This window comes from Corythoichthys intestinalis, chromosome 18 (assembly GCF_030265065.1).
Source record: "Corythoichthys intestinalis isolate RoL2023-P3 chromosome 18, ASM3026506v1, whole genome shotgun sequence".
Lineage (NCBI taxonomy): Eukaryota > Metazoa > Chordata > Actinopteri > Syngnathiformes > Syngnathidae > Corythoichthys > Corythoichthys intestinalis.
The window spans coordinates 35163346-35307524 of NC_080412.1; the positions used below are offsets into that span (position 1 = coordinate 35163346).

A 144179-nucleotide genomic window follows, 5' to 3' on the forward strand; every position below is an offset into this window, starting at 1 on the left:
CAGCGCAGTATTTTTGGGAGTTTTGTCGCCCTCTGCTGGCGCTTGGGTGCAACTGATTTTATGGGCTTCAGCACCCATGAGCATTGTGTAATTATTGACATCAACAATGGTGGGCTACTAGTTTATTTTTTGATTGAAAATTTTACAAATTTTATTAAAACGAAAACATTAAGAGGGGTTTTCAACATGAAATTTCTATAACTTGTGCTAACATTTATCTTTTAAGAACTACAAGTATTTCTATCCATGGATCGCTTTAACAGAATGTTAATGTTAATGACATCTTGTTGAATTTATTGTTATAATAAACAAATACAGTACCTTATGTACCGTATGTTGAATGTATACATCCATCTTCTGTCTTATCTTTCCATTCCAACAATAATTTACAGAAAAATTAGGCATATTTTATAGATGGTTTGAATTGCGATTAATTACGATTAATTCATTTTAAAGCTGTAATTAACTTGATCAAAAATTTTAATCGTTTGACAGCCCTAATATATATATACTGTTATACTAACTTATCTATATGAACTGAAATTTATGCTGAGAAAAAAAATGGCTTTGTTTAAAAAAAAAAAAAAAAAACTAACATCTTAAGGAGTTACTTGCAATGTTACTCATTACATGAGTATTTTTTCAGCAAATACTTTTTTGGATGACACTGTGGGTCTATGGGAAGAAGGCAGCGCTCGGCTGGCCCGAACGCTCTCTTCTCTGCATGATGATCTGTCTCACGCTGAATCCTTTTTTGATTGACAGTGAATTAGTGATCTTGTTGTACTAACATCCACAGAAAGCATTTTTCCATTTTCATTTTTGTTATAAGTTGAACCATAGACTCTGATAATCATCCAAGCAACATTTGATTTGTTAAAAATGACTCGCGTATATAACGTATATAGCTTCCATTATTTTTTTTATCTTTTGCTGATAGGCAAAACACTACCACTTTTTTCCACTGGCGTCGCCAAAAGCCTCTAAAACAGCACCATCGATCCGCCCGATGACAGCAGCTCGGCAGCTGCTAGCTCGTGACTGCCTCGGAGGCAATGCAATGACCATTGCAGTAAACTTGACATGACAAAAGATGCGTGACACACGAAAAAAAAAATTGAGGGGGGAAATCGAATTAACAGACTGAGCAAAAAAGAGCAACCAAATCCTAGCAAACTAACATCTTGAGCTTCTATTTCTGGTTTGTGTGTGTTTTTTGGAAGCTGCTAGTGTTTGGAGACTTGACTTCTGGCAGTCTAGTTTCTTTCTCTACCGAGCATCGGGTGCCGATGAGCCACTAAACCGTCACAAAGCACTTAGAGACGGACACACTTTGAGCTTCCCCTAATTAAAAGGCCAGCATCCGCCACTGGCACTATTAAGAGCCAGTGAGGTAACGTTTCCAAAATGGCCTATTAATTTCACTTCTATAGTCATTTATTGAGTTCAACCTGAAGGATTGATTTAGCAAAGAATTCAGTCAATGCTGCCATCTGCTGGTTGTATTCTGTACTGTGGCGCTCTGTCCTCGTTCGAGGTCATCTCAATGGCGGAAGTGCTATGTAAAAAATAAACATTTGAGTTCATCTACTGAACATACTTTTAAGTTGTCACGGTGCCCAAAATCAATTAAAGAAGACAGAAGATGGAAAATGCTCTTATCGCTCACTATCCTCCATTCAAGACAATATAAACTTTAGCTTAAATCATGTTGTTAAAACTGAGGTGCAAAAGAATTCAGTTTGGATGTTAGACGTTTAAAGACTATTGACCTGTGTATAGACAAAGGCGACCCATGCCTGCTGCTGCAATAAATGGAGATAAATTACTTTTACAAATACTGGCTGAACTGCAAGTGACATTGCGGGGCACATATTTCACCCAGCCTGTTTCAATCATATTTAAACACAAGAGTTTTTTTTTTTTGGGGTGCTGTTGTCCTTTTGGGAAAGATGATAAAGGAATACCAGACGCATAATTATGATTCTTATCGGTGTGTGAAAAAAGTATGTTGTTGAACAACTTTCAAATCTGTCACTTGTCATCTATACTAGAACAGTTGTTTTTAATGAATAAAAACATGGATTCATGGGTGTGAGTGAGAATTTTGCTCAACTGTATCAAAAATGATGCATAATTTTCAGAGGTCTGAGAAGGATTTCTAAAGACTTCAATGTTATTTAAGTTAGAGATGTCCCGATCGATCGGGTCCGATCACGTCATTTTCAAAGTATCGGAATCGGCAAAAAAATATCGGCCATGCCTTTTTTTAATATATATATAGTATATTTTTTAATTAAATCATTTTCTAATTGTATTTACGTTACAGACATAATATGTTACACTCATCCAGTCTTTAGTTTAGGCTTAAGGTAGGGTTATCAGATTTATCCCAATAACGATGGTAATGAATTTTTTCGAAAATGTATCACGTTAAAATATTTAACGCAATTAATGCATGCGCTGCACGACCCACTCACGCATTGTCGCGCTCAATCTGTATTGGCGCTATTTTACCTATATAGAGCGATAAAAGGCAGCGTAAAATGAGTAGAGGGAATTTTGGCAGCCTCAGGAGTTTTTTTTCAATTGGCGAGAGCCTTACAATCCCTCTCCCTACGATTAGAAATATCATGGGAAGCAATGTGGGGAGGCAAGATAGCAATTGATCTATTTCTTTACACCTTATGTTATTTCCCAATGCAGAGAAGATATATAAATTGGTAGCACTACGCACAGTCATGGTTCCACTTCCCATCATGCATTTGGGCATGGCCACAGTATCATTTACTGCAAGCTCAACAAATACACTAGATGGCAATATTTAGTCACAATATACAAAGTCACAAGTCTTTCTATCCGTGGATCCCTCTCACAGAAAGAATGTTAATAATGTAAATGGCATCTTGAGGATTTATTGTCATAATAAACAAATACAGTACTTATGTACTGTATGTTGAATGTATATATTCGTCGGAGTTTTATTCATTTTTTTCTTAATGCATTGCCAAGATAAATGATCAGGAAAAATTTTCGGGAATGATTGGAATTGAATCGGGAGCTAAAAAAAGCACTCAGCATCGTAGTGCATCGTATCGGGAAATATTGGGATCGGCAGATACTCAAACTAAAACGATCGGGATCGGATCGGGAGCAAAAAAACATGATCGGAACAACCCTAATTTAAGTAGACAATCAGAGCAAAACATTTAATCATTACACGGCAAAAATGCACATTATTGATACTCCTATATAGAATTAAAGTCATCTTAATGTCATCAATAATTCTAACATGCATGTTTTTTGAATGTGGGTGACTAATGAATAGGTCCTGAAAACTGCTGAATAAGTATGAATATTTTAAAGATGGAATGATTTCAATTAAAGATGGAGTTGTCCGATAATTATTTTTTAACCGATATTGTCCAACTCCCAAAATCCGATACGATATCAAACCAATACTGATATATGCAGTCATGGCCAATGTATTGTCAGTAGCCCCTTTCAGACTTATATCCCTGTAAATTTCCGTGTAAGGTAACGCAGGATTTACGCATGTCATGGCTTTCAGACATGGGGAGATGTCTCGGGAATAACCTGGGTTGTGTGTCTGAATTGGGCAAGAGATTTATCCCTTCTCTGCGCGGGGAGGACGGCTGGAGTGATTTTATAACCTGGACATTGTCATTTTTTATCGGCATCGGCAACAAAACGGCACATTTCCAAAGATGGACGATGTCTCTTCCTCAGCTCTGATCCAGCAGCGCTCGTTATGTTTCCAGTTTAATTTAGCTATTTCCAGTTTGCCATGTTGATAAATGTGATGTTTGTTTACCACTATTCGTATTAATTAGAAGAAAGAGGAAATGACGACCGGCCCGCCATGATATTTACGTCATCAGCCTACACACTGTGACCCGGGAAGTCAACGGCTGCTTTCACACATGCCGCATCCTGGGTAAATCCCGGAAATTATATTTGGACGCGACCCGGTTAATGTCCGCGTTGTCTCTGTGTCTGTCGACCAAAGAAATTTTTTTCACACATAAGCGTGACCTGTTTAATTCCTGGGAAATGACCGGAGTTCAGGTACGCGTGAAAGGGGCTAATGAGCTGAAATGCGTTTTGCTAGGTTTTGGCAAAGATTTTTGTATTTCATTACTTTTCTTATTGACTATTTCTTTCTGGTAATGCAGTAGTTATATGCAGTAAGTTTATATTTCATTATTTTTCAATCATTTATTGTGTATTTAATTTTTGCACCATAAATCCAAACGGGCTGCTCACATAACAAATCCCGAGCATCTTAGGCTCGGTTAATATCGCAAGTCTCAATGCACAATTCTGATTTTTTTGCCATACCTTTTTTTTTTGACGTATCCTTTCAGACTGCCTTAGTCAATTGAGCCCGTTCAAGTATCACGCATGCAGACTAAATCGCAGTCTGAGATGCGTTGAGCAAACTGACCCGCATGTGTGGGAGCATCAAAACAAACGACTACACATGCTGGATCAACGTTATTTTAGGGTGATTTATATTTTGATTTCCAAAAAGTGGACACAAATACATAACAGACATAAATAATCCCCGTTTGGCCTTATATTCAAAGTTTATATGGATTGATAGAACGCAAATGAGCTGTCCCGACCCGATCGCGTAGTCTCACTCTTGCTCCCTCCCTCTCCTTGCTCTAATTTTGTCAGGCAGGCAGCTAGTGCACTGGAGTTACATATTAAAGTTAACGATGATTGACAGATGAATGTGTTTGATCTAGCCAGAGTCTCAAGCTTCAAAAGCGCATGAGTAAATCATCGTTTAACTTGTTAAACAGTTACTGTGGCAACTCATTGTGTGTAATTGAGCAACTCCGAGCAGATTTCAGTAGACTCACTCAATGAAGCATTTAATGAAGCTAAGCATTTTTCTACAAAAGAATTGTTGTTTAAAAATAATTTGGTGGGACAGTAACATGTTTAAAACGTATCATATTTATTATATTTGAAGTGCTTAAAAAAACATTTGTTAAAATATGTATATGTACTTTTTTTTTTAAATTATACTTTGGGGGGAAAAAAATTGAAAGTTGTCTTACATGAATGTCTTTTCAATGCAAAATCTGAAAAAATACATTGAGCACACATATTTTTTAAAATTTCTTTATTTTTTGTGGGGGGGGGGGGCGCTACTTTGTGGTTTTTCACTTATCACGGCAGGTTCTGGTCCCCGTTACCATGAAAAATGGATCACTGTATTGCTTATTTGGAGCACAGAAAGAAAACCAAGCATTCTCATCCTTTTTCACTCCCATTTTATTTTTTTTAATGACTGTTGTTCCCAAAAAGCCACGTTTAAGCTAGGTGCTACTTTAAAGCTCCAACGTTGCTGTTCCCCGTGCCTCTCGCTCTTTGCTGACGTAATTGCTGCATGAATTCTGATTTGGGAGACTTGAAAGTTCAGACCACAGCCACATTCTGGAAAAATGTAGCCCAGATCGGATTTTAACCACATACGAAAGTGACCTACATCGGATTTGAAATGCTCCACTTTTTTGACTTCTTCCATTCAAACAGTCAAGTTAATGCCTCACTCGAGTCGGAAAACATGAAAAAATCGGATTTGTACATTAAGACCTGCGGTATGAACTTAGCCTTAGCTTGGAGACATCTAATGGTCAATAACTATAACTGCTGTGCTTAGCTGTGACCAGCCCTTGTACAAAGGCAGAAGGCTTCTAAATTCACTTTGAAGGCAACATGCATATTGGCCCCAAAACCGATCATGAAAAAACGATGTCGATATTATCCGATACTAACCCTAACCACTTTAAGTAAATATTACAATTTGTTCGTATTGAGCCCATACAGCTATCTAGAAGTTGGTCAATTTTCACCTAAATCAAGCATAAATTCGTTCAACTAATGTTTTGAACCATGTTCTTGAATTAAAAAAAACATTCTGACAAACAAGTTTTTCTTTCAAGATTAAATATTAGGGGTGTCAAACGATTAAATTTTTTAATCAAGTTAATTACAGCTTAAAAATTGATTAATCGTAATTAATCACAATTAATCGCAATTCAAACCATCTATAAAATATGCCATATTTTCCTGTAAATTATTGTTGGAATGGAAAGATAAGACACAAGATGGATATATACATTCAACATACGGTACATAAGTACTGTATTTCTTTATTATAACAATAAATAAACAAGATGGCATTACCATAATTAACATTCTTTTAAAGCGATCCATGGATAGAAAGACTTGTAGTTCTTAAAAGATAAATGTTAGTACAAGTTATAGAATATTTACTTGTACTAGAATATTATAGAATAGAATAGAAAGAATATTATATTAAAACCCCTCTTCATGTTTTCGTTTTAATAAAATTTGTAAAATTTTCAATAAAAAAATAAACTAGTAGCCCGCCATTGTTGATGTCAATAATTACTTACACAATGCTCATGGGTGCTGAAGCCTACAAAATCAGTCGCACCCAAGCGCCAGCAGAGGGCGGCAAAACTCAGAAAAACACAACAAGCACGCCTTTCACTTTGCAGTCATTTTAATCTGTTTGAGTGGGGCATTTGTGCATTAATTGTGTCAAATATTTTAACGGGATTAATTCAAAAAATTAATTACCGCTCGTTAACGCGATAATTTTGACAGCCCTATTATACAAACTTTTTGCTTAAAATAAGTCTGTTAAGCTTATTTTCAGCTAGCTGTTTTTCTTATTTCAAGAAATCTCAGTGAGTAAAATCGACTTGAAGCGCTGTAGCAGTAGCAAAATTAGTGGAGTGTTCCCCACCTCCACGACATTGATGTCTTTTTACAGTGGCTGCTGACGGGAAAAATTTCTAATATCCCTCGTCTTTGAAGGGGGGGGGGGAGGCGGCATGTTGTATTTCTGTCGGGCTGTGAATGTGTGTGTGTGTGTGTCTGTGTGTGTGTGTGTGGGTGTGTGTGTGTTGGGGGGGTCAATTCATCAGCCAATCAAACGTGCGTTTTAGGGGGAAAAATGGACTGGCACATTCAGTGAGTTAAAAGGGGTCAGTGTAAGTCTGAACATAATAAAAGTACTGTAATTCACTAAAAATGGTAGGATCAATTCTATCCTTACAACACATAGGAAGATAGGAAGGATAGAAAGGAAGAAATGACCTATATAACTGAAGTCATTATATAATGCAAATAAGGTTGCTTAAAAGTTGGTGGTGATAATATGAGCATCCTGAAAAGTTGGTAGTGTTACGTCTCTACCGTCCCTATGCAAACCTACGCCCTTGATTTTAAAATGCTTTTATCAGCTGATATTAACGGCTACCCGATAATATCGGACAACTCTAGGTACAACATGTAAAGGTAGGAGATAAATGTTTTAAATATCGCATATATGAATCATCTTTTTCTTATGAGCTTGAATTGCATTTTTCTCAGCTCAGTCCTGATCCGTGAGATTTATATTTAATTTTGCGGCTTCTCCTTGAGCCGGTCCATTCATCTCCTGCACAGATTGGTCGTATTTCTCTTGGCTGTCTTGGAACATTCTTCTTCACTTGCCTCTCTTTCCTTCACGGTGGAAGATTATCTAAAATACTTTTTCCCCCCGTCTGAAAGAGTCAAAGAGCTTCTTGTGCTCCTTCCTGACTTAAATCCAGACAACAGAGTGCTTGCCAGTTTGTCTCTTCTACTACACTTCACCTACTGTGAGCACTGAACGCTTGTTAGTCCTGGTAATTGTCAGACTTTTAAACACGACTAACCTTTGACCTCTTTCTAGGTGGTTCAAAACAAAACCGTCTCTATATAAAAGTCGGTTCTACACAGAGTGCCGATAGTTTACGAGTGCAATACAAATCAAACACAACAGGTTTTGGCTTGTTTCTCTGACGAGGAGCTCTGACGTGTTCAGTTTCAGTCTCCTCTTTACTCCTCTTTCTTCTTGGTGGCCTTTGCATGAATGATCCTGCTTCAGGAAGCTGCTGGTCAGACCAGTTTTCAACTCGCGGCCCAATTACGCCAGTCACTTGGAGTAGTTTGTAAACCTCCCAATCTGTATTTCAGCCCGTCCCCCTGTCATGTTTTATGGAAAGAGACTTTGTAACACAAACGTAGGATGCGTTGTCACTCCTTAAGGGGATTTGGAGTTTGACTGGTCTCGGTTGAGCAAGGTAAGTGTTACCTTTGACTAACTGAAATCCATAATACTATGACCTAGTGGAAAAGTACACAAACAGGTCACTTTATTAGGACTACCTGCATGCTCTTGTGACTAAGCATGTGTTTGATCTAAAAATAGGATTGTATAGGACAAAAATAGTATGTGCGATAGTTGTTTTCAACCTCTGATTTGCTTCCTTTTGAGAGAAAACTTAAGTTTAATATAGTTATTATTAAGACGTAAAACGGAAAATATTTGTGTTAACGCTGCTGATACATTTATGTTGGTTGATTAATAGTACTGTTGACATGAAAACCTTAGGCCACTAGTAAAACTTTCATGATTTTAACCAGTGTTACAAATTTGGGAAAAAAAAAAGATTCAATTGAAGCAACACTAGGTAACTTTTCAACCTTTATATAATATTTTCTTAGCATTTGTGATGTCGACTGAAAACTAGTTGAATGACACCTCTTTAACACCTTGAGGGAGTCTGGATCTCTTTCACAGGCACTAATTAACTTTGAGGAGGATGGCAGGAACCGTGCCACACACAAAAATACTACAAATGTGCTGATTGCTTTACGGCTTACGTCACTTCCAGTGCTTAATTTGTAAATCATAAGGTGTCAGAACGCAAAGTACATATGACACCGCAGGGATGATGAGACAGGCACAGGTACTGGGAACATACGCAGAAAATGGTGCTGAAAACAACACCCAAATGCCCACTTGCCATGCTGTGGCACTTATAAGCTTCAATTTCAGATAATAGCCATGGTATATACTAGGCCTGAACGATGTTGGAAAAAACTATTGTGGCGATTTTTGGGGGGTTTGCGATATATTGTGATATCATATTGCGATATTAAAAAAAAATATAGATTTTTTTTTTTTTTTTTTAAAGAAATTTTCACTAGATGACTTGAATAGCTGTTTGGAAATACTTTGGATGACTCACCATCACCACAGTGTACAGTGATCCCTCGTTTTTCGTGGTTAATGGGGACCAGAACCCGCCGCGATAAGTGAAAAACCGCGAAGTAGCGCGCCCCCTCCCCCATTTTTTTTTTTTTTTTTGTGTGTGTGTGTGTTTTTTGTGCTCAATGTATTTATTCAGATTTAGCATAGGAAAGAGATACATATAAGACATGTTTTTTCTCACTTTTTCCCCCAAAGTGATTTTCGAAATGAATATAAATAAATGGTTTTTAAGCACTTCAAATATCATAATTATGATCAGTTTTAAACATAACTGTCCAACCAAATCATTTTTGAGCAAGAATAAAGTACTGTAGTAGAAAAATGCTTGGCTTTATTAAATGCTTCTGTTTATCTACCTTAGCTGTGACTCTTGGAGTGACATGTAGAAATTTCAAACTCCTCATGATCACTTCTGGCATTTATTTTATGTCTCCGACGTCTCCACACACACGCACATTCATTCCAGCGCGGCTTCCTTGCAGAAACTGTTTAACAAGTTAAACGATGATTGACACATTACTACGCTTTGAAGTCCGCTTCTTGGCAAGATCAAAGACAACGAGCATCGTTAACTTTAATAAGCAAGTGCTGCAGTGACTGTGAGGATGAAAGGGCTGGGAGAGGGAAGGTGTGAGGCCGTGCGCAGAGCAGAAAGCAAGGCGTATGTGAATTAAAAAAAAAAAAAACTGAACCTGACCAACTGCTACCATAGTAGCAGCCTGCTGCCCCGGCTTGGCTGGCTGTCCGTGAATCTGGCTAGCTGCTGACAGTGCTAGCCTCCAGCTGCACCTCTCCCGTTAGCATGATCACTGCAGCTGCCCTCATCGCCGGTTGTTGCTTTTAAGACTCGTTTTGAACCATCTTCCTTGTTTTTGAAAAAAGACAGTAAATGCAACTGTATTTTTGGCATGCTGAAATATCGTTTGATCCTGGCTTATTGCTCCCTTGATTCCGCATTTATTTTTTTTAATTTGAGGGGCGTGATTTGTTGGTACAGCTTTTCAGCGCATCAACAAATCTGCGATTCTTTTAAATGACTTTTTTTTTTTTTATAAATAACATGCAATTCGTGGGATTTGTTCTGTAAATGAATTTATGCATAATTATTATTTGATTTGATACATTTTTAAAAAACGTTTCTATATTACTATTATTTTCTATACACGAGAGGTGCCGGATCTGCCCAAATAAGTCCCGGAACACAGGGAGGCCAAAATAAAGAAGTGCCGGATCTTGTTCCGGCAGGATCCGGCACAAATTAACCCCTGGTCACTTCCCCTTTCCTCCATTCAGTATACTAGTAAAGACGGAAGTCGATGCTAACGCTTCGTGCAAATTCTGCAAAAATGGCAGAGTAACAGAGACAAAACGTTTTGTCTGAGGAGGAAAAAGAAAGGGAGTCTACCAGGATATACAGAATACCCGGGTTTCACTCGCTGGCGTGATGCCCCCCCTGCACCTTCACCAACTGTACTCTTCAGCGCTGACAAGTTTTTAGTCACACAAGTCACATGATTGCTAACCATCCCTATTTTATTGTTTAGCCAAAACTGGATTCATTACCTTGTTACTTTTCATCCTTCACACAGCCGCCGGAAACAGAAATGTTGTTTAATCCATCTGTAGGCGACCATAATGATTTTACGACACTATGTGGTAGAGTTGTTCCGATCATGTTTTTTTGCTCCCGATCCGATCCCGATCGTTTTAGTTTGAGTATCTGCCGATCCCGATATTTCTCGATCCGATTGCTCTTTTCTGCTCCCGATTCAATTCCAATCGTTCCCGATAATTTTTCCCGATCATATACATTTTGGCAAGCCATTAAGAAAAAAATGAATACAACTCGGACGAATATATACATTCAACATACAGTACATAAGTACTGTATTTGTTTATTATGACAATAAATCCTCAAGATGGCATTTACATTATCAACATTCTTTCTGCGAGAGGGATCCATGGATAGAAAGACTTGTGACTTTGTATATTGTGACTAAATATTGCCATCTAGTGTATTTGTTGAGCTTTGAGTAAATGATACTGTAGCCATGCCCAAAGGCATGATGGGAAGTGGAACCATGACTGTGCGTAGTGCTACCAATTGATATATCTTCTCTGCATTGGGAAATAACATAAGGTGTTAAGAAAAAGATCAATTGCTACCTTGCTTCCCCACATTACTTCCCATGATATTTCTAATCGTAGGGAGAGGGATTGTAAGGCTTGAGCCAATTAAAAAAAGGCTCCAAAGGCTGCCAAAGTTCACTCTACTCATTTTACGCTGCCTTAAAGCTGTCTATATTGGCAAAAGGGCGCCATTACGGATAGAGCGCGACAATGCGTGAGTGGGTCGTGCAGCGCATGCATTAATTGCGTTAAATATTGTAATGTGATACATTTTTTTAAAAATTAATTACCACCGTTGTCGGGATAAATTTGATAACCCTACCTTAAGCCTAAACTAAAGACTCTGGATGAGTGTAACATATTATGTCTGTAAGGTTAAATACAATTAGAAAACGATTTAATTAAAAAAAATATATATATATTAAAAAAAGGCATGGCCGATATTTTTTTGCCAATTCCGATACTTTGAAAATGATGTGATCGGACCCGATCGATCGGCATCCCTACTATGTGGGTGTGTGCTGGTCTTCATGGGGAACGCAGTCTTCCTTAAGGCAAATCACTACCGCTTTTGTCCACCGGCGTCGCTAAAATCGACCAAACTGAACAGTTACCAAGTGTTGCTTTAACACTTTATTTTTCAAATTTTGGGATTTTCTGACAATTGCTTCATGTTAAATGCCATTAAGGGTTAAGCCGCCCAAGTATAAACAGCTTTCAGTATGATGGAATACAGCTCTACAAACTGATAATAAATTGTTACAGTATATGAATGCATTTATGTGACTGACAGAAGTGGACAAATTGTGTATTTTTTGAAAATACAGCTCTTGTATTGGCCTGGTTTGCTCAAACCTACTGAAAGGAATGTGTTTAACCTTTATATATGAAACATTGAGAACTGAAACGCAATTTTACAACATACACAAACTATCATAAAAATTGTCCTCTATAAACACCTGACAAAAATACACTGCATGATCACATTAGCCTGGAACTCTAAAGTAGATAACACACACGCACTCACTGCATACAGTTGTTTGTTCCCCTGAACGTCTCCTCAAACAACCTTAATTTCTCATTTCCCGCATATTGAATAGAGAATATAATATCAGGGGACATTTACTTATAAAAGGAGAGCGGTAGAAAGCAGGCAGGGCGTGGCTCCAACAATGCACCGATGGCGTGTGGGAGGGAAAAGGCAGGCAGGTAAAAACACTCAGGAGCTTCCTCATTGTAGAGCAGGAAGGTTCTTCGTCACTTTTTGAGAGGTATGTTGAATCTATTCGCGTCTGCTCTTTGCAATTGTTTATATAAAGCTGCTAAACTATTCATCATGATCAAGTATGAACATTAGGTTGTTGGATTTTATGTATTTATGTACAATTTTTCCAAGTATAGTGACTATCTAGAAAAAGGTAAGACAGCCGTGTGTGTTGGAATGTCATTTATTCAACAAACATCAAATGAATACCTTGAAAACAGCATTGATTGGCTTAAAAGACATGTTAATTCAGTATATGTTTCTTCATTGGTACTTACCTTCATATTTAAAAGGTAAAATTTGGCTGTGAATGGTGCTATGCATTCATTTTAGGTATGGTTTCAGTTCTCAGTTGTCCGATATTATCGGCTACCTGATAATATCGATTGTTAAAAGCATTTTAAAATTATATCGGATATCATCGACATGTTTCATTATCGGTTATGGGCCAATATGAATGTTGCTGTCAATGTGAATGTAGAAGTCTTCTGCCTTAGACCTGCCTTTGTACAAGAGTTGGTCACAGCTTAGCACAGCAGTTATGCTTATTGACCTTTAGATGTCTCCAAACTAAGATACCATAATTTTCGGACTATAAGCCGCTACTTTTGCCCCTCATTTTAAAACCTGCAGCTTAAAGTCCAGTACGGCCTATTTGTTGATTTATTGGGTTAATAGGTAACACTTCATTTGACAGCCGTGTCATAAGACGGTCATAATTATGAAATGACACTATCATGGGCATTAATTAATGCATATGACAAATGTCATTTAGTGTCATCTGGCAAATCATGTCACTAACTCCCATTTACGTCCAGCTCAGATCTTTTACATCCATTCAAAAGTGGGATTATTTGCCGGATAACACATAAAGACTAGCTATTAATGAAATAACTGGAACAGTAACTGAAGAAATAATTAGCACGGAACATGAATTTTGATTGTTATTTACATATGCATTCCTTAATGCTTATGACAGTGTCATGTCATAATTATGATTGTCTAATGACAGTCTTATGGCGCCACTGTCAAATAAAGTGTTACCAAAAACCATAACTAGCAATTAATGAAACAACTAGAACAGTAACTGAAGACATAATGAGCACAGAACATGAATTTTAATTGTTAGTTACATCTGTAGTGCTGCAATGCATGCTAGGAAGCATGTTGGACGACAACAGTGTTGACAGTAGGTGGCAGCAGAGGTTGACTTTCTCCCCCAAGGGAGCAATGTTGGCGAATTGAAGCTTCCTGAAGCAATGAAGCTTCGCAACCAATTGGTTCAAAGCTTCATGGCTGTTCATTTGGTCTTATGACAGTCTTATGATGCCGGTGTAAATATACCACCATACAGTGAGGACAGCTGCGGCTTACAGTCCAGTGCGGCTTATCTATGAACAAATGCCATTTTTGTGTCAAATTAGGTGGGTGGCGGCTTATAGTCTGGTGCGCCTTATAGTCAAAAAATTACGGTACTTGGGATTTGTCATATGAGCATTATCATCATTAAAGCATCCGGTAGGGAAGTGTTGTTTTTGGCAGCCCTTTAATTTTCGTCTTAGTCTTTTGGACGATAATACTTATTAGTCTTAGTCATATTTAAGTCATTTCAAAATGTGTTTTTCTTTGTATAGTTTTTGTTGACAAAAACTATAACAGTCTCGAGTTTTTGTCAACAAAAACTCGAGACTGATTTCGTCTAGTTTAAGTGCACGTTTGTTCAATATTTTTGTCTGTAAAAGTTCAACTCCAAAAACAAAAAAGAAGGTTTCCAACTATTTCGAATGAACATTGGCAGACAAGCACATGTTGTAGAATCTATCAGCATCTACAAATCTATCAACAAAACAGTAGTGTAATTTTCGCACTATAAGCCGCAGCTGTCCTCACTGTATTATGGGATATTTACACCAAAAGATATCAACCGGTAACACTTTAAGACCAAATGAAACACCATGAAGCTTTGAACCAATTGGCTGAAAAGCTTCATTGCTTCAAGAAGCTACATTTGGACATCACTGCTCCCTTGGGGGACACAGTCAACCTTTTCAGCCACCTGCTGTCAACACTGTTGTTGTCCAACATGCCTCCCAGCATGCATTGCAGTCCTACCGATGTAAATAACAATCAAAATTCATGTTCTCTGCTATTTCTTTTTCAGTTACTGTTCCAGTTGTTTCATTAATTGCTAGTTATGGTATTTATTTAACACTTTTTTTGACAGTGGCACCATAAGACTGTCATTAGACAATCATAATTATGACATGACGCTGTCATGAGCATTAACGAATGCTTATAACAGATGTCATGTAGTGTTATCCGGCAAATTATCTCACTTTTGAATGGATGTAAAAGATCAAAACTGGATATAAATGGAGTTAGTAACATAATTTGGTTGACACCTAACGACATCTGTCATAAGCATTCAGTAATGCCCATGATGGTGTCATGTCATAATTACGACGGTCTTGTGACAGTCGTATGACGCAACCTTCAAATAAAGTGTTAGCAAATACCATAACAAGCAATTAATGAAAAAACTGGAACAGTAACTGAATAAATAATTAGCACAGAACATTAATTTAGATTGTTATTTACATCTGTATCGCTGCAATGCATGCTAGGAGGCATGTGTTGCCTATTAACCCAAATAAATCAACAAATAAGCCGCACTGGACTATAAGCCGCAGGATTCAAACTGAAGGAAAAAAATAGTGGCTTATAGTCCGAAAAATACGATAATTTAGTCTAGTTTCAGTCCACGTTTACTCAATATTTTCGTCTGTTTCACTCCAAAATTAAAAAGGTTTTCCAACTATTTTGAATGAACATTGACAGACAAGCACATCGTTTAGCATGTACAAGCATCTACAAATCTATCACGTGATGATACACACTCAGCAGGAAAACAGTACATTATATTCAATTAATTGTACTCACCTACGCCACCTACGCCACGAACTGTATGTAAAGAAAAAAAAGTTGTCTGAGGGTTTAAGAGGACTCTGGCCTTTAGTAATAGCCTAATTCTAACGTGAATGTTAATGCTATGCTAACGCTACGAGTTACATTGAGTGTGTGATGATTACTCAGCACGGACTTTCAAAGACTAAAGCAACATTGCATCGTCTCTCTTGCCAAGATAAGAAGATAAATACTGTGTGTGTCTTAAAACAAGCAATAGGCAGACTGTAGAGGACGCTAGTGGGTGAGTTGGGGAGGGGGGCGCAGCACGTCACATGAGTGACACAACCAGACAGTGCTACGTTGCAGGCTAACTACAGATAAATGTCGCACATGTGACCGAAACTGTGGCGCTTTTCGTCTCGTCTCTTCAAACGCAAACTGGCATTTTTGTCATTATGTTTTAGTCTCAAGACACGTTTTTAGCTCGTTATCGTCTCGTCACCTTCATGAAAGTATTGTTAGTCGACGAAATATTAGCGTTATAGTTAGAGATGTCCCGATCGATCGGGTCCGATCACGTCATTTTCAAAGTATCGGAATCGGCAAAAAAATATCGGCCATGCCTTTTTTTGATATATATATATATTTTTTTTAATTAAATAGTTTTCTAATTGTATTTAACATTCATTCATTTTCCATGCCGCTTTTCCTCACGAGGGTCGCGGAAGTGCTGGAGCCTATCCCAGCCAACTACGGGCAGTAGGCAGGGGACACCCTGAACTGGTTGCCAGCCAATCGCAGGGCACAAGGAGTCATACAACCATTCATGCACACACTCATACCTACGGACAATTTAGAGTGTTCAATCAGCCTACCATGCATGTTTTTGGGATGAAACCGGAGTTCCCGGAGGAAACCCACGCAGGCACGGGGAGAACATGCAAACTCCACACAGGAAGGCCGAAGCCCGGGATTGAACCCTTGATCTCAGAACTGTGAGGCAGATGTGCTAACCACTAAGCCACCGTGCCGCCTGTATTTAACATTACAGACATAATATGTTAAACTCAACCAGAGTCTTTAGTTTAGGTATAAAGTAGGGTTATGAATTTTATCCCAATAATGGCGGCAATTAATTTTTTAAAAATGTGTCACGTTATATTTTAATGTATGCGCTGGACGACCCTCTCACTCATTGTCGCGCTCAATCTGTAATGACGCCGCTTTACCTATTTAGAGAGATAAAAGGCAGCGCATTATGAGTAGAGTGAATTTTGGCAGCTTTTGGAACCATATTTTAATTGGCTAAAGCCTGGCAATTCCTCTCCCTATGATTAGAAATATCACGGGAAGCAATGTGGGTAAGCAAGGTGGCAATTGATCTTTGTCTTAATACCTTTAGTCATTTCCCAACGCAGAGAAGATATATCAATTGGTAGCACGACGCACAGTCATGGGTGCACTTCCCATCATGCATTTGGCATGGCCACAGTATCATATACTGAAAGCTTAACAAATACACAAGATGGCAATATTTAGTCACAATATACAAAGTCACAAGTTTTTCTATCCGTGGATCCCTCTCACAGAAAGAATGTTAATAATGTAAATGCCATCTTGAGGATTTATTGTCATAATAAACAAATACAGTACTTACGTACTGTATGTTGAATGTATATATTCGTCCGAGTTTTATTCATTTTTTTCTTAATGCATTGCCAAAATGTATATGATCGGGAAAAATTATCGGGAATGATTGGAATTGAATCGGGAGCAAGAAAAAGCAATCGGATCGGGAAATATCGGGATCGGCAGATACTCAAACTAAAATGATCGGGATCGGATCGGGAGCAAAAAAACATGATCGGAACAACCCTAGTTATAGTCATCGTTGACAAAAACAACACTCCAGTGGAGTATTACAATACAATTAGCCATAATATGTTAAGTCCACAACTGCATGTATCGGTTTGATAATGGTTTCAAGATTTTTGGAGTTGGACAATATCAGAACATCGGTTATTGATTAAAAAGTAATTATCGGACAACTCTAGTTTCAGTTTGTAAATAAAACACAAAAATTATACAATACTTCCAAAGCTAGACTCTCCTGAGAAATTGAGAAACGTGATATATGTCCAATTTAAAGAGTGTTTCATTTCTTTGCACAGCTGTGACTCTTCCACTAGTGGACCATGTTTTCCTCTGCAACCCCTTACAAGAACCAGCACTACTCTGATCTGAAGAAGGATTGTCTCAGGAGTAAGAAACTGTTTGAGGATCCCGAGTTCCCTTGCACAGATGCGTCGCTTTATTTTCGGAGACCGCCACCTGGTCGGGTGCAATGGAAACGTCCAGGGGTGAGTGGCACAGTTTGCGATTGGGAAATTTCGGGAAGTCCAGAAGGAGCAATCTAGACCTACCTAATAAGATTTCACAGTTTGTTTCGGGATTATAGAACATGCCTTGTGAAATATATCGAGCCTGTAAGGTACGGTTTTGGACCTGCTGTTTATGCCTTATCAGTACTGACTCACAGGTGGAATGTGCCTCACACAAAATAGCAAGAAATATCATTTTTGGCTGTTGGGGGAAGAATATATGGAAGGCAGCCAGAGAAACGAAAGATAAGCTCTTACTGAAAAAGCATACTAGGTGCCATTGTGCTTTCTTGCAAAATTTGAGCTCCTCCTTATTGTCAAACATCCTTGTGTTATACATTTATACGCCTCACTGTTGTCTTGCAGGAGATCAGCAATGACCCTCACCTGTTTGTGGAAGGTGTCAGTTCCCATGATTTAAACCAGGGATCTGTGGGGAACTGCTGGTTTGTAGCTGCCTGCTCATGTCTGGCGCTGAAGCCAAACCTCTGGAAGAAGGTGAGCTTCTGGCTTGAGTGAGTTGGCATGCAAAGAATGTGAGAAACTGACAGAAACAATCCACCTGGGGCCTTTAAAAAAAAAAAGTTTGGCTCTTTCTTCAAATTGATTTGGTACTAGCAGACATCTAATCTACTGTATTTGAACTGGGAAGTTCAGTTCTTCCCCATCCAAATAGATCGGACGTCTATTACAGTCAACGGTAGCCACTAAGTTCTTGTGCATCCAGGTAATTCCGGACTGGAAGGAGCAGGAGTGGAACTCTAAACATCCAGAGGACTACGCCGGAATCTTCCACTTCCAGTTTTGGATATTTGGAGAATGGGTAGATGTGGTTGTGGATGACCGACTTCCTACCATCAATGGAGAGCTCATTTACTGTCACTCCAAAGACAACAATGAATATTGGAGCGCTCTGCTAGAGAAAGCTTATGCAAAGTGAGTTCATCACTGATAATCATACATTAATTTTATATCGACAGTAGTAAAATAGTAATAGTAAAATAATCAGTTTGGGCAGTGTAGTGTTTCATTTAGAGTTGTCTGATATTATCGGGAAGCTGATAATATTATCCGATAAAAACATTTTTTAAATGACATCAGATAATCTCGACATCAATTTTTCATTATCGGTTTTGGGCCAATGTGTATGTTGCCTTCAAAGTGAATGTAGACACCTTCTACTTTGTACAAGGGCTGGTCACAGCTTAGCACAGCAGTAATGGCTATTGACTGTTAGATGTCTCCAAATTAAGATGTTCGGAATTTGTTATGTGAGCAGACTATTTGCATTCATGGTGCAAAAATTAAATGAGCAATAAATGATTGAAAAATGAATTCTAAACTCCAATACAAATAACTACAGCTAGTCCCGGGTTACGAACGATTCCGTTCCGTTTCTATGCTGGCAACGTAAAAGTCGGAAAAAGCCGTTTAAGTACCCCTACATATCCACTAAATGCCAAAATAACAATCCAAAAACATGCATTTTACATCATTGTACTGTCCTTGCCAAGATATTGGAGCAATATCCTAGCTAGACAGCGAGCTATGCTGTAATCTTTCCCCTCTCTCTCTCACTTGGCTGCGCGACTGCTTCGCGGGAGCAAATGTGCTCTCCCTCGTGTGTGCATGTGTGCTCTTCTTTGTGTGTGCAAATATGTTCTTAGTCTGTACATGTGCTCTTGCTCGCGTGCGGAAGTCCTACCTGCTCTACGCTTCCTGCGCCAAAATAAAAGCATGCATCACAAAGCAAAAGCCAACATTATAACCAAATACACATTTCGTCAAAGGGCAAAACAGTCAGGTAAAAAACATAAGATACTGTGAGGTACAATAAGGTACTGTTGACGCGACAAAAAAAAAAAATGACTGGAGAAAAATGGTGGAGAAATTACAATATCGTAAAGTGGAAATCACAAAGGTCGGGTATGTCGGGGACCACGTGCTCTGGGTTACCAGAAAGAAATAGTCAATAAGAAATTGTTACGTTTATCATTATTAAAGCATCCAGTAGGGCATCACAATGCAATTAGCCATAATATGTTAAGTCCATGACCGCATTTGGATGAAATTATTGCCACTCCTGGAATTTTTCCAGAAAATACACAATTTCTCCGACATTACTGCAATTACAAATGTTTTCAATATTATTGTGTTTATTTTTTGGATTTGCATTGGGAAAAACACAAAAAAGCTTAAGAGAAAAGCCAAAATGTACACAATTTTACACAGAATGGCAAAAATTGGCTGGACAAAATTGTTAGCACCCTCAGCTCAATATTTGGTTGCACATCCTTTTGAAGAAATAACAGAAAGCAATCACTTCCTATAACCATCAACAAGTTTCGTGCACCTGTCAGATGGAATTTTGGACCAATCTTCTTTTGCGAACTGTTCCAGGTCTCTCAGATTTAAAGGGTTGCTTCTTGCAACAGCAATTCTGAGCTCTCTCCATAGACTCATCGATGGCCACCTCAGAATTCTCCAGCGCTTTGTCTTTAACAGTTTCTTGGTGCTATTTGAGGTATGTTTTAGGTCATTGTCCTGTTGGAACACCCATGACCTCTGACGCACATCCATTTATCTGACACTACATACTACATTGCGGCCCAGAGGTAAAGTCAAAGTTATGTTTGAAATGTATGCGTTTACAAAAAGCTCAATTTCTCAGTTTTTTCATCAGAAATTGGAAAATTGCTCAAACTAAGCTATTTTCTAATGCTAAAGAATGGAAAAAGATATGAACTAACGTTTTTTTTCCTGCTGAAAGAAGAGAGTCTAATCTTTCTTTTGGTGGGTTCCATGTTTATATAACAATAGAACAGAATTTTCTGTGGGCCTTGCTAAATCAGTCAAAATCCAGTAAAACGGCCGGGAGCGAAGGGGGTTGCACCGGTGAAAATGGCTGGGAGTAAATGAGATATGCAAACATGGTGGATGTTGAATGATGTTTTGGGGTTGTTTTGCCCGCTGCACTGGTGGTCCCGGTCGTTCTGCTCAGTCGTCCAGCGCCTGGCATCCCGGGCATCCTCCCGGTTGTTCTGCTCGGTCGTCCGCCGCCTGGCATCCTAGACGTCCATTCGGTGGTCTTCCGCCGGCGCCTCAGCCGTGCGGCCGGCCGTTTATTCCGTTGAATCAGGTTTGGGGTCTTACCAAATGCGCTACTGCCCTCCAGTGGCAGTTTTATTGCTGTAAAATGGATTTTCAGCATTGTGTTTTGGAGCTAAGTTGAATCAGAACCTAGAAATGTCTCTTGTTAAAAAAAAAACGTAAAAGATGTATAAATATGTCTTTGGGGCACTGAAACAATTAAAAATAGAACGTATTTATATGTTTTCGGGAGCAAATGAGTTAAAGGCACTGTGTTTTTTTTCTTTGTATGCCTCATTATTTTTTTCTGGCATTGGGTGCCTTGACAATGTCCAAGGAGTCATGAAATCTGGAGACTATAAAAATGTTCTGGGCAGCAATGTAGGGTGTAGTGTCAGAAAACTGGGTCTGCGTCAGAGGTCATGGGTGTTCCAACAGGACAATGACCCAAAATATTCCTAAAATAATATAAACAAAATGGTTGGTGACAAAGCACTGGAGAATTCTGAGGTGGCTATCGATGAATCTGGATCTAAATCCCATTGAACACTAAGGGTGTTGCAAGAAGGCATCCTTCATATCTGAGAGAGCTAGAACAGTTCGCAAAAGAAGAGTTCCATCTGAGAGGTGCAATTTTGTCCAGTCTATTTTTTAGATTAGTCTAAAATTGTATCAATTTTGACTTTTTTCCTCAGCTTTTTTTGTGTTTTTCCAATTCACATCCAAGAAATAAACACATTCATACCGAAAAGATTTGTAATTGCATTCATTTCTGTGAGAAATCCTGTATTTTCTGGAAAAATTCCAGGGTTGCCAATAATTTCGTCCATGACTGTATATTGTTGTCGGTTAGATATTGGTATTGGATTTTTGGAGTTGGACAATATCGGGAATTCAGTTAAAAACTCATTATCGGACAACTGTGGTTTCATTCTTTTCTGACATCTGTAGCAGTTGTTTCGGTAATTAAAAATGCCACTGATAGTTAAATTACAACATGAGGACCTAAATGCGATGTGTCCAGGCTCTCTGGCTGCTACGAGTCATTGGAAGGGGGCAACACTGGAGACGCTGTGGTGGATTTCAGTGGAGCTGTGGCAGAGGCCATTAACCTTGAAGCGGAGGCTTACTATAAGGACCAGGAGAAGCTCGACCATCTGTTTGCGGATCTACTCAAGGTGTACGACCGTGGTGGGATCATAAGTTGCTCCATTAAGGTGTGTCTCGTCTCTTCCTGTTCAACTTTTTTGAAAGAAATTCCATAAAAGCAAGCCATTTTTTTCCCGTCAGGCACAACCACACGAAATCGAGCTGAAAATGGGCAATGGGTTGGTGAAAGGACACGCTTACTCGGTGACGGCGGTGAACAGGGTGCGTCTTGGTCACGGTCTGATAGCCTACTTCAAAAATGAAACCATTCCGATGATCCGCATGAGGAATCCTTGGGGCAAAACTGAGTGGAACGGACCTTGGAGCGACAGGTAGATTTGAGGATGAATTTAAGCATGCATGGGAATGCTGAAAAAACATTGATTCTATCGTGACCTATCATCCTTATTCTGTCAGCTCTGAAGAATGGTCAAAGGTTGGTGACACTGAGAGGGGCAACCTTGGCATCACGGTGGAGGACGATGGAGAATTCTGGTATGAAAGTCGATGAGATTAATGACAATAACCTCCTGTAATCATTTGTTCTTGACCTTCCACAGGATGTCATTCACCGACTGGTGCAAGCACTTTACAGATGCCGACGTGTGTCGTTTAATCAATACGTCCGTGATCAGCATCCATAAGACCTGGCATGAAGTGGTTCACTTCGGGAGCTGGACCAAGCAAGCCGAGCCTCTCTTAAATCGCTGCGGCGGCTGTGCTAACCATAAATCCACCTTCCTGCAGAACCCGCAGGTATCACAGTGTGACAATATGCAACATTTTTGTGCAGTTTGACATCTTTTTTTTCATCTTTTTTTTTTCAGTACATATTTGATGTCACAAAGGAGTCCGATGAGGTTCTCATCTCCTTGCAGCAAAGAGATATGAAGATCCACAGGAAATTTGGTCAAGGGGAAAATCTAACAATCGGCTTCAGTGTCTTCAAGGTAAAATAAGTTTAAAATTGTCTCAAGTAACTAAAACAGCCAAACAAAATAGAACTACTCATATATAATGTAGTGCTGCAACGATTAATCGATTAACTCAAGTAATTCGGTTAGAAAAAAGATTGGGATTAAATTTTGTTGCTTCGAGTATTCGTTTAATTAAAGTGGTGTTGTAATTAGGATTGTTCCGATCATGTTTTTTTTGCTCCCGATCTGATCCCGATCGTTTTAGTTTGAGTATCTGCCGATCCCGATATTTCCCGATCCGATTGCTTTTTTTTTTGCTCCCGATTCAATTCGATTAAAAAATAGTGTATTTGTTTATTATGACAATAAATCCTCAAGATGGCATTTACATTATTAACATTCTTTCTGTGAGAGGGATCCACTGTTAGAAAGACTTGTAATTCTTAAAGGATAAATGTGACTTTGTATATTGTGACTAAATATGGCCATCTAGTGTATTTGTTGAGCTTTCAGTAAATGATACTGTAGCCATTTAACTTCTGCCCAAATGCATGATGGGAAGTGCAACCATGACTGTGCGCAGTGGTACCAATTGATATATCTTCTCTGCGTTGGGAAATAATATAGAGTGTTAAGACAAAGATCAATTACTACCTTTCTTCACCACATTGCTTCCAACGATATTTCTAATCGTAGGGAGAGGGATTGTAAGGCTGTAGTCAATTAAAAAAAAAAAAAGCTCCAAAGGCTGCCAAAATTCACTCTACTCATTTGACGCTGCCTTTTAGCTCTATATATAGGTAAAACGGCGCCATTACAGATTGAACGCGACAACGTGTGAGTGGGTCGTGCAGAGCATGAGTTAATTGCGTTAAATATTTTAACGTGATAAATTAAAAAAAAAATTAATTACCACCGTTAACGGGATAAATTTGATAACCCTACCTTAAGCCTAAACTAAAGACTATGGATGAGTGTAACATATTATGTCTGTAACGTTAAATACAATTAGAAAACGATTTAATTAAAAAAAATATATATAAATATATATTTAAAATAGGCATGTCCGATATTTTTTTGCCGATTCCGATACTTTGAAAATGACGTGATCGGACCCGATCGATCAGGTTGATCGATGGTTTGAATTGTGATTAATTACGACAAATTTTTAAGCTGCAATCAACTCGATTAAAGATTTTAATCGTTTGACTGCCCTTTTTTATATATATATATATATATATATATATATATATATATATATGAATTAATCACAGCTTAAAAATTAATTAATCGTAATTAATTGCAATTCAAACCATTTATAAAATATGCCATATTTTGCTGTAAATTATTGTTGGAATGGAAAGATAAGACACAAGACGGATATATACATTCAACATACTGTACATAAGTACTGTATTTATTTATTATAACAATAAATCAACAAGATGGCATTAACATTAACATTCTGTTAAAGCGATCCATGGATAGAAAGACTAGTAGTTCTTAAAAGATAAATGTTAGTACAAGTTATAGAAATTTTATATTAAACCCCTCTTAATGTTTTCGTTTAAATAAAGTTTGTAAAATTTTCAATCAGAAAAATAAACTAGTAGCTCGCCATTGTTGATGTCAATAATTACACAATGCTCATGTTGCTGAAACCCATAAAATCAGTCGCACCCAAACGCCAGCAGAGGGCGGCAAAACACCAAAAAACACATGTAACAAATGGACATGACACTGTGTTGTCATTTTAATCTGTTTGAGCGGGGCATGTGCGTTAAATGCGTCAAATATTTTAACGTGATTAATTAAAAAAAATTAATTACCACCCGTTAATGTGATAATTTTGACAGCCCTAATATATATATATATATTAGGATTCAGTAGTGTGCCATAATAAGGTTAAGAAGAAATAAATGAAGTCAAGTGAAGGAACCGATTGTTTTCCTGGCATGCCTTATTACAATGCCTCTTGTGTACACAGTCTGGGATGAGTGGAAACAGACCAAAATACATTAAATAAGAATTTATTTTGGGAGGAAAGAAAGCTTACTCGTTCACATCTTAGCTTTCGCCAAAGACTAAACACGTGGTTTTAATGACAACTATTAACTTTATCACATCATATCTGGGCCTTTTCAACAAGTCCCTCTAAAGACTGCAATCATTTGTTGATGGTTTCAAGCTGAAGAAACCAAACGAGACGCAATTTCATTTTGCGCTCGTCAAAACAAGTGCATTCTCACAAAAGGTTGATGTACTGGCTCAAATGACGTTTTCTCAGATTAAGCTTTCCGCACATGCATTTTGGGCCAAAAAAATTCCTCTAATGCAATTGGCTTGACATCTGGCTCTGGTCACACACACATCAGACACTCTTATCATGCTGATTGCTGACACTCGTGAAGGTTCTGGACAGCATTTGAGGTCAGTACCACAATCAACATGTCATTTTAAGTAGCAGCTGTCTGCACATTGACCAACTGGAAACATCTAGTTAACCCTTCTTACTTCATCTTGTTCATATCCTTCTTCTCCATCGTGACAAACAGAATACGTGGGAAAAATTATTTTTTGGGGAGAATTTTTTCTAGTTAGATCAAAAAGATAAATGTGATAATTTATTATAACATTAGCTCAAAAAGTGTTCAATTTGTACAACATTTATACAAAATACAGAGTGTTCCAAAATGTTTGACCCAATTTCGCAGGCCAATAATTTTGACAATTTTCGTTGGAATTACCTCAAATTTTCACAGCTTGTATAGAATCGTTTCAAGTTTTTGTGTGTAATGTTTGGCGACACATGTGTCAATCATCGTTTAACTTGTTAAACAAACTTATTCTGACAGGTGTCAGAACAAAACTCATTGTGTGTAAGTGAGGAGATCAAGCGGTGTTGAGTGAACTCAATGAAGATTTTGATAAAGACAAGCATTTTTATACTTTATTCTAGTCTAAAAATAATTCGGTGGGACAGTAACATGTTCAAAACGTATGATTATTACATTTGAAGTGCTTAAAACCCATTTATTAAAGTATACATATACACTACCGATCAAGAGTTTGAGGTCTAATCGTCCCAAAACTTTTGCACCGGGGTCGCTCAGACCCCAAACTTTTAATCAGTAGTGTACTTTTATTTTATTATTATTATTATTATACTTTGAGGGGAAAAAAGTGAAAAAACATGTCTTATATGTATCTCTTTCAAATGCTAAATCTGAATAAATACATTGAACATGCATTTATATTGAATATAAAAACAAAATATATATATATTTTTTTTTTTGGTCCTTCGTGGTTTTTCACTTATGGCGGCGGGTTCTGGTCCCCATGATTATCTACGAAAAATGAGGCATCACTGTACGATAGAGCTGTACTGTATTTACCCTTTAAACAGGTTGAAATACAGTATAGTCCTCTCACACCAGGGGGCAGAAAAACACAAGTTTCACTTACTGAAACTGCCACATTTTCTACTATCCATCCACCTCAGGTAGAACTCAACAGAAAATACAGGCTGCACGACATCCTGACCCAGAAGTGCGTGGCAACGTCGACCTACATCAACGCCCGCACTGTTTTCATGAGGTGCACGCTGCAGCAAGGCCGCTACATTCTTCTCCCCACCACCTTCAAGCCCCTCATTCTGGGCGACTACATGGTCCGACTCTTCACTGACTTGGACTCAAACTGCAGGTACTGTTATCATCACCTCACATCTGCTGATTTGTGATCTAGAAACTCATGTACCACTTTCCTGTGGATTCAGGGAGCTGAGCGAGGATAAGCCTAAAGTGAGGTGCTGGAGTTCCTTCCTGGGGTACCCGCAGGTCGTGACCCATATTTACATCCATGCTGCTGAGGGGCTACAGAATCAGGATAGTACAGGAGGTCGGTCAGTTGCTTGGTTTGAAACCACCAGTGTTGTCACAGATTACTTGAAAAAGTAGTTTAATTACTGTTTACTGATTACGCCTCAAAAAAGAAATCTAGTTACTTTATTGATTACTTTATTATCAAAGTAACTAAGTTACTCTAAAAGTAATCTATCAGTTACTTTTTACCCATTTTTCTCCCTTTGCCGCTTCAACATAAGTATGACAACAGAAAAATGTCATCACATGTAATTGACTTTCCGATGATTGAATTTAAAGGGGAATATCAGAATTTCGCGCTAGCTTAGCCACTCCAGAGCCCTGAAACTAACAAATATCTGACAAACTGCTTGGAATTCGTTGAAATCAACTCCACCGACCAATTAAGCCCCGCTAACTCTAAGATTAAGCCTAAACTTCTGAATTTTGGATTATGGTTAACAGCATATCAGTGCCAATGTAAAACAATGCAAACTGACTGCACAAAATTACAAAGGTGGTGGCGGGGGGCGGATGCGCGTGCACAACCCGGAAGTACTCCTCTCAACGCACGCACGGTCAATATGGCCACAAAACGTGGCGGCAACTAAGCACTTTACACTCAATCGGACTTACAACACATCCCACAGATGCTAAACGAACACATCACCTCACGGCATAAATGTGCGACACGCATATGATGTAAACAAAGCTTGCCAACTTGGAGCGATGACTGCCCATCTCGTTGCTACGGCAAAGCTATGAAACGGCCGCGCATGTAGGGGGTCCAACCTTTTGCTGATACCCTCCAGAATGAAGGAAAAATACCTTCATTCATGGATATCCACAGATCAACATTCCCTTGCGACGTCTCAACACTCGGCTCGAATGTCCACCCGCCTGGCCCACGCCTTCAGTCCCACAACACATGTGACGCGGGACCAAAACAAGAAATAGCTAAGAGGTTGTCATGGAAACACGTACCGGGAACCTTTTATTTTAGCATTTTCTATTCAAAATGCTCTTCGTACATGACTACAATATTCTTCATTCTACATACGTTATGAGGCAATGAAAAAATAGTAACGCAGAGACACTAAGGAAACTAACTTTAATCGGATTACCGGTGTAGAAAAATGAACGCATTAGATTACTCGTTACTGAAAAAAGTAATCAGATTACAACACTGGAAACCACATATGCTGAAAACTAAAGATGTCCCGATCGATCGGGATGCCGATCATTTTCAAAGTATCGGAATCGGCAAAAAAATATCGGACATTCCTTTTTTATATATATATTTTTTATTTAAATCGTTTTCTAATTGTATTGAACGTTACAGACAAAATGTCTTACACTCATCCAGAGTAGTTTTGGCTTAAAGTAGGGCTATCAAATTTATTGCGTTAACGGCGGTAATTAATTTTTTTAAATTAATCACGTTAAGTAATTAACGCATGCGCTGCACGACCCACTCACGCATTGTCACGTTCAATCTATAAAGACGCCGTTTTACTTATAGATAGCGCTAAAAGGCAGCGTATACTGAGTGGAGGGAATTTTGACAGCCTTTGGAGCCATTTATATGTGGCTAAAACCTTACAATACCTCTGACACCAATTAAAAATAACGTGGGAGGCAATGTGGGGAAGAAAGATAGTAGTTGATCATTTTCTTAAAACCCTATATTCTTTCCCAACGCAGAGAAGATATATCAATTGGTGCCCCTACGCACAGTCATGGTTGCACTTCCTATCATGCATTTGGGCAGAAGTTAAATGGCTGCAGTATCATTTACTGAAAACTCAACAAATACACTAGATGGCAATATTTAGTAACAATATACAAAGTCACAAGTCTTTCTATCCGTGGATCCCTCTCACAGAAAGAATGTTAATAATGTAAATGCCATCTTGAGGATTTATTGTCATAATAAACAAATACAGTACTTATGTACTGTATGTTGAATGTATATATTCGTCTGAGTTTTATTCATTTTTTTCTTAATGCATTGCCAAAATGTATATGATGGGGAAAAATTATCGGGAATGATTGGAATTGAATCGGGAGCAAAAAAAAAGCAATCGGATCGGGAAATATCGGGATCGGCAGATAATCAAACTAAAACGATCGGATCGGGAGCAAAAAAACATGATCGGAACAACCCTACTGAAAACTGCATCTCACTGTGTTTGCATCTTCATTTGTTTCTATTCAGGTGCGGACCCTTATGTGATCATAAGCAGTGAGGGCCACTCGGTCAAATCTCCAATCCAGAAGGACACTTTAACACCAGAGTTTGAAACAAGCGGTGTTTTCTACAGGAAGAAGCCAAGAAAACCGCTAACGGTGCAGGTAAGAGGTTTGCTCTTGAACTCTTTGGGTCTCAATCCAAATGAATTGGACGGCTATAGCTGTCAATCAAAAACAACAACAACAAAAACTTACAGGGCACTCATTTAACTAACTGTCTGCTATTAACGGTGCTAGACGTCCAATCCATTTTGACTGGGAATGAGCAGTCAAAATGATTGGACGTCTGGCACCATCAATGGCACTGAAACATGAGCATTCGCAGCTAGAACTCCCGGTTGATATTTATTTATTTTTATGTGAGTGTCCTTATGGTCCAAAAAGTTTTAATGTATCACATGGGAGTTTTATATGCTCCCATTTTGGTTGTTCATCATGTTTTATTTATTAGGAGAAATCAGCAAACAAGAAAGGGTTAAGGGGGGGGGGGCAGAAAAGAAGGAAGCAGACTGAAGAGGAGAATAACAAACAACAACAAATACATTATTTAACACCTATGAACATAGTCCTCCCATTTTAAATAAATTGAATTCTATGTGGGAGGGAGACTATCTTTAAGTGTATCTTGGGGCTGTAAACAGTGTGTATTTCTATTTTTTTTTTAATTTATTTATTAAAAAAAAAATAGTGATGGTAGTATATATAAGAATATATAATAATAACTGCTAATCTAAGTTACTTTAATTACCAAAACCACTCACTTGCTTTCGAAAGGTTTAAAGGTCTTAAAGCAACACTAGGTAACTTTTCAGCCTTTATAAAATATTTTCATAACATTTGTTATTATACAGTGGTATGAAAAAGTATCTGAACCTTTTGGAATTCCTCACATTTCTGCATAAAATCACCATCAAATGTGATCTGATCTTTGTCAAAATCTCACAGATGTAAAAACAGTGTCTGCCACACACACAAAAAACTACAAATGTGCTGACTGCTTTAGGGAATACTTCACTTCTCCCTTCCCCCATTCATTATTAAGTCGGAAGACTACGCGAACGCTTTCGCGCGAATTCTGTAAGGATGGCAGAGCAACAAAAGGGAAAAATGTTTTGGCTGGGGAGGAAAAAATGTGAAGCTACTAGGATATACAGAATAAACTTTGGCCTGGCTATCACTCGCTGGCCTGGCGCCCCCCACCATCGAGTTCGGGTAGGGTGGGGGGATTAGCCACATGGTTGCTAACTGTCATATGCTATTGTTTAGCCTCAACTGGATTCATTACCTTATTACTATTCATCCTTCACACAGCCGCCGAAACAGAAATGTTCAATCTATCTGCAGGCAAGAGGGAGGTCGATTTTTGATTGATGATTTTACGACACTGTGCGGGTGTGCACTGGTCCTCATGGGAAACGCAGTCTTCCTTAAGGCAAAACACTACCGCTTTTGTCCACCGGCGTTGCTAAAATCGACCAAAACTGAAAAGTTGATTTCATAGTCTTAAGTGTAACAAAAACCCACAAAACAATATTGATAAAATCAACAAATTACCAAAAAGTCACTTTTTGTATAAAGTTAAAGGTTTTAAGTACCAAGTTTTGAATAGCTGTCCCCGAAAGCATTAAAGTCTGTTTATAATATAAATGTTGCTAATTTACTACCACGACACATAGTATGTGAATTCTATACACTGGTGTTGTTTTTGGCAGCCCTTTTAATTTTTTGTCTAGTCTTTTGGACGAAAATACTTTTTAGTCTTAGTCAAATTTTAGTAATTCCAAAATGGTTTTGTCTTCATCTGTCTAGTTTCATTCGATGAAATCTCGTGCAAATTTCACCTAGTTTTAGTCGGCAGTCACACAAACTATTTTCGTCTGTAAAATTCAGTTTTAAGTTCAAATTTAATTTGAAGTTTTAGTACATAAATAGATTCCCAACAATTTCGAATGCTGTAGCGTCCAAGGACAATGCTAACTTTGTAATGATAATACACACTCAGCAGGAAAAACAGAACATTATTTTCAATTAAACTTACCTAGAAGCCATGAACTGTATGTGGAAAAGTGACTAGAAAAGCCAAGTGGCTCTGCTTTAGACTGGCCAGTGTTTTAAGAGGACGCCTGCCATTCTGAAGCTAATGCTAACTTGAAAACGAATGCTACGCTAATGCTAGGATTACATTTAGCTTCTGATAATCAATTAGCACAGACCTTTAAAAGCTAAAGAAACATTGCATAATATCTTGCCAAGATAAGAAAACAAATCTTACCGTGTTTCCAAAGAAGCAAAATCGAGACACATCTTAACTCCAGAGAGGGGAGTGACGGAGAGGCACAGTAAATCTCACATCTGACACGACCCAAACACTGCCACGATGCAAGCTAACGTACTCCATTGTACAATATAGAAATGTCACGCATCGTGAACTCATGACAGTGACAATGTTACGTTTTTGTCTCATCAGACAAAGACTACCATTTGTCTCGTTATCTTCTGGTCTCCCAAGCCACATTTTTAGCTTGTCATCGTCACGTCGTCATGAAAAAATTGTTTATCGACTAATGATTATAGTCATTGTTGACTATAACAACATGTACCTTGGCTGGCACTGAATGAGTTACTGTAAGTACATTCAAAGTAACATTGTTTTTGTCTCTCGACGTCAGATTTGGAACAGTAATGCAGTACAGGACCAGTTTATGGGCCAAGTGGTGCTGTCTGGTTCTCCCAAGGACACCACTGATCCTCAGAGGCTTCGGCTGAGAAAGCAAGGCCGCAACATGGCCGACGAGATGCCCGGCAGCATCAGCCTGAGAATTGTCACTTCAACTCAGCTCACCGCCATTTGAGACTCGCGTGCGGAACTGTGAAACCGATGACTCTCCGTTGAGGTCATTGCGTTCTATGATTTGCGTATTTGGAAAGCAATATCGGACCGTGAGAATGTTAAATTTTTTACCTTCTTTGTATCTTTGAATGAGTAATTTATACATTTTATAATGAACTCGTGTACAACTTTTATATATTGTTTTATACTTACTAATAATGTGCTAGATTTTATTAATCCTTTCCACTTATATTCTACTTTTTTTTTTAAACACACTTGTATTCCAATATATTTTTTTAAACTCCTATAATAAGTTTACAAGATGTTACCGCACTATACCTGCCTGAAAGTTGTTTCCAGAGGTGGGCAGTAACGCGTTACAGTAACACCGTTACATTTACTTAAGAAGTACATTTTTCTGAAAAATATACTGAAGAGTAGTTTTACCATGCATTACGTTTTACTTTTACTTGAGTAGATTTGTAAAGAAGAAACACTACTCTCACGCCGCTACTTTTGGCTAAACTAGAGCCGTTGCATTTTTCCTCTTTACTCTACATACTGATTCTATTTTTGCCAGAGATGCCAACAGTGGCTGTCTTAGTTTCACCAATTAGCTGTCGCAACAATAACCACATGACTCCAATATACCAATCACAGGTAACAATATTTTTACTCCACTAGAGGGCGCTCATGCACTTTGGACAGGGTGTTGTTTCAAGTGTTGTTCTGGTCTGAATATAATAACAGTTCATGCAGATGAAGTGCTGAAAAAAAATATGTACCATTAATTTTTTTTTTTTGTAAAATCAGACGTTATTAGCAGTTACTCACAATGTTACTCATTACTTGAGTATTTTTTCAACCAACACTGTTTTGCTTGTACTTGAGTAACTATATGGTTGAATACTTTTACTTGAGTAATATTATTTAGACATAGACGTCACTATCAGTTGACGGGGCTCAGGGCCGATCCGTAGGGGGCCTATTTTCAAATACTTGAAATACAAATAATATCAAAACCAAAGCTGTTAGTGACCCAAAACCAAAACAGGCACCTCCCTTAGGCATATATGTCTCCATGAGCAGCGACATTAAAAAATTCAGTCGTTCCCTATTAAAATCCCGATTGTTTTTTTTTTAATACAAGCATAACAAAACTTAAAATGGCTATAAAATTCTCAAATTCTAAGCAAGATGCACAAAAATCACCAAATGCAGAGAAAATTACCTATATTTTCAGGATCAATAGCAATATTTGACATATACATTTTTGCCCAAAATATCAGTTTCAATATTTTTTCAACAGCCAATAAATCACTAATTTTTCACATCAGAAACTTAATACTTCAGGAAAGCATGCAGAATCATTTTAATTTTACTCAACAAAAGCAAAATTTGCATTTTTCTATATAGAATCACAACTTGTTTACGTCTTGCCGGCTATCTGGCCCTCGTCGTTTTTAGATTGAAATGTTACATAAAACACGTAAAAGGCTAATTTTTTTTTGTATGGACACAGAAACGTCTAAATTACTACTTTTATGCCCAAAAAACGGGCAGTTTGCCAAAAATTACCTGATCATTTGACTGTAAAGTTACACTACTGTGTATGGATACAACACAGCGGCCATCACAAAACAAAGAGCTTTTTAAGTTGAAAATTTTTTATATATAAATGCGTAAATCCCGGAATTTCTATAAATATGAACATAGAACAGTCTAGATTCTTGGTTAAAAGAAAAAAAAACCCAAACAAAAAACAAAATGGGCAGTTATCATTCATTTTACGTAAATATTTCAAGCTAAATTTACGCTATTGTGTAAGCCAACGTGGCGGCCATCACAAAACTAAGAGCTTTTTAAGTTGAAAGTTCTTGTAAATAAATTTGTACATCCCGGAATTTCTATAGATATGACCATAGAACAGTATAGATTCTTGGTTAAAAGCAAAAAAAAATACAGGCAGTTGTTATTCATTTTACGTAAATATTTCAAGCTTAAGTTAGCTTAAGCTATTTTTTTCCATGCATTTTTCAGTGTTTCCAAGTGCATTCATTGGGATATTTCATATAATAATTACCTTGAATCCTCAACCAAATCCCTCCTGGGACACTCTTGCCTGCTTTTATGCAGTAAAACATTAATCCTTTTTCCACCTAAATCCAGTGTTTGAACGCAGCGTGTGTTTTAAGTTTATCACAGTGAAAGCCAAACACTCTGCATGGGTTGGCCTCCAACGGGAAGGTGTGGCGCAATGTTTGTGGGAGCTGCCTTGTCAACTGATGGTGAAGTCTATGATTTAAAAGTCAACGCTACTCTTACTTCAATAAAAATGTTGGTTTCTCTACCCACCTCTGGTTGTTTCTAATATTTTGGTTGCCTACTAAGGGATAAAATGTTAGAAAAAGTTACAAATATGACGCAATGACACCTGATTAATATGTGAATATGTCAATCACAACTGAGTATTATCTTTGTTTATACAACTCTTGCATTCCTAATGAAATGTCCATTGACTGTACTACAATATCCTACAAGCAGAATTATATATTTTCCACCATTAGCACGCGCCTTGAACGCAACTCACCATAGCAAAGCAATCACCATCTCGGTTTCATTTTATTTCAGTCCAGTTCCCAAACTGCAATATTTTTTTTTTTTTACACTCAAGACACAGCCATGCACAATTCCAAGTTCAAAAAGTCTATTGCTTCAACCACAATTAAAAATAGTTTATCCAAAACCTTGTTTCCCCGTCTCGCTTTTTGCCCTTTCTCAAAGGCGGGGAGCGGCCTGCTGAGGTACGCCAGATGAATCAGCAGTTTTACAAAGCTCGACAATAATAATAAGAGTAGTAATAATGATAATAATTTAAAAAGTAACATTTTTTGTCTTTGTTCCATTCTCTTGATACACATTAATAGAGGAATTTTCACACCACGTGTACAGATTTGACACATTCAGAAGATAGGAATGAACAGGGGCAACCACAAAGATGGGCAGGCGTCTTCCACCCTTTGTGCTCACAGTCCGCGCCTGTACGTGGGCTTTACTTGGGCCTCTAGCACGAAGCGTCCTCACAGTCTAGCCACACCCACCGCATACATACACACTCATCAGTTCATTGTCCACATGAAGGAGTGTCCTGTCCAATTGGGCCCAAAACGGGGAGCCCCGAGAGTGCAGAGGGTGTTCGTTTGTTCCTTTTTTGCAGAGTGCAAAACATTGACCAATACATACAAAGCAACCTAAAATGTCGCATTTTAAGTTATATGAATTGAAAAAAAAGTTGGTGTGAGTATAGAGGGAGGTCCCCTCTGATATATTTACATACATACATACTGTACAGACAGCTGATAACCACACACCCCTGTTCAAATACCAGGTTTTTATGGTAGAAAAAAAATGAGAACACATTCACATCACATTATTTATCAATGGAATAACACAGTTAATCAATTAATAGTAGAAAAAAAATGTTTTGAAATGATTCATCTTGGTGTGATAATTTTTTGCATCACAAAAACTCAACTTTTAGAACAGGGGTGTGTAGACTTTTTATATCCACTGCACATATTCCAACAATCTTAACCTATTTGAATGAGATACAGTGTTCAGTTGGTTGTTTTACATGCACGACTTGTGTCAAATCACTCCATTTTGTGGACCTTGGCTGTACAGTGGAGGTACAAAATGTGGGTGAGCAGCTCGCTAAAGGCCAAATTATACCGGACGCGTCTGCGGAACAGATTGACTGCAGACCATCCCGCCATGCCGGATGGTTTGGGCTATTTTCTATTTTTGCCAGAGAAGCATCTGTCAAAACGGGCAGATCTAAGCCTGCAGTCAACAGGCCAGGTGCTTATTCACGGTTTAAACACCAGCGAACATGGACGATGAGCATTATGAGTATTATGGAGGTGGAAAGTCACAAAGTTTAAAAAAGGAATCTACATGGAATGCCATAGCAGAAGCTATGAGGATGGATGGTGAGCTATCCAAGTTATGTCATTTAAAACTACTGTAATTTTCACACCAAAAGGCGCACCTGACTATAAGCCGCCACCCACCAAATTTGGCACGAAAACAGCATGTTCAAAGATAAGCCGCTTTGGACTATAAGCCGCAGCTGTCCTCACTGTACTACAGGACATTTACATCAAGCGATATTAACTGGTAACACTTTATTTGACAGCGGCATGTCATAAGACCAAATGAACCACCACGAAGCTTTGAACCAATTGGCTGCAAAATTTCATTGTTTCAAGAAGCTTCATTTGGCAATCATTGCTCCCTTGGGGGACACAGTCAACCTCTACTGCCACCTGCTGTCAACACTGTTGTTGTCCAACATGCCTCCTAGCATGCATTGCAGTGCTACAGATATAAATAACAATCAAAATTCATGTTCTATTCTAATTATTTCTTCAGTTACTGTTCTAGTTGTTTTATAAATCGCTAGTTATGGTATTTGGTAACACTTTATTTGACAACGGCGCCATAAGACTGTCATTAGACAATGATAATTATTACATGACACTGTCATGAGCATTAATGAATGCTTATAACATGTAATTAAGTGTAATCCGGCAAATCGTCTCACTTTTGAATGGATGTTAAAGATCTAAGCTGGACATGAATGTAGGTAGTGACATAATTTGCTGGATGACAATGATATACAGTGCTGGCCAAAAGTATTGGTACCACTGAGGTTCTGTCATTTTTGTCCCAGAAAAGGATTGTAATTACAAATGCTTTGGTAGTAATAGCTTCATTTATTTTGCTTTCAATGAAAAAACACAAAACAATAAAAAAATAAAAAAAATAAAATGATTATCATTTTACACAAAATTCCCAAAATTGGCCGAACAAAAGTATTAGCACCCTCAGCCTAATATTTGGTAGCACAACCTTTAGACATAATAACTGCAAAACACCGTTCCCGGTATCCATCAATGAGATGATTGTTACAATGCTCTGCTGGAATTTTAGACCCTTCTTTGGCCAACTGCTCCAGTTCTCTGAGATTTGAAGCGTGCCTTCTTCAAACTGCCATTTTCAGATCTCTCTACACGTGTTCTATGGGATTCAGGTCTGGACTCGTTGCTGGCCACTTCAGAAGTCTCCAGTGCGTTCTCTCAAACCATTTTCTAGTGCTTTTTGAAGTGTGTTTTGGGTCATTGTCCTGCTGGAAGACCCATGACCTCTGAGGGAGACCCAACTTTCTCACACTGGGCCCTACATTATGCTACAAAATTTGTTGGTAGTCTTCAGACTTCATAATGCCATGCACACGGTCAAGCAGTCCAGTGCCAGAGGCAGCAAAGCAACCCCAAAACATCAGGGTACCTCCACCATGTTTGACTGTGGGGACTGTGTTCTTTTCTTTGAAGGCCTCGTTTTTTCCCCCTCTAAACTCTATGTTAATTCCTTTTCCCAAAAAGCTCTACTTTTGTCTCATCTGACCAGAGAACATTCTTCCAAAACATTTTTGGCTTTCTCAGGTAAGTTTTGGCAAACTCCAGCCTGGCTTTTTTATGTCTCTGGGTCAGAAGTGGGGTCTTCCTGGGTATCCTACCATAAAGTCCCTTTTCATTCAGACGCCGACGGATAGTATGGGTTGACACTGTTGTACTCTCGGACTGCAGGACAGCTTGAACTTGTTTGGATGTTAGTGGAGCTTCTTTATCCACCATCCGCACAATCTTTCGTTGAAATCTCTTGTCAATTTTTCTTTACCGTTTACATCTAGGGAGGTTAGCCAGAGTGCCATGGGCTTTACACTTATTGAGGACACTGCGCACGGTAGACACAGGAACATTCAGGTCTTTGGAGAAGGTCTTTGGACTTGTACCCTATGCTTCCTCACAATTTTGCTTCTCAAGTCCTCAGACAGTTCTTTGGTCTTCTTTCTTTTCTCCATGCTCAATGTGGTACACACAAGGACACAGGACAGAGGTTGAGTCAATTTTAATCCATTTTAACTGGCTGCACGTGTGATTTAGTTATTGCCACCACCTGTTATGTGCCACAGGTTATTGACAGGTGCTGTTAATTACACAAATTATTGAAGCATCACATGATTTTTCAAAGGGTGCAAATACTTTTGTCCGGCCTATTTTTGCAGTTTTGTGTAAAATGATAATGATTTAATTTTTTCCCATTCTCTTTTGTGTTTTTTAATTGCAAGCAAAATAAATGAAGATATTAATACCAAAGCATTTGTAAATGCAATTATTTTCTAGGAGAAATCGAGTATTAGCCAACAGAATTGCAGGGGTGCCAATACTTTTTGCCAGCACTGTAAGCATTCAGTCATGCCCATAATAGTGTCATGTCATAATTATGACTTATGTCTATGAATTATGTCTTATGACGCCGCTATCGAAAAAGTGTTACTTATTAACTAGGGCTGTCAAAAGTATCGCGTTAACGGGTGGTAATTCAATTTTAAAATTAATCACGTTAAAATATTTGACGCAATTAATGCACATGCCCCGCTCAAACAGATTAAAATGACAGCACAGTGCAATGCCAACTTGTTGTGTTTTTTGGAGTTTTGTCGCCCTCTGCTGGCGCTTGGGTGTGACTGATTTTTATGGGCTTAAGCACCCATGAGCATTGTGTAATTATTGATACCAACAATGGTGGGATCCTACTTTATTTTTTGATTGAAAATTTTACGAATTTTATTAAAACGAAAACATTAAGAGGGGTTTTAATATAAAATTTCTATAACTTGTACTAACTTTATATATTTATATACAGTATATATATTAAGGCTGTCAAAATTATCACGTTAACGGGCGGTAATTGATTTTTAAAATGAATCACGTTGAAATATTTGACGCATACAACACACATGCCCCGCTCAAACAGATTAAAATGACAGCACAGTGTCATGTCCATTTGTTACTTGTGTTTTTTGGTGTTTTGTCACCCTCCGCTGGCGTTTGGGTGCGACTGATTTTATGGGTTTCAGCACTATGAGCATTGTGTAATTATTGACATCAACAATGGCGACCTACTAGTTTATTTTTGTTTGAAAATTTTACAAACTATTACTAACTATTAAAACGAAAACATTAGCTAGATTTAGGTTTAATATAAAATTTCTATAACTTGTACTAACATTTATCTTTTAAGAACTACAAGTCTTTCTATCCTGGATCACTTTAACAAAATGTTAATAATGTTAATGCCATCTTGTTGATTTGTTATAATAAACAAATACAGTACTTATGTACCGTATGTTGAATGTATATATCTATCTTGTGTCTCATCTTTCCATTCCAACAATAATTTACAGAAAAATATAGCATATTTTATAGATGGTTTGAATTGCGATTAATTACGATTAATTAGGATTAATTTTTAAGCTGTAATTAACTCGATTAAAAATTTTAATCGTTTGACAGCCCTACTATTAACCCAAATAAATCAACAAATAAGCTGCTCTGGACTATATGCCACAGGATTCAAAATGAAGGAAAAAAGCGGCTCATAGTCAGAAAACGGGATAGAGCTGCCGGACCGCAGTTGTGCGCAGCTGGTATGTTTTATCCTATTTATGACCTATTGCGGCGCATGCAGTCGACACGGAGCTTGAAAGATTCGCACCGCAGACGCGTCCGGTATAATTTGGCCTTAACACTCCATGTCACGGCGGAGGATCGGACTCGTGCAGAATGAGGTAGCCCTCGCACACTCGTTCGTACGCTCAAGCAATCCAGTAAGGTAAAAGGGGCTCATCCTTGCGTTCTTTGTACGGACCACACAATAAAGATACTGTCTGCTGTTGAACAGCGAGGTTTAAACAAGTAGTTTAAAATATGTCTTCATATTGTGAAAGTAATATACTGTAAATCCACTCACACAGAATGACATCACAACTGACCTGTGAGGTATAATACTTCAATATTAATTACAAAAAGCCAGATTGTTAGTATTTAATTGAAACGACAATCATAAATATTCTTCAATGATTAAAACAATAAATTGGATCCTTCATCATGTACGTATTCAGACTATTTGTACATTTTTTTTGGACAATTTGTACCAATAATTTACAATCTAAAATTATATTTCAAAATTATATTTTCCAGTCCATTAGGATTTTAGTCTCACTGTATATCACGTTGACCCGAATATTCAGTAAAAATTCATGTAAACAAAAGTTACATGAACAACAGATGTTTTTAAGTCATCAATGAAATACGATAAACATTAAATGAGGAATACAATTTGCATCATACATGCAAATTAGCGGCTTAAAAGGGCTGAGCAATAAATATGAATAGAGTATAAACGTACACTGGATTTGGAAAAATATCAGTATTCTCTATTTGCTCATTTGATTTCGAGTAAGATTCTGGCGAAAGAGTTGACGTTGATTAAATAAGAGCAAGACTACACTAAAGTGGGGCAAGATCAATCAAAAATGCTCAAATCAAACTTTGGTCAGATTACATTAAGCATGGCTTTCCCCTTCTACCTGCGCTTTTACACACGTACACATCATTCTTCTCCAGTCACATGAGTACAGTTTGGGTCCAAGAATGATTTTCGGACAAGTCAAAATAGGCTTGGGCGCAACCTATTCTCCATACTGATGACATATACCAAAAGCTCTTCTTTGAGGGTTGTTGTCCCCTCTTTTTTGGTTTCGAAGTAGTTGTTCTTCCCACAGAAATGAAACAGTTGTACGCGCACACACACTAGTGATGGACTGCTCTTCATGTACAGTGCTGAAGTCGTAAACAAAAAGGTCTTTTTTAGCAGCACGGTGCCCGGAGGCAGCAAGGCCGCCGTTTCGTACCGTACATATAGGAGGGCTGAGGGCGTTGGTGTTTGGGTGAAGGCGTTTGAGAAGAGTCACAGAGCTCCGCCCGACCCTTCTACATCAGAAGCTCCCTTTCACCTTCATGAAAGCACCCCTAAAAGGCAGGGCTCTGGCCTTGGATGAGGACAGAGGGCGCCCCCTAGCGACTGCTGTTCTTTATGGCTTCCTTGGCAGCTACAATCAGAGGCGTCAGGCTGGACAAAGGCTTGGCCAGTTTGAGGAACGAATGCTGGACACAGGAAAAGAGGACACCAATTATATTAATATATTATTATTTCTATCATCAAAATGAGGAGAGTAGACAATTGCGTGCTAAGCAACATTTTAAGTATTTTTTTGTAAAGTCCTAATAAATTGCAAATACTGTAATTTCAATCAACATTGGGAGATTTTTTTTTAAATGTCGGACGCTTAGTATGCAAGCGGGGAAAGCGGCACAAAGTAAAAAAGCGCACCAAAGTGGCCAAAACATTGACTTATTTCAACGAAACAAAGGAGGGTACACTGCTGTGTCCTGTCTCTTCAATGCCAAGCTTGGATGCACATCGGCTGTGAATAAACAACAAAAGCGCCGTCACCCAGTTGTAGGTTTGGAAGACGACAGGAGACAGTTACAAAGCTGGCAGATCGTAAGTCCATCTAACTAACTAACTAACGACATGTTTAATTGATGTTGCTAAGCCTGTCGCGATATGCAATGGGTCCATTTATCGCACGGTAAATAAAAATGAGGGCGGTAATTTTCACGACTGCATTTTATCACCGCGCGCGCGTGCGTGCATACATTTGTTCAGGCGTGCTGATGGCATATCAGACTTCAGTTCCTTTCACAGATGTTTATTAGTCATCAACACGCCGTAGAATGGCGTACCGCAAGCAGCATGTCACTTCCGCTCATTAATATTCATGACGTTAGCTACTGTTGCTAAGTAGGGACAAGCCACCGTTTGTCCCTAATAGGAAATGAATGGAAATCGTGTACGAAGGAGATGCTTACAGGGCTAAACCTACCAATTCTCTCCGAAAATGATGTGCCACGTGTCAAATTCACCGGCAAAGATGTGGAAGAACATAAAAACGTTCAGTTAAAGAGATGGCTTGAGTGTCGAAGGCTGAAAAAGACGAAAAAAAAAACGAGCCGACCTAAGCATAGCTTTAGCTTTTTTATCGACGCGACTGACAATGACATTCTCCTGTTTCAACAAGCTATCCTTTACCATCAGGCCTGTCTTTCTTATATATCCTCTGGTTGTCCTACGTCTCTTACCGTTCTTGGGGGTAATTTAGTTAGCTTTGTGTAGCGATCGCAAATGCTACTCAGTGACAGCCAATGAACACTTTTAATTTTTTCATTGATAACACATCTTAATTCTATAATTTATTTACACTTCCCCTTACTAAAGTTTTTTATATATATTTATATAACAGAAACGGTAACAGTGGCAGTCAGATACCATTGTAATTCTTTTCAGGTCATTCATTGTCAAAGCAGTACGGCACAACGTTACGCTAAAAAAATAAGTTAAAAATATAAAAATGGCTTACCTCTTTGTCCTCTGAAAGACCATGCCAACCCAACATAATGTTTTATGCATATGAAAAGTGAATGGATTCACCGAGCTGGTGTTAAAGTCCGCGCAAGTTGATTCAGTCTTCACATTTTTTCCTCCCGAGTTTTTGGTTTCCGGAAACGTATGAAGAAAACATTCTTCATGTGTCGTAATGTCTAGAGTAGTTTCTACAAGTTCCAAAAAATCAATGTGTGATTGGCGTGCGGTATGCCATTAAAGTTCAGACATACAAAATAAGGAAACACATCTACAGGTATATTAAACACTGTAAACGTTAGCATTGCTACATTGAGGCTAATGGGGAAAAAAGACAACCTACTTTAGCCTGCTATAAAACATTGGCAGTCTTCTCCAAAACCCAAACTTGCGGTGAAAAGGTCACACTTCAAATATGAAAAATCGCTGGTTAACAGCATTTGCAAACGAAAAAATAAAAGGGAAAAAAAATGTGATTACTGACACCACATGAAATGACAAAAAAAGCTTTTTTTGCGGAGTGTAAAGCGTACAGTTAGCGGTTTAGTGAACGTACTTCCCGTGAACATTTCAAAAGAAAAGCACGTCATGTTCGTCATATAAATAACGATTTCTGGAGTTAATCCCACATACTTCAAAATTCAGATTCTACACTATGAATAGCTTTAAAGTGACACTCTTTATGAAAAATATGATTGGCAATGAATAATTATTATACTACTATTATACTGTATGTAGTAGTGTACTATAATATTAATGCTAAATATTTTTTTTAAGAATTGTTTTGAATCATGTTGGAAAGGCGAAGTCAGTGTTCTGAATCTGTTTACATTCTTTTGCACTAGTTAATGCTATCAGCATTTGACCTCATTGTTTATGTGTGATTTATTGTTGTTACTTACGTGTTTATTTGTACTTTAATTAAGAATTTAAGTGTTCCAAAATGTTTTTTAGAATTAATAAGCGTCATCAAAAATTTCATTGCTAAATTAGGAAAAAAAAGGGGGGAAAATTATTAGATTAGGCGAATAATCCTAAAAATAGTCAGCTGACTAATCGGGAGGAAACTAGTCGTTTGAGACAGCCCTATTTGTACAGTGTAAAGGAACATATTTCCTCTGCACCCTTCTTACCTTTTTAACCCCCTGACCCATTTTGCCTGATTTTTGCTGCAGGCAGTATCAGCTCCTTTGCTATGGTGTGGGGTCATTACTTGGTATGCCAATTTATATGCTAACAGTGCTCGCTGGTTTACTGATGTAACACTGACAAAGCGGGACGATTGTTTTGCAATATTCAGCACGTTTTTGCTGAAAACAAAAATCAAGCTGCTTCTCAATGTGACTGTGGTTTAATTTCTTTAAGTGACGTCTTAATGGCGTACCGCACGCAGGCTATTTTTAGACCGTGACGTCGCATCGTAAAGCGGAAGTAAAGCCGCAGTGGGACATTATAGACCCGCCCTCGCATAGACCCAACGTAATTTGTGCTACTTTTCTCCGGTAATCTTTCAAAAACGAACATGCCGATCATGCATTGATTTTTTGGAACTTGTAGAAACGACTCTAAGACATTACGACACATGTAGGATGTTTTCTTCATACGTTTCCGGAAACCAAAAACTCGGGAGGAAAAAATGTGAAGACCGAATCAACTTGCGCGGACTTTGAACACCAGCTCGGTAAATCCATTCACATTTCATATGCAGTAAACATTATGTTGGGTTGGCATGGTCTTTCAGAGGACATAGAGGTAAGCCATCTTTATATTTTTAACTTATTTTTTTAGCGTAACGTTGTGCCGTACTGCTTCTGTCTGACAATGAATGACCTGAAAAGAATTACAATGGTATCATCACTGCCACTGTTACCGTTTCTGTTATATATATATATATGTATATATATATATATATATATATATATATATATATATATATATATATATATATATATATATATATATGTATATATAAAAAAACAGCTTTAGTAAGGGGGGGATGTAAATAAATTATAGAATTAAGATGTGTTGTCAATGAAAAAATTAAAAGTGTTCGTTGGCTGTCACTGAGTAGCATTTACGATCGCTACACAAAGCTAACTAAATTACCCCCAAGAACGGTAAGAGACGTAGGACAACCAGAGGATATATAAGAAAGACAGGGCTGATGGTAAAGGATAGCTTGTTGTAACAGGAGAATGTCATTGTCAGTCGCGTCGATAAAAAAGCTAAAGCTATGCTTAAGTCGGCTCGTTTTTTTCGTCTTTTTCAGCCTTCGCCACAAAAGGCATCTCTTTAACTGAACATTTTTATGTTCTTCCACATCTTTGCCAGTCAATTTGGCACCAGACACATCATTTTTGGAGAGAATTGGTAGATTTAGCTCTGTAAACATCTCCTTCGTACACAATTTCCATTCATTTCATATTAGGGACAAACGGTGCCTTGTCCCTACTTAGCTACAGTAGCTAATGTCACGAATATTAATGAACGGAAGTGACGTGTTGCTTGCGGTACGCCATTGATTTAGCTTCCTGCTGTCCGCTGCAAACATTTTTAGACACAGTAAACAGACTGGTCTTTCCTCATCTCCCACTTTGAAAATGAGAGCGCAACTGCCACCCACTGAGTGGATGTGCAATTAGACTTTATTCTAGTACGGCAAAAAAGTATGTTCCCCGAGGTCATATGCAGGGGCGTTCCCCATTATTTGAGAAGTACTGCACAAGAATGCGATAGACGTACAATCAAATCATAACATGATGATTCATTGCTAGCCATACTAAAATTCACTAACAATGACAGCTATACATGTAAAATAACCATCAAAACTCATTAAAATCATATCTTATATACATATGATTATGATCATAAATACATTGAATCCTACACTAAATAGAAAATATGTCTTCTTCCTTCCAATCTACTGTACTTGAGTTTTCCAACTAGCCTTTACCTGAAGCAGCTCTTTAGCAGAACCTCTGCGGTCCACATCCATCTCGAGGCAGCGATTGAGGAAGTCTCTGAAAATGGACGACAATCTCTCTGGGTTCTGGAGCTCCGGCGTTCCATTGGTGGCAATCAGGTACAAGGCCTGTAAAAATGGTCAAAAGAGAGGAACCGTACAAAAAAAATGTGAACATTTAATAAAGACCATCATGCAGTTACTCGCTTACCCTGAGAGGATTCTCATTCAGATATGGAGGTTCTCCTTCAACCATTTCAATGGCCATGATTCCCAGAGACCAGATGTCCACCTTTGGCCCGTAAGCCTTACGGGTCACCACTTCTGGTGCCATCCAGTAGGGTGTTCCCACCATTGTGCTGCGCTTATTTTGCTCTGGAGTTATCTGGGCGCAGAATCCAAAATCGGCTGTAGAGGGAGACTCAATGAATGAAACTCAATCACACAACAGATAAACTGGCCTTTCTTTGGCAATACAGTTAGTCCCCAGGTTACAAATGAGTTCCGTTCCTAGGCTGGCGATGTATCCCGAATTTCCGTGTAAGTCGGAACTAACCCTTTAAGCACCTCTAAATATAAAATAACTGTCCAAAAACATGTATTATATGTCATATTAATAAAATGAAGTAAAAAAATAAGATACTGTGGGGTAAGTTGTGTTAAATGCTGTCATACTGAATGACTATTTGGGCTTTAAAAAATATACAGTATATTCGGGATTTACTCGCGAGTGAGTCACTTTGTTAAGAGAAAAGGGTGCTGTGGGAAGAGTAGGGAGACGAGGGGAGGGTATCATGGCCGCTCAAGTTGCCTCTCTTAACGCGAGCCCACCGTCCCAACACAAAAAAACGTATCGGGACTTCCAAGAGGAGTCGGCACCGGGGGAGAAGTGGGAAGTCCGCAAAAGGTGCAAGGTGCATTGTTGACGGCCAGGCAAGAACTGGAGGTTGGGGCGGACGTCGTGACTCTCAAAAGGGCGTTTCTCGGGTGGACACATGATAACCGGAGATGACAGCGGATGGCTGCGCAAGCCCAGTCCGAAAAAGGCGCTTTGTCGGCGGTCTTAGGAAAACCGGCGGTTGGGGCGGGCGTCATGACGCTCCCAAGCCTAAAAGTGCGCTTCTCAGGCAGACACATGAGAACCGGAGATGACAGCGGGTGGGACCTGACGACGTCAGGAACTGCAGGACGTCGGCGACGCTGCTGGGGGAGGAGGCATGGCAAGAACTAGGTACTGTTTATGTGACTTGAAAAAAAAACACACACAACTGGAGACAGAATGGCAAACGAGACTTCGGCGTCGTAAAATCAAAATCGCGTAACGTCGTAACCCGGGGGACTAACTGTAGTCTGGTTTGAACAAATTCTGTAACATACTGAGTTTGACGGATCCATCCATTCCCAAAAGGATGTTGTCACTTTTTATGTCTCTGTGGATCACTTGGTTGGAGTGCAGGAAATCCAATGCTTGTAGACACTGAAGTGAGTACAAAGACGTTTAAAATAATCAATAACTACATGGAATCGTCGTGGACGTTCAATCAGTTATGTTGTCTTAACAATATCATAAAGATATACATTTAAAAACTGCAACATTTATTCCCCACAGTCTATTCCCTCCATTTTGTATTGTTTTCATCTTCACCATCATTTCATCACCATCCTTCCAGAATAGGTAATACTGGCCAACGTAACTGAAAGCATACTAGCAATGGGAGTGTTTTTTAAATTTGTTTGCCTCTTTTTCGCTCAAAGTAAAGGTCACGTCCACGAGGCTCACTGGGGAGTGGGTGTTGCGGCTGAGGCTTCAGCTGTGTTTTTTTTACCTCTCTGCAAACTGCTGCAATCTGGCCCTCGTCCATGCAGGTCTCAGTCACGACATCGGTCAAAGAGCCACCGGCTAAATACTCCATCACTACCCAAAGCTCGTCTCCTACCAAGTAACTATATATAAAAAAAAGACAATTATGTAAGCAAAGAACAATATTATTGCACGAATTCCCTGAAAAGATTCTTTGTTGTTTCTGTCCATGTTATTCATTCCCCAAATGTTTATAAGGTTGATCAGCATATAAACAATAAGGGAAAACTAGAACTAATGGAATGTTGCTACCTCACTACAGTGGGGCAAATAAGTATTTAGTCAACCACTAATTGTGCAAGTTCTCCTACTTGAAAATATTAGAGAGGCCTGTAATTGTCAACATGGGTAAACCTCGACCATGAGAGACAGAATGTGGAAAAAAACAGAAAATCACATTGTTGGATTTTTGAAGAATGTATTTGCAAATCATGGTGGAAAATAAGTATTTGGTCAATCCAAAAAGTTAATCTCAATACTTTGTTATGTACCCTTTGTTGGCAATAACGGACGCCAAACGTTTTCTGTAACTCTTCGCAAGCTTTTCACACACTGTTGCTGGTATTTTGGCCCATTCCTCCATGCAGATCTGCTCTAGAGCAGTGATGTTTTAGGGCTGTCGTTGGGCGACACGGACTTTCAACTCCCTCCTTACCCCGTGGCGTCAAAATGATAACAAGAACGGTGAGCAAAAATCCCAGAACCACACGGGGGGCCCTAGTGAATGACCTACAGAGAGCTGGGACCACAGTAACAAAGGCTACGATCAGTAACACAATGTGCCGCCAGGGACTCAAATCCTGCACTGCCAGACGTGTCCCCATGCTGAAGAAAGTACACGTCCAGGCCCGTCTGCAGTTCGCTAGAGAGCATTTGGATGATCCAGAAGAGGACTGGGAGAATGTGTTATGGTCAGATGAAACCAAAATAGAACTTTTTGGTAGAAACACAGGTTCTTGTGTTTGGAGGAGAAAGAATATTGAATTGCATCCGAAGAACACCATACCCACTGTGAAGCATGGGGGTGGAAACATCATGCTTTGGCGCTGTTTTTCTGCAAAGGGACCAGGACGACTGATCTGTTAAAAGGAAAGAATGAATGGGGCCATGCATCTAGATATTTTGAGTGAAAATCTCCTTCCATCAGCAAGGGCATTGAAGATGAGACATGGCTGGGTCTTTCAGCATGACAATGATCCCAAACACACAGCCAGGGCAACAAAGGAGTGGCTTCGTAAGAAGCATTTTAAGGTCCTGGAGTGGCCTAGCCAGTCTCCAGATCTCAACCCCATAGAAAATCTGTGGAGGGAGTTGAAAGTCCGTGTTGCCCAACGACAGCCCCAAAACATCATTGCTCTAGAGGAGATCTGGATGGTGGAATGGGCCAAAATACCAGCAACAGTGCGTGAAAAGCTTGTGAAGAGTTACAGAAAACGTTTGGCCTCCGTTATTGCCAACAAAGGGAACATAACAAAGTATTGAGATGAACTTTTGGTACTGACCAAATACTTATTTTCCACCATGATTTGCAAATAAATTCTTTAAAAATCAAACAATGTGATTTTCTGTTTTTTTTTTCCACATTCTGTCTCTCTGGGTTGAGGTTCACCCATGTTGAAAATTACAGGCCTCTCTAATATTTTCAAGTGGGAGAACTTGCACAATTAGTGGTTGACTAAATACTTATTTGCCCCCACTGTATGTTAGTGTTAAACGTTCTGATCAAATCTAAATTAAAGGATGTAAGTGAAAAGGTATTATAAACTGACCTGTCCAGGTAGTTGACTATATTTGAGTTTTTGTTTTCCCTCATCACCAAGATCTCATTGATAATCAGCTCCTTCTTGGGTTGCTGCTGTAGGTTCATCTGCTTGATGGCCACCTGAGGTCACGACAAATACCACTTATGGTTCAGGACAATGCAATAATGACGAGAATAATCAGGACTTACCTCTTGGCCGGTTGCTACGTCGATGGCGGTATACACCGTGCCAGAAGCTCTAGAGACAAGATAAATCAGTAACATGCACATTTATTATTAAAAGTTACATTTAAATGATTGAAAACACATAAAAATGAACAGGAACTCATGAATAGGGTTTGACTTACTAAAATTGAATGACTATACTTGAAGGGAAATTGAATTTAAACTTGCCACATGACAGTAATCCAAAACACTTGACACACAAAGGCCCAATTGAATTTTTAGTCTTGAACAACTTGACCTTAAAATGGCCAATTTTATGTCATATTAAATTAGTAATAAACCAATTCATTAGAGTAACATAAAGGATATGAAAACAGGGAAGTCGATACTATGCAGGCACTGTTATTTAAATTTAAATTTAATATCTTAAATTTAAAACCCGCAAGGTCTCTAAGTTCACACTGACACACTTACCCTTGTCCTATTTTCTCAAAGCGTGTGTACTTCTTTTTGGGATCCCCCACACTCACGATACTCCCTGAGTCAGAGACAAAACACATACATAATGATTGTGCGTGTCGTGCCTTTCTATGTGTGCGTGGGTGCAGAAACGCTCACGAAAAATCAGTTTTGCTTTCAAACGCATCTAAATTTAGAAATTAGGCTGAAACATTTTCATAGTAAAACTTGAACTTGTGAGCTTTGTAAGCGAATCGACGTAATTACTCACACACTCACTCGTGGCAACATTAGGCATACAGAAGTATTTTCACCCCTTGTGATTTTGCAAGTTCACCCACTTAGAAAATAGGTAGCGGTCTGAAATTTCAATCATAGATGCATTTCCACTTATAAAGACATAATCTATTAAAAAAGAAATCCGGAACTCACATTGTATGATTTTTCCATAATTTAATTGTAATTTACTGGGGTTCATAAGTATTTGTACCCCTGAGAAAATCAGTGCTAATCAGGACGTTACCAGGGGGGCAGGGGTGGGCGGTGCCCACCCACGGACACGCTCTGCCCACCCAAAGAAAACTGGATGTAGTACTAACGGCAGTCTGGGATGAATGTTGGGTTTGTTCCTCGGGGGCGCTTCACACATTTAAGCATATTTTATTATTTTTTTTAATTAAAGTTTTCACCAGTGTTCACCTGGCTGTTGAGATGGTGAGTTTTGAAGCATTCTGAGGGGGTCAAAGTAGGGCTCAAAGCATTGGCGGGACAAAGAACGACTGCTAGGGGGGGCTACATAGTGTATTTGGAATTTGTCTTTACACGGTATGAAAGATTGCATCTGTCTTGACCTGCCTGCCCATTTTGGTGCATTTTGAAGCATTCTAAGGGGGTCAAACTGAGCTAAAAGGGGCTGCGGAACAAAGATTAACTCCCTCCACAGATTTTCTATGGGGTTGAGATCTGGAGACTGGCTAGGCCACTCCAGGACCTTGAAATGCTTCTTACGAAGCCACTCCTTTGTTGCCCTGGCTGTGTGTTTGGGATCGTTGTCATGCTGAAAGCCCCAGCCATGTCTCATCTTCAATGCCCTTGCTGATGGAAGGAGAGTTTCACTCAAAATCTCTCGATACATGGCCCCATGCATTATTTCCTTTACACAGATCAGTCGTCCTGGTCCCTTTGCAGAAAAACAGCGCCCAAGTATGATGTTTTCACCCCCATGCTTCACAGTGGGTATGGTGTTCTTCGGATGCAATTCAGTATTCTTTCTCCTGTAAACACGAGAACCTGTGTTTTTACCAAAAAGTACTATTTTGGTTTCATCTGACCATAACACATTCTCCGAGTCCTCTTCTGGATCATCGAAATGCTCTGTAGCGAACCGCAGACGGGCCTGGATGTGTACTGGCATCAGCAGGGGGACACATCTGGCAGTGCAGGATTTGAGTCCCTGGCGGCGCATTGTGTTACTGATAGTAGCCTTTGTACCTGTGGTCCCAGCTCTCTGTAGTTCAATCACTAGGTCGCCCCGTGTGGTTCTGGGATTTTTGCTCACCGTTCCTGTTATCACTTTGACGCCACGGGGTGAGATCTTGCATGGAGCCCCAGATCGAGGGAGATTATCAGTGGTCTTGTATGTCTTCCATTTTCTAATAATTGCTCCCACAGTTGATTTCTTTACACCAAGCATTTTACCTATTGCAGATTCAGTCTTCCCAGCCTGGTGCAGGTCTACAGTTTTGTCTCTGGTGTCCTTCGACAGCTCTTTGGTCTTGGCCATAGTGGAGTTTGGAGTGTGACTGACTGAGATTGTGGACAGGTGTCTTTTATACCGATAATGAGTTAAAACAGGTGCCATTAATACAGGTAACGAGTGGAGCCTCGTAAGACCTCGTAAGAAGAAGTTACACCTCTTTGACAGCCAGAAATCTTACTTGTTTGTAGGTGACCAAATACTTATTTTCCACTCTAATTTGGAAATAAATTCTTTAAAAATCAAACAATGTGATTTTCAGTTTTTTTCCCCCACATTCTGTCTCTCATGGTTGAGGTTTACCCATGTTGACAATTACAGGCCTCTCTAATCTTTTCAAGTAGGAGAACTTGCACAATTGGTGGTTGACTAAATACTTATTTGCCCCACTGTATGTAAAGACAGACAATACATTTTCAAGATGCATATAAAGACACATACTGAGTCTCTCCAGGATCTCCTCATCTGTCATTTTAGACTTTTTCCTCTGGCGGTCAGTGTGGCGATACATTGTGCTCGATGTGTTGTCCGGCTGGACCTGGGACACTGGTGGCGTCACAACCTCTTTGATAGGAGTCGGAGGCTTAGGCGGGTCCATGACTGAGCGAGTGTAAATCTGCCAGAGATCAAGTCATGAAAAACGTTCGAATCAGCAACACAGTACATCCAATTAAACGCACTGATTTGGTGTGCTCGGGTCGAGGCGCGATGACAGGGGGTAGTTCGTCGTCATCGTCCTCCTCCTCTTCTTCCTCATCCTCTTCTTCTTCCTCCTCTTCCTCATCCTCCTCTTCTGACACAGGTGGAGCAATCGGAGGTTCAGATGTCGATGTTTTGGCACCTTGCTGGAAGGGAAAAACATACATGTCGTATATTACTTAATCTCCTTCCAAAATGATTAAACCCAAAGTGAGCGATGTGCCACACCTAAATCCTGAAAATAAGAGATGTTCCATATTAATAAACATGACACAGCACAAATGTGCGAATAGGGCAGAAGAGTGTTAGCATTCAAGTGAGAGTTAAAGAGAAAGGCGCCCTTTTATCAGTGCTAAGGGCTAGGGTTAGGTTCTGTGTGCCAAGAACCAGCGATGAGAATGCACTTTTTATGAGGGACACACTGTTACGTATTAGACTATGCTAAGTGGATCAAACATGCTGCAACATTGCAGTAAAGTGCAATGCGTAGGTGACCTGCAGACATCTTGGTTAAGCGCAGTGTTGTTGATCTTACTTTAAAAAAGTAATTAATTACAATTACAAATTACTTCGCCCAAAAAGTAATTGAGTTAGTAACTCAGTTACCTGAATGTAAGAGTAATTAGTTACTTGTAGAGATGTCCCGATCGATTGGGTCCGATCACGTCATTTTCAAAGTATCGGAATCAGCAAAAAAATATCGGCCATGCCTTTTTTTAATATATATATATATATGTATATATATATATATATATATAAATATATATATATATATTTTTTTTTTTTTATTAAATCGTTTTCTAATTGTATTTAACGTTACAGACATAATAAGTTACACTCATCTAGAGTCTTTAGTTTAGGCTTAAGGTAGGGTTATCAAATTTATCCCGATAACAGCGGTAATTAATTTTTAAAAAATGTATCACATTAAATATTTAACACAATCAATGCAAGCGTTGCACGACCCAGTCACGCATTTTCGCGCTCAATTTGTAATGGCGCCATTTTACCCATTTAGAGAGATAATAAACAGCGTAAATGAGTAGGGTGAATTTTGGCAGCCTTAGGAGCCTTTTTTTAATAGGCTAAAGCCTTACAATCCCTCTCCCTACGATTAGAAATATCATGGGAAGCAATGTGGGGAAGCAAGGTAGCAATTGATCTTTTTTCTTAACACCTTATGTTATTTTCCAATGCAGAGAAGATATATCAATTGATAGCACTACGCACAGTCATGGTTCCACTTCCCATCATGCATTTGGGTTGAATGGGTGCAGTATCATTTACTGAAAGCTCAACAAATACACTAGATGTCAATATTTAGTCACAATATACAAAGTCACAAGTCTTTCTATCCGTGGATCCCTCTCACAGAAAGAATGTTAATCATGTAAATGCCATCTTGAGGATTTATTGTCATAATAAACAAATACAGTACTTATGTATTGTATGTTGAATGTATATAGTCGTCCGAGTTTTATTCATTTTTTTCTTAATGCATTGGCAAAATGTATATGATTGGGAAGAATTATCGGGAATGATTGGAATTAAATCGGGAGCAAAAAAAAAAGCAATTGGATGGGGAAATATCGGGATCGGCAGATACTCAAACTAAAACGATCGGGATCGGATCGGGAGCAAAAAAACATGATCGGAACAACCCTAGTTACTTGCCAAAGTAACTGGTGTTACTTTTCATGTTTTTGTTTTTTTTTCCATTCCCCCCAAAAAACATAGGTCACACCATGTGAAGTTCAAAGGGTTTTTGGGACAATTGGCCCTAGCCCAATTCTTTACCCTAAATTTAACGAGACACAGTAGTATTGCGGAGATTGCTATGTTTAACCGTTAAAGTTGTTAAAATTGCTCCCGTTATTGCATTAGTTCCCTTCTGTCTACAAGTGAAAGTTTTAAAACTGTTTCATCATTTAAAGATAGATTCAAGTCAAGATTTTGCCGATTTAGGAGTATTTTAGATAAAAAGTTACTTAGGTTTGCTAGGAAGGTTCTCTACAACAGAGCCTTTCTGAGATGTCTACTGCTTTAAGATGGCGGCTGTTTACTAACGCCAGCGTGTCATTCATTTCGCGTATAGCTCTATATACATGTGATGTCTACCGTAGCATCATGTGGGCGTAGTTTGTTGGCTATCGGCTACAGTCAGGTATTATTGGAGCCACCTAGCATCGCGTTTGCAACAGCGTCACAACTTCCTTCCCGCCTCCCCACTCCCTCTCTGCTCTCTTTGTGGGTCCATGTCTCTAAGACCTTTCTCACGTCATTAAACCAAAGTAGTAACGCATAGTAATCCTTTACATCCTCAGTAACAGTAATGGTGTTGCCAAGATGACAAAAGTAATTAATTAGATTACTCACCACTGAAAAAAATAACGCCGTTAGTAACTATATATACTATACTATATTATATATAATTATATAATTATTATATAATTATAATAACTATATACTATACTATATCATATATATATAATATACTATACTATATATACTAACTATACTCTAAGCTTCTTGAAGCAATGAAGCTTTGCAGCCAATTGGTTCAAAGCTTCATGGTGGTTCATTTGGTCTTAAAGTGTTACCGGTTAATATCTTTTGGTGTAAATATCCCATAATACAGTGAGGATAGCTGCATCTTATAGTCCAGTGTGGCTTATTTATGACCAAATGCCGTTTTTGTGTCAAATTTTGTGGGTGGCGGCTCATAGACCGAAAATTACGGTAACTGTCGACTAAAACCAGAAAGTTTGAATGTGATTTTTTCGACTAAAACTAGACGAAAACCAACACATTTTGAAATGACTGAAACATGACTAATAAGTATTATCGTCCAAAAGACTAAGACAAAAATTAAAAAGGCTGCAGACAACAACACTGGTTTCCCACAACCAAAAGTCAATTAGCCTCGGATTACTTTCCTCTTATGGAATGGAAACACCCGTTTCCAGTCTTGTCATGCATAAACGAAGCAGTGCAGCTTAGTTTTGGTAATTAAACAAAAAGGAAAGACCCAGTCCTTCGTTCAGAACTGCTCCAATAAGGATTAGGTCAAAAGTGCACATACTAGTATGAGAGTCTGGATGCTTGTAAGTAGTGAAATGTGTTTTCACTCTTTTTTTTATTTTGAAAAAGCCATGCGGTTATGTTGTCAATGGTGATGAGGTTACAAGGGGGAAATAAGTTTGAAAGAACACGAGCTGCAAAACATGCTTTTTTTTTTAAAGTACATTATTAACAACCCTTCGTGGCATGCGCTCCTGCCTTTCACACTATCAACAAGAGGTGCTCAACAAATTATGAAATAGTTTTTGTCGGCAGCAGTCATCATGTCAATACAGACAGCAATGATGCTGCGGAAAGAATCAAAATCTTCGCTGAACTATTTCGCAGTGCGTATAATTTCGGTCAAAATGACTTTGAAAGCCAATGCAGAAATGTGCAATAGTAATATGGAGGAGTTACCTTGTCAAATAATGCGCTGCAGGTTCTAAGGCTGACCGGAGGCCCAGATGACAGCAGACGGTTCTGAATATGAAGGTTGAAAATGGGAGGATTTACTCAAAAACAAACCTAGATAGTGTTGAAGAGGATTTCAGGGGAGGGGGATGGACGTCGGGTTCATAATACTGGGCTCCCAATGCTCACGGAATACAAATGTCTTTAATTCTCCATTAAATGACAAACAATTTTGTGTGCAAATGATAAATGTTCCAATCAGTGTCTGCAATGCAGGTGCCTCATTTTTGACAAACAAATGAAAATAGACAGAAAAAATGAAATAAGAATGACGTCAGTCACTATTTTGTCAAATATCATCACTTCCTTACGGGTTAACTGTCTAATTTTAAACATTAAAATATTTCAAGCGCCAAAACACTAAAAGAACCAGATTAAACCACAAATCCCGAAGACACACAATTGCAGCAAGCTTAAAACTAAAATATACTACAGCATTTATTGAGGTGAAACAACCCTCTGATTTACAGTGAGGAAAATAAGTATTCGAACACGCTGCGATTTTGCAAGTTCTCCCACTTAGAAATGTTGGGCGCGTTTGATATTTTCATGGTAGATGCTTGTCAACTGTGAGAAACAATCTTAAAAAAAAAAACAGGTTTGCACAGACTGCAGCATGGATTTTGCACCGCTGCTCCACACAGATCTTCTGTAGATCAATCAGATTTCTGGGCTGTCACTGAGAAACACAGAGTTTGAGCTTCCTCCAAAGATTTTCTATTTGGTTTTGGTTCTGGAGACTGGCTAGCCCCTTCAGAACCTTTTTACGAAGCCACTCATTGGTTATTCTGGCTGTCTGCTTTGGGCCATTGTCTTGTTGGAAGACCCACCAGTTACAACCCATTTACAATGCTCTAACTGAGGGAAGAGGTTATTCCCCAAAATCTCATAATACATGGCCCTGGTCATCCTCTCCTTAATACAGTGCAGTCGTCCAGTCTCATGTGCAGAAAAAAAAAACCCAGAGCATGATGCTATCACCCCGATGCTTCACAGTAGGGATGGTGTTCTTGGGATGGTACTCATCATTCTTCTTCCTCCAAACACTATGAGTGGAATAGCGTACCGCACGCTAAACGTCATTTCTGCTCATTAATATTTATGATGTTAGCAACTGTTGCTAAGGAGGGCTCGCGTTTGTCCCTCAAACTAGATGCATGTAAATAGAGTACAAACGAGATGTTTACTGAGCTAAACCTACCAATTCTGTCCGAAAATGATGTCTCTGGTGCCAAATTCAATGGTAAAGGTGTGGAAGAACATACAAATGAGTGGGCTTGAGTTCCGAGGCTGAAAAAGAGCCGACCTGATCCATACCTTTTTCCTTACGCCACTCACAATGACGTTCTCCTGTTTCAACAAGCTATCCTTTACCACCATATGCCCTGTCTTTCTTTATATTATATCCTCTGGTTGTTTTACGTCTCTGGCCGTTCTTGGGGGCAATTTACATTGCTATTTTGTGTAGCGATCGCAAATGCTACTCAGTTACAGCCAAAGAACACTTTTCATTTTTTTTTAAATAATAAAAAATCTTATATAATTAATTTACACTTTCCCTTTTTTCACAACAGAAAAGGTAACAGTGGCAGTCAGATACCATTTTAAATTTTTTTCAGGTCATTCATTGTCAGACAGAATCAGCACGGCAAAACGCCACGCTAAAAAATAAGTAAAAATATCAAAATGGCTTACCTCTTCGTCCTCTGAAAGACCATGGCCCCCAACAAAATGTTTACTGCATATGAAATGTGTATGGCTTCACCTTGCTGGTGTTAAGCTGGTCTTTTGAGCATCCGCGCAAGTTGATCCATTCTTCACATTTTTTTGGTTTCGGGAAACATATGAAGAAAATATCCCTCATATGTCGTAATGTCTAGAGTCATTTCTACGAGTTCCATAACAGCAGTGTTTGATCGGCATGTTCTTTTTTTGAAAGATTACCGGAGAAAACTGGCAGATATATAATGGATTGTACATGAGGGCGTGTGTATAACGTCCACTTCCGCGTTACGATGGCAATGTCTCGGTCTAAAAATAGCATTCGTGAGGTACGTTATTAAGACTAAAAAGTTCCATTTTGATCTCATATGATCACATGACTTTCTCCCATGACTCCTTTGGATCATCCAAACAGCATTGGCATCATTGGCAAACTTAAAACTGGCCTGGAAATGTGATGGTTTAAGAAGGAGGTATCCTCCGTGCCATGCATGATTTTAAACCATGACTTCTTAGTGTATTACCAACAGTCACCTTGGAAATGGGGTCCCAGCTCCTTTCAGGTCATTGACTCGCTCCTCCCGTGTAGTTCTTGGCTGATTCCTCATCATTCTTAGGATCATTGAGACCCTACGAGGTAGATCTCGCATGGAGCCCAAGGTCGAGGGAGAATGACAGTCATGTTTAGCTTCTTCCATTTTTTAATAATTGCTCCAACGGTGGATCTGAAATCATCAAGCTGCTTGGCAATTTCCCTGTAACTCTTTTCAGCCTTGTAGAGGTCTACAAATCAGTCTCTGGTGTCTTTGGACAGCTCTTTGGGGTGTATGGGGTGGACAGATGTTTATTTGCAGCTATCCGCGTCAAACAGGTCAAAACGTCAGATTCAAAAAGTCTACCTCATCTCCACTTATTTAAGAGAATAAGTGGAGTCGAGGTGGACTTTTTAAAGGCGACTAACAGGTCTTTGAGGCTCACAACTCTAGCTAATAGACAGGTGTTCAAATACCAATAGTCAAAAAAATCATATACTGTAATTCCTGGATTTTTTTTTTTAGATCATCTCTCACAGTGGACAAGCACCTACTATGAAAATTTTAAACCCGTCCGTTATTTCTAAGTGGGAGAACTTGCAACATCGCAGTGTGTTCACATACTTATTTTGCTCACTGTACTTCTACTCTTTGATAGCTTGGCCTAGTAGACACACGGTCCATCTATGGCACAAGTTCAGAGCAGCATCCCGTCTGCAGGGCACAAAAGCAAGCCAACAGTCTGAGACGCCCTCAAATACACTCTCACACGCAACCTCTTCGGCTTACTGCCGCCCTGGCTGGCCCTTCGCTGGCACTGTCCGCGTAACGGCCCTCGCATGATCCCTGCGTGGCTGGCCCAGGGCGACCAATCCCCCCTCGCCAGACACGGATTGCGCTTCTTCACCCGGCTGAGCGTGTGTGCAGAGAAAGGCATTAAAAGCATAGATTACTCTGGTCAGCTAGAATTGAGGTCAGCCTAGTGGGAGTCCTTCTTGATGCAGTTGAGCCTCCACTGAAGCTCCACTATTGTTTGGATTTCAAAATCTAGTTAAGTAGATCGGAAAAATAAACTACGAGCCGCAGTCGCTCTCACAGCGGGATCAGTTTTTCAGTGCAAAACCGATTGGAATGATTGCAAAGTTGAAGATTTTACTGGGAACGTATCAAGACTGGAATGTGCACGTTTTGCCCATGAAAGGAAAGCGTGTGCACTGACAGTAACTCCAATAATGCAATGAATTAAAAGCAAAAAAGGCTCAAACTTACCTGTTACGGTAATGAAATAGGTTAAAACACAGTTTTTCCCATCTTACATTTGAGAGCAAATGCTGTATAATTTTAAAATGAAATACAAAACTTCATCCATAATGGAAAAAACAACTTTAAGAGAAGGTCAGGCTACTTGAATATTCTGCCATTCTAAATAAACAAGGCAAAGGAGCCACCTGAAGCTAAAGTAGCATTCATAACTAGAACAAATGAAACTATTTCCTGATATAATAATAATATGAATAACTCACCAGAGTGTTTGCTGCTATGTAACCGTGGGCTGATTTGTCTGAAACAGAAAGAAATGATCTTATTAACTATGTAAATTCATACAAATCTGATGAAAAAAATTCTTTATTGTATTTCATGTATATTCACAATTTTAGTAATACCGGTACATTTAAAATGTACTTTTGCTTTTTCAAAAAATGCATAAAATATATTAAAATCATATTATTTAATGCTTACACTTTTAAAAGACTTTAAAATAATTATACTATGGTAAATTCTCTGTGATATAAATATATACTAAAATACACTTAAAATGGAAATCATGTGTAATTTCTAAAATGTACTTTTAGGAAATTACTTTTTACAATTCTTTTACATATTTTAAATACACTAACAATTTTTATAACATTTTTATGTACTGATCATAAAAATAGAGTACACTTCAATTTTACGACTTAATTAGTAAATATAAACGATTATGCTTAAAGCAAACAAAATATAAACAAAATTTAACTACAATTAAAAACTGCTATGAAATTACATTTTTTACAATTATTTAATATATTTTAAAAACAATTCATTTTAAATGTAGTCATAATACAAATTAAGTATACAGTGATCCCTCGCTACTTCGCGCCCTCAGTCCATCGCATATATATATATATATATATATATATATATATATATATATATATATATATATATATATATATATATATATATATATATATTAGGGCTGTCAAACGATTAAAATTTTTAATCGAGTTAATTACAGCTTAAAAATTAATTAATCGTAATTAATCGCAATTAATCGCAATTCAAACCATCTATAAAATATGCCATATTTTTCTGTAAATTATTGTTGGAATGGAAAGATAAGACAAGATGGATATATACATTCAACATACAGTACATAAGGACTGTATTTGTTTATTATAACAATAAATCAACAAGATGGCATTAACATTATTACATTCTGTTAAAGTGATCCATGGATAGAAAGACTTGTAGTTCTTAAAAGATGAATATTAGTACAAGTTATAGAAATGTTATATTAAAACGCCTCTTAATGTTTTCGTTTTAATAAAATTTGTAAAATTTTCAATCAAAAAATAAACTAGTAGCCCTATTCTGTCCTCAATGTGTGTGAGTACACAAATTGACAGATAGCGAACATAAGTTCCAAAAAGAAATCAGACGGTGTGGCAAAGTTGCATGGGCTTTACTGAAGTCATCTCTTTTTGACAGGAGCACGTTTCTTGTATTTTTGTAAAACTGAAAATAACAAGGCAATGTGTCAATAACTTGCATAAATCACAAAATAACATAAAATGTACACACACGTGTCCATTTGAGCAGTAGCACTAGCCAATTAGCTCACAAGCATCTAACAATGTAACTGCATTTCACCATATATGTGAACAAATTCAAATACACATCATCAATAACTATCTAATGCTCATGAATATAAACAAAGGAGGAATATAACTCACAAGCGATGCATGTATTAGACACAAACAGTGTGATGGGGCTATGAGAACTGCCACTGAATACTGGATGCAGACGTTAGCTGGTCTGAATAGCACTGTCTATTAGTGTGAGTTCGCGTCGACATATAATCACGTCAGAAAAGCGCGCCGAAACCCAAATAATCAGCTGCACTGAATCGCCATCAGAGGGCGACATTACGCCACATAACATATGCAAGTCATACCCAAGCGCCAGCAGAGGGCGGAAAAACTCCATAAAACACAATTAACAAGTTGGCCTTTCACTGTACTGACATTTAAATCTGTCTGAGCGGGCCTAGTGCGTTAATTGCGTCAAATATTTTAACGTGATTAATTAAAAAAATTAATTAACGCCTGTTAACGCGATAATTTTGACAGCCCTAATATATATATATATATATATATATATATATATATATATATTTGTTTTTTGTTTTTAAATAAATAAATAAATAAAGATGAGCTGTCCCAATCCGATCACGTAGTCTCACTCTCCCTCTTGCTCCTTTTTTGGTCAGGCAGTGCACTGGAGTTGCTTATTTAAGTTAACGATGATTGACAGAGGTTAGGTTTGATCTTGCCAGAGATGCCTGGAAGCTGAAACTTCAAAGCGCCGCATGCGTCAATCATTGCTTAAGTTGTTAAACAAATGCCAACTCATTGTGTGTAAGTGAACAGCTTACACACAATGAGTTAGGTTTGATCTTGCCAGATATGCCTGGAAGCTGAAGCTTCAAAGCGCCACATGCGTCAATCATTGCTTAAGTTGTTAAACAAATGCCAACTCATTGTGTGTAAGTGAACAGCTTCAGCGGATTTGAGTGGACTCACTCAATGAAGCATTTAATAAAGACAAGCATTTTTCTACTCAATTCTTGTTTAAAAAATAATTCCCTGAGGCAATAACATGTTTAAAACTTATTATAATTACTATATTTGAAGTGCTTGAAAACTATTTATTAAAATATATAAATACATAAAAGTTAATTATTATTTTTTAATTAAACATGTCTTATATGTATCTCTTTCCAATGCGAAATCTGAATACATTGAACACATGGGGGGGGCGCTATTTTGCGATTTTTCACTTATCATGGTGGGTTGTGGTCCCCATTAACAGCGAAAAATGAGGGATCAATGTACTTTAGTTTTACTACTTAATTCAAAAGTCACAATTTAATTACAATTAAAACATATTTAGTATAAAACTAGTTGTTCCACAATAGTATGCTTTAAGTAAATTATCCATAAACAATTTTGAAGTATACTGATGATTAGTGTGCCTTCAAGTACACAAATGTATGCGAGGTTTTGGTACACTTAACACATTTATTTTTCACTAAGGAACACAGCATTCTGTACTTCTATTTAAAATATCCAAACTATTTTGGTGTTCTGTACCTCCTGAGGTGAAGCTCATGTACTTCTGGTTGTTGACCGTCTCTTTGGAGTCGTAGAACTTGAGGACATCTAACACAGCTTGGGGGTTCTTCTTCTGCTCAAGCTTGGTGATGTTGGAGGTCTGGAGGAGGCGTGCCCACTGCTCTGGAATGCCCTGAAAGATTGAGAAGTGGGATAAAAAAACTCCACACTTTGAAGGTGTACTTATAACAAGTGAATGCTCACTGCCAGCCCGGGATGGATCAACCAGGTGTGGCATGTAGTGGCAACTGCCACGCTAAAAGACAGGCTTGCCACACCCCAGTCAGCATAGATAAAACCATTAAGTTAAATACAAACCTTATAAAATTAATTCTGGGAAGCGTTACGATTTTATTTGCCAAAAAATATTATCAATTGTGACTGAATGGAACTGAACGATGAGACATGGTCTGTTTTGTCTTATTAATATCTTCATTTTCCAGTTGTGCATGAGGCATGATAGCTTGGAGCAACTGATAAAGTTAGACTTTCAGTTCTTTCTATCAAAGTTAAAACCAAGCCCAGTTAGTCAGTGTGGCGCCCTCAATGTGACAGAGTTGCGGCTTAAACAAATAAAATGAAATAAACAAGGTCTTCTTTGTTTTCTTTTAAAATATACTATTATGATCATTTCGATTTCATTTTTTTAAAGTCATATACAAATATCACAACAATCGTCTTCAAGTGTAGTATTGGGATTAATCGGGATCAAATTTAATCGTGACCTATGAATCGTGATACGAATCATACCGCCAAATATGAAGCAATACCCACCCTTAGTATATATCAACGAAAATTTAACATGAAAAAAAATGAATTTCAGGGCGGCAATTGGTGCTACCTCACCATCATAAATAATTTCATATTGATAATAAAAACAGGATTGGAAATAAATATTCACACAATAAACTAAAAATTAAAACAAAAATTATAGAAATATTTTGTCACTGGAACTATTGTAACTTCTTAAAGGGAACCTCTGACTTAAAGACTTGTAGGCTCTAATAAGCCCCAATTGTTCTCCATCCATTCAGTCATCATCTTCCGCTTGCTCCGGGATCGGGTCGCAGGGGCAGCAGCTTTAACAGGGAAGCCCAGACTTTCCCCAGCCACTTCAACCAGCTCCTCCGGCGGGATCCCGAGGTATTCCCAGGCCAGAGACATAGTCTGTCCAGCGTGTCGTGGGTCGTCCCCAGGGCCTCCCGCTGGCGGGACATGCCTCTCCAGGGAGGCGTCCAGGAGGCATCCGAACAAGATGCCCGAGCCACCTCAGCTGGCTCCTCTCAACGCGGAGGGGTAGCGGCTCGACACCGAGTCCCTCCCGGATGACCGAGTTTCTCAACCTATCTCTAAGCGAGAGCCTGGAGCTCGTGACCATAGGTTAGGGTAGGAAAGTAGATTGACTGGTAAATTCTTCACCACTACGGACCGGTGCAGAGTCCGCATCACTGCAGACACTGCACCGATCCGCCAGTTGATCTCCTGCTCCAATTGTCCTTTTTTACTAAAATATGTTATTAGAAATACAAAAAATGTTGCCATAGAGTTAAAAATCTCTAATATTTAGTACGTTTTGACCTACGGAGGGCGCCATGTTTTATGAGTGATAACGTCGTCACTCACTAGACGAACACTACCGGTGTTCTGCAATTCCTTCAACGCAGCGAGACGTCCAACACATGCGCACATCGGCTAAAAGCAGCGTGTACTTACTATTTGTGTTTTTATTAAGTGTACTTACTATTTGTGTTTTTATTGAGTCTTTTATTATCTTTTCATTGCCTCAAAATATTTTTTGCATATGTTCCTCTCTCATACTTTTAAGCATTGTTTTCTTGTGGTACCTTTCAAGCAGATTGTTGATCTGTTGGCCACATTAGTAACGTAGCGTATTTAAACCACCCTTATTTAAAATTACTATGTTTAAGTATTTTCTTAAGGGATCTTTAGTATGTTCTGTCTGTATGCAAAACAAGCTGAAAGCGCAAGTTAGTACTTTGTGTATAAAATTTGCCTCTTGTAGGACATTTCGCCGGTGTAACACATTTTGGCAGAACACAGGTTTTGTCATACACTCGTCTCGTCTTTCCTGTTCATTCTGCTTTTGGTGGTTGTTTTGTGAAATATTGACAGTGCTGTCATGCTCATTAATGTTCCTCCAAGTTCAAATTGAAAGAGTTGAACAGGTGACATGTTTATGTCGCTAGAGCAAGGGCGTAGGTTTGTTCTCAATATTGGTAGGGACCATATAACAGCATAACCTGCATGTACACTTTTTGATGTGGACAGGACACTAATAAGACCAAACAGATTGGAGGAACGGGGGTCAGGGCAATATTTTTCAAGAATATGAACCTAATTAATTGATAGGCCAAATGATCAATGCAAAAAAAAAAAACTGTATTGACCAATACTGACTTTCATGTGTATTAGTTCAAGTGATACACCGTTTGATTCAAACCTATTTTTTCAAAAAATATTATATTATATTATATTATATTATATTATATTATATTATATTATATTATATTATATTATATTATATTATATTATATTATATTATATTTAGGGCTGTCAAAATTATCGCGTTAACGGGCAGTAATTAATTTTTCAAATTAATCACGTTAAAATATTTGACGCAATTAACGCACATGTCCCGCTCAAACAGATTAAAATGACAGCACAGTGCAATGTGCATTTGTTACTTGTGTTTTTTGGAGTTTTGTCGCCCACTGCTGGCACTTGGGTGCGACTGATTTTATGGGCTTCAGCACCCATGAGCATTGTGTAATTATTGACATCAACAAAGGCGGTCTACTAGTTTATTTTTTGATTGAAAATTTTACAAATTTTATTCAAACGAAAACATTAAGAGGGGTTCTGATATAAAAATTTCTATAACTTGTACTAACAAGTCTTTCTATCCATGGATCGCTTTAACAGAATGTTAATAATGTTAATGCCATCTTGTTGATTTATTGTTATAATAAACAAATACAGTACTTATGTACCATATGTTGAAAGTATATATCCATCTTGTGTCTTATCTTTCCATTCCAACAATAATTTACAGAAAAATATGGCATATTTTATAGATGGTTTGAATTGCGAATTTAATTACGATTAAATTAATTTAATTTAATTACGATTAATTAATTTTTAAGCTGTAATTAACTCAATTAAAAATTTTAATTGTTTGACAGCCCTAATTATATTATATTATATTATATTATATTATATTATATTATATTATAAACATTTTGAAAACCTCCAGAATAAATGTCTGTATTTTATTAGCAAATTTAAATTGCAATTATTTAATATAAATTATATTAACATAGTGAATAAATACAAACTTGTTTATAAGCTCTTACCTATCCAGGAATACAAAAAATAAACATGTCTTAAGCCCTCTCAACATTAACTGACTAAATATAGTAAAAATAACTGGAAAAAACTTATTAGTCAGACAATGACATAAATAAATGAAAATGGAGCCTTCCTTCAGGTAAAAGTCATTTTGTCCAAAAGCACAGCCAAACTCAACAAAAAATGAAATCCCCTTTGGGCTGCTTTTAGACCATATAAATAAAAATTTAAAACAAATAAAAATTGGAGACAAGGGGTTAAACCTCAGTTCACTACATTTCTCACAGTTGAATTAATGTTAACAGTAGAAAACACATCTAGGAGGACACTACTCTCGAAGGAGCTTCCTCCTTGAGTTTTTCAGGTTAGCAAGTTCACACAGTTTAATGTTATGCTAACTTTGATGCAAGTCGAACTTTAGGTAACAAAATAAGTGGTCTGTTCCCCACCTCCATTGACATCTTTTTACATTACTTACAGTGGCTGCTGCTGGCGGAAAAAATACTTTTAATATCCCTCCTCTTAAAAGGGGGGCGGAGGAGACGGCATGTTATTGATATGTTGTCTCTGTCGGTGCTGTATGTGTGTGAAGGGGGGGTGGGGGGTCAAGTCATTAGCCAGTCAAATTTGCGTTTGGGTGTGTGTGTGTGGGGGGGGGGACATAATGAAAACAATTCACTTCATAAAGGTCGGGTCAATTCTGTTCTTACGACATATGGGAAGACAATATAACCTATATAACATATACAGTATAAGGTTGCTTAGTAGTTGGTGGGGACAATTTGAGCATTATGAAAAGTTGGTAGTGTTATGTCCCTACCGTCCCTATGCAAACCTACGCCCTTGCGCTAGAGTCATACTCTGGAAGCCCGGCAGCGTAACCTTGTGACGTCATCGCCCTGCTACGTCAACAACAATGGCGACCTGTTAGATAAACTAATTTTACAAATTATATAAAAACAAAGGGGTTTCAATATCAAAATATTTTAACTCATAATAACATTTATCTATTAAGAACTCCAAGTCTTTCTGTCCGTGGATCCCTTTAATGAACGTGTGATGTTTCATAATGAATGCTGCCAGATGGGGGATGAGTTTCTGTTCTATCGGGTGAAATTGACACTCACAGTGAATTCTCCTGTTACTGCATCAAAGCCAACATGGATGGTGTGTTCAAAGTCAGAAGGAAGCGATATCTCAGGACGCTCCTTCTCTTTCTTCTTGTTTGCTGAGCAGAATCATAAACAGGAGCCAATTTGTAACACTTTCAAGTACAGTGCATCAAGCACTAAAAATGAATGAACTGGGGTTGAGCGTGATGGCGACATGGGCTGGCGGGTACTCACTCTTATCTCCTCCTTGGAAGATGGAACGCAGACGCACTTTCTTAATTTTCTCTTCAGGAGCCATTGGAAGCGGTTTAGAGGCGGGATTCACAGATGAAGAGTCTCTGGAACTACTGTTCATTCTCAAGGGAGGGGCAGGTGGTTTCTCTTCAATATCGACACTATCAGACATCTTTAGCAGCACTCACAATGACCTGGAAAAGAGAAAACATAAGGTTTGAGCAGTAGTGCAATAAAATCAATTGTAAACTATCATGTAGAGAAAAAAAATAAAAGAGTTTGGAAACTGATCAACGGCACTTCCTGTTTCCTGTGATAAGACACAAAATTGTGTTAAAGGTCCAGAGTAGTACTACAGTACATAGTTCCTTTTCTGGTCAGCTGCTTTCTCAGGCAGCAGAATTGCGGTAATGTGACTGTCACTTCTGACAGATCAGCCTACATACAGATGCATGTAACAGCAAAGTGGACTGAGCTTTGGCCTATTTTAGTATTCCAACAGAAGGAACCTGGTTAAAGCGTCATTGGCTCGGTGCACTCACAAAGTTAGCCGAAATATCTCCCGTCTGACAACCTGTGCTATATTAAGACGTACAACACTGGTGTATTTGTCTTCCACCCATCCCACTAGCATGTTAGACTCCTTCACTGGCTCACCCTGAGGCCAAACCCATCATGTGATGTGCAGCACGACTGTCCCAGAAAAGCGGGCCGGTCGGGCCGCCCCCTTCATGGAGACCTACATTAACAAACAAAAGCCACTCCTGAGCTCTTAGAATCCCGCACTTCACACTTGTAAGTGCCTTCGTGGTGACCTAAAACTATCTCTAAAGCTGTCTCTTTACAAAGCACTAAATGTATTCATCTTTTCAAATTAAATGATCCAAGCAGATGTTTATTAATTCGCTTACAACGGCAATGATACTCAATTGTCAGTTCTGTTGGTGAATGAATAACATTCGGTTACTCAGTCATTGTTATCTACATACAGTGGTACCTTGATATACGAACGCATCGACACATGATCCTTTCAACATCCGACGTAAAATTTGACCCAGACACACTCAAGTAGAGAAACTCAGGATTAGTGATCAGGAAGCAGAGAATAGGATGCCAACATATCCACACTCACAATGGATTCACACAAATATTCGGTTCTACACCTCACATTTCATATTTGTGTACACTTCACCCCTCCCAATCACTTATCTTTCTGCCCCCCTCCACCCCCTCTTTCTCCTTGGTCATCAGGCCCTCCACATGGTGTCAACTAGGCATGTGAGATTTTGACGGTATGATAACCTTAAGCAATAATGCTGCGGTTTCATGATATTGCCATTATAGCTCAAAAAATGTGTTATTTTGAGATGTAAAACAACAAAAAATAGTTTGCCATTGAACAGGTTTTTTTTCCCCCACAACATATTTGCAAATTGGCAGATGTTTACAATGGCGGAAAACTTTACGGTAACACTTTATAATAACTATCCGTTTACTAGGTAATAGATCATTAGTAAACTGTTGATAAATGATTTATTGTTGATTTGTGAAGTATTTGTTAACAGTTTGTTAAGCATTTACAGGGTGTTCCAATATGGTTGACCCCATTCTAAATGCCCATGCTAGTTGATGGATCTTAATTAAACTATATACACTTTATGTCGAAGGTCATAAGTTTTATTGGTTAAATATACAAAGAAAAGTACAAATATTTGTCGGTTCTATGGCAGATTTTCATAAATGTGCAACATGAGCGCTGCCTGCAAAATGCCTTATCAAAATGCCTTTTCTTTTGAAGTGAACGGCATTTCTTAACCTGAAAAGATAGAAATGCCAAACGATACACACAAAAACTTGAAACGTTTCTACACAAACTGTGTTTCAGGTTAAGAACACCCTGTAAATGCTTAACAAACTGTTAAGAAATACTTCACAAATCAACAATAAATCATTTATCAACAGTTTACTAATGATCTATTAACTAGTAAATTGATAGTTATTATAAAGTGTTACCAACTTTACAAAAATACTCTAATGGTAGAGAGGAAACTAGTTAGCCATCTTGGCATGGTCTAATGGTAGAGAGGAAACTAGTTAGCCATCTTGGCATGGTAACTAGCCACGATATCTGCCTTGTTAATAAGCTTACATTATAGTAGTGCTGCAACAATTAATCGATTAACACAAGTATTCGATTGGAAAAAAATATTCAAATTAAATTTTGCTGCTTCGAGTAGTCGTTTAATTAACGTGGCATTCTAATGGTTTGTTTTGAAAGTGTTTGCATTTAGTTTTATTGATTGGGGTGGATACACTGCCCTCTAGTCTGCCTCATTTCACGTGACTGAATCCAGCTGCTCCTTGTTAAGACTAACATAAGTTAAGTTTTTGTTTGAGCTAATGTTTTTTAATGCATTCGTAAAGTAGTTTATGGGTATATTTAGCCATTTTTTGTGGGAATATGTGTCTGAACTATTTGTTAAGAGCATTGTAAAAAAAAAAAAAAAAGTTAGCTTTTATAGCATTTAAGCCTTTTGCTATGTAAGTTAGCTAAATGTTCTTTTGTTGTACATCGATCCTCATTTTTTTTAATACCGTTTGAGGCTCAGCTCAGGTATTTTAATTATTTTATGTTCCTTATCCGATTACTCGATTATTCAAACTAACTAGTTCATCGATTAATCGACTACTAAACTAATCGATAGCTGCAGCCCTACATTATAGTATTTGTTTTATCATCGCTAGACACACTAAACCAGCTTGAGTGACCTCTCGTAGCTGGTGGGAAACGTTCATGACAGCATTTACTTAAATTTTGTGCAAAGTGACTGATGATGATCACGTAAATGTGAAATAATGTCGGAGGTGTTGCCAGTACGTCCGCTGTCCTTCCTCCTCTAAGCCACGGCTGTTTGTTTCTTTTCAGTGGCCGAAGTACTACCATACTAACGACTTTTGATTTTTGAGGGGGAGGTCAGGTGTAGTGTCACTGACAGACACAGGACAGAGCAACAACTGGAAGGGGATGGGCGAGCACTGCCGCTCCAAGCCACGGATTTCTTACTACATTTTTGGGACCTCAAAAATAGCTAATACCGTAACTACGGTATAACGTATAATCTTAGTGGTTTTGAAACCGTGACGTTTTCATACCACGGTAAACCTTGCAACCGGTAACCGCCACATGCCTAGTGTCAACTTGAAATATAATTATCTAACGATAGCACCAACATATTCACAGTTAGTGTAGGCGTTCAATGTGTTTCTTGTGCTTCTTCTGTCTCGCTCTCCTATTAGCTGTATGGATGCTCCAAACCAAGTTTTGTTGCGCTCTTTGTAACAATGACAATAAATATTCTGAATCTGAATTCTCTTTTTTCTGTCCCTCCTTAACCCCTTCCTGTTCGCTGCTTTCTCCTAATAAACGATGCACGTTGAATTATCACAATGGGAGTATGTCATACTCCCATGTGATACATTAAAACTGTAGAGCAATCAGACACTCAGATTCCTATCCTCCATGTTGAGCAGCTGAACAGGACAGGTAAAAAAAGAAAAGAAAAACAAATGACTCGCATTTGTCTACGGCATACCACAGCGTAGAAATTTCATTGTTTTCCCCCAAGATGCCAGCACGGCAGATTTTCTTGCGAGAGAAATCAACATGGGTCCTAAAATGGTTAGTGCAGGTGGTAAAAAGGAAAAAGGTGACGCTTACTGTTGAAATTAAGATTGAAATGATTTTTAAAAAATGAGCATGGGGTGCGTGTCAGTGAAATGGCTAGACAATACGGCCGGAATATGTCCACGATCTTGACGGTCCTCCTCCTCTATCTCTACCCGTGCTCTCCTCTGACCTCTGTTCGCCAGACTCTATAAGCTAAGGTGGCAATAAAAAGGCTTTTATATTTCCAATTTATTATTATTATTATTATGGCAACATCGGCATGAATTTGCCAGCTTCGTCAGGTTTTTAATCATTTATTTCAGAACTTGTGCAACACAACATGGCTACTTTCCACCTCTCTCATCAGTCACAATGTTCAGGAACAGCACGCAAAAGACAACAGCCACACTAGAACCCACGTTGTTACATTTATTATTATTATTATTCAGATTTGTATTCACATTTTACTTGTTTTGCTATGTATAATTGCTATTTTTAATTGTGACTGCAGAGTTTATGATGGATTTAGCATACGTTTTTGGGCTGTGGAACGAATTCACCGAATTGTAATGTACTCTTATGGGAAAATCCCGCTCAACATGTAATCATTTCGACTTACAAACCAGGTCCTGGAATGAATTAAATTCGTATGTACAACTGTATATACACTTATATATATATTATGGAACTTTGTCTGCGTGTGTGTGTGTCTGAGTGTGTTTGTTCCCTATGGACTCCGAAACAGCTGGGCGGATTTTGACGAAATTTTACACAGTTGTACTTTTAGCTTCTAGGAGTGAGGTTTGATCTCTGTAGGCCTCCAATGACGTACCGCACGCATGCTATTTTTAGACCGTGACGTCGCATCGTAAAGCGGAAGTAAAGCAGAAGTGGGACATTATAGACCCGCCTTCGCATAGAAACCATGTTAATTCTGCTACTTTTCTCCGGTAATCTTTCAAAAACGAACATCACACATTGCTTTTTTGGAACTTGTAGAAACGAATCTAGACATTACGACATAATAAGGATGTTTTCTTCATACGTTTCCCGAAACCAAAAACTCAGAGGAAAAAATGTGAAGAATGAGTCAACTTGTGCGGACTTTTAAGGCCAGCTCGGTGAATGCATTCACATTTCATATGCAGTAAACATTTTGTTGGGTTGGCATGGTCTTTCAGAGGTATGAGGTAAGCCATTTTGATATTTTTTACTTATTTTTTAGCGTGACATTGTGCCGTGCTGCTTCTGGCTGACAATGAATGACATGAAAAGAATTAATGTTGTATTTGACTGCCACTGTTACTTTTTCTGTTGTAAAAAAAAATTAAGTGTTCGTTGGCTGTAACTGAGTAGCATTTGCGATCGCTACACAAAACTAACAATATAAATTACCACCAAGAATGGTCAGAGACGTAGGACAACCAGAGGATATAATATATAAGAAAGACAGGGCTGATGGTAAAGGATAGCTTGTTTAAACAGCAGAAAGTCATTGTCAGTCGCGTAATAAACAGGTGTCGATAAAAAAGCTAAGGCTATGCTTAGGTCGGCTCGTTTTTTCGTCTTTTTCAGCCCTCGAGACTCCAGCCATCTCTTTAACTGAACATTTTTATGTTCTTCCACATCTTTGCCAGTGAATTTGGCACCAGGGACATCATTTTCAGAGAGAATTGGTAGGTTTAGCTCTGTAAACATCTCCTTCGTACACGATTTCCATTCATTTCCTATTGGGGACAAACAATAGCGTGTCCCCCCTTAGCAACAGCAGCTAACGTCATGAATATTAATGAACAGAAGTGACGTGTTGCTTGCGGTACGCCATTAGTGCAGAATTCCAAAAATTAGCATAGAAAATGCAACCTAATTGTGGGGGCGACAGCACCATCTTTTGGGCAAAATACGTGTCTCTTGTGATTGCAATGTCACAGTTGGCTTTCAAACATTACGGTTTCATGTACAAATTTAAATATGCTGTGATGATGGTGTTACATGGTGTTACACTTATATAGCGCTTTTCCACCTTTCAAGGCGCTCAAAGCGCTTTACACTATCTTCCACCTTTCAAGGCGCTCAAAGCGCTTTACACTATCTCACCATCCACCTACTGGTGACGCAGCACCAGGAGCAACGTGGGGTTCAGTATCTTGCTCAAGGACACTTAGGCGTGTTCATCAGGGCGGAGAATTGAACCCACAACCTCTGGGTTTGGGGGACAACTACTCTACCACTGAGCCACGCCACCCCATACGTTGAGTAGTCCACAAAAAGGTGTTGGATTGTAAAAAAAAAAAAAAAAAAATCTACAATTTACCTGGAATATTACCAAGGGATTCATTTTGCCTGGATATTCATACTGTTTATGATGTGTTATGCCTACAATGGTTCATGGGTAATTGGGGCAACCAAGACTGAGAGTGGTGTTTGCCGTTGTTATGTTCTGATGTTTTCTGTTCAATAAAGGTGTTGTCTCTTGAGGTAGTGCAGTGTATGGGGCACAAGAGCAGCAAATCTGAAACATAAAAGCTGTCCCTCTCATTCTTCTCCACCTTTACTCGCCCCCAATACTGTATACAGTGATGGAAAATCAATTGCGCATGAACCCCTTTATGGTGTCATTTTACTATTACTACATTACTACAACATGTTTTATCTGCCATTCGGTTGTATTACGTTCACGTTACACAAACCCAAGTAAGGCTGGGCCATACAGCTAGTTGACAATAAGAACCGTACATTGTAACCCATGTAAATTTTAACACTGTTAATTGTCAATCAGGTGAAGTTAACTATCTTGATGTTGAACCTATGAAAAGGTAAAGAATCTCTGTCCAAACCTCTGTTCTGACCTCGATTTGTAAACCGAGGTACCGCACAGACAGCATATAAATGTCGGAAAGTAGCTTGGTAAAATGCAGAATTAAGATTCTGAGGACATTGGGATTAGTTGACGCACTGATCGATTGATTGACAAAATGTCTAACAGAGAGTATGGTGCAAAAGCTGCGTCAGCTCCAGAGGACAACAAGAAAGACCATTCAACATTTTAACAACCTTCCATTTCAAAAATGGCTGATAACTACAAAAGCACAAATCATTTTGGCATTATAGCACCTTTAAAGTTCATATCACACTTTTCCATTGTTGCACAGAGATGCGAGAGGGGCAAGCTATAAATGAAATGTTGAGATCATTAATGTATTTTTAAAAGATATTTTCTAGTTGGGTCTGTGATCGTGTTTACTGTCGAAGGCTGCATGATGTGTCTGACAACAACAACAGATCAAAAGCCAGACAGTTACGCAAGCATACGTACGGACGTGACTCACCTGGCAATGCAGGTCTAACTTTACAGCGATTGACGACAATATCATTGCACCATGTCTTCCCTTTTATGACAACTGCAACTGGGATGCGATCAATGGGGATCACTATCTGGTCACCAATTACACAGGAAAAATTGATCAATGGTAGCCACAACACATAATGAACTCAGCTGACATGCATATGACCCTCACTATATACCTCATCTTTAATCAAACGCCTCATATGTTCCTTTGTGACACGTGGAAAAAACACGCAAATAATTAAGTATGCACGTGAAATGAGTCCTTTTTTCCTACTTCACTGTGATAAAACGGTTACAAAACCATTGCAAATAACTCATTTGCTGCTATCGATGGAACTAGATGAACCAGAGTTGCTAAAAAAAAAAGTACAGATAGATCATACAGTCACTTTGTCAAATCATCACTTAGAACGCTCAAACTGAGGAAACAGACAAGACTACATTACTACTGTTCTAACAGCTTTAACATTTTTAACATGTTCTATAAACTAACTCATTGGCTGCTAGTGACAGCACTGAAACATCATTCAATGCTAGCATCCCAGTTAAAATGTACTTGATATCTATCGCTGTCAATGGTAGTGAATAAGTTGAACAGATATGATGCAACCTACCAATTGAACAGAGACAGTAAAACTGACATTTCACATCTAATACAGTTGAACAAAAGAGGAAGAAAGACAACGGCCTTATCGTCATGAAAATTGTTTAGCACAAAATAGACATATGCCATTAACAGTTTCAAGGTATACCGTGGGATGAGAACGTCACGGTTTCAATACCGCAAAATTTTCCGCCTTGCCGTCCAAAGTATTACCATATTGGCCCGATATAAGACGGCCCTGATTAGAAGACGACCCCCTCTTTTTCAAGACTCAAGTTTGAAAAAAGACTTTTTGAACACCAAATTAATTTTTATACAGAAAATAATTACAGTTAGGGTTGTTCCAATCATGTTTATTTTGCTCTCGATCCGATCTCGATCGTTTTAGTTTGAGTATCTGCCGATCCCGATATTTCCCGATCCGATTGCTTTTTTTTTTGCTCCCGATTCAATTCCAATCATTCCCGATAATTTTTCCCGATCATATACATTTTGGCAATGCTTTAAGAAAAAAATGAATAAAACTCTGACGAATATATACATTCAACATACAGTACAAAAGTACTGTATTTGTTTATTATGACAATAAATCCTCAAGATGGCATTTACATTATTAACATTCTTTCTGTGAGAGGGATCCACGGATAGAAAGACTTGTCATTCTTAAAGGACAAATGTGACTTTGTATATTGTGACTAAATACTGCCATCCAGTGTATTTGTTGAGCTTTCAGTAAATGATACTGTAGCCATGCCCAAATGCCTGATGGGAAGTGGAGCCATGACTGTGCGTAGTGCTACCAATTGATATATCTTCTCTGCATTGGGAAATAAAATGGGGTGTTAAGAAAAAGATCAATTACTATCTTGCTTCCCCACATTGCTTCCCACAATATTTCTAATCATAAGGAGAGGGAATATAGGCTTTAGCCAATCAAAAAAGGCTCCAAAGGCTTCAAAAAATTCACTCTACTCATTTTACGCTGCCTTTTAGCTCTCTATATAAGTAAAACGGCGCCATAACAGATTGAGCGCGACAATGCGTGAGTGGGTCGTGCAGCGCATGCATTAATTGCGTTAAATAATTTAGCGAGATACATTTTTAAAAAATACATAATTACCGCCATTGTCGAGATAAATTTGATAACTCTGGATGAGTGTAACATATTATGTCTGTAACGTTAAATACAATTAGAAAACGATTTAATCAAAATATATATATATATATATATATATATATATATATATATATATATATATATATACTGTATATATATTAAAAAAAGGCATGTCCGATATTTTTTTGCCGATTCCGATACTTTGGAAATGACGTGATCGGACCCGATCCATCGGCATCTGAAACAAATGACTATAACAATATATTTGGGAGAAAAAGCATGCTATTTTGCCTCATTCAAATCTTAATATCTGAACATTTAAATATGTACACTTAAGTGCAATCACATTCGTAAATGAATGGCTTCTGGTTTTTGAAATGTAAACAAACCAATCTATTGTGATAAAACAACAAAATTGCAATAACTGGTATTAACCATCAAAGTGAAGTCTAACTGTAACTGTAGTCTTGAAACAAATCTGAATAAGGAAAAACAATGCAATAAAATAATGCAAACTGGTTAAACTTGAGAGTAGCTGAGATCTGTCATGACAGAATATTGCTTCAATGATATCTGCCGCCATCTAGCGTCGAGAATGGCTATAACGTCTGGACCGCAAATATAATACGACCCCCACTTTTTCAGTCTTATTTCAATGCAAAAAACACCGTCTTATATTCGGGCCAATACGGTAGCTATTTTTTATGTCCCAAAAATGCAGGGATAAATCCCTTGCTCGCAGCTGCAAGGACAACTCTCCCCCACCTGTTGTTGCTCAGTGTCAGTGAGTCAGCTGTGCTACACGATGGCTGGAGGAGGTGAAACTCCTGAACTTTATCCTCCATCCAAGAAAAAGAAATCGCAGGTATGGGAATACTTCGGCTACAGAATAGTTACCGCGGCTTAGAGGAGGATGGCCAACCAACATTTAAAACATATTTGTGGAGATTGGCTGTCGATGACGCAATCCTTCCATTATGATTTCCCATTTATACAAAGTTAAAGGTTAGTAAACACTGTCATGAACGTTTCCCACCAGCTACGAGAGTTAACTCCAGTGTGTTTAGTGCGTCTACCGGTGGTAAAACACCTGTTTTTTTTCTCTTTGGCAACTGTCTGTGTTGAGAAAGAGAATGTGTGTATAATGTAAACATGATACGAGTCATACACACATTCTTTTTATGGAAAATAATTTAATTATTTTTGTTCTGATGGTCATAATGTTGAGCTGTGGCTATGGGTTTAGTGCTGCATTTATTTTGATTATATTTCGAATATTTCAGTTATTTATTCATTTTTAAAAATTATTATTATACTTATGGTCCAATTTGCTAACATGTTTTGAAAAATAAAAATCCTGTTCAATGGGAAAATCTTTTTTTTTTTTTTTTTAAACCCAGATATGTCAAAGTAAGACATTTTAGAGCTGTAATTGCAAAACCATGATGCAGTGAAACCGTGATATTTTGGCTTGAGGTTATCATACCGTCAGAATCTCATCACGGCACATGCCAAGCACAAAATGCCCTCCAAAACATACTTACAACATATTTATGGAAAAGAGATGGAGACAATACTAATGACATATTTTCTTTTCTTTTTAACATAACTGCAACAACCAAGAGCCACCAAATGAACTCATGCCAAAAAGTAGTGGTTAAAAGCATAAAAATAACAAAAGGTCAGATAGTGATCACTAAATCATAACATTAGGAATGCACTGTAAGTATTCATCAAAATTTTTTGACTCTGGTCCTTGGTGGTTTTAGTGGTCACCTGATAGCTGATGCAGCTTTGCTGAGTAGTCAGACATTAGCCTCACATCCCTGATTTGTCCCTCGTATGAAAAAATTGACCCATTTACAGTGCGTGATTGAAAACAGTCAAGCAGGCTGCACTTTCTTCAACTGAGCAAGAGCTTGTCTTAAAACTGAGACTTTTAAGATTGAGCCATAGGCTTACCACTGTTTTTGCATTTCTTTTTAAATAATCTGGGGCAATTTTTAACTAATTCATATCAAAATTTGTGTGGTATCCTTAATTTAAATGATCAGAATGCATTTGAAAACAACACTGAAACCTTGACACACAGACCGATATTGGAGGGGATGTTTTCACATTTCCCTCTTGTGAAATATTAATCTCACTTCGAGGAGCGGGCCTTTCAAACATTAATGCTGAATTTGAACTGCTAACACAGGAAGAGCCTCTAATCTTGAATTCACAGCAGCTCATATATATATATATATATATATATATATATATATATATATATATATATATATATATATATATACTGTATATTAGGGCTGTCAAAATTATCGCGTTAACGGGGGGTAATTATTTTTTTTTTATTAATCACGTTAAAATATTTGATGCAATTAACGCACATGCCCCGCTCAAACAGATTATAATGACAGCACAGTGACATGTCCACTTGTTACTTGTGTTTTTTATCTCCCTCTGCTGGCGCTTTGGTGCGACTGAATTTATGGGTTTAAGCACAATGAGCATTGTGTAATTATTGACATCAACAATGGTGAGCTACTAGTTTATTTTTTGATCGAAAATTTTACAAATTTTATTAAAACGAAAACATTAAGAGGGGTTTTAACACAAAATTTCTATAACTTGTACTAACATTTATCCTTTAAGAACTACAAGTCTTTCTATCCATGGATCGCTTTAACAGAATGTTAATAATGTTAATTATTTATATTATAATTAATTATAATAAACAAATACAGTACTTGTGTACAGTATGTTGAATGTATATATCCGTCTTGTGTCTTATTTTTCCATTCCAACAATAATTTACAGAAAAATATGGCACATTTTATATTGTTTGAATTGCGATTAATTACGATTAATTCATTTTTAAGCTGTGATTAACTTGATTAAAAATTGTGCATATATATGTATATATATATATATATATATATATATATATATATATATATAAAAAAACAATAAATCAACAAGATGGCATTAACAATATTAACATTCTGTTAAAGTGATCCATGGATAGAAAGACTTGTAGTTCTTAAAAGATACATGTTAGTACAAGTTATAGAAATTTTATATTAAAACCCCTCTTAATGTTTTAGTTTTAATAAAATTTGTAAAATTTTCAACCAAAAAATAAACTAGTAGCTCGCCATTGTTGATGTCAATAACTACACAATGCTCATTCATGGTGCTGAAACCCATAAAATCAGTCGCACCCAAGCGCCAGCGGAGGGCGACAAAACACCAAAAAACACAAGTAACAAGTGGACATTACACTGTGCTGTCATTGTAATCTGTTAGAGCGGGGCATGTGCGTTAAATGCGTCAAATATTTTAACGTGATTAATTATAAAAAATTATTTACCGCCCGTTAACGCGATAATTTTGACAGCCCTAATATATAGATAGATAGATAGATAGATAGATAGATAGATAGATAGATAGATAGATAGATAGATAGATAGATAGATAGATAGATAGATAGATAGATAGATAGATAGATAGATAGATAGATAGACAGATAGATAGATAGATAGATAGATAGATAGATAGACAGATAGATAGATAGATAGAGAGAGAGAGAGAGAGAGAGAGAAATGAATAAATAAATTAAATTAATATTTAAAAGTATTTTGTACCGCTGCAGCTTTCGATTATTTTAGTCGTGGATTAATCGATGAACTAGTTAGTTTGAATGATCGAGTAATCGCATGAGAAACATAAAACATTAAAATATGAGGAGCGAAGTACACAAAAGAATAATTGGCTAACGTACATAGCAAACGTCTGCTAGCTTAAATGGAATATAACTTTTTTTGTTGTTGTTTTTTTTTTTTACAATGCTCTTAACAAATGCTTCGAACACATATTCCCACAAAAAAAAACGTCTAAGTATACCTATAAACTAAATTACAAATGCATAAAAAAAACATTAGCGCAAACCAATAATTAGCTTATGTTGGTCTTAACAGGGAGCAGCTGGATTCAGCCATATGAAACAAGTTATGTCATATTCACTGTTGTCACTAGAGGGCAGTGTATCCACTCAAATCAATACAAATAAATGCAAACACTACAAAACAAAACAAAACAAAACAAAACAAAAACAAAACAAGCCATTACAACGCCACTTTAATTAATCAATACTCGAAGTAGCAAAATTTAATTCGAATCTTTTTTCTAATCGAATTACTCAAGTTAATCGAATAATCGTTGCAGCACTAATATTTTGACATTGACTTTTGTTTTTCTGTGATAGGAAAAACAAGCAAAAAAAAAACAATGGCAATTTTGTCATTGACTTTTGGTCATTATAAAACACAAACGGAAAAAACAATGGCTTATTTCCCTTGCTCTTTCACAATTGCCTTTTGCCTTTGCTTTTACTGTAAGAAAGGGTGTGTCAATCAAATTATAATAATGGGGGCTTCCCAACCAGGAATAGTAGTCAATAACTGATAACTCTCAGTTTACCTCAAGGAAACTGACGTCAACTGAGCCACAAAACTCCAAAGGGCCCTTAAACCGACAGGAGGCCATAAGTTAGAAATGGACAACATGGCGGGTTTAAGGGAAGGTGTTCGGCAACAACTATTAACAATAGTGTAATAGTATATGGAGGAGAATATTCAGCCGGCCTACATTTTATGGATGGTGGAAGATCCACCATCCATAAAATGTAGGCCGGTTGAATATTTTCCTCCACATAAGTGCCTTTGCGAGTCTTGCTGCTTAGTTGACATCACTTTCCTTCGGGTAAACTCGGGAGTAATCAGTTATTGACTGTTGCTGATTCAAAAGCTGCTCTCAACACCATTTGATTGACAGACCATGCCTTTCAGTAAAAGTAAAGGCAAAAGGCAATTGCGAAAGAGAAAGGCAAAAGCAAAGGCAAAGACAATGAAAGCTAGTGATGTAACGAGTTATCCAAGCCTTTGAATCGTGTGTTGAGTAATGAAGGGACGTTTCCGCGAAGTGTGTGCCGAGACGACGTCCGAAGCCTCGCTGCCCAGCTGTACCACGTGATTGCTTCAGGGAGTGCTTTAGATTTTGCCGTGCGGTTTAGCAGTTCGCTACACCCCTGGCGACATTCAAAATGTGGGTGGTTGAAGGACAGTTGCAATCAGGTGGGAGTTTGGAGGTGGTTTGGAGAGTGATTACGTTCATGCCAATTTAAAAAAAAAATATTGCACAACCTGTCAGATTATGATAATACCATACCTGTCAACCCGAGGCTGTTGGCAATCTTATAAATAGTGACGTATGCCCTTACAAATTGGCGACTAATCTTACAACTTTGTATATCGCGTGCAATATGAAACAAAAATAAAACTCAATTTTTAAAATAATATGAATTTATTGGTAATATTGTAACATATAACCAGTGTTGTTAATTTTACTTTAAAAAAGTAATTAATTACAGTTACAAATTACTTCTCCCAAAAAGTAATTGCGTTAGTAACTCAGTTACCTGAATGTAAGAGTAATTAGTTACTTGGCAAAGTAACTAGTGATTTTTTTTTTTTTTCTCCAAAAAAAAAAAAAAAAAAAAAAAACAGGTCACACAATGTGAAGCTTAAAGGGCTTGGGGGACAACTGGCCTAAGCCCAATTCTTTACCCTCCACTTAACTAGACACAAGGGTATTGCGATAACTAGCTAGTAACCTTTGCTATGTGTGGAAGTCATTTAAAGTTGTGAATCAATCGTTAAAGTTGTTAAAATTTCTCCCGTTATTGCATTAGTTCCCTTCTGTCTACTTTAAACATGTGTAAGTTTTAAAACTGTTTCATCATTTAAAGATAGATTTAAGTTAAGATTTTGCCGATTTAGGAGCATTTTAGATAAAAAAAAAATTACTTAGGTTCGCTAGGAAGGATCTCTACATCAGGGCCTTCCTGAGAGGTCTACTGCTTTAAGATGGCGGCTGTTTACAAACGCATGTAGTCCTTAAAACATGTTGGCAATGCAGCAGTGTCTGGCATCTGCATCTAGATCTATAATATGATATCTACCGTGTCATGTGGGCGTAGTTTGTCGGCTATGGCTGCAGTCAGGTATTAAGCCTGAGTTATACTCCCGCGTTGCGGTGACGGCGTAGCGACTACGGCGTCATTCGACATTCGATAGTTCTGCGGTGAGGGAACGCGTTGCTCTGTAATTCACCGCCAAGCCACTAGAGGGATGTGGCGTTATGTTTGTACGGTTTTGGGGCGTGCTCGTTTACTTCCGCTAGTCGGAGAAAAAATAAACAATGCAAGATGGAACTCTTGAAAGTAAATATTCTGCTCATCAACACTGAATAAATATTGAACATACAAATGTTGACGGGCAGGCGACGCAGAAGACTGTTTCGAGGCGGTCTGGCCGACTTTTGATGCCGCACAGAGACTCGGGTGGAGAGAGCTAGCTGTGGCGGCTAGCTTCAAACTGGCGTCGAGCACTGCGTTCAAGGTCTGCAAAGACCTCCAGCCTGATTTGTTTGCCGTGTCCTACAACCAGCCAGTGGGAAGCCATAGCAGATTTCTGGCGTCTAGGGAACTTCCCAAACTGCGTTGGGAGGCTTGATTTTAAGGTTATCATAAAAAGCACCGAGGCACTCTCAATCAGTGATGATGTATTGTGTGTGTGAACTGTCTGTTATTGAAAATTAAAGATCAAAACAACTCTTTTGACACCAAATCTGTGCTTTATTCTTCATATACTTGAAACATATGTACACAGTAAATGATGAAGTGCACCAACCAAAAATACGACATAAAGTGATAAAAAGTTGGCAGTTTTTGGCCGACTGTGTCACCGCTTCGTGTGGCCACTCGATTCCGACCACCCACGTCTCGGTGGTTCTTCCATTTATGTATTTTTTCGATCGCCGACCTTGCCATTTGGCAGTCACAATAATAATTTCTTGACGAGACTTGCTCTTCGATGATACTCCCGTCGGCTTGGTGCATTTTTGCGTGTAGAAAATAATGTTTGATTCTATTCTACAATGGCGGTGTTTTCGCCCGGAAACAACAGTCTGAGCGGACCAATCACAGTCCGTTTTCGCTACGTCTACGCGTCTACGCGACGCGAAGGTTACAAAAATCGAGAGGTGCGCGTCAGGCTACGGCGTAGGGTCGTAACTCGATTCTTCCTTGACGGCGTAGGTCTGACGCAGAAGTATAAAGGCTGAGTTATACTTCCGCGTCAGACCTACGCCGTCAAGGAAGAATCGAGTTACGACCCTACGCCGTAGCCTTACGCGCACCTCTCGACTTTTCTAACCTTCGCGTCGCGTAGACGCGTAGACGTAGCAAAAACGGACTGTGATTGGTCCGCTCAGACTGTTGTTTCCGGGCGAAAACACCGCCATTGTAGAATAGAATCAAACATTATTTTCTACACGCAAAAATGCACCAAGCCGACGGGAGTATCGTCAAGAAATTATTATTGTGACTGCCAAATGGCAAGGTCGGCAATCGAAAAAATAAATAAATGGAAGAACCACCGAGACGTGGGTGGTCGGAATCGAGTGGCCACACGAAGCGGTGACACAGTCGGCCAAAAACTGCCAACTTTTTATCACTTTATGTCGTATTTTTGGTTGGTGCACTTCATCATTTACTGTGTACATATGTTTCAAGTATATGAAGAATAAAGCACAGATTTGGTGTCAAAAGAGTTGTTTTGATCTTTAATTTTCAATAACAGACAGTTCACACACACAATACATCATCACTGATTGAGAGTGCCTCGGTGCTTTTTATGATAACCTTAAAATCAAGCCTCCCAACGCAGTTTGGGAAGTTCCCTAGACGCCAGAAATCTGCTATGGCTTCCCACTGGCTGGTTGTAGGACACGGCAAACAAATCGGGCTGGAGGGCTTTGCAGACCTTGAACGCAGTACTCAACACCAGTTTGAAGCTAGCCGCCACAGCTAGCTCTCTCCACCCGAGTCTAAAACTCTCTGTGCGGCATCAAAAGTCGGCCAGACCGCCTCGAAACCGTCTTCTGCGTCGCCTGTCCGTCAACATTTGTATGTTCAATATTTATTCAGTGTTGATGAGCAGAATATTTACTTTCAAGAGTTCCATCTTGCATTGTTTATTTTTTCTCCGACTAGCGGAAGTAAACGAGCATGCCCCAAAACCGTACAAACATAACGCCACATCCCTCTAGTGGCTTGGCGGTGAATTACAGAGCAACGCGTTCCCTCACCGCAGAACTATCGAATGTCGAATGACGCCGTAGTCGCTACGCCGTCACCGCAACGCGGGAGTATAACTCAGGCTTAACTCGGCCTTAATTGGAGCCATCTAGCATCGCGGTTGCAACGGCGTCTTCCCCACTCCTGCTCTGCTCTCGTCCCCGTGAGTCCGTTTCTCTCAGACTTTTTTTATTCAACCAACTTAGTAACGCATAGTAACGCACGCCTTTCCCGCCTCAGTAACGGTAACGGCGTTGCCAAGATGAGAAAAGTAATTAATTAGATTACTCATTACTGAAAAAAATAACGCCGTTAGTAACGCCGTTATATTGTAACGCCGTTATTAACAACACTGCATATAACCTGGTGCAATCAAAGAACAATATCTTCAGCTACATCATGATTACTAAAATTTGCAATCATGTTTGTTATAATTGTATGTAGCACTTTTGGCAATTTCTATCATGTCTTGATGGCTGCACTTCATGGCACTTCAGCTCGCAATTCGGTTTGACTTGAAGGTAGTTCGTTAGTGTGTCCAATTATAAATTAAACAGGTCATTTGATAAAATTAACTTACCGATGTAATCTTTGAGTCAGGGAACATTTCTTTTGCTAATTCTGAGAAGTGATCAGCAATAGTTGCGGGCAAATTGTGTTCGGCAACAAATTGGCAGAATAAAATCTACGCTTTCGTCACTTTTTAGTCTGCAGACTTGAGAATGAGAATGGCCAGTGTTGTTAATCTTTCTTTTAAAAAGTAATTAATTACAGTTACAAATTACTTCTGCCAAAAAGTAATTGAGTTAGTAACTTGGTTACCTGACTGTAAGAGTAATTAGTTGCTTGGCAAAGTAACTGGTGTTACCTTTCATGTATTTTTTTTTTATTTAAAAACATAGTAAACTTTGCCATGTTTGGAAGTCATTTAATGTTGTGAATCAACTGTTAAAGTTGTTTAAATTTCTCCCGTTTTTGCATTAGTTCTCTTTATTCTACTTTCGACATGTGAAAGTTTTAAAACTGTTTCATCATTGAAAGATAGATTCAAGTCAAGATTTCGCCGATTTAGGAGTGTTTTAGATAAAAAGTTACTTCGGTTCGCTAGGAAGTTTCACTACAACAGAGCCTTTCTGAGAAGTCTACTGCTTTAAAATGGCGGCTGTTTATTAACGCCGCTGAGTCTGTCATTCGCATGCAGTTCTATATGCATGTGATATCTAGGCGTAGTTTGTAGGCTGTCGGCTACAGTCAGGAAACATTGGAGCCACCTAGCCTAGCCTCACATTTGCTACAGCGTCACAAGAAACGCTCTTCTCTCTCCGTGTCTGACTTTTCTCGCGTCATTCAACCATGTAGTAACGCATAGTAACGCACATTGTCTTGTTGCCGAAACGGTGACGAAATCCGAATGGAGAAAAAAAATACGTAGTGCATAAAAAACGTACAGATTCTGAACGTACGGCGTACACATTTAAAAATCAGTACTTACTTGTACAAATTACGTCGAAACCGTATAACTTGACAGGTATGTAATACCATTTGGGGAATAATTGTGACGTGCACACACTACACACTATCTATTACTGTAATCCCCCGTTACTTTACGGCTCAACTTTCGTACAGTCATTGCATCGCAGATTTTTTAACCTTGATATAATGAATTTTCTGTGGGCCTTGCAAAATCAGTCAAAATCCAGTAAAACGGCCGGGAGCGAAGGGCCTTGCTCCGGTGAAAATGGCTGGGAGTGAATGAGTTAATGTTCTTATGAAAGTTCAATCTTAGCAAGCCTATGTTTTACATCTCATAAAATTTATTAACGTATCAGCCTAATCGGATTACTCGATTATTCGAACTAACTAGTTTTTAGAGCCCTACACACAATGGTCAAATAATCATTTTTTTCTTATTTAATTCTAATAGAATTCCTTAAAAACTTTTCAGGTCTATTTTTAGCTAACATGCTGAGAGCTGATATCTTAATTGTGTGGACATAAAAAGCTTATATTCATTCATAATCTGCCAACTAGAGCATGATTAAACAATATCAAATGCTAAACTAAACGCATTCAATGACCGAATGCACTTCTACTTAAATGTCCATTCAGCCCGACCCTTGACAGCCTGCTGCATTCTGAGGAATTCTATTTTTGCATACTGCTTAAAGGGAGATTCTTTTTTTTTCCAAAGATAAACTTGTAGCAAGCAAGTAGCACGTCTATCTGCCTGCCTCTCGTTTACATGCAGCAAAGTGCACTAACATCTCTAATCAGTCAGCACGGAGCTATTATTAGCCCCTAGCCAGATGTCACCGTCTGATCTGGTTATACCTGAAAGTGGTCTTTTCCTTAGTTGCCTCGAAATAATTCGTTAGTCAGGAATGACATCTTGCGCGTGATATAGGTGACCTTTAAAAAAAAAAAAAAGTCATACCTGTGAATGCTCAATTCGCAAGCAAATACAACTTCATTGCAATTAAATTAGCTCAATATGCTAAATTAATGAAAAGCTAAAACATGTTTTTATCCCATGCCTAAAGCAAATATCCCTATATTGCCTGAATGTGTTTTACTTTACAGTTGATCGGTTCAACCACTTATAAAACAAACCCAGAAAACTGGTTAGTCCACCCTGCTGACTAATTTATTCACCAACAAACCTTCATCTTCCCTACACCCCCCTAAAATGAGAGCCCAGACTGTCTGCCATGTAATATTTAGCTGTATGCCGCTACATAGTAGTCTGGCGTGCAAGAGCCAGTGCATACCCAAAAACACAAACTTGAAATATGAACAAAACATTGCAAATGAAATTTACTTATCAATCATGTATTCTGTTCTCTTTTTCAATCATGTCATGTCAGTAGCATGAATACAAAATTAAAAAGGTGAAACTAATCAAATTAACATTTAACAACTCTACTGTAAGCCACATCAATAGAAGAAATTATGCAATAAAAGTATTTTAATTTGAAGAAACCTTGTTTGTATCATGAAATACTCTTTCTATCAAGTACACATCTTACGCACATTAACCTGACAAGTTTCTTATTCTATCAAGTTTATGTTCTAGAAGGATGTTAGTCTTTTATTTTGACAGGCACTTCCTCACATTCTTGTGGATGTGGACTAAAGGTGCGTTGGTGATGGTTGCGTCATTGGCATGTGACACAGAAAAGCAACAGACGGAGGGTGACGCAATAAAATGACAACAGACATTGATGAAACACTAAAAAATATGTGAGTGTGTGTGCAGCAAAGCCAGCAGCGTATAGACAGCAAATTCATTCTAAGGAGTTTACACTTTGGAATAGGGACTATATTTGTAACCTACATTTGCCTACTAATCACCCAAAGGCAGTGTTTTGGATTTGTGTGTTCCTGCTTACATTCATGGACAGATATCTTCACTCAGTGGATACTTCAAAAAGTACAGCGGTCTTACGATTACAAAATTTTGTTAACTTTGTCCGGCTCACAGTAAAAAGCCATTTCGTTATGGAATAGTGCAGTATTACAACATCATTAATAATTTCATACTGTGTAAATTAAATGTAAACTGTTTTCTTTTTTATGCAGCACCGCAGTAACATTACAGTATTTTTCAGATTATAAATCATACCTGAGTATACGTAGCCCCAGCCAAAAAATGAAGAGGAAAAAAACATGTAAGTCGCAACGGAGTACAGGTAGTCGCCGGGTTATGAACGAGTTCCTACTCTGGTGACATAACCCGAATTTCCGCTTAAGTCAGAATTTACCCTTTAAGTACCCCTAAATACTCCCTAAATCTCAAAATAACTATCCGAAAACATGTAATACAAGTCTTATTACTATAATAAAGTTAAAAAAAAAAAAATTTGCGGAAAATGGCGGACGAGACACTGTTACCATGTATCCGGAGGCTAACTACCTGTATAAGTCACATTTTTGCAGGAAATGTGTTTGATCAAATTCAACATAAGCACAGTCATCTTGAAAGGCAATTTAAAATAAAAATAGAATAAAGAACAACAGGCTGAATAGATGTACGGTATGCTAACATTACACGTAGGGCTGCAGCTATCGATTATCTTAGTAGACGATGAATCGATGAACTAGTTAGTTCGAATAATCGAGTAATCGGATAAAGAAAATAAAAAATGTTAATACCTGAGCTGAGCCTCAAACGGTATAAAAAATAAATAAATAAGGATCTATGTACAACAAAAGAACAATTGGCCAACTTACATAGCAAAAGTTCGCGAGCTTAAATGCTATAAAATACTAACTTTTTTTTTTTTTTTTTTTTTTTTTTTTACAATGCTCTTAACAAGTAGTTCACACACATATTCCCACAAAAACCGGCAGAATATACCTATAAACTAAATTATGAATGCATTAAAAAAAAGAAAAACATTAGCTCAACAAAAACTTAGCTTATGTCAGTCTTAACAGGGAGCAGTTGGATTCAGCCACGTGAAATGAGGCAGACTAGAGGGCAGTGTATCCGTCCAAATTAATAAAACTAAATGCAAACACTTTCAAAATAAACCATTACAACGCCTCTTTAATTAAACGAATACTCGAAGCGGCAAAATTTAATTCAAATCTTTTTTTCTAATCGAATACTCGAGTTAATCGATTCATTGTTGCAGCACTAGTTACACAACACATAAACAACGAACTGTGAACGTGCCCGGTATGTTAACATAACATAGCGACGAAGAGTTATAAGATCACTATAGCATAAAGAACATGCAAACGATGTGGAAATGACATGTGAAATAACATAATAATGTGTTAATAGTTTCACACATACAGTGGGGCAAATAAGTATTTAGTCAACCACTAATTGTGCGAGTTCTCCCACTTGAAAATATTAGAGAGGCCTGTAATTGTCAACATGGGTAAACCTCAACAATGAGAGACAGAATGGGGGGGGGGGGTGGACAGAAAATCACAGTTTAATTTTTAAAGAATTTGTTTGCAAATCATGGTGGAAAATAAGTATTTGGTCAATACCAAAAGTTCATCTCTATACTATGTTATGTACCCTTTGTTGGCAATAACGGAGGCCAAACGTTTTCTGGAACTCTTCACAAGCTTTTCACACACTGTTGCTGGTATTTTGGCCCATTCCTCCATACAGAGCTCCTCTAGAGCAGTGATGTTTTGGGGCTGTCGTTGAGCAACACGGACTTTAAACTCCCTCCACAGATTTTCTATGGGGTTGAGATCTGGGGACTGGCTAAGCCGCTCCAGGACCTTGAAATGCTTCTTACGAAGCCACTTCTTTGTTGCCCTGGCTGTGTGTTTGGGATCATTGTCATGCTGAAAGACCCAGCCACGTCTCATCTTCAATGCCCTTGCTGATGGAAGGAGATTTTCACTCAAAATCTCTCGATACATGGCCCCATTCATTGTTCCCTTTACACAGATCAGTGGTCCCTTTGCAGAATGACAGCCCCAAAGCATTGATGTTTCCACCCCCATGCTTCACAGTGGGTATGGTGTTCTTCGGATGCAATTCAGTATTCTTTCTCCTCCAAACACGAGAACCTGTGTTTCTACCAAAAAGTTCTATTTTGGTTTCATCTGACCATAACACATTCTCCCGGTCCTCTTCTGGATCATCCAAATGCTCTCTAGCGAACCGCAGACAGGTCTGGACGTGTACTTTCTTCAGCAGGGGGACACGTCTGGCGGTGCAGGATTTGAGTCCCTGGCGGCGCATTGTGTTACTGATAGTAGCCTTTGTTACTGTGGTCCCAGCTCTCTGTAGGTCATTCACTAGGTCCCCCCGTGTGGTGCTGGGATTTTTGCTCACCGTCTTGTTATCATTTTGACGCCACGGGTTGAGATCTTGCATGAAACCCCAGATCGAGGGAGATTATCTGTGGTCTTGTATGTCTTCCATTTTCTAATAATTGCTCCCACAGTTGATTTCTTTACACCAAGCGTTTTACCTATTGCAGATTCAGTCTTCTCAGCCTGGTGCAGGTCTACAATTTTGTCTCTGGTGTCCTTCGACAGCTCTTTGGTCATGGCCAGAGTGGAGTTTGGAGTGTGACTGACTGAGGTTGTGGACAGGTGTCGTGTATACCAATAATGAGTTAAAACAAGTGCCATTAATACAGGTAACGAGTGGAGCCTCGTTAGACCTCGTTAGAAGTTAGACCTCTTTGACAGCCAGAAATCTTTCTTGTTTGCAGGTGACCAAATACTTATTTTCCACTCTAATTTCGAAATATATTCTTTAAAAATCAAACAATGTGATTTTCTGTTTTTCCGTTTTTCTGTTTTTTCTGTTCCACATTCTGTCTCTCATGGTTGAGGTTTACCCATGTTGACAATTACAGGCCTCTCTAATCTTTTCAAGTAGGAGAACTTGCACAATTGGTGGTTGACTCCAGAGTATAGGTGCACTACCGGCTAAACTATGACGAAAACTGCGATTTATAATCCGGAAAATTCAGTTTATTAAATTGTACAGGTACACCCGATGCTGTAGCTAGAGAATATACAATCAATGAATCTTTTTTTCTTTTAATCTGAGATTTCACAAGTGCCATGATTGTCTCATTCGCTTTCGAGCTAGAGAGCCATTTAACAGAAACCACACACAATAGTTGCACCTCCCTACAGCTGAGAAAATAAACAGACCTCTTTGGAGGTGAAGCAACAGTATGCGATCTTCCCTTTCACCTGCACTTGCAGAGCTTGAATCATACGCTCACCAAAACGTTTTTGGAAGGATTTAAGAGCAGTTAAATACTGCATCTGGTCCATGCAGTGTGCGCAGCTCTCACCCACTGTAAGTCAAATCCAGTGCTGTCATAAGGCAGGCCAAAATGTGAGTTTTACAATACTGAGTAAACCCCAAATGTGTGTTTGCAGTCTTCCTCTGAATTCTATTAGCATCTAAGATTCTCTGGTCTCTTGCACATGAAACATTCAAGTTCAGCCAACCCCTCCACGAACGCCTGACCTAGTGAAACTTGCTAATCTCTTAAACCTCTTCCTACTCTGCAACATTTCATCCTTATATTCAGCATCTTCATCTTCTGAGTCATTTTACAGTAAAGGGTGTAACGTCTCTGACTTTCAGGAATCTTGAATCCTCCCGAGACAATCGTCTAAAACCTTCTCAAAGTCAAATCTACTGTTGGAGTTTGATACATTGGAACGAAGAAGGGACTATCACGGAGAAAAAGAAACAAATGCTTACAGACAAGCAAATGTATTGTAAGAAGCAACGGACATCAAGTAGGGAGATTACGTCTGAAGCCGTGTCAATGTGTCAGTGTGTGAGTGTCTCTCTCTATCCATCTCGCACTTACTCCCCCTCCCCAACGTGAACAAAATGGCCAGATGGCTTCCAATCCCACATGCTAATCCATGACACACACACACTGCAACCCTGACACACCTACCACTATACTCTCCTGGAGTCAGTTAGACCCTAAAACAAACATGCGCCCCACATAACTTCTGCATTAATAAAAGACCCTAAAGGTAATTTAACTGGATAAAAAGCTATTCAGCAGCAAGTCGCACCCGAACTCCGACAGATGGAGGCCTTCTTGCGTGTGTATCATATTTCAGAGAGTCCACTTTAAGTGGGCTGCAGGCCAAGACGATGTTCTGCTGCTTTTGTTAGTCGAAGCGAGGTAAGAGAGGCTGCGTGTGTTGGGTTACATTTGCCATAATGGAAAACATAAGGAGGCCCTGAAAAAATGCAAAGTAAAACAGGCCATCATAAAATCATCCAGCATTTTAATCTGGGTTGAGGGGAAACTTCAGACAATTTTAAACAATCCTAAATTGGATACAACACCCGACAACCTTTATGAATACTCACTAAATGCAAACAAAAGTAAAAAACGAAAAAAAATCCACATCTTCATTAAGGGTGTAACGGTACATGTATTTGTATTGAACCGTTTCGGTATGTGATGCTTGGTTCGGAACGGAGGCGTACCGAACGAGTTTCTGATGTAATGTAACCCTTACTTTTCAGGCTGTGAGTCGATCGGGTTACAGTTTCTTTGTGTAGATTTTATTTACTCCGTCTTCTCTATGATAATGAGGACCAACACGATTGGACAGTATAACCCAGAAACATCAACGGCGCAACAACGTGGCCGCCACGCGAACGCAGTGAAACGCGGGCGTTAAAATCAATCAGCCAATGCACACCACTCGCAGTGCGGCCACGTGTTAGACGCGTCCCAGAAGCGGCTCAACACGACGCACGCGAAAAGATCGGCAGAGTTTATTATTTGATGTGAGACGCGACCCTCCTGCGTCAATACTACAACCGGTAGCTAGGATCGGGCAGACCGGAAGTCACTCGTGTAAAAATACGGTGGATCCGGTCGATTTTCAAACTAATATGCAATCGTAACCCACTTTTTGAGTCCATCAGATCTCTTGAGGAGTAGATCGGGGCACAGTTGACTTGTCTTTGTTGATTTACTGCTGTCTCCTCTGCTATAATAATAACCAAAACACTCCCGTGTTCAATACAAAACCCTCCTACCACAACAAAGCAAGTAGGAACTTATATTCACATAGGAACTTGTGTTCCTATATCTTGTGAAGTTACACAACATAAAATATACAATATAAATGAATACTACATCACAATTGTAAAATATAAACACATAATAAAATAAATAATAGCCCATTTAAATAAAATAAATTGAAATGAGCTAAAACACCTGTAATTAAATAATAAAATACACACATCCTGCTTACACAATTAAATTTATTAATTTCTGTGTGGGAGAAAATCCACCAATAAAGCTTTTGAAAACCGTTCAGAAGGAAAAAAATGATTCATTGAGGCATTTAATTTGTAAAATAGATGTTAAAATCTTTGTCATTGCGACTGCTTTTCTCTTTAGCACAGGAATTCTTTTTTCTTCTTTCTTTCAGAAAGAAAGCTGACCAATACGCGTGGTCTGACAGGCAAATTGTTGTTGGATTATCTTTAAATTCCCGCTACTTTTTGAGCAGAATTCTAGCTTTGTATAGGCTAATGTTCCTATTGTTGAAACCACAAAGGTGTGTAATAAACAACTAGCACATTTATATTTTGCATTTTGTTTTCTTACTGTACCGAAAATGAACCGAAGCGTGACCTCAAAACCGAGGTACGTACCGAACCGAGATTTTTGTGTACCGTTACACCCCTAATATTCATTCAAAGATCTTTAAAAGACTGAAAACAAAAACTAGAGCCTTGATAAAGCATGAAATGAAACACAAGCATCATAACTTGCACACTTACATTTGTTGACTAAACAAACAGCACAGTGGACGGTGCAGTTTTACCAATCTTTCCAGTAATGTTGAACGCAAGTGTACAAACCTTGCGGGTTTGAGCCACGTTACCTTTTACCTACTTGTTTTCAGCTATGAAATTTTCATGAGTTGAGAAAACAGAGACAATCTGAATACAGTGAAGCGGTCAGACAGACCCTGAGAGATGTTCCTGTGCAGATGAAGGTGTGAGGACGAGAGGAACGTGTTATCCAATAACCATACAAAAAAAAATGCTTACATAAAAAACAGTTAAGAAAATAGAGGAGAATACAACTGCGATATGTCCATTTAAATAGGGGACAAGGAAATAAGCTTTTACATGTCGATATGGAAGCATATATTGAATATTAATTAACGGCAGACCAGTGTTAGCAGGGAGTAACACCTTCTGTAACCCATCCCCCAATTCCCCTTGCTATCATCTCACCCTCCCCTCCATCACTGAGTTGACTCCCTAAAATCTGCCATTGGCATGACAGCCAGACAACAGGTTTCCCAGCAAGCCTTGCGCCTCACCGATCCCAGAGAGGGATGCCCCGAGAGATCGATCTCTGCCTCTAGATCAATCGGACACCGTCCGTATCCCACCTGTCCGATCATCCTCCACCGACGAGCTGTAGGAGAATCCGAGTAATAGCGGCTTGGCTCTCACAGGGCCGGCCCCCGCCCCCACTTCCATCCCCAAAGTAGTCAGGTGACCAGATGTTGTATATCTGCTTGTCAGTGGCGCCGCCATGAAACTGCTGCACACGTCCGTGTCAAAGCTAGCAGACGGCAGCAGGTCCCAACTATGTATGTATGATTCTTAACCACCCACCACCTTCTTATCAACCCCCCCAAAACAGACATTTTTCCTCCTACATCATCCCTTGTAGAAAAGCCTCAAGGGATGCACCGCAGAGGTAACAAAAGAGCATCCGTGAGGATATGAAGCATCCGCACATAAGCTCCCATCCATCCATCAGATGAAGGACTGGGGCTAAAATAGCAAGGCTTCTTTACATTTTGGGGTTCTTGTGTTGCAACTGCAGCTGCTGTAGGCCTACACAAACGCCACTATTGATTAGAAACACCTCCCCATCACTAATTTGCGAGGGGGTGCACTACATGCAGCTGATGAGATGCAAAGAAGTGGAGGTGGGGGCGCAGATACTGATGGTGTAAATTATATTTTTAAAGGAAAAGAAGAAGATCAGATTATAACGAATGCAGTCAGATCAAGCATCCTTAGCTTGGCCCGATGAAGAGTTGAAGACGGGTAAAAGGGCTACAAAGCACCCCGACACACATATCTACAGCCTCCCCCTCCCATCCGTCCGTCCTCCTCCTCCTGCCTCCCACTCTCACATCCCCATAATGCAAACCCAGAGAGGGAATTACCTGAAATATGTCATCACATTCTCTCGGTCCGTGTTTCTCCTATGAGCCATCACCTGTGGTAGAATCATCGTCTTCCGTCTTGGTCCCAGTGACAGTTTACGGCAGGATTGCCATTCTCTTGTCAGACCAGTTCCTGACCCTAATAGCAGGCTTGTTCGGCAGGCTGGCTGGCTGGCTGGCTGGATGCTTCACTGGCTGCTTGCTGTTCCCTAGCTCGTGACGTCATCCGCCCTGCTTCACTCATTGGTCGAGCGTTTGAATATTAATTAGAACAGCATGTCTGGAGGAGGAGCCATCAGAGAGTTTGACGCTGTTGGTTTTCTGTTTGTCAGACCAAACCTGCTGAGTGAGAAGGTCGGGAGGACATGACAGAATGATCAGTTACTACTTTATTCTAGGGCTGTCAAACGATTAAAATTTTTAATCGAGTTAATTACGCTCAAAAATTAATTAATCGTAATTAATCGCAAATAATCGCAATTCAAACCATCTATAAAAATGCCACATTTTTCTGTAAATTATTGTTGGAATGGAAAGATAAGACACAAGATGAATATGATGAAGATAAATTCAACATACGGTACATAAGGACTGTATTTATTATTATAACAATAAATCAACAAGATGGCATTAATATTATTAACATTCTGTTAAAGCGATCCATGGATAGAAAGACTTAAGAGTAGTTTTTAAAAGAAAAATGTTAGTAAAAGTTATAGAAATTTTATATTAAAACCCCTCTTAATGTTTTCGTTTTAATAAAATTTGTCAAATTTTCAATCAAAAAATAAACTAGTAGCCCGCCATTGTTGATGTCAATAATTACTTACACAATGCTCATGGGTGCTGAAGCCTATAAAATCAGACGCACCCAAGCGCCAGCAGAGGGCGGCAAAACTCCATAAAACACAACAAGTGAGCGTTTCACTGTACTGTCATTTAAATCTGTCTGAGCGGGGCATCTGCGTTAATTGCGTCAAATATTTTAACGTGATTAATTTAAAAAATCAATTAACGCCCATTAACGCGATAATTTTGACAGCCCTACTTTATTCATGTCAAAGAAGAATTCAGAAGTAATTCGCAATTTGGGATAACTTTTTTTTTAGATGAATGTCATTTATACTAGGTGTTGTCTTGTGCTTTAAGCCCTTTAAGACCCGCATTTTTTCTGCTGGGCAAAAAATATATATATATTCGCTGATTTTTACTTAAATGTCAGAACAAAGTGCATTTTTGGTCGGGGATATTTCATGCTTTTATTGGTTATTTTAATGTTAATGTTACATTGTTTTTGATGAGATGCTAAACCTCATGATTTGATTATGATGGGTAAAGTTTCGTCCATTCATCTCCCAGAAGTGGCAATAGTAACTAAATTCAGTGTGTTTATTCATTTAGAGACACAATCGCATCATGTCCATCAGCAGCATGCTTAGGTCTGAAGGGGTTAAGAAGCATTTAAATCCAGAAAGTACATAGTGTCATTGATAAGGGTCCCTTAGGGCTCCAAGCAACAAACCCCTGGTGCCCCCACCCCACACCGCAACACATAAATGCACAATAAATAAGTAAACAATGTATAAGGCCACATCAAAAGAAACACAAAATTGGCCGACAATATATATGAAACATTTTAATAGAAAAACTATTAGGAGAATAAACAAGTAACATCAAATAAAATAAACGTATACACACTTAAAATGACACAATTAAGTTTTTACTTTTCCCGAAATATGCGGGTCCAATCACGGCGTCTATTGGAGACCATAAGGGCTGTTTCCTAATGCGGTGTCATTTCAAATGGTCAATTCTTGTCGTGTCTGTGGAGTACATTTTGACAGCCCTCGGGGGCCCCTTTGTTGGCCGGGGCCACAAGCAACTGGCTGCCTGCAACTGTACGCTAGCCCTGCCTCTGGAAGTACACGGCCATGCATTTATGATATAGTAAGGGCCAAATGTGTGTATCCTTATTCAAACTAGAGGTGTAACAATTAATCAATTAATTGACAACTAATCGATTAGCAAGTTAATGACGAACAATGAATTGTTTAGGACCTTCTTCATCTTAAACCTGTTGAAATTCTTGAATTTATAACATACATATAACTTCTCAGTTGTAAATATTACTAGATTTCATTATATTTTTGTTTAATCAAAGTAGGACATGAACAAAAATCTGTCTGTACTTTGGAAAACAACAATTCACATTTTTGCCAATTTTCAGACATTTTACTTTCGAAGCTAGCTTCTTAATAAGGCTGCAACAACTAATGGATTAAATCAATTAAAATCGATTAATAAATTAATTGCCAACCAATTTGATAATTGATACAGTTGTATACTACTGTTAAGTCAGGAAGCGATAATAAAATATTATTTTTGAAGGAAATACTCATCCATTTTGTCTTAATTGTTAATTACAATATGCCTAAAACAACTTCAAAGTAAATTGTTAAGGTAATTGAGAAAAGTGACATTTACCCGATTAATTGTTTAATTATTCGTCCGATTAATCAAATACGAAAATAATCGTTAGTTGTGGCCCTGATTCAAACTCTAAGCCTGACACAATATGGACCAGAAAGAATATTCCAACAGTTTACCTTGATTGGAGATAAATGTTGCCAAATTATTTAGTTGCAAGAAAATGTTACCTCTTGTTAGGAACAATGAAAAAAATTTTGGCATCACACGTATCAATAGAAGTTAGTTAATTTTAAGTGAAAAATGTGTATATAAATAATAGGTACTAAAACTACTAACTAAATTTAATTTTAATTTATTAGTATCATGAAAAAGATTTATGATATTTAAAATATTTTATTAGAGTTGTCCAATATGGAAAACCAAGAGGACTTTGATCCATTCAGCATGGAAATGCAGTTGAAGAATTTCGAGGCAGTCAGACATGGCAACCAAAAACCTGCCTACATTTTCCAATGATGTCATCTTTTTGCTCTCCCTCACCTGTGATTGGCTGAGGAGCACAGCATCTGCTCAGTCTCATAGCTAGCATCTAGCTCAAGGTGGAAGCTTCACCAAGGTCCTGTAGATCCTTACTGGTTGTCCTGACAACGCCTGTACAGTCGACACTCCTTGTTGGACAGCAACATGGCTGCACAATTGAAAGCGTTGACTCAAATTGAAAAGCTGATGATTTAAAAAGACAACACAATGAAAAATGTTTCATAGTCATCTCTGCAAATATTGCACAAATTTTTTCATCAACAAAAATTAAAGGCAATGTTCATATATTTTGTATAAGAAGTCATAAATAAATTGAAGATTAAGAATAATCGGACATGCTTTCTTGTGTGTATGCACTTTTTCTTGAACTGGTAGGAACACTAAGCCAGAGTAAGCTGTGTCACTGACAATAGTCACGAATGCAGTTTTATTTTACAATCTAAATCCAGTATTTATAAAGTAGGCACGAGAGTCAGACACAAGACTCTAAATCATGATGAAAAGTTTCCAAATCTGGGACAACTCATACAACATATTATTTTCAAAGTGGAATTCTGCTAAGTCATATTATAACAATGGTCAACAGTGTTACACCATACTATACAAGATTATAGATGTTTAATGTAAAACAATAATTATTCTAATATGACAAAGTATCAAAGTATTAATAGAATGGAAATACATTGATGTTTGCTACGGCCAGTCTATTAAATGTGCCTCATTTTACAACATCAGATTAACCTCTTTAAGCCTTTCACTGGTAAACTTGGCATGCAGAACATAATAGGTCACGCTCATCCATGTTGCAGCTGCATCCACAAACACAACTACTTTTAATGTGTATGTGGGTGTGCGCGTGCATGTGTGTCTGTGGGTGGCACGACAGAGATTACCCCCTGCTGCCACCCCTCACCCAAAATAGAAGAATTTAATTGAGGTTAGTGGGCCTCTCTCCAGTTGATCACGGGTAAATATTGATATTTTTCCTGATTGGAATAATTGTGCAGCAAGTTAAGCGCGGACCGCTGAGCATAGTAATGCCAGATTACAGCTTGATTTTAAATGCAGCACACTTAGTACATTGGGAGGCCTTGCCAAGTTTTCAAATGTAGCTTTTATGGCATGTTTCAACCAGCTTCATCAAAGAGGATAATGAGGCTCAGTGGGAGCTAACCTGATGCATGTGAAAATCAAAGTTGTCTTCTGGATGTTATTCGTCTATTATATTGAAAATGATCAAAATCATTTACTTTCTCTTTTATAAAGGACATCAACTGTCAGATGAGCCTTGGATGCCCTTTTGAATACAGCAACCTGGAAACACTGTGGTTTGAAAGAAGCTTTTAATGTTCATGAATACGCACACGCACATTATTATTCATTAGGAGGCATCAGAAGTATAGGTGAGCTCATAGGCCAGAAATAGACACCCTTTCACATTAGACCAAGAGGACCAGGGTCTCGTTGGAGAGCTACCTCGCAACAACACTTGCAAATGACTTGTTGAAAAGGTTCAACTTGAACTAGAGGTTGGTAGTAACGCGTGACTACGTTACTTTTACATGAGTAATTTTTTGAGGAAAAATGTACTTCTAGGAGTAGTTTTACTCAGCCATACTTTTTACTTTACTCCGCTACTCTGGGCTACACAAGAGTCGTTACATTTTCCCTCTTTATTCTACATATTAGATGTATTTATTTATTTTGCTAGCGATGCTCTTGCCAAGAGTAGCGCTACTAATTTCACCAATGAGCCGTCGCAACAATAATCACATGACTCCATTGCACCAATCAGACACAAACTTTCCGTTCCATGATCACGCAAGCCTGTTCAATCACACGTCTTTAAAGCACCGTAACAAATGAAGTATTTTCAAAGTCAAAAACTTGCTTTATTTTCTATTCTACCACATGTGGAAGGACGGACAGATATATATATATATATATATATATACTAGGGCTGTCAAAATTATCGCGTTAACGGGCGGTAATTAATTTTTTAATCACGTTAAAATATTTGATGCAATTAACGCACATGCCCCGCTCAAACAGATTAAAATGACAGCACCGTGTCATGTCCACTTGTTACTTGTGTTTTTTGGTGTTTTGTCACCCTCTGCTGGCGCTTGGGTGCGACTGATTTTATGGGTATAAGCACCATGAGCATTGTGTAATTATTGACATCATCAATGGCGAACTACTAGTTTATTTTTTGATTGAAAATTTTACTAATTTTATTAAAACGAAAACATTAAGAGGGTTTTTAATATAAAATTTCTATAACTTGTACTAACATTTATCTTTCAAGAACTACAAGTCTTTCTATCCATGGATCGCTTTTACAGAATGTTAATGTTAATGCCATCTTGTTGATTTATTGTTATAAAAAACAAATACAGTACTTATGTACAGTATGTTGAATGTATATATCCGTCTTGTGTCTTATCTTTCCATTCCAACAATAATTTACAGAAAAATATGGCATTTTTTATAGATGGTTTGAATTGCGATTAATTACGATTAATTGATTTTTAAGCTGTGATTAACTCGATTAAAAATTTTATTCGTTTGACAGCCCTAATATATACATACATACACATACACATATACACACATACTTACACACATGCAGTATTCACTACTCAAACTAAGAACTATTTTCTCCACTAGAGGGCAGGGCACTTATGCTCTTTGGACGAATAATGCTTCATTCCTGGGTTCAACATTTACACTGCGCTAAAAACAACTGAAAATTGGATACTCTGCTGCAGGCGTTTGTTTCCTTAATACTGTAACAACAACAAGGAAGTTTCCAGCTTTGTCAGGTTTTTAATCCTTTATTTTAGACACAACACGGTTACTACCCGCTGTAGGCGACGCCAACAACAACAGAACATAGAAAACGAAAGTATCCCACCCAACGTTTCCGCACTCTCACGTGAGGCATTTAGGAACAGCATGCAAAACACAACCACCACATTAGATCCCGATTCTGTGTATCAAATGCAACTGTTTTGGACGAACTCCAGACTCGCCGCTGTTCCAGCTATAGAGTCCGGCGATTGTTCCGCAGATTATTCCCAGGGCAGAGCAGGCCACAGCAAACAGAGAGCGGAGTGGACCAATCAGCGACCGGCGGATGTGACATTGGTCAAGCCACAAGAAACCCTATCGCGTGGACGTAAACATACGAGGAGGGCGGAGAACAGAGAGGTTTATTCAACATGGCTAGTGCAAGACGGACTGTTGGTTTTAGCGACTCAATTTGTTTTTGGTCATTTAAAACTGAATTTACCGCAGATAGGATCATATTCTAGACTCTCCCGTTCACTATCTGTGTTGTTGTAGAGGCGACTTCCGACGCGTAAGAGTGACGTTGCCCGTTAAGAACACGTCACGCAAACAAACAAATCTTATTGCACGGACAATTTCGTTCGGGCTCGAGAGGCCAATAAGGAGCTGGGTCCCAGACACTATAGCTGGAGCAGCGGTGAGTCTGGAGTTCCAGGCTACAACTGCTTAGCGCAGCACAACAACATTTGGCCATGGTTAATCATCTGTCCTCTTGCCTTTGTTGATTTTGAATAGCGTGCGCGCTGTACTTCCGCTTCCAAGAATGCACTGCGAGTAGCGCCACAGTCTGGAGCATCACAGCTTCACACTGTGATGCTGCAGGTGAAGTAGCAAAAGCGCATCCTGCTCCGGTTGCATTCAAAAGCGAAGCAGGGTGCGCTTAAAGGGGACCGAGACCCACGATTTTTTAGCAGACCAAAGTTCGTTTGTTTAGTCCGAACTAGAGTTCGGATGCACGTTCACATTTACAAAACGAAGCGGACCATCTGAGAAAAAGAACTCTGGTGCGTTCAAAACAGACTAAACAGTGTAAAAGCGCCCTTAATCTGTGCATGTCAAATTTGCACAAGATCACCTATCTTCCCCCTGAAGGCGACGCAACACCCAAACCATGTCAACCGCAGTCTGGGCAAGCCCCTCCCTCTGACAGCTGGCTTATTGTGTGCCATGTCTCTGAAGCGGCCTTGTTTCCCTTTGCTTGACCAGTTCAATAACTAATCTCAATGCAGCCGGCAGCGTGGAGCTTGGAAAATGAGTGCTAAGGTCACATTATGATTCAATGAGTGGTCCAAAAATGTGCATGCAACAAGAAGAGCAAATGCCATCTTTTGATGTGAAAGTGCCTTTGAAAATGTGTGTCCTCGAGACACATTCTAACAATAAAACCATAAAACCAAATCTACCATACTTCCTTAAATAGGGATTGGAGACTATTTTATTCAAGTGTAGAAAATGTACCAGGCATTTGTTTGAAGATAGTATCCAATTAAAAGACCGCCTAGACATGTGATTGTAGAAACTGTATCATGATAGTTTATTGGTCAGTGGATAACTGTATTCCTCAGCTACAATGCGGATATAACCATTTTCTTTTCTTTCTATAATGCTAAGCATTTAGAGTGACTAATTGGATTGCAGTTAGAGCAGAGGCCAGTATTTTTTTAACTAATAACTGATATACCGATATTGTCCAAGTCCAAAAATCCGATACCAATATATGTAATCATGGACTTAACATATGGTGGCTAATTGTATTGTGATGCCCCACTGGATGCTTCACTGATGATAATGCTTCCATAACAAATCCCAAGCATCTTACTTTAAAGCAGTGCTTCTCAATTATTTTCTGTTATGCCCCCCACCCCCAGGAAGATGTAAATGTTCTGCGCCCCTCCTACTCTCTGCCGCCACTGTAAATATACTGTAGTATCATTTGTCTATAAAATTCTTATTATTATATAAGAACACCTCTACATAACATTGTGTCCTTTTTAATATTAAAGTAGAAAAAAGTGTTAAAAAAAGAACACATCCATACTGTAAAAATGGACTTAAGATACATTTTTTGAACCATTTGATACTGACAAAAAAATAAAAAAATTAAAAAATAATCATAAAGTCAAATTGATTAGCAACATTAACTCTAGAAGACAATATGCCAAACAATTAGACTGAAAAAACTAAAATTAATTGAACAAAAACGACAATGTCATTTGACAGATAGACAGTTTTTATTTTTGCTGCAGGCAGTATCAGCTCCTTTGCTGTGGTTTTGGGTTATTTTCCATTGAGCAACTTGGTATGCCACCTTATGTGATGCTGACAGTGCTCGCTGGTTTACTGGTGTATCACTGACAAAGCAGGACGATTGTTGGCAATATTCGGCATGTTTTCACTGAAAAAAAGAATTCCTGCTGTCCGCTGCAAACATTTTTAGACAAAGTAAACAGACTGGTCTTTCCTCGTCTCCCACTGTACTAAAAGTCAAAGCCAAATGCTATATCCGCTTCATTATATTTCTTCATCTTAGCTTTTCATATCTCCAGTGCTCTTTGCTTTGTGTTCTTGTTTGGTTCAAAAATAATGTGCACATGCTGAAAATGAGAGCGCCACTGCCACCCACTCAGTGGATGTGCAATTACACTTTATTCTAGTTCGGCAAAAAAGTATGTTCCACAAGGCCACATGCCACCCCCAGCATTGCTCTGTGCCCCCCTGGGGGGGCCCGCCCCACAATTTGAGAAGTACTGCTTTAGAGACATTTAATGGTCTATAAGCATAACTGCTGTGCTAAGCTGTGACCAGCCCTTGTACAAAGGCAGAAGGCTTCTACATTCACTTTGAAGACAACATGCTTATAGGCCCAAAACCGATAATGAAAAAGCGACATCGATATTATCTGATATTAAAATTCGAATATATTGTATATCATACTCTTTCATTTTTATGGAATCATTTAAAAATCAAACCAACCTTCATTTCATTCAAATGGCGTTTTGATCTACCACATCATCTTACTATACGATAGCGTTGCTGCAAATAGTAACGCAGTAATCACACATCCAATCGAGGCAAAGCACAGTTAAAATAAATTTTTGTTAGACTTACGTGGTCATATTAGCTGGAAATCAAAATGTTCTGAGCATTTCATATGATCCATAAAGGGCAAATCAACAGTCACTTTGAATGACATCACACATAAAGCCTGACCAGCCTTCAAAGGAAAACACACAGGCCACGCTTGAAGCCTCGCGCCCTTCTTCTGTCACATGCACGCTAATGAACAGCAGGCCCGTGCCCTTGATGTAAAGCGCCTTTTTGGGCCACAAGGCCGTGTGTACTCACCACTTTCTGCTTGGACACACACAAACAATAGAGCATGTCTGGAGTGCTTGAGGCCCAAACCCTTAGGAAGGGCAGATGGTACCCGGAATAGAGGGTTGCAACCCTATTTCCATAAGAAAAGAGATTGACACAAGCGGGGGAACAGGTACCCTGTCTCCTATCTCCCCTCTAGGAAAAGAATAGAGGGGGATAGCGCATTTATCCAACGGCGGATTTGATTTGGAACCCAATTAAGAACAAGCTGTCAGATCAAGGACAGAGAGCATCAACTGCTGATTTCTTTTTTTTTTTTATTTATCACAAACTATACAGCACTTGTCATTGGTAAAAGTATCAAAAATAAGATAAAATAATACAGGTAAAAATTGTTATATCAGATCACATTTTTAAAAAATGAAACGGAAAAAAATTATAACTAGGAGAATTTCAGTGTGGCCAAAGGGTGGCCATAAACTGCTTAAATGTCATGGTGTCTCCCTCTAGTGGCATGATTATGCATTGTAGAATCACATCATTTACCCCAGGGTTAGGCAACCCAAAATGTTGAAAGCCATATTGGACTTTTAAAAAATAAATAAATAAAAAACGGATATATCTGCAGCCGCAAAAATGAAAGCCTTATAGCCTTATAATAGCCCTTTTCAGACTTATATCCCTGTAAATTCCCTTTTAAGGTGGGATTTACCCGTGTCATGTCTTTTAGACACGAAGAGATGTGATACCCAAGATGGACACATTCCGACTTGTTGGCGACTCAACGCTCTGTATGTGGGGAGGACGGCTGGCGGGATTTTAAAAACCGGATATTACGTAATTTTGGTGGGCATTGGCAACAAAATAAACACACATTTCCAAATATGGACGATGGAATGTCTCTTCCTCGGCTGTATGATCCAGTAGCAATTAGATTTTGTTATTTTTCCAGTTTTAATTTTGCTATTTGCAGTTTGCCATGTTGATAATTGTGCTGTTTGCTTACCGCTTTTCCTCTTACTGCGAAGAAAGAAGAAATGACGATCGACCCGCTATGATATTTACGTCTTCACCCTTTTCGCTGTGACACGGGAATTAAACGCTTGCTTTCACACATTCTGCGTCCCGGGTAAGTCCCGGACATTATACTAGTAGGCGACCCGGTAAATGTCAGTGTCATCTGTGTGTCAGTCGACCCGGGAAATTGATTTCACACATAAGGGCTACCCGTTTAAATCCTGGGAATTAACAGGAGTTAAGTTATGTGTGAAAGGGGCTCATGAAGGCAACACATGCTGTGTGCATCTACGTTCAGCTATCTGAGCCTACTATCAAAATGACTACAGATACATAATGAGCCTTCATGAATAAATGTTTCTTTTCCCTGCAGTGCATCCTATAGAAAATGACCCACCACATGACTACTCTGTTGTACGATGCCACCTCAAGTTTAGCCTCATTACAGTATTAATCAATTAGAAGAATGTTTTTGTCATGTTTGTCCTCTTACAGTAACCATATTAAAACAAAATATATATTTCCTTCCCCTATCTTTTTCAATCTTCAAACAATTTTGAAAATGCTCCAGGGAGCCACTAGGGAAGCGCTCATGAGCCGCACGCATCTCTAGAGCTGCGGGTTGCTGACCCCCGACCTATCCGGAATCGTTCTTCAGGTTTTATTTAACTCTTTCAGTGCGATCTTCAATCATGTGACTTTTTCAGCCTTGTTCTCTGATTTTAAATTAGTTTGTCAGCAGACGTACAGTACATTTGAACACAGCAGGCTGAAAAATGATTTGCTGCCATCCCTCCCAGTTCAAATGAATTTGATCTCTATTGCCGTCAATGAATTAATGATGCCCACAATAATACATTCTGAAAATTTGGAAATATCACATTCAGCTTTTTCTTGATGGCTGTATAGCAAACTACAATTTTAACGATGTATTTTAAGGTTTTTGTTATTTTTGTGTCACGTTTGTACACCCCCCACCCCCAGAGCCCCCTGAATTGATAGCATTTTCAATGTAGGCAAAAAAAAAAATTATTTATCAATAGATGAATTCATCCAGTTTTCGAAAGCATTATCAAGACCGGTTCGGAATGTAATCAAGAGAGTAAAAATGAAACTTTTTCCCTCTGTAATGAAGTATATTTCAGAGCGTGGGTATTTCTAAATGAGTCGAATAAGTACTGTTGCACAAATAACTTAAAAAATATATAATTCCATTCAATATAAATTATCTGTACATCTATACATCCCTTATCAGAGGTGGGTAGTAACGCGTTACATTTACTTGAGTAAGTTTTTGATACAAATGTACTGTACTTCTTGGAATAGTTTTACCATGCAATACTTTTTACTTATACTTGAGGAAATTTGCGAAGAAGAAACAATACTCTTATTCCGCTACTTTGGGCTACACTAGTCATTACATTTTTCTCTTTATTCTACTTATTGACTTGATCTTGGCCAGAGATGCCGACAATGGCCGTCTCAGTTTCACCAATGAGATGTCGCAACAATCACCACATGACTCCATTATACAAGTCACAGGTAACAATATTTTTTTTTTTTTTCTCCAGAGGACATTCATGCTCTTTGGACGGGTGATGTATCAGCGTTGTTCTGGTCTGAATTCATGATTTTTGTGTCTTCTTTTTGGCCTAATATGGTCATGTAATAGTTTATCGTACAGTATAATAATAACAGTTCATATAGATGAAGTGCTGAGGGAAAAAAAATATAGACAAGTTTCCGAGGTACTTCTGCTTTACTTCTTTATGTCTGCAAGCAACTTCCGTTTTAGACTTTCTCTATCCAAAACAACGGTGGAGCTGGAAAAACATGGCTTATAAAAATCCTTTAAAAAGACTATTTGGAAATACCACATACATCTGCCATCATCACGACAGGGGAGGACAACATGTTCATGAAGGCAGATGTGGAACCAAGCTCGTGCCACCACAAAGGGTGTTTTTATAGCTATGTTGCTTGTTGTCCATCTTGTCTTATGGAAGGTATGTTCTTCCTATCCTTGCATTTTCATGTGTCCGGTGTTCTCAAAAAAATACTAAAGCTAAAATCTTGCGCATGAAACAAATTGTCGCCTTTCATATTGTTATTACGATGATGATTGTGATTATGATCTTTAATATTATTTACCACAACTACTGTATTTGCTGCTAGCATGTTGCTAATCAGTATGTGTAGATGGCACAATTATGTCAACGCATAAACGCAAGTTTTTTGTTCGTTAGTGAATAGGTGGAAAATGCTGTTAGGCAAGGGAAGATAGTTGATGCGCCTCACAGCAACACTTACTGTACTTTGATGGACATATATCGAGACTACGTTGTTCTACGAGAGGCAGGGGCTGGAAGCGGTGGCTCACCTCGCGGCGGACCATCAGCTCGATCCCGAGATCCAACTCCGAGCTTTTTAATGGCAGCAACTTTAAAATACACCGTTGGAGCTAGAGTTACCGAGGATAGCGTGAGAAAGCCCGTCCGTAGGCCGCCGAGGGTCTGTGTAATGTTGGGCAAAATTTTTGCGAGGCTCTCAAGCCGCTACGGAGCTCTGCTGTTTGATATCACATTCTCATATACGATTTTTCCAATAATTTTTTAAATTGTGATTTATTGACCTGTTTTGCACATGCACCAATCGTTTAAAATAAAACAAGAAATAGAATCACGCTGTCCAAATGTTTTATTGCGATCAATATCTGCAATAAAAAAACAATTACATATTTTTTTAAATTATATGTACATACCTTGTAGTATTTCCTTGTGACAACAAAATCCGTGTCAGCCCTTCTACATTCTGCAAATGTAATATAATTTGTAATTTACTCTCATTTTGGTCACGTAAGTGGCCGGTGTATCAATCTACACCTCACGTCAACACAGGTTGACACATACCTGTCAACCCGAGGCCGTTGGCAATCTTACAAATAGTGATGTATGCCCTTACAAAGTGGTGACTAATCTTGCAACATTCTATATAGCGTGCAATATGAAACACAAATAAAACTCAATTTTAAAAATAATATGAAATTATTTATAATATTGTAACATATAACCTGGTGCAATCAAAGAACAATCAATATCTTCAGCTACATCATGATTACTAAAATTTAACCGTGATTTTTGTTATAAGTGTATGTAGCACTTTTGGCAATTTCTATCATGTCTTTTGATGGCTGCACTTTAGCTCGTAATTCAGTTTCACTTCAAGGTAGTTCGTTAGTGTGTCCAATTATAAATTAAAAAGGTCAATCGATAAAATTAACTTACCGATGCAATCTTTGAGTCAGGAAACATTTCTTTTGCTAATTCTGAGAAGTGATCAGCAATAGTTGCAGGCAAATTGTGTTTGGCAACAAATTGGCAGAATGAAATCTCCGCTTTCGTCACTTTTCATTCTGCAGACTTCATCTTTATGACCAGTGTTGGTAATCTTACTTTAAAAAAGTAATTAGTTACAAATTACTTCTCCCAAAAAGTAATTGTGTTAGAAACTCAGTTACCTGAAGGTAAGAGTAATTAGTTACTTGGCAAAGTAACTGGTGTTACCTTTCCTGTTTTTTTTTTTTTTTTTCATTAAAAAAACAAAAAACATAGTAACCTTTGCTATGTTTGGAAATCGTTTAATGTTGTGAACCAACTGTTAAAGTTGTTAAAATTGCTACCATTTTTGCATTAGTTCCCTTCTGTCTACTTTCGACATGTTAAAGCTTTAAAACTGTTTCATCATTTAAAGATAGATTAAAGTCAAGATTTTGCCGATTTAGGAGTATTTTAGATAAAAGAGTTACTTAAATTCGCTGGGAAGGTTCACTACATCAAAGCCTTTCTGAGAAGTCTACTGCTTCAAAATGGCGGCTGTTTATTAACGCCGCCGTCTGTCATTTTGCATGTAGTTCTATAAGTATTTGATATCTAGGCGTAGATTGTAGGCTGTCGGCTACAGTCAGGAAATATTAGAGCCACCTAGCCTAGCATCGCCTTTGCTACAGCGTCAAAACACTCTTCTCTCTCAGTGTCTCTGACTTTTCTCGTGTCATTCAACCAACGTTGTTATGGGGACGCACATCGTCTCGGTGCCGATATGGTGACAAAATCCGAACGGAGAAAAAAACCCCATAATGCACGAAAAACGTACAGATTTTGAACGTACGGCGTACACATTTAAAATCAGTGCTCACTTATACAAATTACGCCGAAACAGTACAACTCGACAGGTATGCTGACAGGTTGTTATAATAATGTCCATGAATGATCGACGAAGTGATAAGAACAATCATACATCTATGTCTCATCTTCGTTGTGCTGTATCCATTTTTGGACATTCTGTGGGTTCCTCTGGCTTGATTTTGCAGTTTTAACTCTGTCAACACACTGCTTAATTCAACCGCAATTAATGCTATTCTTTCTAAACCGGAAGTTCGGAGCAGACATTTTACAAGATGGCGGCGCCCATATTTTGCTCAGGAAACTTGTCTATAGGTTATAGTACAATATAATAACAACTGTCCATATTAAGTTGTGCTGAGAAAAAAATACCTTTATTAAAAAATAAAAAAAAAAACATCTGACATTGTAAGCAGTTAGTCACAATGTTACTCATTACTTTTCAAGTAATACTTTTTACTATAAATTACTGTAAATTTTTGGATGACTACCTTTACTTTTGTAATATTATTTAGAAGTAACGTTACTCTTGAGTAAAATATTTGGCTACTCTACCCACCTCCGCTTATTATATATATAGACGGGAAACAAAATTTGACAGGGAAATGCAGCATTTAAAACGACAAGATTGTGAAAACTGTCTTTAGGCAATGTGTAGCAGTAAATTTTCAGCACTAATGTCTCCTGTAAAGTGGATCAAAGAGGCTGCTGGTTGTCCCACATCAAGCCGGCCTCTCGCCATCAATCCTCGCCTAACTCATCTCCGCCCACCGCCGTTAGCTTCAAGCTACAACCCGCTAGCCCGGATGCGCCGCCATGCCGTCTCCACTAACGCCACAATCATTTATTCGCCAATCTGCTCGACACTAGTGTCGAGAGTTGACCGAGGACGTGGATAGGAGCGTGTGTCGTGCACCGAAGCCCCCACCTGGACTTGCACAGCCCACCTTCCTGTGTTTATCTTAATTATTATTAATCATATTTATTATTAGCAGCCTGTTAGCATTGATGTGGTTTCACTTGCGTGCTAGTTAGCTGCTTGCTAACATTAGCTCACATAGTGACAGTCCGGCTGGAGGCGGGGAGAACTGCGAGGTGAGTCCATTATTCGGATGGTGTCCACACTCTGGACTGTGCTGGAATATGTGACCATTTCCTCTATATTATCACCGCTATTACAGTTAAACGGGGTTTGGGGGGAGTTTCGGACAGCGGTAAAGCTTAGTGGAGACTTTTTGTGGTTATCGGATGTCTTTTGAAGTGAACGTTTTTTCGACGTTGGCCCGGATGCTAATAGCTAGCATGCTAAAAGGATAACTGTCCAGCAGGGTGGCTCGAACTTTTCACATCATTAACCCCAGCTTGCTCTGAAATGCCACCTTCCTAATCTGATAGTGATCAGATCTAAGTAAGTATGAAAGACAATTTGGCCGCATTAATGTTAGATTTTGTAAGGAAGTGTCACTAAAAAGTTAGTGTTTTTAAAATTTCCATCTTTTTATTCTGGCTCATAACATTGTTTCAAATTGGCAGGGCAGAAAATGCACAAACATACACTGATCTGATGATTTACTCACTGCATGGTCTGTAACATGAGTGAAAATAGGTTTGAAGTTTTGTCTTTTGATTAGACTCAAAGATAAATAGTAGTGCTGCAATGATTAATCGATTAACTTGATTAGAATAAATGATTCAAATTAAATTTTGCTGCTTTGAGTATTCGTTTAATTTAAGTGGCGTGTTTGCATTTAGTTTTATTGATTTTGGTGGTTACACTGCCTTCTAGTCTGCCGTATTTCACATGGCTGAATCCAGGTGCTCCCTGTTAAGACTAACATAAGCTGTTTTTGTTTGTGCTAATGTTTTGTTTTTCATTCGTAATTTAGTTTATAGGCAGGGGTGCACATATTTTTTTTTGCCCAGGTTCTCAGAGGAGGACCTGGAGATGTGACTTGGTCCTCATTGAGCTTGAGAGCCGACTCGCCTGATGCGATAAAATTATGACAAACTTTACTTAGAGCCAATTACCTTTAATTAATTATATAAATAATTAACGCTTGATTAACATCAACTGGCACAACAAAATTGCCATTACTTTGAGGTGAAATGTAAAGAAATAAACATAAAAGCACTAATTCAAAATAAAGGGCATTCATATGCGGCTCCCACATTAACTCCAAGCCTTTGTAAAAGTGGGATGTCCTCCTCATAAGAGCTCATTGAACGTGCATGTTTAGCTCTGTGAAATGCGAGCAGAAACACGTTTGTCAGTGCATGGCGTTGTTCTTCAATAACTTTTTTCCGCCACTTGTCCATAGGGCGAGTGGGGTCCTGTTTGACATCGATAGTTTGCTTAATTGCCACATGCTCTGTTTTTTGCGTGCTTTTCAAAGTTTGGATGGCTAAAATTCTTTGACCCTACATAAAATGCGCTGCTCTTATTAACGACATTGGGATTCTCACGGCAAATGTTGCACCACATTTCCGTGCGAGCATCATTTGCTTCTAGCCATGGTACCTCCTGCAGCCACTTTTCAGCAAAAGTCCTTTTTTCCGGTAGCTCCGGTGACTTCTCTGTCGTCTGTCTGTCTTTTGACGGGGGTGGGGGAACACGGAAATAATTACTCAGTGGGGCCTGCCTGTTTGACATTTTGAGAAGTTATTTTCTCGTGTCCGCGGCAAATACAGTCGTCAGCCATCGGTACGCAAAAGGGTATGGAAGCCGTTGAGGGCCAGTGCATTTGTCTACGTCCAGTGCGCATGCGCGCATGCGGACCACTTATGTGCACCCCTGTTTATAGGTATATTTAGCCGATTTTTGTGGGAATATGTGTCTGAACCATTTGTTAAGAGCACTGTAAAAAAAGTTTATAGCATTATTCTAGCGGCCTTTTGCCATGTAACTTGGCCAATTGTATTTTTTGTTGTACATAGATCCTCATTTACAGTGGGGAGAACAAGTATTTGATACACTGTCAATGGGTTTACCCATTGGCAGTGTATCAAATACTTGTTCTCCCCACTGTATTTATTTATTATACCGTTTGAGACTCAGCTCAGGTAATTTAATTTTTCATGTTCCTTATCCGATTACTCGATTATTCGAACTAATGGTTCATCAATTAATCGACTACAAAAATAATCAATAACTGCAGCCCTAATAAATAGCCTGCTTCCAGGGGGAATACATAAGTCTGAGAGTACTATTTACAAAAGACAGGTAGAAATTCTGAGCACGATAAATTTTTGGATGAGTATAACTTAAATATTCTGAAGCTCTTTCAATAAATAATAGTATAAATTCAATTGACAATCTAATTTCGCCTTTGATTTCTTCTTCAAATTCCAGTGACAATACAAGTTTCCATGTCCACACTGGCTTTGAAAATCAACCAAAATGTCCGTTGACGACGACACAGTAAAAATGGCTAGCCCGCGGGCTAGCTCAGGCTTGTCTCTGCAGCCTTCAGAATGTTCTGGAAGCTGCAGTGGCGCATCAATTGTAGCGGAAGCTGCTGTTGAGGCCACCTCGGACTTGGCGACTTCTTGCCCTCTTCCTGGTACTACTGCCTCACCGAAACACACCAGCACAGTGGACATTCTAAGCCGCTCCCATGACGCTGGGCCAAGATCCAAAGGGCACGAAAATAGCATCAATCGCAGGAACAGCTTCCATCACGCCAAACAGCATCAACAAATGAGAGTGGCAAAGCGCCGCAACACGTCAAACTTTAGTTTCAAGCATCCGACCTCTGGTAAAAGGAGACGACGGGCAAACTCAGAATCTGACTCCGTTTTGCCCACTAATTTCCTCCTAGGTGGGAACATTTTTGACCCGTTAAATCTCAACAGCCTGCAGGATGAGGAGGTCAACAGGGCGCTAAACGCAGAGACACCCAAATCGTCCCCGCTGCCGGCAAAAAGTCGAGACCCGGTAGAGATCCTCATCCCCAGGGACATCACAGATCCTCTGAATCTGAACAGCTGCATGGCAGATAGCAGCTTTCTCGTGTCCCCCTTCAAAACTGGCGGAAGGAGGCGCCATCGCAACAGACATCACGGTAGCAACATTTCAGCACAGTTAAACCTTTCCGAATCGGGAAAAACTGAGGTTAAAACTGGAGAGACTGTGTCTTTTCCTGCTTCGGTAACACAATCTAATATGGAAGTCTCTAAAGCATCAGACAGTGTCGCCGCTGCCGAGGGGGATTCACATGATCACACGACGGACGACTCGTCCGGTTTCAAAGAGGAGACGACGTTCATTTCCGTGGAGGATTCCACTTCCTCTGTTTTGGGAGGAGTTAACCAGCACATAAGCAGGCGCAAGCGGAGGCGCAACTCTGGCAAAATGGACCCCCCTGTGACTCACTCTACCCCTGTAGCAAAATGTGCAGCTGGTGAGCAAAATCATAAATCGAGGGGGTCCAAAACTTCCTTTCAAACGCCCAGGACTGGAGCCAAATCTGCACCAGGAGGTCGACAGCACGAGCAGCTCCATAACAAGAATAGGGTCCAACAGAAGAAGAAGTTCCAGTATGGGAACTACAATAAATACTATGGTTACCGCAACCCTAGTGCAAGTGAAGACCCGCGAATACATGTCTTTCGTCCAGAATGGTTTGAAGGTAAACAAGTGCTCGATTTGGGCTGCAACTCGGGCCATCTTACGCTGTATATTGCTAAAATGCTACGGCCCGCTCGCATATTGGGCTTGGACATTGACAATAGACTCGTGCACGCAGCCCGCAAGAACATCAGGCATTACCTCTCTGAGGTGCAGACGCAAGAAGCCAGACGAGCAAAATCGGAGGAGAAGCACATGGAGAGCAGGGAAAATGGCAGCACACTGAAAGAGGAAAAGGGCCATACAGAGCTAGTAAACGACAAGGACTCTTGTGCCACCGATCAGGACAGGACTAACGGGCAAGATGACAAAAGGGAAAAAATGGAGTTGGAAAGTTTCAGTCAAACAAGGAGTTGCTCTTTCCCTTTATCTTTGCAAATCTCCAGAGGGCCCATTGCTGCACCTCCACTGACTGAATCATCCACAACAAAACCGGGGCAGTTCCCTGCAAATGTGTCCTTCATCAAGGTAAGATAGCACATTCCTCTTTGTGAGGCACTGCTGTCAAATAATTAAGGCAGGTTGTCAAATAAGCTCTCCTGTTCCACAGGCCAATTATGTGCTGCAGAACGATAACTTGCTCGTGACTCAGCGGCCCGAGTACGATGTCATCCTCTGTCTGAGTGTCACCAAATGGGTTCACTTGAATTGGGGGGACAGCGGTCTCAAGCGGTTCTTCAAGAGAGTCTACCGACACCTTCATCCCGGGGGCATCTTCATCTTGGAGCCACAACCTTGGCAATCATACGTCAAGAGGAAGAAGCTGACGGTAAAAGCTGTCACCTGTTTTATTTTAGGCCTAAAACAAATATAGCCAGAATTAAGGGGCTTTTGTCCAAACAAGATATGTAAAAATCTGCATTCATTTGTAGTAGATTTGTATATTTGCAGTTCTTTAAAAAAGTAATCAGGAAGCTGCTACTAATAGAGAAAGCTGCTGCCAGAGTCCTCACAAATACAAGCAAACTGTGCCATATTATACAGGCAATGAAATTGCTACTATGAGTCAAAGGATACACTATAAAATACTACTGGTGGTCTACAAAACACTTAATGGACTTGAACCAAAATACATGCTTGATTAGTTTGACCCCTATGAAACATCTAGACCCCTAAGGTCGTCTAGAATCTGTCTGCTTTGTGTTCCAAGAACAAGAACCAAGCAGGGTGAAGTTGCAGCTATTTAGTTCCTTTAAATCAAGGCTAAAAACGCTACTGTTTACCACGGCGTGTTCATAACTGCCCATAAAGTTTAAATCAGGGGTGGGCAAACCGGTCCTCGACGGCCGCAGTGGGTCCTGGTCTTTGTTCCAACTGATTCAGCACAGACAGTTTAACCAATGAGGTTTCAGTGGAAACAAGAAGCACCTGACTGCAATCAACTGATTGCACTTGTAAGAGACCAAATTGGTGAAAAGTTGTCCTCATGATGAGTATGAACAAAAACCCGCACCCACTGTGGCCCTTTGTGGAATAGTTTGCCCACCCCTGGTTTAAATGAATTAGCACAAAAAGTTAGGACTTGTGCTTTTCATTCATGTTTTGGTTTATTTCTCTATAGCCTGTTTTTTTTTTAAAACCCCTTTAACACCCGAGCCTATTTTTCTTTCAGAATTTGAATGCCTTTGATGTTGCCTAAAGAGAAAAGCAATCCCAATGACAAAGATTTTAACATGTATTTTACAAATGAAATGCCTCAATGAATTTTATTTTTTTTCTTATGAACGGTTTTCAAAAGCTTTATTGGTGGATTTTCTCAAGTTAAAGCACCACACAGAAATTAATAAATTTAATTGTGTAAGCAGGATCTGTGTATTATTATTATTTAATTACAGGTATTTTAGCTGATTTCAATTCATTTTATTTAAATGGGCTATTATTTATTTTATTATGTGTTCATATTTTACAAATGTGATGTAGTATTCATTTATATTGTATATTTTATGGTGTATAACTTTAGTTCCTATGTGAATATTAGTTCCAACTTGTTTTGTTGTGGTAGGAGGGTTTTGAACCCGGGGCCGTGTTGGTTATTATTATAGCAGAGAAGACCGCAGTAAATCAACAAAAACAAGTCAACTGTGCCCTGATCTACCACTCAAGAGATCTAATGGCCTCAAAAAGTGAGTTACGATTGCATATTAGTTTGAAAATCGACCGGATCCACCATATTTTTACACGAGCGACTTCCAGTCTGCCTGATCCTAGCTACCGGTAGTAGTATTGACGCAGGAGGGTCGCATCAAATAATAAACTCTGCCGTTCTTTTCGAGTGCGTCGTATTGAGCCGCTTCTCAGACACGTCTTACATGCGGCCGCACTGCGAGTGGTGTGCATTGGCTGATTGACTTTAACGCCCGCGTTTCACTGCGTTCTCGTGGCGGCTACGGTGTTGCGCCGTTGACTTTTCTGGGTTATACTGTCCTACCGTGTTGGTCCTCATTGTAGTAGAGAAGACGAAATAAATATAATCTACACAAAGAAACTGTAACCCGATCGACTCACAGCCTCGAAAAGTAAGGGTTACATTACGTCAGAAACTCGTTCGGTACGCCTCCATTCCGAACCGAGCACCACGTACCGAAACGGTTCAATGCAAATACATGTACCGTTACACCCTTAATCTGTGCGCTTGTCCTCGATTTTTTTTCATTGTGACGTAATTTGTTTAAAAGTTTAAAATATGCGAGTAAATTATTTTTTAAAATTTGTTTAAACTAAATATTAGGCATCAGGTAATGATTCTAAGCTAAAAATGATAGACATTTTGAATAAATATTCTTTTTATGGCTGAGTTGAAACAAAAGCACTTGCACGGTGTCTGTAAACGGGTCTCCAGGGCAAAACTGACAAATTAAAAATAGTTTGGGGGCTTAATGCGCCATGAAACTGCTATGGCAGCATGTAGACATATTGTTCTATCAAACACAACAGTTCTTTTGGCTTGAAATACAGCAATTTATTTTAAAGAGGGGTGCAAGAGCAGAATCTGCTTTTTCAGCCTTGTCTGTGTTTACCGCCATTTGCTCATTTTTTTCTGCTACATATTGCCGGTTGGGGACCACTTTTGTAAAGCACTTTGAATTATGTGTTGAATTTTGCTATACAAAAACACTTGTCTTGCCTTGATATTTTTCAGCGTGATTAAGCCAATTATGTTCTGTTTTACCTACTAGGACAACATCAACAGAAATTTTCACAGCATTCGCCTCAAGCCGGATCAGTTTTCATCCTATCTCACCAATGAAGTAGGCTTTACCAGTTGTGAGTTCCTCGGAACGCCCAAGAGTTTAACAAGAGGTACAATTTCTTCGGCAAAACAAAAATTTACGTCAGGCAATTTGACGTTGTGATCTGATATCTTGACTAACGTCTTCCTTCAGGTTTTCAAAGGCCAATCTACTTGTTTCGCAAATGACCGCTTCTGCCTCGTGAGGATACTGAATGTGAGTAACCCCACAGCCAGTTCTTGGACCTGTTGAGACTCTTTACATGGAATATTCGTTAAGAAGGGGACCAAAAGCAGGATATATTTTCATGACGTGGAAAAGACTCTTCACTCGCAGAGGACTGCGCACTAGGCTTGAACTTTTCTGTTTGTTAACGATATGTGTAATGCATGGCGGTGTTGTGCGTTTGGATATCTTGGGCTGTATACCTTTTAATTTGATATTAATACAGTGTTGTGTGCCATCACTGACACATACAGCTGGTCTGGGTGCTCATGTCGAATTTTCTGTATTTACTATTTTAAACGCCGTTTATTCGCAACCATGAGCTCAGTTTGGCCCATCTTGAGCTAGTGACTCATTCCAAAGCAGTCGCATCCACCAATCGTACTAACAAGATGTGGCTTAGGCAGACCCCTCAAGTTGTTTCCGTGGAATAAAATCGTTTTTTGTAAATCAGCCTTAAATTTAGTTAATTACCGTTATATCACTGCTTGGATTTTTCTGGTCTTTGGCAAGAGTTTAATGACAAACTAATCTTTGTAAAGGAGGGTGAAAATTATATTGTGGAAAGGTTGCACTCAAATCAGTTAATGAATGGGTAATTAAAGACGATTAGCCCCAAGTGTACAGTTGTCATCCTCTTTGAAAGGAGCAACAAGGCTTCTTTCATTTGTATTTGAATTTACGGTCATATTTTCCAGTGAGCTTTGGGCTATTGTGATACTCCCATCTCGCTCGTAGAGGGCACATTTGAGCCTTGATGACATGATTTTCCCCACTTTTGCAAGGAGCATTTCAAAGATCAGTTATCGTTCTGCCGTTACGTGATGTTAAATTTAAACCATATTGAGCTCATGAATGTAGAATTAAAGTAGCAAAGGACCCATGGTAGAGTTGCTATAGCAACTTGAACATACGTTAGACCAAACACCTGACATAATTAACCCTCCTGTTACCAAAGTTTTGCCAGAACAGTTTGACCCAAGGAATTTGCAGTTGTCGAAAAATTACAAAAACATTAAGCTCTGACTCAGGTGCCATTGACGCAAAGGGACCCTCCAGGTCAAAAATGGATCGGACATCTAGCGCCGTCAATGGCAATCAGAGTTAAACGTGTTAAACGAAATTTTGAAACACCTCACATAATTAATTAACCCCCCCTGTTACCCGAGTTTTGCCAGAACAGTTTGACCTAAGGAATTTGCAAGTGTCGAAAAATTACAAAAAAACTAAGCTCTGACTCAGCTGCCATTGACGCGAAGGGACCCTCCAGGTCAAAAATGGATTGGACATCTAGCTCCGTCAATGGCAATCAGAGTTAAACGTGGTAAACGGAATTTTGAAAACTTAATTGTAATTGTAAACATGTACCACTAACCCTCATTAAGAGTTGCAAAACACATTAAATACCCCAAATACCTTTTTTTTTTTTTAACAAAAAGATGGATCAATTTGACCTCTATGAGTAAATATCTTGATATAAAATAACCACAATAATAATTTCACTGCAAAATATGTTTTAAAATGTTTCATATATACAAATTTGACTATTTAAAATAGGGGAAAAACAGGTCATTTTGACCGCTGTGAGTACACATCCAAATAAAAAAAAAAAAAAAACATCACACATAGCAATTTCACTTTGAAAAGTGAGTTAAAATTTAAGACTGGTCGATTTACGGGAGAGTTAAAAGCAAATAAATGAAATATGATGTGATGGCTAAAACACAAGACCATACCATGCCTTTTTTCAAAATAAACATTTGTGCATTAATCTGCTGTTAAAGTCGCCAAATGTTTTATGGGTCTTTTGCACTTGAATTTTGACGGTTGTATGTCAGCTGTTTCGTACTAACAGTTGTCATGTACTGACAACAAGTGATGATTGTACATGCATTGCTGTGCATGAACACTGCTTATCTTTCATTCACTGCAGCAGGGCACATTTATTCTGGGGAGATAAATAATGTGTGTGCTACTGTTTTAGTAAGTGATCAATGTACATAAGTTGTATTACTTTGAGTTCTACACTGCTTAATGCTCATCTGCCTTTGCTTCCACTTTGTGAGTCAAAGGAGGTTTTTTTTATGTTGTTGTTCGTTATTTTGCATTGCTAAACAGGATCACTAATCCATCAGATGAATATGTAAATAGCAATTGTTTTCTCAGTTCTCCCCAGAAGGCACACGGATGAAATATTTCATCAGCATTTTTTTTTTTTCATAAACTGATCGCAATGAGCATTTGGTGTCAAAGCACTCGTTTATTTTTGTCTTCAACATGATTTGGAATATTTTTTATTTCTCCCCCCCAAATTTGGTTCCTTTTATCTTCTCAAAATCGAAGTTACATATGAAACGATTGACCGAACCAAATATTTCTTGGAAAGCTAAGACAATCGGATTCTCAGGCACAGATCAGCTCTCGGCTGTAATGTAACACCAAGCAGCCAATTTCTTTGCATCGTTTATTTCTTCTACAGAGCACATAAGGAAATATGTTCATCTTTCCTAATCATACTTGCTAATGTGCTGTAATATTTTTCGTGATCGCACCTTACTCTCTCTGCAGCGGTGTTCTAACTTCCAAAATGTCACATCCAGGCTGAAGTGTGTCTTTGCCGCACATGAAATGTAAAATGAACGGTTAAAAAGAAGTAATCCCTTTGAGTGCTTTTACTCATCTGTGTACAGTGCAATGTTATTTGTTTTTATACAAAGTAATACAGTTTATTGCCAGTGAAAAATCAGATATCACCTTCTATTTGCAGCTGTAAACAGAGAATAAATGGTGCATATTTTAATACATAATAGCCCTTAAAGCTGCACTGTGTAACATATTTTAAATCATTTTCAAAACTAGATGAGATGGCACAGTAGTGATTATAACTCCTGTAATGTCTTACAGAATTTGTCAATGTTCCCGTACTTCTTTGCCCTAGAGTGACGGGCAGGAAATGACGTACAACAAACACACGGCCCACTTTTCAGTGGCAGAAAATAAACATTACCAAGTACCTCTTCCAAAGAATTCATCATTACGTACTCCCCCATTGGTTGTTCTTCAAAAGAATAAAGACATTCTAGATTCAAAGAAAAGAGCCTATGTCATGCGAAATCCAACAGCAGCTACTCACTGCAGCTTTAGGGTGAAATTCAACCTATTTTTAAAATAGCCGTATGCTGATGTATGGGAATTTCAGCTTGATTTCCCCCACACAAAAAGTCGCACTGCAGATGCATCAACTCAAGGGGTGTTTGATTTTTAGCCGCACTATATTTCATGTTGAATTTGCACTGATGAGATGAGGGAATAAAATACATTTCTGCAGAAGAACTTTGTGTTTTTCATGAATCTTTACAAGAGTTGTGCGATAATTACTTTTTAACCGATGACTGATATCTGGAAATGGTCAAACCTTCAAAAATCCAATACCGATACCAAACCGATCCTGATATATTTGGTCATGGACATATTATGGTTTTAACTAGAGGAGTTCGAAAAAATCGATTATTACATGCATCACGATTCGACACGTGACGATTACGATTCATAAAGGTTCAAAAACGATGATTTTCCCTCATAACTTTATGACAGTCGCTCGTAGCGGAACGAAACTCAAGAGCCGTCTGCTGCCCGGACACCGTTAACAGACGCACGCACAACGTTTTTATGGATGCTGCCAGTTACTGAGAGATTTACTCATTTTTAAAAGACTGGAAAATAAATTTGTGTATGAGACAGGCAAGTTATTTTTTAGAGCGAGAGGGGAAGAGAGAGAGATTGTTGCTCCTTGTCTTTCAGATGTCCAGCAGTAGTTTTAAGGCATTTCAATTGAAAAATGTCCTGAGTGTGTTGCAAAGACCCGTGTGCGTATATAAGAGGTGAGTACACGAACCCTCTCGTACTGTTTAGCCTTTATTGTTGTTGTTTTTGAGATGTTAATTGTTAGTGCCGAGCGCTAAGCTAATTAGCTAATTCGCTAACGTGTATTTCATATGCAGAACGTGTAAAACCATGATTAAGTACAGCGGTAACACTACAAACATGCGTAATAGTACAGAAATCTGAAAAAAAGTATATTGGTTAAAAGATCTAGAAGTAAATGGTCTTGTTTCTAAAGACACTTTGTTTCCAGAAAATGTGGAATTCATTCCACCTGTGTAAATTTTATTGTATTGTTGAAATAAGTACTCCCTTTAAAATGGTTAATGTTTTTGCTAGGGGTGCACGATATCCATTTTTTGAAACCGACACCGATATTGATAACTTCCTGCTCCTCAAGGCCGATACGGATACGATAATCGATAATATATATATAATTTTTCAATGTATATTCACCTGAGTTTTTGAACACCTGTAGGTCAAAAATACCAGTGGTTGATTCAGCTTAGATTTGCCTTTGACCGAACCAGAATTTTCATGATGACATGAACATTATAACGAACAAAACAAAGACGGTAACAAAACTTTGCATACTGGAAAAACAGGAGTGGAAACAAACGCACAAATTCCAATCCGACACCGTGCCAAAAATATTATTAATAGGGCCGATAATACATTATGTTATCGGATTTATTGGGAGGACGTCATAATTCCTATTATCGGACCGATAATTATCGTGCACCTCTAGTTTTTGCACGTTCTTGTAAAAAAAAAAAAAAAAAAAATGAATAAAAAAGCAGCTTTTTGTTGTATGAGCATGTTTCCATTGTTCCTGTTGAATCATTAGGATATTTTAAATAAATAATGGACATGAATTTGTTTGGCTACTTTATTAATTAGTAATGTACGATGCATCGATAACCTTGTTAACCGTGATCATTGTCTATACCGTGATCATCGTTTAATAATCGATTCGTAGCAACCTGAATCATAATCGAATTGAATCATGGAGTGCCTAAGATGGCACACCCCTAGTTGTAACCCTTACCAGAATAGAATAATGTCCCATTTAAAGCAATATTTGATTCAGTTTTGGTTGATTTTAGCGACACTGATGGACGAACACGGTAGTGTTTTGCCTTAAAGAAGACTTCATTTCCAATGAGGACCAGCGCACACCCGCGCTGTGTCATAAAATCATCAATCACTCAAAAAACAATCTCCCGGTTGCCTGCAGATGGATTAAACAACATTTCTGTTTCCAGCGGCTCTATGATGGCTGAATAATAATGAGGTAATTAATCCACTTGTGGCTAAACAATAGCATATGACGGTTAGCAACCGTGTGGCTTAGGAGCCGTTTACATGGTGACTCTCCGAGAATACGAAAAATTTCAAATTTGCATTTGCGTCTCCATTTGAGCAATGTCGCAATTCCGCATGAAAACGACGTATTCATGCCAGGCCCTAGGGGGCAGTGCAGATTTACAGGGCGACAGAGAATGATGCACTTTGACCCCACCAAGCTCCCTCAGCCCGGAAAAAAAATATGTCCGCCCACTTGAAGCAATGTCATTTTTCTTTTGTTCAAAAAGGCACAAAAATTGAAACGTTCAACATATTTAATTTAAAAATATAATTAAAACAGTCAATTAAATCCGACACTCTGCCATATTTGCTTTTTTAATGTTTAGTAGCACTGCTGCGCACGCCCAATGTGACGTGTACGAGTGCTGACGTTAACGACGTGGTCTCGCGCCGCAGGAGCCTTTGATATGCATGCCGAGGAAGCCCCCCCTCAACCCACCGCAATCGGATTCCTCCACTTTGGAGGCAGGATTCAGAATTTTTCGTCTTCGCCGACACCATATGCACGTGAGGCGAGTCCGCTACTCAGTCATTGCATCTTTGCGTCGCAGAGTCGCCATGTAAACTGCCCCTTAGTGTGGCTAAACCACCCAGCCCACCCGAACTCTGATGAGTTCGGTTAAGGGGGGGGGGGGGGGGGGGGGCGTCACGCCAGCGAGTGAAAGCCAGGCAGATATTTATTCGGTATATCTTGGTAGCCTCTTTTCTTTTTGTCCTCAGACAAAACTTTTGGTCTTTCGTTGCTCTGCCATCTTTGCAGAATTCGCGCGAAAACGTTCGCTTCGATTTCCGTCTTTAAAATGAAAGGGGGACGTGACCTATGCCGTAAAGCAGTCAGCACATTTGTATTTTGTTTTTGTGTGACAGGGCCACCCTCCTCATAGTTAATTAGTGCTGGTGAAAGCGATACAGAGCCCCTCAAGATATAGAGGTGTCATTCAACCAGTTGTCAGTCGACATATTATCACTAAGGTTATGAAAAATCTTATAAAGGTTGAAAAGTTACCTAGTGTTGCTTTAATTAAAGAAAATAATAAATGAACCAAAATGTATAAATAAAAAGAATAATTCACAAAGCCTAAAGCGGCACTCTGTGACAACGACAAAGCATTACAAATACAGGTAGGCGAAAGGCACAGACTAGTCCAGACAATGTATTGTCCATGTGTTATTCCCAATATGCATTTTGCTAGACTTTTGCACAGATTTTTGTACTTTGTTACTTTTCTTAGTGATTATTTCTTTCTGGTGTGGAATTAGTTATATGTAATGAGTTTATAATTCATTGTTTTTCAATAATTTATTGTTGATTTAATTTTTGCACTACGAATGCAAATGGTCTGCTCACATAACAAATCGCAGCCATCTTAATTTGGAGACATCTAATGGTCACTAAGCATAACTGATGTGCTAAGCTATGACCATCATTTGTACAAAGGCTGAAGGCCTCTACAGGGGTTGGACAAAATAATGGAAACACCTTAAAAAATCAACAAAAGCTAATTTAATATGATGTAGGTCTGCCTTTTGCGGCAATTCCAACCTTAATTCTCCGAGGTATTGATTCATACAACTTTTGCATTGTTTCCAAAGGAATTCTAAACCATTCTTCGGTTAGAATACCCTCTAACTCTTTTAGAGACAATGGCAGTGGAAATCGACGTCTTAATTGAATCTCTAATACTGACCATTAATGCTCAATAATGTTGAGGTCTGGGGATGCTCAACTTCATAAGAATGTTCCCCATGCCAACAATTATGTTCAATGATTATGATGCCAAAATGTTAGGTCTTTCCATACATACTTTAAGGGGCAACAGTGCAATATTGGCCCAAAACCGATAGTGAAAAACCATTGTCGATATTCATTCATTCATTTTCCATGCCGCTTATTCCTCACGAGGGTCGCGGAGATTGTCGATGTTATGTTATATAATTTTAAAATGCTATTATTGGCTACCCGATAATATTGGACAACTCTAATCTTTACATTTGCTTTGTTTGATTTTCATACCTCTGATTTGAAAGATCAAAGACATGAATGTATATTGCGGAAAACACTAAGGTGACTTGAAGTTCCGCTCTGAGACCCCCAATTTGGCCAAATTTCAAAATTGTCCAATATTCATGTGTGATACATCATTGGAAAGCTTTAAATTTTCTGGGGGAAGAAAAATTTTGAACAGGAGGGCATTTAAAAAAAAAAAATGTAAACAGCAAAACCCTAACTGGAGGAGAGAGCACGAGAGAGCAGAATTAAAGACGCCACGATTTTAATAAGATATTATTGCGTACTTACCTTGTTTTGATCCAAAAACTCCATGTAGCATGTATCAACGAGTGTCAAGACACAGCTGTGAATGGTCACAAGCGGATTTTTGGGGGATTTTATGGGTAAAACATGATGATATAACAAGGGTCGCGATGCAGAAATCTCAGACAACAACGAATAGTTGAGATTTTCTTTTTCATATATTTACCCTTTTAAGCGTTTTTTTTTTTCAATTTGTCTGTGTTTGGATCAATTATTTATCATCTAATATATTGGGGAAAATGCGACAGTAACAAAAAACTACAATTTAGCGATAGTTATGAGGTAGGTATCCGTGATTTCTTTACAGACGCCATTTTTTTCATTGTGACGTAATTAGTTTAAAAGTTTAAAATATGCGAATGAATAATTTTTGAAAGTCGTTTTTTTTTTTTTTAACAAAATATTAGACATCAATTAATGATTCTAAGCTAAAAATGACATTTTGAATTATAATTACTTGTTTTCATGGCTGGGTTGAAAGAAAAACGGTTGCGCGACGTCAGTAAACGGGGGTTTCCAGGGTAAAACGGGCAAATTAAAAATAGTTCGGGGGCTTATTGCGCCATGAATCTGCTATGGCAGCATATTGTATATTGTTCTATCAAACACAGCAGCTGTTTTGGCTTAAGATACAGCAGTTTCTTTTAAAGAGGAGTGCAATAGCAGAAACTGCTTTTTCAGTCTTGTCTGTTTCCCGCCATATCTGCACTAAACATTTAAATTGATTTAAAGTTCAGTCAAGATGATGGGTCAAGACTTTTTCTTTGCCACTTAAAAAAAGGTTGCTCTGAATAAAAGCTCTGCTACACACATGGCATAATAAAGTTAAAAATAAGTCTAATTTTTGCAGATTAAATTAAAACATAGCAAATGAAGACCTCAACCTTTGCACTTTGTTGACGCACCCATGGCAGTAATTGCAGTTTAATTTTTTTTTTTTTAATTTAAAAAAAAATTTTTTAGGAATGCGGCAGCGCCACGTCGTCACTGTTCAAAAATTCAAAACCCATTTGTGAACATTTTTTTCGTACGCTCAAGTAATTTAAACTATTTGGGGTGAGGTACCAATCCTTTTGTTTCCTTGTTGACTCTTTGACCTTTGTGTAACCCTGCTGCTGTAAAACCTGGAATGACGTTTTGTTCTCCGCTGTCACATCAGCTGACTGAAGACACAACCTGTTGTAAACAAGTCTGGGGGGGTCTGCTGTTTTGACGGCGTGTCACGTTGCGCTGCCTGAATGCAACAAAACTTCATCCCGGATGACAATACATGGGACAATGAGAGGCTCGTGTTTACGAAACGTCTCCATTGCCTGCTGCCCGATTTTCCCATCTTTAAAATCATTGGCTGTCAAATCAATTTAATCCCTCCCCTTAAAAAGGGATCGGGTGTCTAACATTGTCAATAACCACAAATAAATTCACTTATTCACAGCATTGATAGCGACGGACGTCAAATCCGTTTGAATGTAAATTACAGTCAAAATTCATGTTCTTTGCTAATTATTTCTTCAGTTACTGTTCCAGTTGTTTCATTAATTTGGTAGTTATGGAATTTAGTAAAACTTTATTTGACAGCGCCATCATGAGACTATCATAATTATGACATGGGCATCATGGGCATTACTGATTGTTTATGAAACATGTCATTAAGTGTCAACCCCACAAAATATGTCACTAACTCCATTTGTGTCCAGCTCGGCTCTTTACATCCATTCAAAAGAGATCATTTGCCGGATAACACTAAATGACATCTGTTATAAGCATTTATTGATGCTCATTACAGTGTCATATCATAATTATGATAGTCTTATGACGCCACTGTCAAATAAAGTGTTACTAAATACTATAACTAGCAATCAATGAAACAACTGAAACAGTAACTGAAGAAATAATTAGCAAAGAACATGAATTTCGACTAATTGACATCTGTAGCACTGTAATGCATGTTAGGAGGCATGTTGGACAACAACAGTGTTGACAGCAGGTGGCAGCAGAGATTGACTGTCTCCTCCAAGAGAGCAGTGATGGCCAAATGAAGCTTCTTGAAGCAATGAAGCTTTGCAGCTAATTGGTTCAAAGCTTCATGGTGGTTCATTTGGTCTTATGATGTCATATAATGTGGCTGTCAAATAAAATGTTACTGGTTTATAACTTTTGGTGTAAACATCCCATAATACTGTGAAGACAGCTGCGGCTTATAGTCCATTGTGGCTTATCTATGAACAAATGTCGTTTTTGTGTCAAATTTGATGCGTGGCGGCTTAGTCAGGTGCGCCTTACAGTGCGAAAATGATGGTAATCATGTTGCAATCACCGCCAGCCCTTTCAGTCAAAATTGATGGGGCGGCCATCATCAAAGACGGCCATTGAGTTAAATTATAAAATGGCATTAAAGCCATTAGAACAGTAGAATGGTGATTGATGTCGTTCCTTATTTTGAGTGTTGTGGAGGGTAATATGTCGACATTACAGTGCAGTCAATGTAAAAACAGTTTACTGGTTCGTCTATCATTGTCACTATCACTCATAGACTAGTGACCAATTATAAAAGTAAATGCCAGTTTTTGCAATTGACTGCAACTTGTCTAGTATGGGAACATTCACCTGCACAGACATTTGACCTTTCTGTCTCACAGAATAACAAAGAATGTGCTTCGCAATCAAGACTTTTGAACTGTGATGACTGACGTCTGCTTGCCAACGTTGTTCGCAGACAGACAGGAGGTGAAAACATAATAAACAAAAGACACTTCATTCACAAAAGCGCTTGTCCATCCCTGCTTCTATTGCTTTATTTAATCACATGGACATTATATTGTCCTTTTAGTAAAATATTGACAAAAATCATATTGATTTGTATGTTTTAAGTTCATATAAAGATTGTAGAAAAGACAGTTTTGTTATGAATTTGTATTTAGATGAGATTAGGACTTTAATCTTCCCTGTACCGTATTTTTCGGACTATAAATCGTAGTTTTTTTTCATAGTTTGGCTGGGGGTTGCGACTTATACTCTGGAGCGACTTATGTGTGAAATTATTAACACATTATTATAAATCATTTCACATGTTTTTTGGTGTTTTGGAGTGACACTGATGGTTTGGTAAATTTGTGTTCTTTATGCTATAGTTACCTGAATAACACTTAATAGCTATGTTATGTTAACATACAGGCCATGTTCGTATTTCGTTGTTCATGCATCATGTAACATTATCATACTGTACACTTATTCAGCATGTTGTTTTCTATTGTATTTTACTGTACACTTATTCAGCATGTTGTTTTCTATTGTATTTTTATTTTAAATTGCCTTTCAAGATGACATAGCGGTTCTATGTGTTGGATTTTATCAAGTATATTTCCCCCCAAAAATGTGACTGATACTCCGGTGCGACCTATATATGTTTTTTTCCTCTTCGTTGGGCAATTTATGGCCGGTGCGACTTATAGTCCGAAAAATACGGTAGTCAGTTTGGTGTTCCTTGGTCTTGAACTAGTTGCTATAAAAATTGGTCGAACTACTAGTATTACAGCACACCAAGAATGTTAAAAGTATTGTTGATCCTACTTCATATTTTGATAACAAGCTGTTCTTCATAGTACTATTTTGGTCTGGAAAGACAATAAATACACGAAAAATGTATTTTAAAAAACTCCACATTTCTGTATTTGAGGAAATAAAATTGATTTGCAGTCATTCAAGTTGGTTACTGTACCAATAAAGCAAACATGGTCTTAATTATAGTATTCGCACACTTTTATTTGTAACAGTAAAATTTCAAAAGGTATTTGCAGAATGCATCACACAATATTTCAAAAGGTTTTATGAAAATGCTGAAATGTGGTCGTTATCAAATCCCACTGAATTTTTGACGACTCAAATCCTCAGAATAGCACACCTCACAGTATGACTCTCTGCAGGCTTCTGTCGAAAACTGCCAGTTGTTAGAACCGTACGGCACAGCACCTGCAAGTAAACAAGCAATTTCTTCTTCAGCTTAGACAGACATGGTTCAGTCCATTACAAAGTTCTCAGAACATTCACGAAATTTCTAATCTGTATACAATCACTGATATGATAATACGTCTCAAATTTTTGTTTTGTGCCCACCTGTATCGCCGAGGGCACCCATGATGACCGACCATGTACTCCTGAGCATAGCAGTACCGTCTGCAGAGTCCTCTGTGATCACAAGTCCAGTACTGCGGTTCGGGATCAGTACCTGAAGATAACAAAAACAATTGTTATTATTCATAGCAATTATTTACGTAATCATGGGTTGATTTGATGTGGTACCGTTAAGAAGATTGGTAAATCAATAATCTTACCCTGCCCAACAGCAAATATCAGGATAAGCACAAGGAGAAGCAAGCCCAGTCTCTTCATGTTTGGGCACCAATAAGCTTTCAGAATCTGCTGTGGGCACGCAGCTGCTGCATTTATAAAGTATTTCAATCACAGGGGTGGAGTCGGCCAGGCTCTGTCCAAATCCCAATAACAAAGTGTCTTTGAATAAAGCCTGTCTGAGAAATGAGGCCTCTTCAGTATTGGACAGGGCACATAATGCACAATCTAAAGAAGAAAGGCCCATTTATATGGTCTTGTACTTACATGCACTCCTATGATAGGATAGAGAGGATTCCATCTAAAGAGCAAGGCCCCCAGTTGTCAATATTAGAGGATTAAGTCTCATTTGAAAGACATTATGGCCTGCTTCGGGTCAGGTCTGCCCCCTATCCACCCAAAGCTCTGCCCACATCTGAATGCAACAGTAGTTAATGGGTTATTGCTGATGCCGAGAAACCACAATCAAACTGTACAAAACATGCTGCTGTCATGACGCAGGGTGAATTGTCATCCAGACAATAACACTACAAGGCAGGACACATGCAGATGGGCAGGTGCTTGTACAGCATGCCCCCTAGTGATTGTGTCAAATGTTTGAAACAGCTTCTTTTTATTTTGTCATCTGTGACTCTACTATGATTAATCAGTCTGAAAAATACTGACTTGAGAGGGTAGGAGGCATGGATTGCACCCTGCAATGGTCACAAGCATATCTCAGGCCACATACAGTGGAATGAAAAAGTATCTGAACCTTTTGGAATTTCTCACATTTCTGCATAAAATCACCATCAAATGTGATCTCATCTTTGTCAAAATCACACAGATGAAAATGCAGTGTCTGCTTTAACTAAAACCACCCAAACATTTAAAGGTTTTCATATTTTAATGAGGATAGCATGCAAAAAATTACATAGAGGAAAAATAAGTTAACCTTCTGCCTAAGGAGACTTCAACAGCAATTGAAATCAATTTTTTACCTAACATTTTGAGTCAGGTGGGTGCCCAATCACTGATGAGTGGTTTAAAGCTGCCCTGCCCAATATAAAATACACACCTGGTAAGAAATGTCTTGATGAGAAGCATTGTTTGATGTGCATCATGGCTCAGTCAAAATAGCTGTCTGAAGACCTGCGATCAAGGATTGTTGATTTGAATAAATCTGGGAAAGGATACAAAACAATCTTTAAATGTCTAGCTGTTCATCAATCGACAGTCAGAGAAATTGTCTACAAATGGAGAGAGTTTGGCACTGTTGCTTCTCTCCCAAGGAGTGGCCGTCCACCAAAGCTGACGCCAAGAGTTCAGCGCAGAATACTCATAGAGGTAAAAATTAACCTACAGTGTCTGCTAAAGACTTAAGAGAAATCACTGGCACAGTCCAATATCTCTGTGCACACAGTAACTATATGTAAAACTATTGCCAAGAATGGTGTTCATGGGAGGACTCCACAGAGGAAGCCACTGCTGTCTAAAAAAAAAAAAAAGACATTGTTGCTCATTTAATGTTCGCAAACTTGGACACTCCATAGACGTTTTGGCAAAATGTTTTGTGGACTGATGAAACCAAAGTTGAATTGTTTGGGAGTAACACACAATGTCATGTGAGGAGGAAAAATGGAACAGCTCACCAACATCAACTCCTCATCCCCACTGTGAAGCCTGGTGGAGGGAGCATCATGATTTGCGGCTGTTTTGCTGCCTCAGGGCCTGGACAACTTGCAATCAATAATGGAAAGAATGAATTCAAATGTTTATCTGGATATTTTGCAGGAAAACCTGAGGCCGTCTGTCAAACAGTTGAAGCTAAAATGAGGATGGATGCTACAACAAGGCAATGATCCAAAGCACAGAAGTAAACCAACTTCAGAATGGTTTCAGAAGAACAAAATACATGTTCTGGATTGGCCAAGTAAAAGTCTAGACTTGAACCCCACTGAGATGCTGTGGCATGACCTAAAGACAGCGATTAATGCCAGACATCCCAGGAATCTGACTAAACTACAGCAGTTTTGTAGAGAAGAATGGGCCAAGATAAGTTCTGATCGATTTGCCAGACTGATCTGCAGCTACAGGAAGCATCTGGTTGAAGTTATTGCTGCCAAAAGGGGGAATAAAATATTAAATGTGATGGTTCACTTACTTATTTTTCCCCCTTCTTTCATTGTTTGCATACTATCCTCATCATCATATGAAAACCTATAAATGTCTGGGTGGTTTTAGTTAAAGCAGACACTTTTTTCATCTGTGTGATTTTGACAAAGATCAGATCACATTTGATGGTGATTTTATACAGAAATGTGAGAAATTCCAAAAGGTTCAGATACTTTTTCATACCACTGTACACTACCATTCAAAAGTTTGGGGTCACCCAGACAACTTTGTGCTTTCCATCAAAAGTCACACTTTCATTTATCAAATGAGATTCAAAATGAATAGAAAATATAGTCAAGACATAAAGAATTTTGATACGATGATACGAAATTTTTTGAATAATAATCACCAGATATCAACCCCATTCTTGTATTGTGGGAGCAGCTTGACCGTAAGGTAAGGAAGAAGTGTCCATCAAGCCGATCAAATGTATGGGAGGGGCTTCTGAAATTGGTGGATCATATTTTTCCACATTACCTCTGAAAAATGACAGCTAAAATGCCAAAGGTCTGCAATGCTGTAAATGTTATAAATGGAACATTCTTTGGCACTAGCCAAGTTTAAAGTAGAAAATTATTATTTCAAATAAAAGTCATTATTCCTAACCTTTTCTATGTCTTGACAATATTTTTTTATTTGTTTTTTAACTCCTTTGATAAGTAAAAATGTACCATCTCATGGTGGGGTTGGTGAGGGGTATTGTCTATGTGACTAACCCCAGACTTTTGCCGCAGGGCCGAGAACAAAAAGTGGTGTTTGGTATGTGGCAAATTAATTTTGCCATGTGGCATTTTTTGGGTATTTGGCAAAATGGATATTGGCATGTTTTTTTTTGTTTTTTTTTGCCGTATTATAATGACTGATTATGTCATTTGGTATCTTTATGCACATGTGTGGATCTTGTAGACCAGAGCTTCCTAACGTTTTGATAATTCCAGACCCCCCAAGGGATTGTCCAACATGGTCCCATACCCACTGCCGGAATAATTATTATAATAATTATAATAATTAGATTGGTATCCATGGCATGGACGTGCATAACAGTCAATGGCTCGGCCTCACTTGGGTGCCAATTGAATGTCAATGCACTGTAAAGTAAAGTATATGGTTAAAAATCACAACCACGCGTTTTTCTGGAAAATTTGGACGTGCATAGCTGCCAATGGCATGGCCGTGCATGGCCTGCAAAAATGCCATTTACCAGAAAAAGAAGTGCCACATAGCAAAATCCATTTTTCCACATACCAAAAAAATGCCACATACCAAAAAAAGCCAAAAGGCAAAAAAAAAAAAAAAAGAAAAATGCCACATGGCAAAAAAAAAAAAAGCCACAAGCCAAAATCCATTTTGCCACATACCCCCCCCCCACCCAAAAAAAATGCCACATGAAAAAAAAACGTTTTTTTTTTTTTTCTTCAGAAAAATCAATTTTGAAAATCAATTTTGCCACATGGCAAAAAATGCCATTTGGCTTTGCCACATACCAATTACCAAATACTACTTTTCGTTCTCCCTCTCTCAACTTTTGGACGGTAGTGTACATGGAGATAAGTTGTATTTAAATATTTATATTTATTTTAACGTGGCAAACTGAAATTAAAAAAAAAAAAAAAAAATCATACATGCAATCATTAATCTATAATGTAAAGTCATAAAAATGTTCACTCGTATTCCAGTATCTAAAACAGTGATTCTTAACCTGAGTTCGAATGAACCCCAGGGGTTCGGTGAATCAGTCTAAGGGGTTTGGTTTACATAAAAAAAAAAAAAAAAAAAAAAAAAAAAAAGCGCCATATTTTACGCCATGAAAATAGTATGTGAGGCAAGGATGTGATAGAATTAGAATGTCGACATGGAAACAGAAATAGAAACTGTGAAATCAATTGAACCGTTTAATTTCATTTTCCAATGTGAAAAGCAAATCAAAAGGCAAATTTATTTGTTGTAAATTCACACTGTTTATTGGATTTGTGAGAATATTCATGTTTATTTATTTTTTTTAACATAATGACTTTGTGTACAAATTTGATCATTTTGTGATGAGTTTTTCATTAATTTTGATATCATTTGAGATACATGACTGAAATTGCATGGTCGCTCAAGGTTAATCCAACCAAGCAAGTTTCATGTTACACAATACAAGATATATAGATATATTCGTCCAAATTTGAACAAAAAAATATCTAAGATATGCGAATTAGGCCAATTTTGGTTTAGTGGTCTGATAATGCTGCAGGCATAAAGATAAAAAAATACATTTTGGCCTGTTTGAAAACGTGCTGTCAAAATGAGAAGACATTTGAATGGAAATTCACTTAGTTTGTTGCTTGGTAGTTTAGATATATTTTAAATTTCTAAGAAGAAGAATAAGAAAAAAAAATGTCTATATTCCAAAGGGAATATAGAATATATATCTTCAATTCTTGCAGTAGAGGGCGCGATGTATATAAATACCGATGTTACAATCATCGAGGAAGACCGTATGACCTGCGCATGCGTAATCGGTGGTCTCGCGCTCAAATCAAGATGGCGGATCTACTAGGTTCAATATTAAATTCGATGGAAAAACCTCCAACTGTCGGCGACCAGGAAAGCCGGCGAAAGGCTCGAGGTATAATCATACATAGGCATTTATAATAACGCAACCTGCGTTCATCATGTTAACTGTATGAAGTGATATTGATACATGAGTGAGGGGGGGAAAGGGTGAACGAGGTTATTTCTGGTGTTGCCATAAACTGGTTGGGCCATCCATTTTCATGTTGAAAATTGTCTGCCCGAGTCAAAGACAACGTCCATGATCTCCTGTTTATCATCAAGTTTCGGAGATTTATAGTACCGTAGGTTAGGAACAGCACAACACAGCGGCATCAAGCTCAATGTGAATGCCCAATGTTGGTTGTGGACACATTTGTAGAGTTGTAATTGGTCCCTAGGTTGAAAACGCCTGACGTCACGTCCGTGCCATCGCTACAGATTGTCTTTAGTGCTGTTTTTTTTCCCTTCCAAAATTTGTATTGCACAAAATAATTTAGCCAATTGTGGAATTGTGGTCCTGTCTGAGGAACTGCAGAGTGGCAGAAAAGTATGATGACATGAATGTAGTAGCAAGGATCAGCTCTTGTTTGCTATAGAGATGGACAAATGCCCAGATGGTGAGAAAACAGTCTCTGTGTAGGGATGTTCCGATCACACAGTTTTGCACCCGGGTTCGAGGCCAAGTCGCCTGATTTTGAGGATCTCCAGATACTGAGTACCGATCGGATACCTCGGCAATTTATTAAATATCTCCGAGTTTAATCATCTTGAAAAATGGATAGATAGAATAAAGATTTTATTAACAGACTCAACGTCCAAATCACAACAACACAACACAGCAATAGATTAAAAAATAAAATAAAACGATAACAAGTGGACTTTGGTACACAACACTGGGTCTCCTAGCGACCCACATTTAAAAGGCACATATACCAGTTCTTCCAAAACCTTTACAAGTAGCGTGTAAAGTAGGCGTGGGAACCTCTTGTTATCTCACGATACGATACGATTTGCGATACAACGCTCACGATAACAATGACCTGGCGATATGGCGATACCACGATTATCGATACATTGTTCAGGAAATCATTCTAGGATATTCTACAAACAATAAACAGAAAAACAAGCTTCTGCTGTGAATTGGAACGAGTTTATCACGAGTAGACGTCCAATCCATTTGAACTGGGAGGGTGGCAGTGAATGAACATTTGTTCATTCGCTGCCATCCCTCCCACTTCAAACTGATTGAATGTCTACGGCCGTCAGTGGCAGCCAATGCCAGGCAATGAGGTCATTTTGGGCCATTTAAGGTCATTTGCCTGTTGATTTCTAGTTACTTCCTGTTGATTTGGGGGTATTTTATGGGTCTCTTCCTGTTAATTTTGAGTAACAGAACAGGAAGTGACCTGGGAATCACCCAAATTAATAGGCAGTGACTCAACAGAAAATGACCTGTAAATGAACCGCAAGTGACCTGTAAATGACCTGAAAATCGGACAGAATGACTGCGAATGCTCTGGTTTCGAATTAGTGCTGCAACGATTAATCAATTAACTCGAATATTCGATTAGAAAAAAAGATTCAAATTTAATTTTGCTTCTTCGAGTATTCGTTTAATTAAAGTGGCGTTGTAATAGTTTGTTTTGAAAGTGTTTGCATTTATTTTTATTGATTTGGGTGGATACTGAATCTATCTGCTCCCTGTTAAGACCATCATAAGCGTTTGTTTGAGCTAATGATTTTTTAAAATGCATTCCTAATGTAGTTTAAAGGTATATATAGCCATTTTTTGTGGGAATATGTGTCTGAGCCATTTATTTAATGCATTGTAAAAAAGCGTTAGCATTTTATAGCATTTAAGATAGCGGACTTTTGCTATGTAAGTTAGCCAATTGTTATTTTGTTGTACTTATATCCTTACGTTTTTTATACCGTCTGAGGCTCAGTTCAGGTATTTTAATTATTTATGTTCCATATCCGATTACTCGATTATTCAAACTAAATAATTCATCGATTAATCAACTACTAACATAATCGATAGCTGCAGACCTATTTCGAATGAACGAACGTTCCCAGTCTAAATAGATTGGGCGTTGAGCACCATCAATGGCAGCCTTAGAGTTACCTGAGACACTATTATGGTGGAAGATTTTGGTAGCAACTTGTTGGTTCCTTTTTTTTTTTAAGACATTGACACCTTTTTAAAACGATATCTCGATTCTTGGCAGGAGCATATCTATAACCTTTTGGGATAGAAAGTATCGCGATATATAGCCATTTCGATATTTTGTCACACCCCTAATGTAAAGTAGGGCTGCAGCTATCGAATATTTTAGTAGTCGATTAATCGAGTAATCGGATAAGGAACATGAAAATTAAAATATCTGAGCTGAGCTTCAAATGGTAGAATTTTTTTTTTTTAATGAGGATCTCTGTACAACAAAGGAACAATTGGCTAACTTACATAGAAAAAGTCCGCTAGCTTAAATGCTATAAAATGCTGAAGTTTTTTTTTACAGTGCTCTTAACAAATGGTTCAGACACATATTCCCACAAAAAACAGCTAAATATACCTATAAACCAAATTATGAATGCATTAATAAACATTAGTTCAAACAAAAACTTAGCTTACGTTGGTCTTAACAGGGAGCAGTTGGATTCAGCCATTTGAAAACAAGCAGACCAGAGGGCAGTGTATCCACCCTAATCAATAAAACTAAATGCAAACACTTTCAAAATAAACATTACAACGCAACTTTAATTATACGAATACTCGAAGCAACAAAATTTAATTCGAATATTTTTTTTCTAATCGAATACTCGAGTTAATCGATTAATCATTGCAGCACTAGTGTAAAGTTTTACAAAATGTTAGTCAGGCCCAACACAATCAAATTTTTTTAACCATACAGACGACTGATAAAATTAACCATGAGTACACTTAAAACAGACTAGAGGGTATTCACCTGAGCTGCTACAAACATACCTGAAGCACTGGTCCATCTGGGCCTTTTCAACAAGATTCTTAGAGAATCATCATATGCCACTTGTAGTCTCTGGAAACTTGCTTTGTTATAATTAGTTCGAATAATTGGGTAAACGGATTGGGGGACATTTAATTCGTTGCAGAATAAATTTTAGAAGATGTAAAACAGGCTTGCTAAGATTGCACTTTCACAAGAGCATGAAATCCGAATACAAAATAAAATTTCTGAGTGTTTTTTTTTTTTTTTTTTTTCAAATTACCGGTATGCTGTATCACACTTTTATTTCACAAGCGCAATAAATGCATTTAAAACAACTAAAGTACATGAGCTTAGTGTACAGTTAAAAAAAAAAAAAAGAATAAATAAGGATCGAAGTATAACAGAAGAATAGGCTAACTTGCTACCTTAAATGCTATAAAATGCAGTTTTTGTACAATGCTGTTAACAAACGGTTCAAACACATATTCCAACACAAAACAGCTAAGTATACCAATAAACTAAATTACAAATGTATTAAAAAAAAAAAAAACATCTCAAACAAAAACGTGCAACCTTATGTTGGTCGTAACAGGGACCAGCTGGATCAAGCTGTGTGAGATGAGTTAATGTCAAATTCACTGTTGCCACTAGAGGGCAGTATATCCACACAAATCAATAAAACTAAATGCAAACACTTTCAAAACAAACCATAACAACCCCACTCTAATTAAATGAATCCTCGAAGCAGCAAAATTTGATTCGAAGCTTTTTCCTAATCAAATTACTCGAGTTAATAAATTGTTGCAGAAATCTTAAAAATCTTAAAACTCGATATTTTTCACTGTATTCAAATCTAAAAATAATGTAATTGGGCCTGATTTTCCATCATGTGAATGGATCGTGGACATCCCTATCGCTGTGCATTGTGATAAGTTTAAAAAGAAAAAAAATGAATGAAATGAAGACCAGTCGCAGCAAGACAGTATATTTTTTCTGAATGAATTATGACGTTATAGAAATAAAGAAGGTCCTGTAGTTCAGTATTTTAATTCTAAAACTGTTGTCAATCCGGAATGTGGAACTAGGAAAAACACAGGTTGAATGGAGCAGGTGAGGAGAGTGTTATTACCAATATTTAATTTATTGAAACCTGAACATAAACTATGTTTGCAGAGCAAGCAGCGAGGCTCAAGAAGATGGAAGAAGATGAGAAAAAGAAGAAAGCGGAGTTCAGAAAAAAGGTAAATACTTGATCGGGTTGATGTGTTTTGACACATAACTTGCATTTAATGAATGCTAACTTGCTTCTTTTTTTGCTTAGATGGAAAAAGAAGTGTCAGAGTTCATTCAAGACAGTGCGCAACAGAAGCGAAAATATAATCCCATGGGCAAGATTGAGAGAAGTATATTGTAAGTAGTGCTGCAACGATGAATTACATTCGAGTAATTCGATTAGAAAAAAGCTTTGAATCAAAAATGCCGCTTCAAGGATTTTTCTAATTAGAGTGACCTTATAATGGTTTGTTTTGAAAGTGTTACATTTGCTTTTATTGATTTGGGTCGATAGACTGCCCTTTAGTGGCAACAGTGAATATGCCATAACTCGTCTCACATGGCTGAATCCAGCTGCTCCCTGTTAAGACCAACATAAGGTTTGTTTTTGTTTGAGCTAATAGGTTTGTTTATGCATTCATTGTTTAGTTTCTAAGTATATCTAGCAGGTTTTTTGTGGGTATGTGTGTTTGAACGATTTGTTAACTCATTCGCTCCCAGCCATTTTCACCCTTCGCTCCTGGCCGTTTTACTGGATTTTCAGATTTTGCAAGACCCACAGAAAATTCTGTTCTATTGCTATATAAAATGGAACCCACCAAAAGAAAGATTACTCTCTTCTTTGAGCAGAAAAAAAGTTAGTTCATATCTTTTGCCATTCTTTAAGAATCAGCATTAAAAAATAGCTTAGTTTTGCAAATTTCCAATTTCTGATGAAAAAACGGAGAATTTGAGCTTTTTGTGAAAGCATACATTTCAAACATAACTTTGACTTTAACGCAGCTATTTTTTGCTTTAGTTACATCCCAAACGTCGGAATAATGTTTTCCTTTTACAAAATAAGATTAACAATAAGACAAATAAAGCTTTTGATAGCAAAGTAACAATTTATTTACACATAACTCACTGAACTATGACGCTGTTCTGGCCGCAATAGCCTGTTAAAATTTTCCCTCATCGCCGTCTGTCTCATAAAGATGAATTTTTTTCTCTGCGGGCTCTGCACGCGAAAAGCACGGACTCAAAGGCATCCTCCGCTGCACTAGTGGTCCCGGTCGTTCTGCTCAGTCGTCCAGCGCCTACCATCCCGGGCGTCCTACCGGTTGTTCTGCTCGGTCGTCCTCTGAATACGTCTTTGGGACACTGAAACTATTAAAAATAGAATGTATTTATACGTTTTTGGGAGCAAATGAGTTAAGAGCTTTGTTTAAAAAAAGTTCGCATTTTATAGCATTTAAGCTAGCTCAGGTATTTTAATGTAGTTTTAAATGCATTTGTTGCTCTTGTGAAATGAAAGTACAATTCTGCACAGTTTGAAGAAACACTCAGGATTTTTAGTTTGTACTCACGTTTATTGCTTTTTTGAAATTGCAAGCCAAAATAAATGTTATTGCAGGCATAAACACTTGTTTATTTGTTTTACGTGTCCTAAAATGTATTCTGTAATGTATTGAATGTTCGTAATCCAATTATTCAAACTATCTAACCCATAGATTAATCGATTGCCTAAATAATCGATAGCTGCAGCCCTTTTTGTTTGCAGTTACACAAGTGAAAGACATTGTAAAGGGATGTGTAACTATACTCAACAATATTTGTTCTGCTCACAGGCACGATGTCGCTGAAGTGGCTGGTTTGACTTCTTTTTCTTTCGGGGAGGATGAAGAGAGCCGTTACGTCATGTTGTTCAAGAAGGTTGCAAGTCTTTTAAGCAAACGGCTGCCGACATTAATATGAGGCTGTGTGACAAGCTTCTGTTTTGTGTGCTTGTAGGAGTTTGCGCCATCAGATGAGGAACTGGAGGCTTATCGTAAAGGAGAGGAGTGGGATCCTCAGTTGGCGGAGCAGCGGCGCAGGCTAAAAGTAAGATTAGAAGCCTAACATTTAAACTCACCAGACCCAACTACTATTGAGATAAAACATTAATTTGCTATTTGTTTACTAAAACATATCTTGGCTGCTGTAGGAGCAAGCAGCTCTGGAAGAAGCGGCATCCCAGCAGAGCAGCAAGTTGGAAGTGTGTCCGAATTCCAATTACAGAGACAAGTACAGCCACCTGATAGGCACATCTGCAGCCAAAGATGCGGCGCACACTCTTGAAGCTAACCAGGCGTATGGATGTGGTGAGTGCCATCTTATTTGCATCCAGTACAACACACAACGGCTCTCCTTGACATCATCTCACTTTCCTGTTTACCTATCAACCAGTGCCGGTGGCCAATAAGAGGGACACTCGCTCCATAGAGGAAGCCATGAATGCAATTCGTGCAAAGAAGCGGCAGAAGTTAGAAGACGATACTGGCGCGCACGGCAGCGCTTCTTGAGTTGCAGTCTTTGCGGACCTCGCATGCGGATGTGCAAAGTGGTCCCGACTAGAAATGCAATATTCTGTACTTCAGAGACTTTACATATGGCAGGTGAACACTCTACTGAGATCCTGATTGTACAGCAGATACTCAGGATTTCTGAGTTCTTAACGTTGTGTCAGATAATAACTTCTCGGGCATCAGTCAGCCGTTACCAGTATAAGGAATACGCTTGCGTTAAAATAGGACGCTACAAGTGTTATCTAAAATCATTGATAGGGTATTTTAATGCACATTCATAGTATTTGTATTGATGGTGTATCAAGTTATACTGGCATTTTTTTTAAAAGGACATACTTATGTATATCCCCCCACCCCATTATTTTTTAAACTAAGAAAGCACCTTCAAAGACTTTAAACAAACTCATATCTCTTTCTTAGAATACAAAAGTATACATCTGAAGCTTTATGGATTTTTTCCCCCCTTGTCTGAACAACTGCAACGTCTTGTCAATGCATACACTTGAGATGGAGATGATTTTATGTCCTTTTTTTGTTAGTGGGGGGGTTCTTTTTAGACATCTCTGAGTGTATTTAAAAATGTTTATTAAATGATGAGAACAGTAAAAATAACAACAAAAAAATATTTGTGTATTCGGTTATTTCCCCCTTGAATATTAAAATTTAACTCAATGCAAAGTGCATGACATCACTTAATTCATAGAATACTGAAAGGATTTATGTTGAAGCTAGAACTTTATAGGAGCTCGCCATTTCATGTCAAAAACAAAAATGACATTTTCATTTTGCTAATACATAATTTTATATCAAAAGCAAACATAATTGAATGGTCCAAGGTGCAGGTGGTACAGTGCTGGCCAAAAACATTGGCAGCCATGCAATTCTGTCAGATAATGCTCAATTTCTCCCAGAAAATGATTGCAATTCCAAATGCTTTGGTAGTAATAGCTTCATTTATTTTGCTTGCAATGAAAAAAACAACACAAGAGAATGAAAAAGAAAATTAAATCATCATTTTACACAAACTCCAAAAATGGGGCGCACAAAAGTATTGGCACTCTCAGCCTAATACTTCATAGCACAACCTTCTGACAAAATAACTGCAAACAACCGCTACCGATATCTAATGAGTGTCTTCCAATGCTCTGCTAGAATTTTAGACCATTCGTCTTTGGCCAACTGCTCCAGGTCTCTGAGATTTTAAGGGTGACTTCTCCAAACTGCCATTTTCAGATCTCTCCACATGTGTTCAAGGGGATTCAGGTCTGGACTCATTGCTGGCCACTTTAGAAGTCTCCAGTGCTTTCTCTCAAACCATTTTCTAGTGCTTTTTGAAGTGTGTTTTGGGTTATTGTCCTGCTGGAAGACCTATTACCTCTGAGGGAGACCCAGCTTTCTCACACTGGGCCCCACATTATGCTGCAAAATTTGTTGGTAGACTTCAAACTTCATAGTTTTTGAAATTTTGAAAAAATGCGTAAGCAACCCCCCTTACAAAAAAGTCAAAAATGGACTTTTCTTAAAAGTACAGTTTTTTGGCATATTTGGGCTGTGCAGGGAGTCCTGACATGTTTTTGGAACGTTTCCCGGCGCTCCTTGGCCCAAAAGTATTTTTTGACCGTTTTTGAAATTTTGAAAAAATGCGTAAGCACCCCCCCCTTACAAAAAAGTCAAAAATGGATTTTTCTCAAAAGTAAACTTTTTGGGCATATTGGGCCGTGCCGAGAGTCCTGACATGTTTTTGGAACGTTTCCTGGCGCTCCTAGAACCAAGTGTTTTTTGACCGTTTTTGAAATTTTGAAAACATGCGTAAGCACCCCCCCTTACAAGAAAGTCAAAAATTGACTTTTCTCAAAAGTCAACTTTTTTGGCATATTTGGGCCGTGCCGAGAGTCCTGACATGTTTTTGGAACGTTTTTTGGCGCTCCTTGGCCCAAAAGTGTTTTTTTAATCATATTTTAAATTTTGAAAAAATGCGTAAGCACCCCCCCCTTACAAAAAAGTCAAAAATGGACTTTTCTCAAAAGTCAACTTTTTGGGCATATTTGGGATGTGCCGAGAGTCCTGACATGTTTTTAGAACGTTTCTGAAATTTTTTTTAAAAATGCATAAGCACCCCCCCTTACAAAAAAGTCAAAAATGGACTTTTCTCAAAAGTCAACTTTTTTGGCATATTTGGGCCGTGCCGAGAGTCCTGACATGTTTTTGGGACGTTTTTTGGCGCTCCTTGGCCCAAAAGTGTTTTTTAATCATATTTGAAATTTTGAAAAAATGCGTAAGCACCCCCCCTTACAAAAAAGTCAAAAATGGACTTTTCTCAAAAGTCAACTATTTTGGCAAATTTGGGATGTGCCGAGAGTCCTGACATGTTTTTAGAACGTTACCCGGCGCTCCTTGGCCCAAAAGTGTTTTTTGACTGTTTTTGAAATTTTGAAAAAATGCGTAAGCACCCCCCCCTTACAAAAAAGTCAAAAATGGGCTTTTCTCAAAAGTCAACTATTTTGGGAATATTTGGGATGTGCCGAGAGTCCTGACATATTTTTGGAACGTTTCCCATTGCTCCTTGGCCCAAAAGTATTTTTTGACCGATTTTGAAATTTTGAAAAAATGCGTAAGCACCCCCCCTTACAAAAAAGTCAAAAATGGACTTTTCTCAAAAGTAAACTTTTTTGGCATATTTGGGCCGTGCCGAGAGTCCTGACATGTTTTTAGAACGTTTCCCGGTGCTCCTTGGCCCAAAAATGTTTTTTGACCGTTTTTGAAATTAAAAAAAAATGCATAAGCACCCCCCCTTACAAAAAAGTCAAAAATTGACTTTTCTCAAAAGTCAACTATTTTGGCATATTTGGGATGTGCCGAGAGTCCTGACATGTTTTTAGAACGTTTCCTGGCGCTCCTTGGCCCAAAAGTGTTTTTTGACCGATTTTGAAATTTTGAAAAAATGCGTAAGCACCCCCCCTTACAAAAAAGTCAACTTTTTTGGCATATTTGGGCCGTGCCGAGAGTCCTGACATGTTTTTGGAACGTTTTTTGACCGTTTTTGAAATTTTGAAAAAATGCATAAGCACCCCCCATTACAAAAAAGTCAAAAATTGACTTTTCTAAAAAGTCAACTTTTTTGGCATATTAGGGACGTGCCGAGAGTCCTGACATGTTTTTGGAATGTTTCCCGGCGCTCCTAGGCCCAAAAGTATTTTTTTGACCATTTTTGAAATTTTGAAAAAATGTGTAAGCACCCCCCCCCTTACAAAAAAGTCAAAAATTGACTTTCCTCAAAAGTCAACTTTTTGGGCATATTTGGGATGTGCCGAGAGTCCTGACATGTTTTTAGAACGTTTCCCGGCGCTCCTTGGCCCAAAAGTATTTTTTGACCGATTTTGAAATTTTGAAAAAATGCGTAAGCACCCCCCCTTACAAAAAAAGTCAAAAATTGACTTTTCTCAAAAGTCAACTTTTTTGGCATATTTGGGCCGTGCCGAGAGTCCTGACATGTTTTTGAAACGTTTTTTGGCGCTCCTTGGCCCAAAAGTATTTTTTGACCGTTTTTGAAATTTTGAAAAAATGCGTAAGCACCCCCCCTTACAAAAAAGTCAAAAATGGACTTTTCTCAAAAGTCAACTATTTTGGCATATTTGGGATGTGCCGAGAGTCCTGACATGTTTTTAGAACGTTTCCCGGCGCTCCTTGGCCCAAAAGTGTTTTTTAATCATATTTTAAATTTTGAAAAAATGCGTAAGCTCCCCCCCTTACAAAGAAGTCAAAAATGGACTTTTCTCAAAAGTCAACTTTTTGGGCATATTTGGGATGTGCCGAGAGTCCTGACATGTTTTTAGAACATTTCTGAAATTTTTTAAAAAAATGCATAAGCACCCCCCCTTACAAAAAAGTCAAAAATTGACTTTTCTCAAAAGTCAACTTTTTTGGCATATTTGGGCCGTGCCGAGAGTCCTGACATGTTTTTGGAACGTTTCCCGGCGCTCCTTGGCCCAAAAGTGTATTTTGACCGTTTTTGAAATTTTGAAAAAAATGC

The 144179-nt window shown here is 38.5% G+C and overlaps 4 protein-coding genes across 12 annotated transcripts; 3 read left to right on the forward strand and 1 right to left on the reverse strand.

The window, feature by feature from the left end:
- The first annotated feature begins 8044 nt into the window (after positions 1-8044).
- Positions 8045-34672, forward strand: LOC130906322 (calpain-5-like). 3 transcript variants are annotated; one of them, XM_057820518.1, is made up of 13 exons: positions 8045-8177; positions 17624-17812; positions 18200-18331; positions 18561-18769; positions 21948-22140; positions 22214-22404; positions 22490-22567; positions 22633-22828; positions 22900-23022; positions 26492-26694; positions 26768-26889; positions 29071-29207; positions 31775-34672. In XM_057820518.1, the coding sequence occupies exons 2-13, from the start codon at positions 17648-17650 to the stop codon at positions 31955-31957; spliced, it is 1932 nt and encodes a 643-aa protein (XP_057676501.1). In that variant the 5' UTR covers positions 8045-8177; positions 17624-17647; the 3' UTR covers positions 31958-34672. The 3 variants fall into 3 exon arrangements, with proteins under 3 accessions (XP_057676501.1, XP_057676502.1, XP_057676503.1); XM_057820519.1 differs by lacking the exon at positions 8045-8177 and adding an exon at positions 12437-12552; XM_057820520.1 differs by lacking the exon at positions 8045-8177 and adding an exon at positions 12681-12699.
- A 4632-nt stretch (positions 34673-39304) lies between these two features.
- LOC130906323 (serine/threonine-protein kinase PAK 3) lies at positions 39305-103575 on the reverse strand. 6 transcript variants are annotated; one of them, XM_057820521.1, is made up of 18 exons: positions 103492-103575; positions 97531-97713; positions 94561-94899; positions 66932-67125; positions 66713-66813; positions 62196-62349; positions 59304-59341; positions 55472-55534; positions 51973-52137; positions 51734-51908; positions 49552-49621; positions 49102-49150; positions 48920-49032; positions 47116-47233; positions 46667-46766; positions 45501-45697; positions 45281-45418; positions 39305-41009 (listed from the first exon to the last, which is right to left on the reverse strand). In XM_057820521.1, the coding sequence occupies exons 4-18, from the start codon at positions 67101-67103 to the stop codon at positions 40920-40922; spliced, it is 1743 nt and encodes a 580-aa protein (XP_057676504.1). In that variant the 5' UTR covers positions 67104-67125; positions 94561-94899; positions 97531-97713; positions 103492-103575; the 3' UTR covers positions 39305-40919. The 6 variants fall into 6 exon arrangements, with proteins under 6 accessions (XP_057676504.1, XP_057676507.1, XP_057676505.1 ...); XM_057820524.1 differs by lacking the exon at positions 103492-103575 and having other exon boundaries at positions 49552-49615; XM_057820522.1 differs by lacking the exon at positions 103492-103575 and having other exon boundaries at positions 94561-94902.
- Positions 103576-109573: 5998 nt separating this feature from the next.
- On the forward strand, positions 109574-119219 carry mepcea (methylphosphate capping enzyme a). Of its 2 annotated transcripts, none has more exons than XM_057821888.1 (5): positions 109574-109994; positions 112249-113994; positions 114077-114295; positions 116703-116826; positions 116910-119219. In XM_057821888.1, the coding sequence occupies exons 2-5, from the start codon at positions 112297-112299 to the stop codon at positions 116942-116944; spliced, it is 2076 nt and encodes a 691-aa protein (XP_057677871.1). In that variant the 5' UTR covers positions 109574-109994; positions 112249-112296; the 3' UTR covers positions 116945-119219. The 2 variants fall into 2 exon arrangements, with proteins under 2 accessions (XP_057677871.1, XP_057677872.1); XM_057821889.1 differs by lacking the exon at positions 109574-109994 and adding an exon at positions 110005-110307.
- A 14287-nt stretch (positions 119220-133506) lies between these two features.
- spag7 (sperm associated antigen 7) lies at positions 133507-140784 on the forward strand. The gene is made up of 7 exons (XM_057821787.1): positions 133507-133657; positions 137724-137791; positions 137872-137960; positions 139433-139517; positions 139596-139685; positions 139789-139945; positions 140031-140784. The coding sequence occupies exons 1-7, from the start codon at positions 133540-133542 to the stop codon at positions 140144-140146; spliced, it is 723 nt and encodes a 240-aa protein (XP_057677770.1). The 5' UTR covers positions 133507-133539; the 3' UTR covers positions 140147-140784.
- The last annotated feature ends 3395 nt before the right edge of the window (positions 140785-144179 follow it).

Coding starts and splice junctions, on each gene's coding strand:
- LOC130906322 (XM_057820518.1), top strand. CDS start 17,648: ATGTTTTCCTCTGCAACCCCTTACAAGAACCAGCACTACTCTGATCTG. Junction 18,332..18,560: donor AGCCAAACCTCTGGAAGAAG/GTGAGCTTCTGG, acceptor TTGTGCATCCAG/GTAATTCCGGACTGGAAGGA. Junction 26,890..29,070: donor GAATCAGGATAGTACAGGAG/GTCGGTCAGTTG, acceptor GTTTCTATTCAG/GTGCGGACCCTTATGTGATC.
- LOC130906323 (XM_057820521.1), bottom strand. CDS start 67,103: ATGTCTGATAGTGTCGATATTGAAGAGAAACCACCTGCCCCTCCCTTG. Junction 51,909..51,972: donor GACCCGAGCACACCAAATCA/GTGCGTTTAATT, acceptor GATCTCTGGCAG/ATTTACACTCGCTCAGTCAT. Junction 49,033..49,101: donor ACGTAGCAACCGGCCAAGAG/GTAAGTCCTGAT, acceptor TCGTGACCTCAG/GTGGCCATCAAGCAGATGAA.
- mepcea (XM_057821888.1), top strand. CDS start 112,297: ATGTCCGTTGACGACGACACAGTAAAAATGGCTAGCCCGCGGGCTAGC. Junction 113,995..114,076: donor CAAATGTGTCCTTCATCAAG/GTAAGATAGCAC, acceptor CCTGTTCCACAG/GCCAATTATGTGCTGCAGAA. Junction 114,296..116,702: donor TCAAGAGGAAGAAGCTGACG/GTAAAAGCTGTC, acceptor TTTACCTACTAG/GACAACATCAACAGAAATTT.
- spag7 (XM_057821787.1), top strand. CDS start 133,540: ATGCGTAATCGGTGGTCTCGCGCTCAAATCAAGATGGCGGATCTACTA. Junction 133,658..137,723: donor AAGCCGGCGAAAGGCTCGAG/GTATAATCATAC, acceptor CTATGTTTGCAG/AGCAAGCAGCGAGGCTCAAG. Junction 137,792..137,871: donor AAGCGGAGTTCAGAAAAAAG/GTAAATACTTGA, acceptor TTTTTTGCTTAG/ATGGAAAAAGAAGTGTCAGA.